The sequence below is a fragment of the Nelumbo lutea genome, chromosome 7 (genome assembly GCF_056320005.1).
Source record: "Nelumbo lutea isolate HS-2025 chromosome 7, American lotus-T2T, whole genome shotgun sequence".
Taxonomy (NCBI): domain Eukaryota; kingdom Viridiplantae; phylum Streptophyta; class Magnoliopsida; order Proteales; family Nelumbonaceae; genus Nelumbo; species Nelumbo lutea.
Window position 1 is genome coordinate 23967935 of NC_142690.1, and position 144179 is coordinate 24112113.

General features: G+C 40.1%; 3 protein-coding genes, 2 long non-coding RNA genes and 4 pseudogenes across 10 annotated transcripts; 8 read left to right on the plus strand and 1 right to left on the minus strand.

Moving 5' to 3' along the window:
- The first annotated feature begins 11123 nt into the window (after positions 1–11123).
- Positions 11124–15042, plus strand: LOC148845683 (uncharacterized). The gene is made up of 3 exons (XR_016101669.1): positions 11124–11819; positions 14184–14341; positions 14436–15042. It is a non-coding gene; the product is annotated as an uncharacterized LOC148845683 (long non-coding RNA).
- Positions 15043–22852: 7810 nt separating this feature from the next.
- Positions 22853–29353, plus strand: LOC148845684 (protein argonaute 4A-like). Its single transcript, XM_088956019.1, is given in 20 exon segments — positions 22853–22875; positions 22979–23242; positions 23358–23648; positions 23651–23748; positions 23853–24021; positions 24125–24241; positions 24326–24433; positions 24517–24579; positions 24650–24763; positions 24868–25042; positions 25128–25240; positions 25352–25489; positions 25706–25836; positions 26053–26118; positions 27648–27711; positions 27820–27931; positions 28017–28090; positions 28294–28388; positions 28465–28496; positions 28882–29353. Coding segments are annotated over 19 exon segments (2391 nt in total). The 5' UTR covers positions 22853–22875; positions 22979–22987; the 3' UTR covers positions 29058–29353.
- Positions 29354–29972: 619 nt separating this feature from the next.
- LOC148845685 (cytochrome P450 71A1 pseudogene) lies at positions 29973–30902 on the plus strand (annotated as a pseudogene).
- Positions 30903–45871: 14969 nt separating this feature from the next.
- On the minus strand, positions 45872–62914 carry LARP1A (LA RNA-binding protein). 3 transcript variants are annotated; one of them, XM_088956021.1, is made up of 16 exons: positions 62636–62909; positions 62108–62528; positions 56147–56726; positions 55752–55914; positions 55186–55276; positions 54858–54929; positions 54072–54742; positions 53368–53437; positions 52673–52777; positions 52193–52533; positions 51774–51914; positions 51591–51654; positions 49579–49724; positions 49216–49320; positions 46157–46427; positions 45872–46065 (listed from the first exon to the last, which is right to left on the minus strand). In XM_088956021.1, exons 2-15 carry the CDS (start codon positions 62507–62509, stop codon positions 46181–46183), a joined length of 3198 nt encoding a protein of 1065 aa, XP_088812147.1. In that variant the 5' UTR covers positions 62510–62528; positions 62636–62909; the 3' UTR covers positions 45872–46065; positions 46157–46180. The 3 variants fall into 3 exon arrangements, 2 of the variants coding, with proteins under 2 accessions (XP_088812147.1, XP_088812146.1); XR_016102541.1 differs by adding an exon at positions 50771–50831 and having other exon boundaries at positions 45872–46427; positions 62108–62914; XM_088956020.1 differs by having other exon boundaries at positions 45872–46427.
- Positions 62915–92479: 29565 nt separating this feature from the next.
- Positions 92480–98716, plus strand: UBA2A (UBP1-associated protein 2A). Of its 3 annotated transcripts, none has more exons than XM_088956024.1 (2): positions 92480–94333; positions 97216–98716. In XM_088956024.1, exon 1 carries the CDS (start codon positions 92807–92809, stop codon positions 94331–94333), a length of 1527 nt encoding a protein of 508 aa, XP_088812150.1. In that variant the 5' UTR covers positions 92480–92806; the 3' UTR covers positions 97216–98716. The 3 variants fall into 3 exon arrangements, with proteins under 3 accessions (XP_088812150.1, XP_088812149.1, XP_088812148.1); XM_088956023.1 differs by lacking the exon at positions 97216–98716 and adding an exon at positions 96579–96966 and having other exon boundaries at positions 92480–94344; XM_088956022.1 differs by lacking the exon at positions 97216–98716 and adding an exon at positions 96579–96966.
- Positions 95782–95891, plus strand: LOC148845688 (U6 spliceosomal RNA; annotated as a pseudogene).
- A 2214-nt stretch (positions 98717–100930) lies between the features above and the next one.
- Positions 100931–102057, plus strand: LOC148845689 (uncharacterized). The gene is made up of 2 exons (XR_016102542.1): positions 100931–101586; positions 101694–102057. It is a non-coding gene; the product is annotated as an uncharacterized LOC148845689 (long non-coding RNA).
- Positions 102058–121463: 19406 nt separating this feature from the next.
- Positions 121464–124379, plus strand: LOC148845690 (ornithine decarboxylase pseudogene; annotated as a pseudogene).
- Positions 124380–131370: 6991 nt separating this feature from the next.
- Positions 131371–133186, plus strand: LOC148845691 (ornithine decarboxylase pseudogene; annotated as a pseudogene). Its single transcript, XR_016101773.1, has one exon. The product of XR_016101773.1 is annotated as an ornithine decarboxylase pseudogene (transcript).
- The last annotated feature ends 10993 nt before the right edge of the window (positions 133187–144179 follow it).

Consider the following 144179-nt stretch of genomic DNA (forward strand, 5'->3'; position numbering starts at 1 on the left):
TCCCAAGTCAGTCAGGCGTGGCGCCCTCGGGCATGGACTTCCCTAGTGTCAGGCATGGTACGATTTGTTTGGTTTTGGTGCCCAGAAGGTGATGCGAAGTGCTGAGCGAGGCGGTCTTGAGCTCGGAGGTATCGATAGGGCAGGTTAGTTCGGCGAGGTGTATCCCGAACTGTTACAAGGGTCAGTTCGGCGAAGTGTATCCCGAGCTGTTACGAAGTGGGTCAGTTCGGCGGTGTATCCCGAGCTGTTACAAGGTTGGCCTCAATACCGTGCCGATTGACAATGTAGCCTAGGAACTTGCCCGAGGCGACACCGAAGACACACTTGTTGGGGTTCAACTTCATGCTAAACTGACGCAGGATTTGGAAAACAGAATCTAAGTCTTGTATTAACTCTTGTGAAAACTGAGTCTTGACGACCATGTCGTCTACATAGCACTCTATCTTCATACCAATCAGGGGCCGAAATAGCTTATTTACAAGTCTTTGGAAAGTCGCTCCAGCATTTTTTAGTCCGAAGGGCATGACTTTGTAGCAATACAGGTCGAACTCGGTTATGAAGCTGGTTTTTTCCTCATCGGATGGGTCCATCCTAACTTGGTTGTAGCCCGAGTAGGCGTCCAGGAAGCTTAGCAACTCGTTTCCCGAGGTCGCGTCCACTAGGCGATCAATTCTGGGGAGGGGGAAGCAGTCTTTCGGGCAAGCTCGGTTCAGGTCGGTATAGTCGACGCACATGCACCACTTGCCGATTGCCTTTTTACCAACACCGGGTTGGCCACCCAGCTCGGGTAATGGACTTCCCTTATGAAGTTTGCTGCGAGGAGCTTCTCGACCTCCTCGTCGACCGCTCTCCAGCGCTCTGGGGCTAAGTTGCGTTTCTTCTGTCTAACGGGTCTGACTACAGGGTCAGTATTAAGTTTGTGAGTTATCAGTCCGGGGCTAATGCCGGGCATGTCGGCCGCGGACCAGGCAAAAATATCTAAATTTTGAAGTAAAAAACTCACAAGTTCGGCTCGTAGGGGGTCTTCGATGGAAGCTCCGATGCTTAGTGTGCGAGCTGGGTCCGTAGCTGAAGTCGGGATTGCGACTGTTTCCTCCGTGGGCGAAGCTCGCTCCTCACCTTGCTCCGCAGGCCGCTCCAGTTCGAGGTCGTCGACCGCCTTGGTTTTTCCCTTCAGGGCGGCAACGTAGCACTTGCGGGACTCGAGCTAGTCGCCCCGCACTACCCCTATACCGAAGTCCATAGGGAACTTCATGGCCAAATAGTAGGTGGAGACCGCCGCCCGTAGGATATGCGTGATCGGCCGCCCTATTATGGCATTGTATGGGGAGGGGGTCGCGACTACCAGGAAATCATGGTTGAGTCTGACCGCACAAGGCCATGTGCCAACTTCCAAAGGGACAGTTACTTTTCCGAGGGGCCTGACTTCCTCTCCGCTGAAACCCACCAGGGGAGTGTTCGCGGGCTTCAGCTCGCTCCTCTGTAACTGCAGCTGGTCAAATGCTGATTTGAAGAGGATGTCCGCTGAGATGCCCGAATCTACGAGTACGCGCCTGACCTCGAAGTCACTGATCCTTAGTTTAATGACAAGCGCGTCATCCTGGGGGTAGTGGACTCCTCGCGCATCGTCCTCCGTGAAAAAGATTGGTTCTTCGGTCTTTGGTCTCTTCGGGGGGTTCCGTTCTTCGAGGGCCACTTCGCGAACTGAAGTCCGGGCTGCTGCCGAGGTACACCCAGCTACCACCGAACCTCCCACTATTACATGGATGGTTCCCCGAAATGGCCTTTCTTCCGGAGGCTGCTTCTGCAACGGATCGACAGGTCTGTTGCTAGACTCGGGGGCATCCTTTTCATGCTCCCCTTGCCGACCTGCTTTATTGTTATTGTTGTGCTGTACAAAGTTTCTCAACTATCCGCGACGGATGAGCCCCTCTATCTCGTCCCGAAGGTTATTACACTGTTCGGTGCTATGACCATGGTCTCTATGGAAACTACAATACAAATTCTTGTTTCTTTTGTTCGGATTTCCCTTTAGGCGAGGTGGCCACTTAACGTACGGAGCGTCTTTGATCGTCATTAAGATCTTTGTTCGCTTCGTGTTTAACGGCGTGTAGTCCGTCCGAACTGCTAGGGGGGCCCGGAAGGACTAGTTCGGCTTCGGCACCCGGGTCGGGTTTTTTCTATTCACCGGGTTGGAGAGCTTGCCTTCTCTCTTTCTTTTCTCGTTCCCGCCTTCGGTTCGTTGGTTGATTTCTTCCTCTGTCCTCATGAACTTATCCGCGAGTTTGAGGAATTCGGCCACGGTCGCGGGCTGGTTGGCCACCATGTGCCATTTGAATTCTTTGTGCGTCACCCCTCTTTTGGCCGCCGCGAGCTTCACTGCGGGGTCCAACCGCGGTATCTGCAGGCATGCTTCGTTGAATCGCTTGATGTAGCCCCGAATGAATTCCCCTTCTCTTTGGACTACAACGAAGATGCTTTCCTCTGTTCTGGGGCACCGTTGGCTGGTGACGAAGTGTGCGGTGAAGACCTGCACGAACTGGGCCCAGCACTTTATCGTCCCGGGGGCCAGGTTCCTGTACCAAGTGCGGGCTACCCCCCTGAGGGTGGTGGTAAAGGCCACGCACATGCACGATTCGCTGGCCCTGGCGAGGTGCATTTGGGACTGAAAGGCGTCAACGTGATCGTTGGGGTCGAAGGACCCGTCGTACTTGTCCAAAGGTGGGAGTTTGAAGTCTCTGGGTAAGGGGACTACCAAGAGTTCCGATGCGAGGGGGGAAGGAACTGAGAGAACCGGGGCAGCCCCTACCTCGTCCGAGCTCGTGTCTTTGCCTCTGAATTCCGACAAGGTGCGGGTGGCGGTTCGGCGACTTCGCCGGCGCCTTCGCCGTTGAGCAGGCCTTGTGCTGGCGCTGCTGGCCTCCGTGTTACCGAGCTCGATGGGCCCGGGATACTGGTAGTCTACCGCCGGAGCGCTGAATCGGTTTTCAGTGAGCGGGAGCTCGGGCGAGGTTCCCGACCCGCCTGCGGGTTGCGAGGCGGGGATGACATTCTTCTCTCTTCGGCCTAGGGACGAGGCCTGGCTATTGGGGTGGTTCTGGGGCCGGGAGGCCTTCGCCCGGTGGGGGCGCCCATCCTACGGGGAGGCCTTGACCGGCCTCGGAGCGGGGTGGCGAGGCGGAAGTACTGGTTGGTTCAGTGGCAATTGGGGGAACTGCTGCTGATAGTGATACTGGGAGATGTTGTGCAGCACTTGGTGCTGGTGAAGTTGGTGTTGTTGGAACTGTTGCATTTGGGCTTGCATTGCCCGCATGCACTGCATCAGGTCCTCCAACCGGTTTTGGCTAGCTGCCAGGGGGACGGCAATTGGTTCAGTGAAGGTTGTCTCAATGGGGAGAGGAAAGGGGATGCTTGTGGTAGGAGGGTTTACGGGTGCCACGGCTTGTGGCGCGTTCAGGATGGGGATCCCATCCGCCGAAAGGGGGATGGTGAACTGTCCAACGCACACTACGGGGACTTGAAGTTGCTCCCCGGTGGTGTTTGTCTCCGTGCCACGTCCGGTGTTGCTGGAGGAAGCCATGAGTGTTGGGTTTTTTTGAAGAAAAGGGGTTATCGAAGTTTGGAGGGAGGCTTTTGAAGCGTTTTCCCACAGACAACGCCAATTGATGGAGCGCGATCCGGATGGTCTTAGCTGTCCGCTGCCTTGCTTCCGAACGGGGTAGCAGGGAACCTGAAACGGAGGAGATGGGAAAGCTCCGGGGGGAACCCGTTGTAGAGGCTCCGAAACTCAAGTTAGAATCCTTCAAAAGCAAGGTAATACCAGATAGCGCAAAGTTTTTGCATACCTCCGTTGTTGGGGGGCAGGGGGCTCTTATAGTCACTTCGTACACTCGTCCCGAGGCCCTTGTCAGGTCGGGTATGATTACCCTTGTGCTTGTCAATTCGGCTGTTGTTCTTTCTGCTGAGACAGAACCGTCACTGCCTAACCGTCTAACTGGAGATGGCGGTGTCGGTGGCGGTGGCAGGTGGCCGTTTAGAGTGCTGCCGCCAAATGTCAGATCCCAAGTCAGTCAGGCGTGGCGCCCTCGGGCACGGACTTCCCTAGTGTCAGGCATGGTACGATTTGTTTGGTTTTGGTGCCTAGAAGGTGATGCGAAGTGCTGAGCGAGGCGGTCTTGAGCTCGGAGGTATCGATGGAGCAGGTCAGTTCGGCGAGGTGTATCCCGAACTGTTACAAGGGTCAGTTTGGCGAAGTGTATACCGAGCTGTTACAAAGTGGGTCAGTTCGGCGGTGTATCCCGAGCTGTTACAAGGTGGGTCAGTTCGGCGAAGTGTATCCCGAGCTGTTACAAGGTGGGTCAGTTCGGCGAAGTGTATCCCGAGCTGTTACAAGGATCAGTTCGGCGAAATGTGTCCCCTTGTTCCCGCCTAGGCTTGGCCCCTTTTGCCGAGCTGTTGTTGCTGCCACGTGTCACATAATAGAGAGGTCGGGCCAAATCTTCCTTCATCAAGAGTGATCCTCTCCTACATTTAAGTTCGATGGCTCAAGCAGGCCCAGTGGCAGCAGATGGACGGGATTGATTGGGATATAAGCACAAAACAATGGTGATTAACGCATAGAAAATAAGAGTGTAATTTGGGTTGGACGAGTTTGGACCAGGTTAACATTTTACACTACTTTGAGTTCAGGCCTTTGAGTGGTCCTATTCAAATTTTGACGATAAATCAACCCAAATCTGCCCAAGTTGCACAGAAATGTACAAAATCTTCTACACCATTTGAAAGGGAATTTGATTCCACCAAACCATACGTCAAGGTAAATTTCCAAGGTGGCCCACAATTACACCACGTCAAATACGATACCGTGGCTTAAACTTCCCAAGTCTTGTTGAATTTTCATCCATTCATTCATGTGGATGATAGATAGTGTTGTTATCCTTATCCAATCTTCTGCAACGGAAACCCAATATCTAATTTGATAACGAAAGGGATCAAAGGTATATATGGGGTCAAGTGTCAACCATATCGTAAATTTATTATCTAAAGATTAATGAATTTATCAAATGTTCATAAAAAATATTTATGATTATTTAAAAAAAATCAATAAAATTTTATTATCTAAAATTCAATGAAAATATTTTATGAATACTTAAATATTTAATTAATTTTTAGATAATAATAAAAAATATATATTTTTATTGATTTGCAAAGATATATCATATCCAGATATTTTTAGATATTTATTGGAATTTTCAGTATTTTTAAATTATTAGTGAAATTTATATATTTTCATTATATGCAATTTAATGAAATTATTAAATATTCATGAAAGATATTTCCTTTTCCATCTGAGTCTTAGACTAATTACTACTGGTACCTCATGCTTAAGATTCACTATTAAACAAAAAATGATTTATATGTAATTCTCGGACGTTTCATCACATCCATTTCACTTGACTGATGGGTGGTGAATCCGAATCAGCCCAAGCGAATGGTTTTCCAATACTCATAGCAACACTGCTACACTATGACTTCAAAAGGCAAAGAACAATAAGTTCCTCCCTTCTCCTCACACGGGTTTAGCAATCACACATGCATAATGAAAGCGTGGCCCGTTCTCCCAAGGTTCGAACGGTGTGAGCATGGGCCATGCATTGACTGAAACCACAAAATAACAGAAAAAATAAAAGGCCTTTTAGTCTACCTCAGAATTGTTTTATTAGTTTCATAAGTGTATATATGCCCACCCCCTAAACACCACCTATCCCGGAAAATCATCTCACGGAAAAAGAAAAAGTAAAAACAAAAATGAATAAAAAACATTTCACACCAAACGGTTCAAGTATAAATAGTATTTGAACCCAAAACACCAAAAACAACATGACAAGATCAACAGTACAACAACTAATGCATAAGCAAACAACAGAGTAGGATTTAATTAGGAAGGTAAGTGAAAGACTTACTTGAACAGGCCTGACTGATTAGGTGTTGCCTCAAACTCGGATTATCGTCTATGGTAGAAAAATGAATCCCACAGGGCTCGATCTCGTTGGGGGGCAGTGCGAACTTGTCTGCTACGCGCAAGTGGCCTCGCGTCAATGCCATGGTTAATGTTTTTTGTTTTTTTCTTTTTGGGTCATTGACTAGACTAACCCATGGTTGTTTATTTAATCGACCTTTAATTAACAACTATTTATTTTGCCACGTGAAAGTAGTAATATCATCATTTAAATTAACTGAAAAATGTTGACCCATCATTTTTTCTTCCAAAAATACCCCTAAACTGAGTGGAAAATGTTCAAGTGTATGAATCCATAGTAGTTTATTCCAAAAGTACCCCTAACCCATTTTTTGTATAGAAAATAAAATTGACCAAATAAAGAAAAATAGAGTGATTGTTCATGTTTAAAAGGGAAAAATTGGCTTTTTGTTTTTAGTTTCCTATGACTAAATTTATCTGAATGGACAATGTTAAGGTTAAAACTATCATTTTTCACTTTCATCTAATGGGATGTTGATTAAGTAAAATTAATTGCAAACTATAGTGAATGTTTTACTTAAACACAAACTATATGGTAGGTTTTAATAAGTTCATGAAATTATAGGGGTGTTTTGGTAAATGACCCTTTATTTTTTGTGTTTTAAATTACTTATACTAGACATTTTGGTTAGGTTTTTTTATTTGATTTAAGAGACTTACCATGTTTATACTTAAGGGGGTGTTCAGGAAATCTGAAGTTTGAAGTCTGAAAAGCAAGGGTACCTCCAAAAAAGCTATGACAGTATTTGGTAAAAAGTTTGCTTTTCCACTTTTGCAAACATATGAATGTAGTGAACTTATTCCGTAATTTGGATGTTGTAATGTCTGAAAACTATGTATTTTACAAATTTACCCTTAAAAGTTATTATTTAAATGAAAATGATTAAAATACACATTAAAAGAGTAATAAAAACAAATTAATATTATAAAAATAATAAAAATTTTAAAAATAAAATTAATTTAATGTTATGAAAAATAATATGAAATAAGTATAAAATATAATAATATTAATAAAAATAATGTAAGATATAAAATTTTCCTTTATTATTTGAAAAGCATAAAATATAAAAATTTTCATAACCAATAAATAAAAATATCAAATAAACTATTAAGGATAATTAAAATAATATAACTATTTTAATAAAATAATTAAACACCATAAAATAAATACAAAAACATTAGTAAATGGTTAACCAATAAACGAAAATGATGAAAAAAAATAAAAAACAGTAAATTAATAATAAAAAGATCATCTTAGTTTCTTTATAAAAAATATTAGAATTATAAAGAAAGAGAAAAGCAAAAAAATATATATAATAAAAAATTAAAATGAAGTTTAACAATGTGAAGAAGGAAAAGAGGGTTGGGGATTATCAATTTTTATTAATATTTGATAGAGGCACACGTAGATTAAGAGAGAAGTTTTTCTCTCAAAAATTCTATTGCTTTCGTTTTCGAAGGGGCACATCTACTTTGTTGAGTGCTCCTGATACCAACTTCCGTCAGATCTCTGACACATGCAGCGCATCATTCAACATTATAAATTTAGAATTTTTTTTCCTAAAGTCAGCTTCAGGAGCACCTCTCTTTCATCGGTGACCTTCGAAGTTTGTGAGTTTCCCATGAAGAATTGCTCTCCTTCAGTCTGAGTTGTATACTCATAGAAAGAACTACAGTCCCCACAGATGTGCTCAGTAGCACCAATGTCCAATACCCATTCCTTTGGCTTATCAGTTAAGTTTACCTCAGTTACCATGGCTACGATAACATCCTCAATCAAATTGACTTTCGATTTCCTAGAGTCCTTTTTTTGGTACTGGTAGTTCTTCTTGTAATGTTTGGGTTTGCCACATACATAGCAGTTTCATTTCTTTTGTTGTTTCTTGAATTTCTGATCATTTTTCACATTCAAGTTCTTTTTGAATTTTGTAGTATTTTCCTCCACCAAATTGATTTTGGAAAACTGGTCATCATCTTTCTTTCTGTTCTTTTCTTCAATCTTAATTCGGACCTCTACTTGGTCCAAAGTAGTGTCCTTTTTCTTGTGCTTCATACTGGTCTTGAAATCATTCCATGTATGTGGCAGTTTCTCTTTGAGAGAATCGACAATGAATTCATCTGACAGTACAATGCCTTCCTTTGCTAGTTCCCCCACAAAAACCTAGAATTCATCTATTTGAGCAGATACGTCCATGTCTTCTTTCATGGTGAAGTGCAGGAAGTTGATAATTACACATTTTTTATTTCCAGCATTTTGTAGAGCATACTTAGTGTCCAATGCATTCTAGATTTCATAGGCACAATTGTAGGAAGAATAAACATTATACAGTTCATTGGACAAGCAATTTAGGAAATGGTTGGTGCAGAGGTGGTCGGCTGTAGTCCAATGTTCTACAACAACAAAATGGGCTAGTTCCTCCATGTTTAATGGATTCGGTTCAGTCAAAGCGAAAATTACCTCTAACTTTTCTAAGGCGAACAATAGGCATTGTCTCCAACGCTTGTAGTTGGTTCTATTGGAAGGTTCAATTTTAGAGAAATCCGGAACTGTTGACAGTATCCGGTTCCTCATGAAGGGATTAATAGAAATAGGTTCCATAAATACAGTGATCCTCTCCTACATTTAAGTTCGATGGCTCAAGAAGGCCCAATGGCAGCAGACGAACGGGATTGATTGGGATATAAGCACAAAACAATGCTGATTAACGCATATAAAATAAGAGTGTAATTTGGGTTGGACGAGTTGGACCAGGTTAACATTTTACACTACTTTGAGTTCAGGCCTTTGAGTGGTCTTATTCAAATTTTGACAATAACTCAACCCAAATCTGCCCAAGTTGCACAGAAATGTACAAAATCTTCTACACCATTTGATAGGGAATTTGATTCCACCAAACCATACGTCAAGGTAAATTTCCAAGGTGGCCCACAATTACACCACGTCAAATACGATACCGTGGCTTAAACTTCCCAAGTCTTGGTGAATTTTCATAGTGTTGTTATCCTTATCCAATCTTCTACAACGGAAACCCAATGTCTAATTTGATAACGAAAGGGATCAAACGGATATATGGGGTCAAGTGTCAACCATATCGTAAATTTATTATCTAAAAATTAATGAATTTATCAAGTGTTCATAAAAAATATTTATGATTATTTAAAAAAAATCAATAAAATTTTATTATCTAAAATTCAATGAAAATATTTTATGAATACTTAAATATTTAATTAATTTTTAGATAATAATAAAAAATATATATTTTTATTGATTTGCAAAGATATATCAATTCCAGATATTTTTAGATATTTATTGGAATTTTCAGTATTTTTAAATTATTAGTGAATTTTATATATTTTCATTATACGCAAATTAATGAAATTATTAAATATTCATGAAAGATATTTTTTATTATTGTCTGAAAATCAATGAAAATTAACTACTAAGAATTTCTAAAAGTCATCGGTTAAAAATAATAACCAAAAAATTTCATAGTAATTAATAATTTCTTATTTTTTAGATAATAAAAAAAATTATTTATCATTAATTTGCAAAGAAAATATCAATTTCATATATTTTTATATTTATTGGAATTTAAATGGAAGTTTTAAATAAATTATTCAATAATTTTCAGATATTTAGTGAAATTACTGAAAAGTTTTTAGTAATTGTCAATAACTTTGAGTTAGTTTAAAAAAATTTTTAGTAATTACTGAAAATTTTCAATTATTTATTTGTAATATTCAGTGATTTCATTTATTTTTAGATAATAAAAATTTAATTTTGTACTGATTTGCCAAGAAATATCAATTCGAGATGTTTTTAGATATTTATTGGAATTATCAATGTTTAATGAAAATTGAATAAATTTTTAAAAATTCTAAAAATTTAATATAATTATTATCTAAAAAATAATGAATTATCAAGAATTCATGAAAAATATATTTGATCGTTTCCCGAAAATCAATGAAATATAAATTTTTATTATTAAATTTCAGATAATAATAAAAATTACTTCATGAATATTTACTAATTTAATTGATCATTGGATAATAAAATTAGTAAAAATTAATTATTATCTGAAAATTGATGATATTATTAAATATTTAAGGGTTAATTACTTATATACCTTGAACTTTCAAAAAAACTTATATGTACCTTGTAAGATGGCCCCACATAACATAAATAGGCCGTCCGTTAAAAATAACGTTCGAGAACGTCTAATTTATACATTAGTTGTTTATAATACCATTTAATTTTACTCCTATTTTCAGTCCTCTCTCTTCAATGTTTTGACCTCTTATCTTCTCTACTCCATCTCGTCAAAGACGGTGGATGGATTGGAGGTTAAAGACGGATAATTCGACGCTTGTCTTTCTTTCTGAATTTCAAAACAAAAAAAGAAAAATTACACCTATTATTTCCATTGTGTTTCTCTTGGCTCATCCACTAACAAAAGAATAAACGAAATAATTCAAAGCATGATTTATTGAATTAGACCAGGTCTTTAGAACTTATTTCAGAGGAGAACTTGAATGAAAACAAAGGCTATGTTTTATTCAGCAAAAATCATCTTTGCAAGTCGCAACAATTTAGAAGGATGGTAAGACAATTTTCGATTTTATGGTTGCTGACAAAATTGGTTTTGCAAGAAAATTTTAACGAATTCATCTCATATTTTATTATTCAATGAGAACACAAAAAGGTTGAAATCAAGAAGTTTTAGAGATGTGCAAGAGATGGACCATCAGTTTCTAAGTCTGAGGGGTGTTTATTTTTTTACGAAGAGGGAAGGAATCGGTCATTTATGATGGAAGAAAAAGAAAATGAAAAGAAAAGAATGAAAGAAAATGGCATATTTTGAAAATTTAATGAATAGTTAAGGATGTTTTTGTCTTTTCCATTTTATCCGTCAAACTTAACCTTGGAAATACCAATAAGGACTTATTGGAGATCAATGTTATGATCTCTTGTAAATTTAGTGTTATAACTACACGTGCATTTTGCACACAACAATCTTGTGACCAGCATTACTGTTATAACCACTGTACTGCTTGATATCAATCTGCATGGAACAATCTCTGATGAACTGATCACACTTAGTTGTTGTAGATTATCTTTTATCTCTATATAAAATAAAAAAGTTCTTATATCTTTTACCTCTCCTTCTCCTTCTCCTTCTTCTTCTTCTTCTTCTTCTTCTTCTTCTTCTTCTTCTCCCCACTATTTTCGCCCACTCCTACAAATCAAACCAGTAGCTGCGGTGAGACCTCTTTCCTTCTATTTTTATCGGATTTACTGTTCGATTGTCCTTCTTCCTTCTCATTCCTTTCCATCGCATTCCCTTCCTTCTTTTCTCACCATATTCACCCACCAACCAGTCCTTTACTGCCATGCCCCGTCTTCCCCGCCATTGCAACAGATTTAAATACTCACCGCTACCTCTCTCTCTTTCCCTCTTATTCTCTCTTCTTCCATTTTTTCTCACTACCTAACATACTGTATCCATAGTAAAAATTGAACAAAACACCACCGAACCAGTCCGGCAGCAAAAAACCTCTCCCCTGTTCTCCATCTTCATCAGTTAAGGAGAAATTACAGTAGCAGTCGAATTTAGACCTGTTTTCTCCTCGATCTCCAACGAAGCTTTCATCCAGAGGTTCGCTTCATCTTGCCAGCTCCCAATTGAGATTCATTATTCATCATCGAAGTTCAATGAAGACTATGAATGACATATTCCCGATCCTTGCAACGTCCGATTTCAGGCCAAATCTAACTCAGGTAACTATCCTTCCCTTTGTAGTAAGTTTTCTAGTTTATTTTTATTTTATTTCTCTTGAATCTAGATTTGGTCGGAGGTTGAGGGAGGAGGAAGAAAGCCGATGGAACTGGTTTCACCAGTTCCTGTAAGCTCTCCTCTCCTTCCCAACACGTCCTTTTTTTGTTTCTTTCTTTTGATATTAATTTTTCTTTTCTGATATTGTTTGCTCTGTGTGATTATTGATTACTTAGGATGAAATATTTCCTTGTGTTAGATTCAGTTGTTTCAGCCGATGATTACTTTGTCTATGACAGATTTTCATTTCTTTTCTTGATAATCTGTAGCTTATTCTGTTTAACATTAATTGGTCTGATCACTTGAAGTAATAGATTAGTTGGTACATTTGGGTCTTTAGTTTTTAATAATGCCTGCTAGAACAACAGATTTGGTTAATTTTTGTTGATATTTATCTTCTCTTTTGATGTCAAAACTGGACGAATAAATTAGTTTGTCTAATTCCCTGCTAAATCTTTTTGATCAATTAGCATTTCTCTTTTATTCAAACACAATCAACTCATTTCTGTTTTATGGGGTTTAAAAATCATCGGCTTAATCGGCCCGATTTGCTCTTTTGTAATTAGAATGTTGTGAGCTATTATTGTCATCATGTTGCTTGGATGACTATCATGAGATTGCTAGAGTTTGCTTTGAATTTCTCCATGTTGGCCCTATCTATGGGATTCCGGAAAAGGGTGCCTAACCCCTTTTCTTTCCCATCTGAGTCTTACTCAGACTAATTACTGCTGGTACCTCATGCTTTAGACTCACTATTAAACAAAAAAGGATTTTGATGTAATTCTCAGACCGATGGGTGGTGAATCCAAATCAGCCCAAGCGAATGGTTTCCCAATTGAACTCAAATTATAATAAAAATGAATTCATGGTCGAATGACTATTTTTTAAATAATTACTTTTTATTTTTATTTATAGTTTATTTATATCCCTTTTACACCCACTACAATAAAAGGTACCTTTCGCGGCAATTCAAGAGGTGGCCAACTGAATTTCTGCTAAAGAGATTCTCATATGTAAACTGTTGGCCAACTGAATTTCCTAAGGCAATAGAAAACATTGAAGAGATCAATCTAAATTTCAAGCTTTACTTGAGTGGTTGCTTTGGGCTGAGAGAGGAGGCTCGTTTGGTTATCATTGGTCATTGACTTAATGACTCTGGAAAGAGACAAAGATGAAGAAGCTCCTCCACTATTGGATGTTCCACTCTTGCAAGGACATGTTGTCTGCCCATGGAGAATGAAGAGCGAATGAACTGAAAAGAGTTACAATGTATTTGGTGGATGGAAAGCAAAGAGAAAGCGATCAAAGAAGCAAAGAAATTTCAAGATAGGTAAGGATCGGCCTTTTTTTGAGGGAAATTGTGAGGAAGATAAGCCCTTAGACGATGAATCTCTGGCAAAATTCTGCTTAGAGAGTAATGCTTCCCCAACTCGATATTTGTTTATATGTTTCTCTGCTTAAACAATATTTGATTTAAGTTTATTGTTCCAGGAATTTCATTTCTTGTCTTTTGAAAAAGGAATAGATTAGGAAAAATTATAGAGAATTGGTTATGCTTGCTCTATTTTCTTATAGAGAATCCTAGCTATTTGGATGGTGCCTTGGGAGGTGTGGATTGGCCTTAAGTGTTGGCATTGATCCCAAAAATAAAGGCATAGATCCCAATGGAGATGGTCATGACCACCTATTTGAAATGGACTTGGGATTTTTTTTGTGAACATGAGTGTATCAACACCAGTAATTCTCTCATAGAACATCCTCAGTCTTGAAGTTTCTAGAAACAGTGGCTAAAGAGATATAGAAAATTCAGAAAAGCTTTCCCATGGATTGAAGTTCATTCGAAGTGAGACCACCCCATGGTGTGCAAATCTAAGGGGGAAGGTGGTTTGTGTACTAGGACTTGTGTTTATTCTCATTTGCTTTTTTAGGTAAGGTTTTAGCCTTCTAGGAGGGATAAGAAGAGAAATATGGTTCTTGATGCAAGCATCATTAAACATTCAATTGAGCTTTTATGCATACGTTTTGTTTGGCTACATATGAATCAAGACAGTAATTTATGCATGATTCTATCTTCTTTTAGACTTTCATTGAGGTTACATAAGAAAGAAGTCTCACCTTATGGCGAAATTTGTTGGGATAATGGGGTTGGGGTTTTAGGAAAAATCTGTAGGAAATGTTTTACCTATCTGGTATATTCACATATACATGGATGTTAACAGTTTTCTATTAACTCCCATGCATGGATGCATGAATGCCTTAAGTTAACTTATATATGCTTAATTTTGATTCATTTAATTTGTTGAATTCAGGTATAACATGGTCTTTTATGTGAGAAGGTCTTGTCTTTTTGTGCAATTGAAATCTGGAGGTTGAGGAAGGGGGTGAGATCATCTTTGGTGGTGTTGATCCCAAACACTTTAAGGGAAAGCATATCTATATACCGGTAACTCAGAAGGGCTTCTGGAAGGTGCATGGTTCATTATCTTCATGGCTTTAGCTAGCTGACTTTGATGTTATACAATTCAATTCATGATCAACTTTTAAACACCTATTAATCTCAGGTATCATGTTCCACACCCATGGTTGAACCCAATTGAGAATCTATTGGTTATTTTTGAAGAATGGGGTGGTGATCCAACTTGGATTTCTTTGAACAAGAGATCTGTAGGGAAGTGTCTATGTTGATTTTCATGAATGGTAGCCATCGTAAAGATCTGGTAAAATTGGAAGGCTCCTAAGGCCCATTGCACCTCTTCTGTGTTCCTGTGGAATGATCACATAAATAAAGTTTGTTAGCTTTGGAACGCCACAAGGGGTATGTGGAAGCTTTCAAGAGGGAAGCTATCATGCTCACAAATTATATGATGCTTTTGAAAAGGTAAAATGACTAAATATTGTATTCTTTATAGTTCTTTGAAACAAAAGTGGTTAATATAATTGTGACCTTTTTTAGTAAATGCCTTTCTAAGCCTATCAAGCTAGAATATCAGGTTCTTGATCAAGGCCTATAGGCATGAGATTGAACTCTATCTCTCAAGTTTTGCATGAAACGAAGTAAAGTAGAGTAAACATTCAGGTCATTGATGGCTATTTTTTGTGCATGTAAAACAATTATCTCATTATACTTTAATTCTTTCCCAACTTCAGCCTATGTAAAATGGCCAAAAATTCTTCTCTTGTTGGAGAAAGAATGCTATAATTAAATGATAGCAATGCATGAATCTGATGGCTATTTTTTGCACCTTCTAAATATTAGGTAAAAATAATTGTTCATTTTTCAAGTGTTATCAAGTTTTTGTAGCCTATATATTGTATAGGATAAGTGTCCAACCTTTAAGGACATTTGGTTGAACATTTTGAATGGCTGATGCCAAAGTCCAGTTGATTTGTTTGCTCAAGTCTAGACTACTCTTTGTTAGATATTTTTGCATATTTTCTTCTTATGTCTTTCAGAAAATTTAACACAAATGGGTTTCTTGCAGAACTGCATTGGGCAAAAAATGTGGACAGTAACTGTAGCTCTTGATATTTTTGGTGGGGATCCATGTAAAAATACCATCGAGCTCTCAGTTGAAGCCATTTGTAGTTAAGAATTGCATTGGGAAAAAAGTGTGTGCAGTAACAGTAGCTCCCGAGATTTCTGGTGGGGATCCATGTCTAAATACCATGAAGTTCTCGGTTGAAGCCATTTGTAGTTAAGACCTGGCAAATATGTTAGAGTAATCAAAATGAAGAATAACCTAGATTTATTCTTCTTCGATATATTTTTGAAGTGACTTGGTAATTTGAGTGTACACCTCCAATGACTCCAAGGTAGTTTGGTTTCATTTTTGGGGCAAGATTAGACTTGTTGATGGGCCGGGTAGCCCGATGGCCTGGCCCGACCCGGCCCGGCCCACACCCCGGTCGGGCTTGGTCATGTAATTAGGCCCGTGGGCCTAACCTCGGGCCTAACACAGTAAACCCAACTATGTTATGGGCCGGGCTCGGGATTTGTCAAAAAAGCCCGGCCCAATTCAGCATTATATATTTTATAAAATATATAATATGTATTTTATATATTATATAATATATATAAATAATATAATATTTATTGAAATAAATATATATATAATTTAATATATACATTTTTTTATTTTTTTCTTTATAATTTCTCTCTCACTCTCTCTCTCTATTCAGCCACAGTAGTAGTAACAACATGAGCTAAACTTTGGGCTCGGGCCCAAGCCTGGGCTTCAGGCTTTTTATGAGGGCCGGGCTCGGGCCCAAATTGTAGGCCTGATGGTCAGGCCGAGGTTGGGCTCGGGTCTTAAAAAAATCTATTAATACAGAGTGAAAACCTGGCCCGAACCCGACCCAACCTGGCCCATGAACAGGTCTAGGCAAGATGAAGTTGTTTAAGCATACAACACACAATGTGGCCAAAGGTCATATAGATTGTGAATATGAGGGACCTTATGTACATAAATTACATGCTCCAAGATGTGTTGTAACTTAAATGTTTCGAACGTAGAATGTACTTTTATGTTTTATTTGTAATTGGTGTTTTGATTTTTGTATTTTTACTTCAATTTGGATGAATGAAGGGAAAACAAATTATTTGAAATAAATTTCATATTATTCTAGTTGTTGAAAGAAATAAATTGGAATGTTATTTTGGGCGGTTATTCTAGGTTATTTTGCCATTTTAGTGGCAAATAAAGGATATTCTAGTGGCAGTTTAGCACCACATCAAAGAGATAGTGGCAAAAACTGCTACCAAGAATTATACGCCAAAAACCAAACCTATAGCGGCAGTCAGTACCTCTTTTTAGCGGTAGTTTTTTGGGTTATACCGGTAGTCAGTAAAACTGCCACTAAAATTTTGTAGCGACACCTGTTTTAGCAGTAGTTTGTTGATTGAACTTCTACCGACAGTTTTCACTACCACTAAAAGTCATTTTTCCCGTAATGACCATTTTTTGCTTTCCAATGACTTATTATAGTTTGAACTTTGAATAACTACTAGTAGGACCCATGCGATCTACGAAAAAATATGTTTTTATTATTAATTAACATTAAATTAATAATCAAAATTTTTTGTTAATTAACTAAAATTATTCAAAGTTATTGTTAATATCTAAAATTTTAATAATTGTATTTTCATTTAATGTTGATTTACAGGAAATAATTATTGTTAATTTAATATGAACAAATATTTTTTAATAAATTTAGTTTTATTAATAGTTTATAGTTATTTTAATAATTATTGTTATTTTTATTATTTTTAAATGAATGACAACGAGTGGGTTTAGGGCAAGGCACCCTATCCCTATCCCTAGCCCATAATCAAGACACTCTACCCCATTCTCAGCCTCATCCCAAGTGTCAAGCGGGTTCAAGGCAAAACAACCACTCATCAATGTCAGACGAGTTCAGGGGCAAGGCACCCCACTCCTCATTAAAGATGGGGAATCCTTGAATTTCCTCGCCCCATCTCCAATATTGGGTGGGTTCAAGTAGAGGTGTAAATCGGGTTATGCTGGGTCGAGCCTTAGGCTAAGCCAGGCCGCACCAAGCCAAGCTATGAAAGGTCCATTTAAAAAAAATGAAAAAGATGTTTAAATTTTTATTGCATGTGATTTTTTATATATACAATTAGACCTATTCATGGGCCAGGTAGCCCCACGACCTGGCCCGACCCAACTCAACCTAATCTGTTATTTTTCAGGCTTGGACAAAATTTCTGGCTCGTGGGCTCGAGATCAAGCTTTCTAAAATAAGCCTGGTCCGATACTATTACATATATAAAAAAGTACTTATGTTATATATAATAAATATGTAATATATAATATATAATATATAACATATATATGCTCCTTAAATTATTAAAAAAATATTAATTTACAATTAGGAAATATAAATTAGTTTATTAGTTTATTAAATTATTACTAAATTAATATAATATTAGTTTATAAAAGTATACTGCAAATAAGACATTTTGTGTACAGATTGGGCTTCGGGCTCGAGCTTCAGGCTTTATATAAGGACTAGGCTCTGGCTCAAGCTTACACATTTTCTATTGATAAAGAAGCACATATTAGTTATAAAACTATGATTTTTTACAAATTAAAATATAAATTTTATTATTTAAATATTATATAATAATGTTTACCATATATGCATATAACTTCCAAGTAGAGCTCAATAGGGTTTGTTTAGCTTGGACGCTATTTGCTAAGCCATTATTGGACTCCAAAAGTTTAATGCCCGATTAGACTTCGAATATGATTATCCCTGATAATGTATGGGCATGGTGCAAATCTCAAGTAGACCTAAATCAAAAGAAAATAGTTGCTTGAGCCTACAAATTTATAGATCTAATAACAATTTGTTACTTTTTATTATTAATTATTAAAATATTGTAATTATTAAATTACTATATTTATTAAAAATATAATAATTTTTGGAAATTATCATATTTTCAAAAATATTGCTAATTTCTTAGTAATTAAATGTAATTTTCTACTATTTGTAGAATAAATTATAATTACCGTTAATCATAGTTTAAAATTAATTATTGTTAATTGTATTACTACTAATAATTAAAATACATTATTTTTTTCATTATTATTTAGTATTTTTTGCAATAAGATACAATTAATTTTAAATTTTAAATAATTTTTAGTATTTTAATTAAGCTTTAGGTTTTTTAGATTTTTTGGATTTTTATTAATTTTTAGTGTTTTTTCATTATTATTTAGTAATTTTTGCATGAGTATTTTTTCTAATTTTTAGTATTTTTAGCATTTATTTTTGCATATTAGTCACTACAAAATTAAATTGCATTTTCTTTCAGTAAAAATAAATTAAATAACTAAATAAATGCCATAGTTAATAAAAAGTACAACTAATTTTCAATAATTTTTGGCTTGGGTATTTTTAATAATATAATACTATTAATTGTGCTTTTTAATTAATTCAGTAAATACCCTTATTAATATAAAGTATTGTTACTTTTCAATATCTTTAATTATTTTTAGTATTTTAATTATGTTTAGGTTTTTCAGAATTTTCTAGATTTTTAATTATTTGCAATAAAATAGGTTTTGCATTTTAAATTTTCATTATTTTTTATCGTTTTTAATGAGTTCATTATGCACAATAAAGGTCTCAACTCATAAAATATTAATTAATTAAAAATGCATTAATAAAAAGTTACTTAATAATATTATTAAAACTATCAATTAATATTTTTACATTTAAATTTCTTATTTTTATTAGTGTTTATTAAGTTTGATTTTTAAGTGAAATTGAATTACATTTTTAATATTTACTAAGTTTTGTTAATATCTATTGTAGTGAAAGTTTATTGTATTTTTAAATTAATATTTTTTTATTGTTTAACCTCGGCTTATTTAGGGAAATTGTCTAAAACTCACCATGAGTTCTCAACATTTCCCTTAAACTCACCACAATTTTTCAAAATGTCTAAAACTCACCATGTCAGTAAGTTTTTATTTTCCAAAACTCACCTTTTGTTAATGCACCGTTAATGCTTCTTAGCAGAGGTGTTCATGTTAGCATAAATAACAATTTTCATGGCCAAATTACCCTTGAATGGCGATTTAGTGGAAAAATGGTATTTTTAGTTTTCAAATATCTTTTTTTTTGTATTTTTAGTGTTTTGTTATAATTTTCGATGTTTTTTTATAATTTTTGTTTTTTTACATTTTTCATTTTCTATAATCTATAAATTTTCCTGCATTTTTGTTATTTATTTGTAATTTCTGTGTTTTTTCTACATTTTTTATTTTCTGATTTTGTTTTTCAATTTCTATAATTTAAAAATATATATTTTTATTTTGTATGCAATTTCTATAATTTTTTTATATTTTTTGTAATTTTTATGTTTTTATGTATTTTAAATTTGAAAATATTTTTTAAAAATTTTCCCTTTTCACATGTCTAAATATTAAAATAATTATACATTAACATCCTTTAATTTATTTTGTATATATTTTATATTTTTCTATAAAAGTTAAAATGCTAATATATTAACACCCACTAAATAAATACCAAATTAGTACCAGGTTGTGCGGGAGCATAACGTAACGTGTCATGTGAAGAAAGCTTCTGAACAGCCGAAGCTTGAGCTCTCCTTCCTCTTATTTCCCTCTCTCTTCTTCCTGCCCTGCCGCCGGCGACCATGTAAACACTGGTTGTGCGCAAAAGCATCTATAGGGAAGATAGCGAGTGGTCTCCATGTGGGATCTCTTCACACTATCTGTTTGCCCTGAAACTTGCATGCCTGAGGCTTCGCAAGCGTAGCAAAGTATTTGGGATGTTGCTAGAGCGATCGTAGCCTCAATAACTGCCCTAAGCTCATAAGAATGGTGCTCTCATTCTTGTTTATTGAAATGTCCAACCTTTCAATTTCAATTAGGTTTGAGATTGAACCTGGGATTTGGTCGGTATTTTTGTTACTTGCCAAAGTTTAGTAGTTAACCCTGAACCTTCACTGAGTGCTGGAATCTTACCCGTAACTTGATTGTTTGAGATGTCCAAGTCCTCTAGGAATGTGCTTGTGTTATTTCGTGGTAGCATCGACAATGATCCATTAAGCTGAATTGAGTGGAGGTCAAGAGGGGAAAGTCCATCTGGTACTGCAATCTCTGTAACATCCTGACTGTAACTGGTTTCTTGAGAGATTAATCTTCTACAAACCTGACAACACATTTGTGAAAAAAAAAATTGAAAACCCACCTTCAGGAAAGTTGTTAGGGAGGTCAGTGGAGTTCAAGGAGTCTCTCTTTGCAAAGTTCTGCAGAGTTCCTCTGAGGTTACAACCTGCAAGGTTTACGCATCTAAGTGCTCTGTTTCTGAGCAGACTATTGCTTGTGAATCTGTTTGAGCTAGGGTTTCTGAAAGAACAGTAAAGAATGAGAGAGTAAAGAGAAGACTGAAAACCCATTTCTGTATCTGTATTTTGGGAGGTGGGTTTTGATCGGTTTGAGAGTGGTCGCCGCTCATACTCATCGGCGGCAGGGCAGGAAGAAGAAAGAGGAACGAGCACGGCTGCACGGGTTAAGGAGAGGCTGCATGGCAATCTGCTATAGGACGATCCAGGAAATTTCCTGGACCATCGGTCCAACAGATGCGAACTCCCAAACCCAAAGATTCCCCATCTACCACTCTTATTTCATCTCAATCGTCCATGGGATAAATGATAAATCACATACACCATTTCGTTGACTAAACGTATTTGACTCACGAGATCTGGCAAGATCCTCCATCTGATTGGAATCTTCCAAGGACACCCGTATCCATCATCTGCACGCTGACGCTAATCGGACGGCGGTTCAATTCTCAGCACGTCAATCACGTCAAAGCTTCTGTCAGCGGCGCTTTTTCTTCTCCCTTGAATTAGGGGCATTTTCGTCATTTCACTATTTCTATCCGAACCTATTCTCCAAACCAACGTGCCCCAATTAACCACACTCACGATATCCTAAACAATCAGCAGGCCCTAGTGATCAAACTGACGGTCCAGATTGATTTTAAGATTACGTAGCAGGTTAACAGAAATACGCAGAGACGACGCCATCTCTTCTCACAGCAACGTCGATGGAGGGGTATTTTAGACATTTTATTAACATTAATGTAACTAAATTCGAAATAAGAAAAATATGGATTGGACACGTGGACAGTGATATCTGACATGGCGCCTTCCGTACGCACGCTTCGGAGTTCGGAGGGAGGAGAGCACTTAGTACTTAATTAACAGGAGAGAGAGGGAGGGAGCCGGAGTGACCAAAGGGAAAGGCAGAAGGGAAGTTTTAGTCTGTTGGGTTTACTGAACGAAGCCGGAGAGCGGAAGAGTTCTGCCTAGGGTTTTAGTTTCTACTTCTGTAGTTGCTCGTACGGTAGGGTTTTTTCCTTGAAGCTTGATGTTTTTGTAGGCATTTGTGTTTTCAGCGAGTCGTTTTTTTTTCTCCTCTTGACTGTTGCTGTGCTTTTCCTGGATTCTTGGACGTAGTTTGAGTTCTTCTTTTACGAGATTCTGGTACGTTTTGGTGATTTTGAAGCGGATCTTTAGGCTTTCGAAGTGCATTGTGTGTTGTAGTGGGATTTTTCGGAAGTTCATGTTTGAATGTCTGTAATGCAGCTCTGGTTCTGCCCTAGTTGAAGGGTTGGTTTGTTTGCTTGAGACAAAATCCTTGTTTTTAGCTTCTGGAACCGTTGAGGTTGGTGGTTTACTGGGTTGAATTTATTATTTTTGTCGATTCTATGTATGTTTTGAGTTGGGTTTTGTTGGAACACTTCCATCTCCTCTTGCATGTTGTTTTTTCTTCTGGTTTTTGTCATTTCTGAAATTTCATTTCCGGAAGTTGCATGTTGTTTTTCTCCTTCTTTGCTTCTTTATGATATATTTAGGTGCTCCATTGAACACTTCCAACACCTAAATATCATTATTCCACTCTTTTTGCTTAGTTCTGGTTCATTTGTGTGCTTGTGTCTACTGTGTGATTTTGTGTTCTGAAGCTTTATATTCAGGTGGCTTCGGACTATGTTGTTGTTTTCCAGATTGTTTATCGTTTTGTTTTATGGTTTTGATAGATTCAGGTTCTGTGTTCTTTTGGTTCTTAAACGTTGTGTGGTCTCTTTCTTTCTCCCCTCTTAATTGATGTTTTACCTTGTTGTCAAATTGGCATATTTTTGCGTTTCCCAGGGCTACATTTTGTCATGGGCACCATCCTTTCTTGTTGCCTGACTTGATTTTTCCTGTTCTAGTTATGGTTCTTTGAATGTGCATGCAGTTTTAGTTGTATTTTAACTATCTTTTCAGTTTATATGTATGTTTTATTCTCCTAAAATGTTTCCACGTTTATATTCTTGACAAATTTTATCTTTCCAAAAAGAAAAAAAAAACCTTCATGGTTCAGTGGAACTGTTGCGATGTTGCCTGGTTCGTCATTGCCTTGCGTTGGATTGTTGTGCTAATGGGTGGCGATATCAATGGTGTTTTACTAGTATCATTTATCTTAATTTGCATAACTTGCATTTTAGTAGTACTTGAATTCTGTTCTTTCTCCCCAACACTCCTGGCTGTTTCTTGTCGAAGATTTCAGAGATGGACAACCCTGATTCCGAAGTAACAGAGGAACGAGAGGTCCTGCCACCACCTCCACCCTTAGTTCCGCCAAATGTTGTTCCTCAGCGAGTAGAACTAGAAGATACCCCTGGTCAACCTAAGAAGGCATCAAAGCCAAAGCGTGTCCCAATGGCCAGGCCTGGTATGGGCAGGAAAGGGAAGCCAATTCAATTGTTGAGTAATCATTTCAGAGTTAATGTTGTTAATGTTACCAGCATCTTTTTTCATTATAGTGTAAGTTCTTGTTTCATCGAGGCCCTCAGTTTCCTTGAGGAATTCTTTTTATACTGAGATATGTATAATGCATCCTGTGGAATTAATTATCTTAATTTCCTCTGTGTTGTAATAGGTTTCCATCTGTTATGAAGATGGTCGCCCTGCAGAGGGTAAGGGTATTGGAAGAAGAGTGATGGATAAAGTTCATGAGACCTATGATACCGAGCTAGAAGGCAAGGATCTGGCATATGATGGAGAGAAGAGCTTGTTTACAGTTGGGCCTCTTCCTCGTAACAAACTTGAATTTACTGTTGTGCTTGAGGATCTCTCGTCAAACAGGTACAAATGTGGGTTGCATGGGAATACTATGGATATTTTGTATTTCCCTTACGGTTTTATGCATTATTATTATTATTATTATTATTATGCAAGAGGATGTTAAAAAATCTGAGGATAAAGACAAGGCCTTCTAACATGGAGTACAAAATTACTGGGTTGAGTGAGTTACCATGCAATGAGCAGTTGTAAGTGTATTATTGTTATTTTTTGTGTGGTTTGGTGGTCATGATTCACAGTAAGATTTTCCAGTATTTGCACACTTCGTTTATTGTGACTCATCATGCTGCAGGTTTTCACTAAAGCAAAAAAATGGACGAGATGGTGATGAGATCCAAACAATTGAAGTGACAGTATATGATTATTTTCTTCAGTACAGGCATATAGAATTGCAATACTCTGCAAAACTGCCATGCATTAATGTTGGAAAGCCAAAACGACCAACTTACTTTCCACTTGAGGTAAGCAGGATCATTTTTTGCTGCAGAATTTTTTTATGCTTGGTAACATAAAACATTTTCTTTAGATTTATCCTGTACTCAAGCTTGTCTCCTGTGTTTCTAGCTATGTTCATTGGTTTCCTTGCAACGCTATACAAAGGCATTGTCGACCCATCAGCGGTCATCACTGGTAGAGAAGTCAAGACAGAAACCCAAAGAAAGAATGGATGTTTTGTCTAATGTTGGTTTCTTCCCTATTGATTTCTTTCGCATCAAATCAATATATAAATTTTCTGCTTGAGTTGATTGCTGGTTTTTGTGGCAGGCACTGAAAACGAGCAATTATGATGCTGACCCAATGCTACGGACATGTGGTGTTACAATAAATACTCACTTTACTCAAGTTGATGGTCGAGTTCTTCCAGCCCCAGCGGTATCTTATTTGTTTTGTTCATCTTAGGTTGGTGGTCTTTGATATCATGCACTTTATTTGTTGGCTTTGGTTGCTTATTGCAGTTGAAGGCGGGAAATGGGGATGACTTGCTAACACGAAATGGACGATGGAACTTTAACAATAAGGTGCTGTGTCAGTTTCAAAACATTGAAATCTCGATATCCATGGTTCTGATGCTAAACTGTTTATGTGCAGAAATTTGTTCAACCATCAAAGATTGAACGTTGGGCTGTTGTGAACTTCTCAGCTCGTTGTGACATACGGAGTCTTGTTAGAGATCTAATCAAATGTGGGGAACAAAAAGGAATTGTGAGTTGTTTTGTCATGTATATGCATTGTTTCATCACTTATAATGCAATCAATTGTTTTATCAATTTCTCATTGTTATTGTCCAATTTCTTGTATCTTTGCAGTTCATAGAACCGCCTTTTGATGTTTTTGAAGAAAATAGTCAGTCAAGAGATTCAAAACGCATTCCTTCTCCTCTGAGAGTAGAAAGAATGTTTGAACAAATAAAGTCAAAACTTCCTGGGCAGCCTCAGTTTCTTCTTTGTATTCTACCAGAAAGGAAGAACTCAGATATTTATGGTTGGCTGACTATGTTCATTATTTCCTTGTTACACTGTTACAATCTTAACTATATTTCTGAGGGATAGGTTTATTTGATTTTAAGGTCCATGGAAGCGAAAGAATCTTGCAGAATTTGGAATTGTTACTCAGTGTATAGCACCTACAAGGATCAATGATCAGTACCTTACAAATGTTCTCTTGAAGATAAATGCAAAAGTGAGATATTGTATTAATGTGCTTGATTTGCTGGTTTTTTATATGCTTTGGCTGCTGTGTAGTGGTTTCCTTCCCCTTTGTTGTCATCTCTGATGTTTTTATCATTTACAGCTTGGTGGCATGAATTCTTTTCTATCTATAGAGCACACACATGCAGTTCCTATAGTTTCCAAAGCTCCAACCATTATCCTTGGCATGGATGTGTCACATGGCTCTCCTGGACAATCTGATGTGCCATCTATCGCTGCGGTAAAATGCCTTGTTTTGTTTTCTCTGATGGTTTTGACATAACTATGCCGCCGACAACCTGTCTTATTTTCTCTTCTATTAAAGAGCTGAGCTCTCTCTAATGCATGTGGATATTTTGTTGCCTGTTGTGACACTATTCTATATGAAGCACCATATTTCTGTCTACATTGATTATTGTACATGCTATTGATATTTTGTGCTTGTTAAACTTCTTAGGTAGTCAATTCCAGGCAGTGGCCATTAATTTCTCGTTATAGGGCATCAGTGCGTACACAATCACCAAAAGTTGAAATGATTGATTCTCTATTTAAGCGTGTATCAGACACAGAGGATAGTGGCATAATTAGGTGGTTCATCTTTTCTCTTGTGGTATCAGTTTTAGTAAATTACATCCATGCCTTTGGTAAAATTTCATCATTTGATTACTGAAATTGCAAATGGAAATTCTTTTGAAAAAAGAACCTGATTTTTTCATCAAGTAATTATTTTCCCATGTTTGTTTAGACGAGTTTAATTAGATTTGTGGATGACTGAAGGGTTTATTACCTGGTTTTCAATTTCAGGGAGGCATTGCTTGACTTTTATGTAAGCTCAGGGAAAAGGAAACCTGATCAGATAATCATCTTCAGGTATTTTGCTTTTGATAAGCAATCATTTTCAGTATGTGGCTTGCCTTATTGTTGTGTAGCATTTTGATGATCACTTATTTTTGTTTATCTATGCTTAAAAGAAGATAATACATGCTTTGCTAATGAAATAATGCAATGGATAAAACACAATTAGATGCAAGGAAATGAAGAATATACATACAAGGAAAAATTATGCCAATATGCAGATCTGGTCCTGGGGGATTAGGACCTCAAGGTTGTGTTTGGTTTGAAGGAAAAAGTAGGGAAAGGTAGGGAAACCTTTACTAAACTTATATAGGTTTCCTTACTTTTCCCTTCCTTTCCCTACTTTTTCCGTCAATCTTCTTGTTTAATGATGTAACTAGATTGATATTGGTGTAAATGTTATTTCTGACCCATGCAATCTGCTTGCTACCTGCTACACTTGGCATATAATATCCCAATATTTTTTTTGTTGGTGGGTACAGCTCATACGTTTCATTTACAACTGAATTGGGTAATATTTTGTGCAAATGTTCCTACAAGCCTCATTCCATTTTGCTATGTTCTCTTGTGATAATTAATTACATGTACATGATTAGCTTTCTATACAATGTATTTGTTTTTAGGTAAATGCTAGTATCTAGGGGATAGTTCATAGTTATTCCTAGCCAGGCCCTTCGCCATGATCATCCCTAGTATCATGGGTTGGACCAACGCAAAACACCCCCCCTCCCCCAAAAAAAAGGAAAGAAAGAAAAAGGTTGCTCTGTTGCATAGATGGCTGTGTTAGGGTTGAAAAAAAACTGAATATAGTCTGGTTGGGTTAGGGTTAATGCCTTGGGTAACCAAATACTACCTGAGTTCACTGTATTGTCACACATTATTACATATTCTTGTACATTATGCATGTGTATACAAGTTTTAATTTGGGTGATAAGAGAGGGTGGTTATGGTGACAATGAAGAGTGGTTTATTATAAAATATTACTATCATATGCTATCTATTGCTATCATGTGGTTTATTTGCATGGTTAATTTGGTATACATTTATGTGGGTTTAACTATGATGCTGGAAAGATGTGATACCAGAAAAACTTGTAACCAACCAACCAGCATTGTAAAAGTGGTAGCCAATCAGGTGGGTTTTTATCAAAATACATGGGTTTTGATCGGTCAGGCTTTCCAGAAACCATAGATTTTCCCATATTTATGCATGTCTTCGAAATTTGGTAGGTAAATTTCCGATCCAAACCCAATCTGACCAATCCAATCTCATTATTGGGTTGGTTTAGGGTTTAGAGCCATGGGTTGGTAAGACCGCTGAGGTTTTAGACATGTCGGGTTAGGCTAGGCTGCTAGGGTTGATCTCAACCTGAGCCAACTCAGCCCGAGTTGGCTCCATAATAACACTTCCCATAACTTGTCATTGTTTTGCACAAAAACCCCGTCACTAGACTCACTAAGCCTGATAGTGAATATTTACATTTTCTATCCCACTCATATGCATATTTGCCCTCTGTTGTTGATTACTAAAGCATTTGAGTTCAGGGATGGTGTCAGCGAATCACAATTCAACCAAGTCCTGAACATTGAACTGGATCAAATCATTGAGGTTACTTTTGCTAAAACAACTGCCCCTTTTGTCAACAGTTTTGGAAAGAACCTCTGAGGAAATGGATGTAAGAATTTTTTTCTCTGGTTCTCTTTTTATTGTTTTCAGGCCTGCAAGTTCCTAGATGAGAAGTGGGCTCCAAAGTTCATGGTGATTGTTGCACAGAAAAACCACCACACCAAGTTTTTCGTGCCAGGATCTCCCGATAATGTTCCACCTGGTTGTCCTCATCCTCAGCTCCAGGATAACTGAAATATCAATCAAATGACTATATATGACCTCTTTTCATGTTTTCACATATGCAGGTACAGTGATCGATAACAAAGTCTGTCATCCTCGAAACAATGACTTCTACATGTGTTCACATGCTGGAATGATTGTGAGTTGGTTTGCAATAGGCATTCACTTCATTTTCATCTTGTGCATGGATTTTGAATACAGAGGACCTCTTGAGGGGTCTGCTAGGATTTCCCCATCTCTTGCATTCTGAAACTTGTTCAAGTACCATGAGTTGTATCTTCTGTGTTGGATATTTCTTTGTGGCAAAGATGACATATGATAACTACTGGATGTGACCTACAGGGGACAACCAGGCCTACCCACTATCATGTTCTGTACGATGAGATAGGATTTTCAGCTGACGATCTGCAGGAGCTTGTCCATTCTCTTTCTTATGTGTAAGCATATCTTGCATGTGTGTGATTATTTTAATGATGTTTGGATAACCACTTACCTTTCATTTAAGAATTGCAGGTATCAGAGGAGCACTACTGCCATTTCGATAGGTAAGACATGCTGGTTTGAATCACTCTCGTATACACCACATAGTAGATGATTCTTGAATATAGCTACTACTTGGCTAGAACATGGTAATGGTAGCTACTACTTAGCTAGTTTATCTGGATTCATAATGATGTCATAAAGTCGCGTACTATTTGTCCATGGGATAAATGCAGAAAATTGCCGTCTTCATCTAATATGCCCGCAAAAGTGGCGAATTTCCATTCTATAAAGATCAATTATCCATCCCTTGTACCCTCATTTTCAAGTTTCTTACATATGAAAACCCATTCATCCAAATGGGTTATGGAATGCAATGTAGTATAGCATGAGAATATTTTACTTGTTTCTTAGTCTTGACAACTGATGCCCCTTTATGTGTTGCTGCAGTTGCTCCAATATGTTATGCCCACTTGGCGGCATCACAGATGTCACAGTTCATAAAATTCGATGACTTGTCAGAGACATCCTCAAGCCATGGTGGGATGACTTCTCCTGGGTCTATCCCTGTGGTCGAATTGCCCAGGCTGCATGATAACGTGAGCAGTTCCATGTTCTTCTGCTAGATTGGGGCAAAAGGGTTATTTTGTTAGAATGATATTAACATGGAAAAAAAGGCTTTGTATATAGTTGCTGGCCACCTGAAGTGTTTTATTTTGTGGCGCGGGACGATTAACACCCAGATTCAAGCCTTTGGTTTTTCAAGGTCCAATCCAAAATTCCTTTTCATGCAAGGCCCACCTTTGCTGGGTAGTGGGCCTATTTTTGTCTAACTTGAAAAGGCTTCTGTATAGGACTTTGCTTGATGTCTTACAAATCTTTTCTGGTTATGGTTAAGGTATTAGCCTTCTCAGGTTGTGAATGTCTGCTCAGTTGTTTCGCCATTCTGTGTTTGTTTGCTCTTTATTGATGCTCGATGCGAATATAACAAACCTACATTCTGAATGTTAGAATGAGTTCCATAAGTTTACACGGCCAATTGGAAGGACCAAGGTGCATCTTTATGCTCTCCTTCATAACTCGACCCAAATTGGTTTTGTTATTCAGTCTTCATCCTTGGGGTCCGGATGTGGTAGGCACGTTAGATAAGCACGAGTGAGCACCTGACACCTGTTATCTGTTATTTTATTGTGTCAAAATAATTAAAAATAAAAAAACAGAAAAAGAAAAACCTTTTGCCTTTTTGGGTTCTCTCACCTCTTGACCTTCAGCCGCTGCAACTGGTTGGTTGGAGCATTCCAATGGCCGAGCACTAAGAAATTCTGTTGCCTTGTTCACTCCCTCTTCTCTTCTCTTGTCTTCCTGTTCAGACTCCGGAGATGTTCAGTCAAGTTGCCACCGTCTCCAACGAAATCATCGGAAATTTTCACCAACTTGGCACTCTTCCCCACCGCTCTCTGAGCCCTGGCTAGTATGGGCCTCTCATGCTACTGCATTTGGGCAGTGTACCTCTGCTCGTCGTTTCCTCCTTGGAGATGTCTATGGGGATCATTAAGACCCAAGATACTAACTTTGCAAGTAGGCCTTCTACAACTTCTGCAAAGAAGCTTCTCTATGGCTGCAATGACTTGGGGTTTGCACCTTACGGCGAGTACTGGAGACAGATGAAGAAGATGTCTGTTCTCCGCCTCTTGAGCGTCAAGAGAGTGCAGTCATTCAGATTTATGAAGGAAGAAGAGGTTGCTCTTTTGATCGAGAAGATATCTCACGCATGTCAGTTGTGCAACTCAATTAATTTAAGCGAGTTACTTACCATTCTATCCGATAACTTGATTTCTAGAGCTGCTTTCAGTAGCAAGTTTGAAGAAGATGATAATAGCAGATGGATCGGGCCTTTGACAAGGGTGGTAATGTCACTTTTGGGAATGTTTAGTGTTCAGGATTTCTCCCCTTAGGATGGATCGATACAGTTATCGGATTGGATGGGAGGCTAAAGAGGACGTCTCAAGAGTTGGATAAGCTTCTGGATCAAGTGATCAGAGATCATGTTAGTACTACTGATGACCAAAGAAGTAAGGACCGGAGGGATGGAGAAGAGTTTCTGGATATTTTGCTCCAAGCTCAGAGGGATTCAACGCTCGATATCCCCATCACTCGAGACAACATCAAAGCAATCATTTTGGTAATATTCATTTCTGTTTCTGAACTACCAAATATTAATTAAGAACACTTATTGATCTTCTCAGTTTAGGCCTCCTTTAAATGACATTACAATTGTTGGCTTTCTCGGATATCATATCGAAATTGATCCATGCGTCGACTTACAAATGCAATTTTGTACTCATTTTAGCTTTTGCCCTCCAAATAATATATTTCTTAACTAATTTGCTCATATATATCATGTTCCCACTACTTATTCACAGGACATGTTTATTGGTGGAAGTGATGCGACTGCCATTACTGTGGAATAGAGAATGACCGACCGAACTCGTCAGGAATCCCAAAGTGATGAGAAAAGCCCAAGAAGAAGTTAGGCGTGTTGGGGGTAAGAAATCCAAGTTTGAAGAAGATGACATTCCTCAAATGGCTTATTTAAAAGCTGTTATCAAAGAGACTCTAAGATTACATCCACCTGCTCCCTTTTTGATTCCAAGAGAGTCCATTAGAGCTATCAACGTTAATGGCTACCGTATCCTAGCTAAAACCAGTCTTCATCAATGTTTGGGGCTTTGGGCAATTCAAAGAGCGGCTGAAGGTCAAGAGCATAAGGTTAGAGAGAAAGGCGTATTAACTAGGACAGATTTTCCTTTTTTTTTTTATTGTTTATTTTAATTATTTTGACACAAATAATAAAATAATAGATAATTTCTAACGAAACAAAAACGTTTAGAAGGTGCATTAATTGGGGCAGATGTTACACAGCTATTAGGTGCTCACTTATTGTGCTTACCTAACGTGCCTACTACATCCTTACCCGCATCTTTGAGCCCCAATGCTAGATAATCAAATCCTTCAAGTATGCCCTGAAATGAGTTAAACTTTTTGGTCATTCCAAGAAAGGCTGAAATAAGCTCATATCAACGGTTATGCTCATTCTTTTATTTTTGAACCATTAATCGTTTTACCCAAAAAGTCCGATAGTCTCGGCACCAATGATGGCAACGTAAAGAGGATTACAACAAAATCGACTTCACATCACTAGATCGGCTAACTTTAGAAGGAAGGTTGTTATTTTGTTAATGCTGTTGTGTTATTCTCTTGGGTCGTGACTCTCTCGAATGGCCAAACGGTTTGGTAGGATTGGGAAAGTGAAACTTTACTTATCCTTTCTGGACTCTGCAGTCTGGAGAGTGCAAGAGTACGCGAGTCCTTGACCACGGTGGAGTACAAGAGTACGGTACTGCAAGAATATTTTTCAGTCGATGGACTTGGGGTGTCAATTGGATTTGATTTCATCCAATCCGATCCTGTCCAATGTGTAAGTCCATTATAAATGGAGCAGGTTCAATCCAATCCAATGAATATTTTGGACCAGACCAATTCAATGTTTGCACCGTCAAATCTGTTCAAATTCTTTTTGATTTAGATCAGTTTTAACCTGAACTCAGTCAATTTACACCTATATTCTTATATTATTTTAATGGACTAAATATTGACTTAATCCAATCCAATATAAATTTATTATGAATGGACCAGATCCAATCCAATCTAATAAATACTTTGGACTAGATTGGTCCAATTCAATGTCTTATCGGTCTCTCCAATCTGTCCAAATTGATTTTAAACTTGACAGGTCCAATCCAAAACCGGTCCTTTGACACCCTTAAATGTATTCTTCTCTGAACGGTACAAAAAGGCTACATCTGAATAGAATAGGGGGAAGAATGCATAGGCTGCAAGATCGGATGTACAGGATTCGAATCAAATTTTGGATTGCAGTTGGATATTAAATGCTTTTTATTTTGTGAATGGAGAAGCAATTTTTCATTAAAAAAAAGAGAGAGAGCAAGGGAGAGGTTCCTTTCCACAGCGGCTTCAACCCCCACGACCAGAAACAAAAATAGCAAACTAATTAGTAATTACAAAGCAAAGTCATCATTTGAGATAATGTTGCTCCAAGTCCAATGAAGGTAGAAATCAGTGCACTTGAGAATACTGACGAGGTAGCCCATTTCACCAGCAGTTTTTCCACCTTTCCACATATGGGGTATAATCGAGCCAAGCTGAACTTTGACATGTCTTGGCTTGATTTGACTAAAATACTATTAAGTTTGAGTTCGAACTTGAAAATAAATATATTTGTGACTATATATATGTGTGTATATGTATGTGTATGTGTTAATCAAGCAAAGTTCACGAACTTATGAATTAAACTTTTTATTGATCGAATTCAAGCTCAAATTACTAATCGATCTTCTTCCAAGGTTTGAACTTAATTCGAGCTTGATTAGAATCGAATTGGATTAGGCTCAATTCAAATTCGAGCATGAACTATTTGATTAGAACTTAATTCGATTGCAGCCTTATTCAATCGGTAAGGTTTCAACATCTGGCGATTCCACCTAAGCTATACCAAACAGATTAATGACATCGGACCAAATAACCGAAGTAGCTATGCAGTGGATGAGAATGTGCTGAATATTTTCCACTGCTACTCCACAAAGACAACAATAGTTAACAAAGATCATACCTCTGGACTGCGGGACATCAATGGTTTGTAACCTTCCTTTTTAGTGCAGGCCACAAGAAGAAGATTACCTTGGACGGAGTTTTCGGCTTCCAAATCCAAAACCAAGGCACCTGCGATCTGGACTTGGACTTATGTTTAAGCATGGAACCCAGATCCATGCTATAGCCCTTATCACAGGTGCTAAGCCCGGTCTGGTCCATGATCACCCCATTTCAAGGAATTAGGTTGTTTCCATGGGTCAATGGTTAGCTATTTTTGTAGATTTTCAAGTAAGCATGTATCGGTTTTTGGTGGGGGAGACATTCATGTTTGAATTTTGATGGCTAGGGGTGGTCATTTTCAGCCCAGCCTGGAATTGTTTGGGCTTCGGCCTACATGTTTTGTTCAGACCTTGTCCAGGCCCAAGCTCACAAATTCAGGGCTAGGTCTAAGCCCAACACTCAGGCCCGGTCTATACATTTCTTATATATTATTTATAAATAATTAACATATATGTATGCATGTTATTTTTATGTTACATTATATATAAATATTATAACATGACACCTATAATACATATTACATATAATATAAAATATTATATACATTTAATATTTTACATAAAAATGTAGGCCCAGAATCAGGCCCATCCTGGCCCATGACCACCCTTATTGATGGCATCAGAAAGGCTATTTTAAGGAATTCGTTGGGATACGCCTTGAAAGAACCTCGATACAGTAGGAAATTTAACGTATGCATGGATAAGTCTAAAAAAATGTTATGTTTTATATTTTACATATAAGGCTACGTTCACTTTTCGGTAAGTTACTTATCTGGGTAAATGCAATTATCTAGGTAAGTTTTTCCTGGAAAATACTTACCCGGATAAGTGCATTTACCCATGCTCTTTTATTTTCTAGGTAAACAAGACAATGACCATTTTAACCATAAAAATCTATTATTAAAAGGGGCATTTTTGTTCCATTCAAGTGTTGGCAACCTTCCCCGTAGGTGAGAAAGTTATTTACCGACCTCGAAGATGGTATCATTTACCCGGGTAAATGATATCCAGGAAAATAAACTTTTCCTGGTCCATATAAATATGAAAAAGGAACATGGGATTCTTGGTCAATGAAAACCAAAATCTTTGACCAACTTTCCCCGCCACGAAATCCCAAAAAAGAACACCCCCTAAAGATTATATATAATATTTTATCTTGTATAATGTATAAAATAAAATTCATTCACATATTATGTGATATATAATATAAAAAAATTGCATATTTAATATTTTATACATAACAGTTTAGGCCCATCTAACCGTGTGTGCCTTGGCCTAGGACCAGACTATAGCCCAGCCTGGGTCCAGATCATGATCACCCCTGGTCCAGATCATATATATTGAACATATGAGATCTTATTAGTCAGATATTTAACTTGAATCCACCCTTAGGCCCCATTGGTTCCCCTATCACTAACCCCTAACTAGGTCTAACATACTGAATACCAGAAACAAACCCAAACAAGCTTCATGCATATAAGTACAAGACTGCATCATGATTCTTGAATACAATGCATGCTCTATATTTATATATACGCTTGAAGGTGAACTCTATTGGATATCTAGTAATGGATTCCATTCATAAGTAACTATCCTAATGCTGAAATATGTATAGTTAAAGACTAAAAGACTAATGTAAGGAGTAAGGACACGTGCTGCAAGGTACCGACTAATTGGTAAGGTCTCCTACTTCGTGTAGAATGGTTCAAAGTATCAATACGTATCGATCGATATGTCTCGTGTCAGTGGCTTCTCGAAACACCCCTATACTCCCCTACAAGAGTGTATCGGGGTTCTAACCGGTTTAGGGGGTGGAGGAGCCTTAAACAGGCGCCCTGAACCGGTTTTGAAAAAAAAAAAAAAACCTACAAAACACTATCGATATCACCTGATACACCCCTACCAACGTATCGAGCGTATCAATATTTTGAACCTTGGGTTGTAGTGCAGACTTGGGATTGAATCTCACTTGCATCTAGGTTGGGGGGATTATGGGTTTGGGGAATGGGCTACCCCCGATGTGTAGCCCCTTGGAGCAAAAAAAATGTAAGGACATGTGTCATGCACATGTAAATCAAGTAAAAAAATAAAATGATGAAAAAATCTTATCTTTGAAAATTTTTATTTATTATACAACTATATTTTAGTATCAACTTTATTTGATATAAGGCTTTTTTTGGCTTATAAGGCTATTTATTTGGCTATATGATATAAGGCTTTTTTTTGGCTTATAAGGCTATTTATTTGGCTATATGATATAAGGCTATTAAACATATAAAAAGGCTATTGAAATAATCATTCCCACTTGGGTACAGACCTGCATAATCTGATACTACCTTGCAAAAAATTCTCAATAGACAACACTTCAATTTTTATCACACTCCTCTTTAGTGGATTGTCTTGTGCGATCCAATCCTGTAAACAAGAAGAGAGAAGAATATAGTAGCCACACTAGATGATCCGGGACAGTAATCCACTTGAGCAAAAAGGCAGAAATGGAACAACTAAATCTAGATGGGGTTGAATAAAATTGGAGGTTTCTTGACCTTTTAAGATGTCTAATTTTCTTGTCTACTATCATTATGAAATAGCTTTATATAGAGGTCTCAACTCGCAAACCTGAACATTTGGGGGAAAGGCCATTTCAAAGCCTCTCTAGATTGAGACAAGTGTCTCATGGACCAGGTCCAATCCAATACAATAAATATTTTGGAGTGGTCCAATTCAATGTCTAGACCGTTCAATTTGTTCAAATTCATTTTAATTTGTATCGGTTTTAACCCAAACCTGGTCCATTGGCACCTATATTCTTATCTTATATCATTTGACTAGATATTGGCTTAATCCAACCCAACCCAATCCAATATAAATTTATTATAGACGGACCAGGCATAATCCAATCTAATAAACATTTTGGATTGGACTAGTACAATCCAATATGTCTTGCCAGTCCGTCCAATCTGTCCAAATTGATTTTGGACTAGATAGGGTCTAGTCCAAAACCAGCCCATTGACACCCTTACTTGGAATTTGACCCTTACAGGGTAGGTTCTAGGTTCTACCATGGAACGAAACTAGACTGACCCATGCTCACCCCTAAGTTAGAAAATCATGCTTAAGTAGTTGAGCTTTATAGCATTGCTGGAGTTTCAATTCATTTCTACTTTATCTTTCCATTTTGAGCCCTAGGAAGTAAGACTTATATGTGAGTGTAGTAGAGGTGGTTTTCTTTAAAAAATGGTAAGAATGTCTTTTCATTGGTTCTGTTAAATACCACGATATCTTAATCCAAGAGGGAAGGTTTAAGTCCTATTTAAAACAGAAGGGAGGCTTACGTATTGATAACAAGGATCAAAGTATCAGGATCGGATACGCTTTGGAAATACATGGATACGAACACAAGATATAGAAATACTTGGATATGCTAGTGAGATGCATACAAATCAAATCACATAAATGCATTAATCATACTAAACCGAAAGCAGAATTATCCATGAATAAACACATGAGAAATGCATACTTCAATAGGTTATATGAAGAGAAATATTACAATAAACAATACCGAGACTCTAGAACATTCAAACATCGAACAATAAATATCACTCTTTCAATGTTATAATTATAATTTTCAATTTTTATTAATTTTTTGGAATATTTATTAATTTAGTATTTTATTTAAATAACAACTATTTTTAAAAAAATAAATATGTTTTCATTTCTAACATATAATGTTTTTATTTTACACATAATTGTAAAATAAAACAAATAAATCATTTAAGGTAGATAAAATAAATTATATTTAATTTTCAGTTTTTATTAAATTTTTTGGGAAAATTAAATCTTAAATTATTCCTTTCAGTTTTTATAATTATAATTTTCTGTTCTCCATTAACTTTGTTGGGAAAGTTTATTTATTTAGTATTGTTATATAACAACTATTTTTCAAATAATAACTATTGTTTTCATTTTTAGCATATAATTATGAGTAAAATAAAATATATAAATCATCTAAGGTAGATGAAATATATTATTTTTATAATTTTTAGTTTTATTAAATTTTTTGGAAAAATTAAATCTTAAACTATCTATTTTAGTTTTCATAATACTATTTTTTAACTTGTATTACAGATGAAAAACAATCCAAAAGTACTCAATGTACAATTTTGTCAAACTAGACATGGATACACCTCCATATCAGTGTGTGTTGGACCGTATCCAATGATATGGTGCAATACAGGCGTATCGTACCAATATGCACGAATTGTAGGATACACATCCAGTCATAATTTATCCTGTATCCATGATCATGGATACGGATACGATACACCCCGTATCAAGAGTATCGCATCGATACCTTTTAATCCTTGATTTATAAGAAACCTTAGAGGCTTAAGTCTTTTATCCTTTCTTGGGAGTTTGGTGATAAGCCTGAACCCCCTTCCAAGGGGCCGTGTTGAGTAGCGTAACATCACACTTATAACCCCCTCCCCAAATTTGGTGGTAGTGGGATTCAATTCCTTGTCTCAACTAGAATGAATCAACTAACATACCAAGTGAGCCACCTCATTCAACAAGAGTGTTATCAATCAACAATAATTGAATTTTTTCTTATTTTCCACAAAGCCAAACACTGCCTTATTTGAATTTTTGTTTAACATAGATTTCAGTGGATCTGCTATGAGCATAAATGTGGAAATTTAACCAAGTAAATAATCACGAGTGAATATACCAGTATTTGATACACATGAGAGTATGAGACCCACATCTGCTGCTAAATTTTGTATTAATGTATTAAGATTGCTTATATAATGCTACCCATCTTATTATTTTCCTAGCCGCCACTCATGCTTTTTGGCTAAGCACAATCACATATGATATAAAGTCATGCTATTATGCTTACAAATCCCATATGGTGTTGGAAATATCAAGACCCAGATTTGTTAGAAACAAAATCTTACACAATGAGCTGGACAATTTATCCTGAGTAAACGCATCAACATTATATATATTTAAATTTAGTGTTATTAATGTATTTATAAGGATTTATTTAAATTACTCTGACATTTATATATATCTTAATTTTTCCTCCATATCCACATGTATCTCAATACATCTCTTAAAATTTTCTCTTTGATATGCTTTGAATTTCCAAAACTTTGAATGCAAAGATAAAGGGAAAAAAACAGACAAATAAAAGTGCATTAAATCCAATCCAATCATTTTAGATTAGATAGGGTTGGGATAAATATTCAATCTAATTATATTATTATTAGATAGAACGCAAATCACTTAAGCCAAATGCAATTACCGACTGATGGTGTATCAGAGACTTGGGATCAAATAGTATTACCAACTTATCAATCCAATAAATAGGGGGCTGATTGGTTAAAGCGAAGGCTTGGGATCAAATTCCATTGTCACTAGGGTTGGAAGGTTATGGGTATGGGAACAGGACTACCCCCATTGTGTAACCCCACAAACCAAAAAAAAATATATATTTGAATTCGGACAAAGGAATAATGTTTTCAACCCTACTCCACCCAAGTATATGAGTTATCTTGTTCGAAATCGATTTGTTTTACTTGCTACAAGTATGTTTGATTTGAGCATTTAAACCAGCCAATTTCATTGTAATCTAAAAGCAATATGGAGGAGTCCAAATCTACTATCCACAATGCTACTCCCAACCTACCCACAAGACACCAAAGCTAGATATTGTGAACATCTTTGGATACATGTGGGTATTAAGGACACTAGTCCAAATAACCACTTCTAGAGTAGACCTGTTCATGGGCCGGACTGGGTCAGGCTTGGGTCGGGCTTTTACTCATCATTAATGGAAAGACGCCAGGCCCGAGTTCGAGCCCGGCCCGACCAACGGGCCTATAACTTGGGCCCGAGCCCGACCTTGATAAAAAGCCCGAAGCCCAAGCCCGAGTCCAAAGCCCGACCTAATAAAAAAAATTACAATTTTCCCTATTCAAATTAGAATTAAAAATTCATATCGTTTTTTTTTTCCTATTTAAATGAACAATGGGCCTACAAGATGGTTTATTCCCCTTTCTTTTACATTTTAAAACAGAGTTTTACATTCTTAAATAAAAATTTTATTCAAATGGACATAATCACATAACCCATTTTAAGTCTAATTTTAGGTCGGGCCGGGCTGGGCTCGGGTCGGGCTATTTTGATAAAACCCAAGCCCGACTCGAATTTATTGCGGGCTAGGCTTTTTGGCCCGAGTTTAAGCCCACATGCCTATAAACATGATCAAGCCCGTCCAGGGGCCGGGCCGGCCCATCAGGCCACCCGGCCCATGAACATGTCTATTCTAGAGCAATAAAGAGTAAAAATCCTTGTGTATAGAGCAATACTCCGATCCCTACCCAATAAAAACTCTCAACAGTGGTGGCTACTCAGAGAAACAAGTCAACCTCTCTCACAAGTTGACTACATTCTCTCTCTACTATCATGTCTTGGACCTGAGTATGAGGCTTATGTGATCTCCATCACAACCCGACTTGACCAAAATCAGACGAAGATGTTCAATGTATGCTCATGAATTAGGAGATTTGACTTAAACATATTAAGTCTTGTATTGACTAAGTAATATTCATTTCCATGAATATTGCAACAAAGGGCACAACTCTACCAACTGCAACAAGTCAGTTCGAGGTGATTATCAGAATTAGTCAATCAAAAACAAAGGTGATTAACCTTATAACAAGAACAATTCTTCCAAAGACAGACTTATCCACCATTCCAGATCTTTGCAAATTAAGTTATGGGTCACTTCCGTTTTGATAGTAATTATGAACAACCTTCCTATAAGCAACGATCGGCATATTGTGCCTCTTCAAATGCTTCATCTCTTGATAATAGTTGGTATCGAGACTCTAGAGCAACCAATCATCTTACTTCAAAGTTACAAAAAACAGTATATCAAGGGAGAAATCACATTCAAGTTGACAACAAAGAAGGTTTGACCATCTCCCACATTGGTTCTTCTATTATCTCTACTGCACATAAGCCATTAGTATTACACAATGTCTTGCATGTTTCTCGTATTAACCAAACAATTTTCTCTCTTTTAGCTACTTCACATTTGATGATAGAGTTTGCTTTTTTGAATTCTATCTAAAAAGATTATCATTTTGTAGGTATTGTCAATGTTTTAAAAGGCGTGGGAGGCGTACACCTGGAGGCACGCCTCGCCTCTCAAAACGCCCTAAGGCGTATGCCAGAGGCGTTGACACTTCTAAGGCGTACGCCTCATGTGCATTTTTCATGAGGCGTGCTAGAGGCATATGCCTCATGTGCCTCATTCAGATCTTATATAAAAAGACAGAAAAAAAAAAGAAAAAAGAAAAAAAAAAGGAAAGAAAAGGAAAGGAAAAGAAAGGGAAGGGAAAGGAAAAGAAAGAGGAGAAAAAAAAAAAATGAAAGTGAGGGGAAGAAAAGATAAGGGGAAAGAATGTTATGCATCATTATTCTTCTTAATATAAAAGATTTTTATTAAAAATAAAGAAAAGTGAGATCCTCCCTTCCTTTTCCTAACCCCCCTCCTCTCAATGAGGCTTCCCTGTGTTCGTGAGAGGCTTATGTCTCTTACATTTTGAACTACACCTCATGCCTCTGGATAGTGGAATGCCTCGCATCACGCCTCCGCATTTTAAAACATTTGTCAATTAGGCAAATGATATTGTCTTCCCTTTTTTATCTAGTCAAAGTTATGTTATTTGCCCATTAGAACTTATTTTTAATAATAAGTTCTTTGATGAATCCTTTACACACTTTTCATAATAGCATCCTATGCAAAACAAGTATGAGGCACTCTATTTATTAAATTCAAGAGGCACGTTGAGAACTATTTTGATAAAAGAATAAAAATATTGAAATTAGAAATGGGTGGAGAATTAAGGCATTTAAATCATTAGAATCAATGTTTTCGAAATCGGATCAGATCAGATGGTCGGACCAGAAAAATCGGGATTTGATCATCTGAACAGTTCAATTTAATCCCAAAACTGTTTTTTAGCAAAAAACCGTTGATTTGGACCCGAGCAGTCAAACCATCAAACCATTCGACCCAGGAACGGTTTTTGGCCGTCTTCTGGGTTTTTTTTATTTTTCTATCAAAGTGGGCTGTCCGTTTGGACTGGACAATCGAACTGTTCGACCTGGGAACTGGACCCCAGAACGATGGTTCCCTATCCAATCCAATTTTAAAAACCTTGATCAGAACATCATTGAAATTAGTTTGACTCTCTACACAGTCATTTGTTCCAACTATCCATTTGGTTTGTCCATCTGAAACAATAGTGTACCCTAGTGAATCGCCTTCTAACTCCTATTCTTTACAATTATAATTCAAATCAGTTGCATGTATATTCTTGGGATATAGCCATAAGTGTTTAAACTGACCCTCTCAGCACATCACATGATCCTCAATGAAAGCACAGTTTTATTTACTACTTTTGTATTGAATTCAGATCCTTCAAGCCCATCAAGATCTCGTTGTACATCCAGTCCACTTGAGTAAACTCACATTGCTCACAGGATGCCTTTAGCTACTTGATGGTTCCCAAGCTATATCTATTTTGTCCTCTATTGACACAGTACCCATCTAAGCACCACTACAAATTCTCCGCCATCTACATCTGTTCCATCCCACAATAGTCAATGGGTCGGGTCTGATCCGATGGATTTGGACCGATTAGATCGATTCTGGTTCCAGTATTTGTACCCATGGGTCGGTTCCGACTCCTAATTTCTTGTCCCAATTATTATCATGTCTGTACAGGGTCCACCCTGTCTCAAATTATTATGACCCGACCCGAGACATGCCTAATTATATATGTCCATTGCAACGATATTCGATCCGGTTGTCGGGTAGGTTTGAGTTTAACTTAATAGATCGAAACTTGTTCTTCTTTCTTCTTCTTCATCCGGTTGTCGGGTTGGGTGGTTTCGCCATGGCAGCACTAAAGGACCTACTTCCACCTGTTAAATCATCAACCACCACTCAAATAACCCATGGTTCAAGCAACGCTTTAGTTCTGTGGCAGAACAGTCTACCACTGCCAAGTGCCAAAGCCAATCCAGTACCTCCATACTTGAAACGTGCTGGTTTTGTGCATGATCATTCGCTCACATGAAAGCAGAGTGCACAAGTTTGGCAATTGCCGCATGTGAGTTATCATGGCTGCATTCTCTACTTGGTGAGTTCGCCTTCACTTATACTCCCACACTCATTTTATGGTATGACAATTTAGGAACAACTTATACCAAGCACATCAAATTTGATTTTCATTTTGTGCGAACGAATACTTAGCAAACAACTTTTTGTTCAATTCATTTCCTTCAAGGATCAACTTGAAGACATACTCACCAAATTAAGGGTTTGGTCACTCTCGATTTCATTATCTCATATTCAAGTTAAATGTATGTATCTCTGACCCCATTTAACTTGCAGGATGTTAAGGACACTAGTCAGTCCATTAGGCTCAGTTCCTATACAGAATAGTAGCCCACGTGTACAGAACAACAACCTCTAACCATCAACATCAATAAGCCAAAAAAAGACCAAAAATGCTACTACAGAGAACCACAAAACTAGGAGAAACTCAAAAATTATCAGACAGTCGAGCTCGAATGGATTCAAACGACCCAAGACCTGAAAACTGAGTGGGTTAGAGGTTAGAGCAACACCTTGCCTCTTCTTCCTCTTCCTCTGCCCCTAATTGCCTTTGTCTTAAATTTGCTTTAACTTAAACATCCACATAATAGTCAATAAGCCTTCATAGCTTTCTACTTCCTAAAAGCCCCCAAACTTGAAAACCTTGCCAGCTTCAGCCGAGGAGTTGTAGAAAAACTCTTCTTCATCGTTGTCAATTCTACCTTTAGCTCGAGCTTCTTCCGTTTCTACTTCAAACCTTGGAAACGTTTCACTAGAAAAATTTTCCCGAGAAGTATGGATTTGCCCTATGCAGATTTCTGACTTCCACTGCATAGATATAAACATTCAAAAGGTTCACAACCCACATTCTATGCACCAACGCCCGCCCGTGAATTAGCATCAATTCCGAGCTGGCACCTACCCCGACAGTACTCCGAGCCTACAAATTCTAACACTAGGTTGATCGGTCATTCTCCCAAAAGTTTTCTCTACCCCAAAAGAACAACCCCACCGAATTCACCACTTGGACGTCTCTCTCTACATGAGATCCCACCAGCCCAAGGGCCCACCTCTGGACTTCTAGATGGGCCCATCCCTTGTCCTAAATAATTAATCTCCGCCTGATCACCCACAATTGAGAAACCTTCCTCTGAACTAGGTTCCGCCTAGGGGTGTTAATCGATCGGTTTTGGTTTGGATCCAAGCTTATCCAAATCTTATCAAATTGGATTTGGACAGTCCATTATAATTATTGGATTGGGCCAATCCAAAATAAATTGATCCATATTCTTATTGGTTTGAATTGGACCTAAACCAAATTTCTAATAATCCGATCATGAGGTCAAATCCTTATCCAATTTGAAATCAATCAAAACTAAAGCCATCATAAAATCACTTTTTTCAAAGTAATTTTACAAAATCACTTTTTTCAAAGTAATTTTACAAAAGCACTTTTATAAAAGTAATTTTATGAAAAGTATTTTTACAAAAGCACGTTTGTGAAAGCACTTTTAGGAAAAACTTTTACGAAAGTACTTTTATAAAAGACTTCTACAAAAAGTACTTTTACAAAAGTACTTTTATGAAAGCATTTTTACAAAAATACTTATAGAAAAAAACTTTTATAAAAGTACTTTTACAAAAGTCTGGAAGTGCTTTTACAAAAGCACTTTTACAAAGTACTTTCAATAAAGTGTTTTGTAAAAGCACTTTTAATAAAATACTTTTATCAAAGTACTTTTACAAAAGTGCTTTTTCAACGCCAAAAATACTTTATATAATTTTTTATATTTCATTCGGTTTGGATTGGATCCAATCCAATCCATATACATTTTAATGGATTGAATTGGATTTGGATTGGACTTGAGTCCATTTGCAAGTGGACTCACATTGGACCGAATCGGGTTGAGCCAAATCCAGTCCAATTGACACCTCTAGCTCTGCCCTAGTGCGGAAAGAGGGTTTTCCCATAGCGTATTCGATAACCTATTCTTCAATCTACTACTTGAATCTTGCACTAATGCATCAACTTCAGACCCCTAATTGGATGGTCCAAACATTAAACTAGGCTAGTCCAAAGTGGACCAAAATAGTCATTGGATTAGATTGGACCTGGTCCATTTGTAATGGACTCACATTGGACTGTATCAGATTGGACCAAATCCAATCCAATTGACACCCCTAATTTCAATTGGGGCCATTTACTTGTAAATTGTATCTCTTGCTTTTTCCACTATTTTCACTAAGCCCTCAAATTCATTTTGATACCCTGGTGCATGACGTGCATCTATGTTTCCATATTTAACATATTAGAACAAGGTTTTAAAACTAGCTCGGAAACGGAACCGTTCTAACCATCAGTTTCTGGGTCAACGGTTCGACCATTCGGGTCGAACGGTTTGGACATCTTACCCATTAAATTGGAATATTAGAGTAGATGCATACTATATAAGAAAAAATAAGGTTTAAATGAGAGAAATTTGAAAAAAATGTCAACTAAAAGAGTTTTGAAGAAGAAGAAGAAGACTTGCAGGTTGTAGCGGTGATGGCGACGGCAATGGTGAACTACAGCTACAGCAACAGCGATGGTGGAAAATTAGCAATGAAAGTAGATCTGAGATTTCTCCTCGGATCTCTCTCACCATCTCATGCAAATCTATCTCACATCTCAGCTCTCTCCCACCTTCTCGCTAATGCAGATCTAAGATTTCTCAGTTTTTAAAACCTTGCAACAAACTGTTCTTCAAGTGGAACGGTTCAATGGTCAAACTGTTCAGATCAACAGTTCATTGACTAATTCAACGTTTTTTTACCAAATGTCAAGTTTGGAGTAAAACGAAACCAATCACCTGAACGGTTTCCAGTCCGAATGGTATGACCGTCCAGGTCAACAACGGTTCGAAAACATTGTATTAGAAAACACCATCTTTCAAAAAATTGGGACAGTTCACTTGAGCGCGATTCCCCTCCATTCTCCGCCACCACTCAATGATAGTAGTTAAACATTAAAGGCAGATGTCTACTCTTTAGCCATCTCTATCAGTGCAACGATTGGTGACATCGACCGAAGATGTTCATTTACCAACTTCCACCAAGTTGCCAACCCTGTTAAAACTTCATGAAAGTAGAATAAACGACGGCTTTTGATATCGTCCCGATAACCCCATTAAGAATGATACCTAGCATCTCTATTTAGATTACACCTGATTTGCTAAACACCAATTAACTCTCTACTGTTGACTCAGAGAACCCATTTCATACAGAAACTCCAAATCCAACAAATGCTGGAAATTTGAGTGGTCACAATCCCAGTTATACCAAGCAAAACCTAACGCCATGTTTCTTACTCTTGCATACCAAGATAAAAGTTTGACTTAACTTGGCTTTCTCACCCCATTTCCAACCATGGAGGATTGAAGTTAGAGTTTTCTATTCCTACATAGCTTTTTCACATAAATTATGAGTTCAGCAAATGAAACCCCGTGCATTGTGAGGGTACAGATAAAATACTGAAAAAATACACAGAAAACCATGATAGAAAATGACCGGCGAAAATCCAGTCTATTATTGGTCAATTTCTGCGAATCCCAAATACAGGCATTATTGTCTTTTTTTTATCTTTTTTTGATTTTCTTCTTTTTTTTCCTTTTTCTCGTTTCCCTTATGTACAATCCGAGGAGAAACAATTGATTCATCACCTCGCTAAGGTTGCAGGACTTCCAAAATCTGCACAAAAATGCCCAAAGGCCAAACAGAATGAACTCACAGTTCCTCACCCGCATGACGTTCAGCCACCTTCGTAAATAGGTAATCTCACCTCTTAAACAGAGCATTGATTTGATTAATGTGCTGTCAACTCAAGCTCCCTTGCCAAGTTTGACCTGTTTTTCCCCTGCCCCAGAAATGGTGTTTCCTTTTCTCTTTCGGAAGGACCACTGTTATTACTGCTACTGCCTTCCCGTGCTGCCTTCTCCTTTGCACGGAAATCATCTAAGCTACGGTACTCTTCCTTTAACAACCTATCCAATTCCGGATGCTTCTTTAGAGGTGCTTTTCCATCACGTAGCTCCCGATAATGGTGGAAAGCCCTGCAACATCACTGAAAAGTTACGATCACAGCATAACTAGACTACCGACACAGCAACGGTTGCTGAACTAAGCAACATTAGTAGAAGCATCAGAGAGTAGAATTTACATCACCAAAAGAGAAATAAAAGCCCAACAAAACAATGAGAAAGTAGAGCAGAATCAATACTAGAAGCAGAATCTCATTTAAAGTATTCAATACTAAACGCAAACAGTAATGTTTGCATTGTACCAGTAACAAATAAAGGAAAAGAATGATGGTCGTTGCTAAAAATAATAGTTACTGGCAAGTCGGAAACACCTCCGTTGTAGAAGTAATGAGGATTCTGGAGTATCATGTCAAGAACTTGTGGAAGAAAAAGGGATGACAAAATAGTGGTAAACTCATAAAAGGATTGGTAGTAAAGATTCTTCAAGCAATTTTCATGGAATCATGTTGTAGTTACTAATTGGATCTTCAATTTCTTTTCACACAACATTGACAAGACAGCGACAGTGAAGACATACATGTAAATGTTTTTCTGCTGGTTAGTTTTTTCTGGTATAAAAATTGCATCGATGTGGGATTTTCTTCTTCTTTTTTTTTATCAGCAACAGAAGATGTATTTTCTAAACCACCCAAAGCAAACAACTTCACATACATCAAAGCCACCCCCAAATATGGCAGGATTCCTTAAACATTAAATTGAACATTCAAACATATAGGATTAACTGGGGCTTGAACACTGCATGACAACCAATTAGATCAGATGTTCAAGACCAGCTTATCCATACCAAAAAGAAACGTTTAATCATGGAACGTGTGAGAACTTGAATATATCTACAATATTCAAGCATTACCTCGTGGCCTCGGGGAAAAAAAGATTTTTCATCATGCAGCTAAATGTGATTCATTGGTAAATAATTTTCATTCAGTAAAATAAAATATTAGAAATCAAATAATAGTCAACCCAACCTTGAACCCTATTTCACTCAAACCAAACCCAAAACAGTCACTAATTCCTCAACAGCCACAACTTGGGTTAAAATGGAGCCGACTTAGGCTTGGCATCACATAATGTTACAAGTGAAAAAAGTGAAAATGTTATAGTAAAATGAAAATTTAAAAAGCTTATATTATATTTAATGGTACTTAAACTGAAGACTGCTGACAAACTTGTTCAGAGATAGACACATGGGGTTGACATAGCATTGGCCAATGGCCATAAATAGGGTTCAACTATGATACTGGACATAGCATTGGCCATAAAATTCAGTTTTTTAGCCTTTAGGGCCTTAACCAACAAATCCCTCATAAAAAAGCCTAAAATTACCAATACTCCCTCAGTTTATGCTCTCTTTTTACATCAATCCTACAAAATCAGTATCAGACCACCTATTAGACAAAGCACCCCAGCAACCCTACATCACCGGGCCAACCCGATCTTAGGGAAATTAAATCATCCAATGGATGTAAAACTAGCAACTAAGAAAAGAACATGAAAGAATAAGTAATACTCATAGAAATATAGGAAGAGCAAGTAGTAAAGGCAAGAAACACGAAGTATAGAAAAACAACATATTCATAAGAAAAAGAAAGAAAAAAAAAATTCAGAAAATATAAGGCCTGAGTCTGAACCCCTATTATTGTTATAGGAAAAGAAGAAAAGAAAACGGTGGAAGAAGAAAATGGGTTGATTAGACAAATTTTAAGTTTTTTCTTATTCGTTGAGGTTTTGAAGTCTTTGAGGGAAGACAGCATTTAGCAACATGTGTTCATTAAACCCTAACAAATAACAAAATAATAAAAAGAAACAAAGATATGAAACACACAAAATGAACATTCTGGTTTAATGTTTATTTTATAATTATAGTCAAGGTTTAAAGTACTGATACACCTGATACAGACAAACAGGCATACCAGGTATTTTGATACAACAAAACTTCTTTTTTTTTTTAATTTTTTTCCCAAAATTGGATAGGGGGTTGATCGAAGGCATGCCTACCCACTGAAAATGCTCAAATTCCCAAACCCCTTGTATTTGTAGTATCGGTGGCTTGCCAATACAATATGATACACTCAATGTGTGGTGTATCACGTTGAAATTTAGAATCCCAAAAACTTAGTATAAAAGCATCTCATAACACCATGTACGAATATGGTTTCACAATTAGGCAAGGCAAACCTCCAAGGGCGCCTTGTCGCCAATGTGGCGTAACCTTGACAACTATGCAGAAAGAAGAAGATTCGGGTCCCCCCATTTTCCATGAAACTTTACTATATATATTTTCTAGTTATCAAATGGAGAGGTTTCTGAAACCTTCCATGCCACAGGACCTAAAGTGGACAGTATCATCCACCTAACTTACCAGACGGGTCAAAGAGCCAGGTTGATTTGGTATTGACCCAGGATAGATTAAACCAGGTCTGTGGTGGTTTGCCAGTCTATGGTCTTACACAGTCATTGGAATTCAGACACAAGTTGTAAAATATAAAAATATGGTGACTTTCGTAGTTCACAAATCCTGGCATACAAGTCCTAGTACAATACTTGGAATCTTGGACAACTATCTTATTTTGTTTTCCTGATTATTTAGCCACCATTCTAATTCAAGTATAATCAGGGAAAATTCAAGCATAGTTCAGGAGTTAAGGAAAACATAATTTATTCTGATAAAATGTAACATCCATCCTTGCAAAGATTAAAATAAATTTATAAGAAGAAATTCATATAAGATAAGAAAAGGGGAAAAGGAAAAAAAAAATAACATGAGGGAAACAATAAAAGGAGATAAATTTTAAGACATTACCAGTATTTTTCAAGACCATAAAGATTGCCTTTATTGTAGAACTCAAGGGTAAGCTGTTCAAAATCCTCATATAGGTCATCTCTGAATTGCTTCTCCAATCCATAACTGTGGCAGTTTGAAATAGAATAAAAAAAAAATCAATGAGCTTGGAATAAAAAAGAATATAGCACCTCCTTTTCTTCTCAAAAGTGAAGATAGGCAATGAAGATAGGCAAACATACATTTCCATTTCTTTTTAATCAAAAAAATGATAAATCATTTAGAAAACAACAGAATAAAAAAAAAAGAATAACCAGGGGCAGAAATGGCTTTGACCTTCCTCAACTCCAGGAGCTTTGAAGTAAATGACTAAAGATAAAATACCTGTAAAACCTGAAAAGGCATTCTAGTCCATAATTATACTTGGCAGCAGCATCTTCCAGTGCTAATTTGCGGAACTCATTGTACATAGAAGGAAAAAACATGTTTCTGAGAAAGAATGACCAAAACCGATAGAGTGTATTCATTTCCTGAATGCAAAAAAATGAAAATATATCATTAATGTGAACCACGACAATCCCAACAATAAAACTAGACAAAAAAATCAAGTTAAAAGAGAAGCCAAGCATAAGCACCAAAAAATAAGAAAATAAATGTCAAACTACACGTTTGTTATGGAAGCACATTGTGGACCAGGCCGGGCCATGCACCCAGGCTTTCCCGTATAAATCAATAAAATTATATTTAACTTAAAAAATAAATCATCAGTTTTTATAAAAAAAAAATACACAACAAACTATATATACTCATCATACATATATTAATTTATTAACAATTTAAGATATACCATATATGGTATAATATGAAAACTAAATATATGGTATATAGATATATTGAATATACATGTGTGTGTAAATATGGAATACACACACACATATACATCATAACTTTACGGGCTGGGCCGGGCTGAGCATGCTTAGAGTTCACTTAACCCAGACACAGCCTGCATTATGTGCATTGTGCAGGCTTAGTCCCGGTCAGGCTGGGCTGATTCAGAAATGACATGAATAACAAATGATAAAGGTAGTAGTGGTGGTGGTTGCAGTAGTGGTAGTATTAGTAATTTTATGTTGGTTGCAAGGTAGTTGTTTTTCCGTTTTTTGTTTAGACCACCATGGTTTATTAGTTTTCACTTATGAGGACAGTAAGAAGGCTAAAATTTTATGGAGTTCGGTGCCATTCGCTGTGGACTGGAGTATATGGAAATAGCAGAACAGGTGCATCTTGGTTTCTGAAAGGTCTCTATCTCATCAAGAATTAAAAGATACTTAAAAAGATGATTTCGAAGACAGGCTTCTGCTTTCATGGGTTTAGAAGATGGACCAGGTTCAAATTTTGTTGTCTAGCACCATTTATTTTGCATTTGATTTCTTTTTAGTAGATCTCCATCACCAATAGTCTGCATCTATTTTCTTTTTATTGAAAAGTTACTTTTATTATCAAGAAGAAAATGTCAAGAATCATTTTTTCAGTATGCAGATCAACAATCAAAAGCATGAAAATAAATGAAGATTACAGCTGTAATCCTGGTCTGCGACCCATGAAACCAGATTCTCTCTTCCTACTCTCAATGTTATCTGCAAAAGCATTGAAAGATCATAATATCCATCTGAACAAGTAACTCATTATAAATACCCAAGTATCTTGCCTCCCTAAAGGAAGATATAAATATACAGAGGACATAGGAGGAGCATCCACATTATGAGTGAAACTATATGACCTTCAAGGTTGTGCAACTATTTGATGTAGCCCTATTTTAATCTATTTTCTATTTAACAGGTTGTGCAACTCAACAACTCAGCCGTTTTTCCTTTAAGGATGAAATAGGTGTATCCTGGTGCACTGATTGGTACCATCCCCCAGAAAAAAAGTTCCACTGATTTCTATGGTGCGACTTCTTAGGGGTATGATGAGTCGCACAAGTGCAGACTTGAATTAAAGGCCCAAAGTAAGAAACAAAAATTAAACCTGGGAACCATCGCCCCATCTATGTACTTTTTTCTTTGCCTACTTTATGATATATGATACATAAAAATCTGTATTTGCATCCAGTCCATCAATCCCCAAACCACATCTATTTATTTTGAAAAAAAAAACACATCTATTTATAACCCTTAACTTCAGGGACACTTCACCCAAGATCGTATCAGTGAAGGATCATAGAGAAAAATTGATCATTAACCGTTACTGACAATTAAAACCATACCATGCACAATTAGTGCATGTATACATCATATAAATTCTGCTAGACCAACAATTATCAAACCTCCATTTCTGAATCAGCTTAAGTCCTAAAAAAGGAAGTTGAAGAACAGCTCTTCAGGATATAGACCTACCTCACTGCAACCAATTCCCAATTTCTTTCTGTCATTTAAGCAACGTTTATGGAACTTCAGGTACCTGAGTTTATGAAAAACCAAATCAGAACTCCAAATATTGGAAAGTTGATGCCTTAAATACATGTTTCAATAGTTTACTCCATGAAATCACAAGCTGATTATAGATATATCCTCACTTACTTCTGCTGCCTGAAACCATTTTCTTCCAAAAGTTGATGACTTGGATGCTGAAATGGGGGGAAAGGCTTTGGCATAGAGCCCACAGGTGGACTACCAGAAAGATTCCCATGTGGTGAAGCACTTAATTTTGAAGTCATAGGACTGTGGAATTCAATATTATCATAAAAATGCTTTATTGTTAGAGTATCTGTACTGATTTGATAAGAAACATAACTAAACAAAAGAAAATTACACTAGATAAAGACAATCTATGGGAATAATGCTATGGAAACCACACTAGTTGACAGAAACCAGAAAAACTAGTCAATCAGTTTATTCAATGCTAAAAAACATGCATAAAAGAATGCTCAAGGATTGCTAAACAACTCCCTAAACCATGGTCTCCATAGCATTACCCTAAGCATTGGTACTTTGCTCACCCATGACTTTCTGGGGGTGTTGACCCAAAGAAAAATCCCACTGAATTGCTCGGAGGACTTTCAGATATGATGCCATGACGGTTACGACCATTTCCATGTGCCCTAAAATTGCTAGGGAATAAGCGTTGTTTATGGGATGACTGTTGCTTGTTAACACTTTTATTTTGTCTCCTCCGTGAATTAGCATGGACAGGCTCTTCGGAGCCATAGCTTCCAGTAGTATTTCCACCGACTTTTGAATTTGATAAGACAGGTGCAAGGTTAGAGGATCTAGAATCTCCATCTCTATTCTCTAGTATGGAGTTATTTCTTCTGTTCTTAGACCGCTTTGCCCTAAGCTCCTGCCAACGATAAACAGATTAAAACCCTATATACCAACAAGTCCAAAGTATTCAGTTTGTTGTTGAAAGAGGAAATGAAAGAGAAGATCTACCACAGACACTGACAAATAACACTAATATTAAAAGCATGGCAACCAACTTGTTCATAAAAATAAAGGCCATCATTGATTGCAGAAGCAAGTTCACTCGAGATGGGTTTTGATTCTCCTGCTCCAGCTTTATCATCTTCACCTATCCTTATGTTCTGCATGCCAGCCAAGAAAAATCCAAGTGGGTATTGAATTGTTAAGAGAATTAGCTGATAAATGACAGCACACCTAGTAACTATTTGAACAGTGACCTTAGATTTGCAATTAAATTTAAAGAAAAGGAAAACTAAAAACACATGCAAGTAATTGGAAATTGTAAATGGGGAAAAAGTGTGGCACAACTAAACCTGACATGTGTACTCTTCTACATGAAGTTGCAGGAAGTTTGATATACCATTTTTAAAGAAGGGCAACCATCATTGTAAAGATGCAAAAGGAATGATGTACCTGAGGGCATATACAAGCCAAAAACAAACAAGCACAAAAAATCCCACTAAAAGAAGTTGGATATACATTCAATGGAATGAAATTGAGACTTGACATACTGACACAGTCGGAATGGGAAATAAAATAAACAGCTTTGGTTGTTCAGTATGTTAACCAATTGTGCACTCTTGACCCTTGAAGGTGTATGAACAATGTAATGATAATCCCACTGATACATGGGATAAAAATATCAAATTGGAGAAACTGCTTAACAGAAGAAGATATTGTGAGCAAAAAATTAGGCTAGTAAAAAGCTTACCTGGGTGACAATTATAAGCCTTTGAACATCCTGATCATTGACATCCATCTCATCATCATCATCATCAATCCTTAACACAACAATACATTTGAAAGATCAAAAAATAGTTAGCAAAATCACATTATATGTATAGTGCATGAGTATGAAAAAAGTGAAGAAACGGGCAGAGATCAATAACTGAAATTTCATTTTTCAAGAAATACATTTTCATATGATTGTCAAGGCACTAAGGTAAATCTACATGGCAGGAAGTATCAAGTTGACTAGGAACCATGCCTAGGCATTGCTCAGATGATGATTCCTCCAAAGAAACTTGGAAAAAAAATAAAGCATGATTCTATTGTTCAAACAAAAGATATACAACAGGCCCTTTTACAAAGAGGTTCTGTACACCGTGAACAAAGGAAAGACAGAGTATTACCAAAAAAGACAATGAGCCTGTGAAAATATAGGCATGTCTTGAGGGAGCTAAAATATGTGGTAATGGAGTTGAGAATTGACCACAAATGGATTTTTAATCCTTTTTATTAGAATTCTACGTCACCAATTTCATGTACCAAAGAAGATTATGTTCAAAAGAAAAAGCATGATTAGCAAGGATATGCAAAAGAATCAACATATATAATTGCATAACTCATACATTGTTAAAATTAATGGACACCTATAGAAAAGGAGAATCCAACACAGATGGATCTTGTATCTACCTTCTACTAGATGAGAGATGATCCTTCCGAATTGTTGTCTGCTCCAGTTCTAATTCTTCATCAAGCATGAAAGTGTTCTGTTCACTCGTAAACCCAGAATGTTCACCGGTATAATCGCTTGACAAGCCACTGAGATTCAGTGTGGTCAACTCTGGTATCATATCCAAGCCATGATATTTATGATCAGCATAACTTACAGAGTGTGCATCCCCTCGTGAACATTTAGAGCTGACACAGCAATCAGTGTTGCTATTCTTCATATTGGAGATGGAATCATCTGAATTCTTGTCTGAAATACATCTATAAGTGGTCACTTGTTCTGAATTGATTTCTGAACTTGATTCAAAAGTAAACATCCTACTAGCATCCCCAGTATTTCCATGGAGTTGTGTTTCACTGCCAGAATGCACATTTTCAGTGTTGCTTTCTGAATTACTGCACTCAACTTTTGAAGTACCTTTGTCTGAGGATAAGTGGTCCACCAAACTTTCACTACCCAATGGAAATTCCATGCACCCCTCAGATGTGCCCCTTTCATAAACATTGCCTTCATTTAACTCAGTATTCTTCAAAGAAGCTGCACCCTTCTCATCAGATTTTGAAGAAAACACATGCTGTCTGTAAGCTGGAAGCCACTTTGTCCAATCATCACGTCTCCGTATCTTGTCACCCTACCAAAATACCAATGACCCAACTAAATGGAAAGACACAACAACTAATTGAAAAGTGCAGTTGAAAACACCACGAGACCACAACCAAAGACCAATGAGAGTTAAGATATCTTACCTGCACTTCAATGATAGCTGAGCTCCGTAATGCATCCAGAATAAAAAGTACATTTGTAGTCATTTTCTTAACCTGTGAAATGAAAAATAATAATAAAGCATCAGATATTGTGGCACTAGTGATATCACAGGATTAATATTACATCATTATAGGTAAGAGAAAAATCATCATGTGGAATAACTAAAAACACCTTTTGTCCCTTTCAGATAGAGTATAAAACAATGAACTAAGTGATTAAATTGAAATCAATGCAATCAGATATGATGGCTTATAATTGCATATGCATTAAAATACACCTGAAATAAAACACGATATTTTGAAAACATACCCTATTGAAGTCAGCAATTTTGGATATCAGAACCCATCCTTGGTCATCCATTAAGGAAATCAAGTAGTGGTCCTTCTGCAAATTTTCATCACTGCAGAAGAAGATGATGATGAAAGAAAAAACCATTATAAGAGAAACTTTGGTCTATATCTGCAAGTGAATAAATAATAGCAGCAACATATAGACTATATGTATAAAGATTTAATTGTTTTCAAATAATGGAACCTCCATGTGTTCCCAACGTACTTTTTCATTAAAAACAACATCAAAAAGCATCTAGAAATACAAAAGAACATACATGGGTAAGACTACAAAAAAACTTCCCTCATCAAGTTGTAGGAGGAAGGACCAACAGCCATAACAACCAGCACACTTAAACAATATATAAAAAAAAAAAGAAAAAGAAAAACAAGTTCAAGACTAAGCTAGCACACCCATCATATGCATGCCAAACTGTCAACTTAACATATGTGATAGTACATGGACATTTATATATAATAAAACAATGAAGAAAAACCACCTTCCACCAAAAAGCATTAAAATTAAATGTCTCTAGGATCACTAACCTGAAATAATACTCGATTTGTTTTACTATATTAGCTCTCAGAGCTACTGTCTCAGGTGTTGGGATGGGAAAAACATGATGTGGAGGATGTGCAATAAAACGAGGTGGAGGTCCTCTAATTGTTTCTGGAGGTGCAGCAGGAAGATAGTACATAGAAGCAGGACCTGTATTGGAGATGCAATGCAATTAAGTAAGCACATAGCAGATAAAAGAAGGAAAAAAATAAATTCCCAATAAAGGACTCTGGAGAACAAGACATCATTAAAAATAGATGCTTAACGAATGTGAAGGAATAAAAGAATGACAAACTGTCCCTAATGCAAAAGAAACAAAATAGAAAAAGATTAAATAACCAAAACTAAAAGGTATTGCAGAAAAGTAAGCTAGCAATTTCACCTGCAAAACCTGGACCATTTATGAACCCAGGAGCTGGAGCAAAAAATGGAGGTGGTGGCCTTACAAAAGCCCTTGGTCCAAGATTTTGTTGCATATTAATATTGTCTCTAGGATTAAATGCTCGTTGGTGACGCCATGTATGTGCAAAACGGCCACCATGTTCTTGCATATTATGTCGTCGATTTCCAAAATTGCCAGCATATGCATTGAGATCTCCTCTTGGTGGTCCTGATGGAGGCTGAAAATTTCTGTTAGCATCAATACCACCACCATGGCCTGGTGGAACAAAAGCCTGTATGTGGGTTTCACATCCAGATTTTACCATATGTGGCTCTACATTGGGAAACGGTCCAGGATAAGGCTGGTAAGCATACTCATGGATAGGGATATGTGGCCCAGGTACAACAGCATGAAAAACAGGTGGCATTGGTGGTTGGTGATAAGGTAAGGGTATAGGAAAAGGTGGAACACCATTTGGAGGAAGGTTACGCTTAGAGCCTACTTTGTGATGATGTGGTGGATGCTTATGGGTAGGACTAGTGTTTGCAAGCCCATCTGGTTTCTGTGGCCCAAATGATCCCTGATAAAAAGATACCAAACATACGTCAGATAACATTCAACAATAAAGATGAGAAGAATTCAGAGAGTGAGGAATAATCGTCATTGTCATAATCATAGAGCCTTATCCCAACTATATGCAGTCGGGCTACATAAATCCCATTTCACCATTGCACGCCTACTAAGCTCTCCAGAAATAAGTATTAAAATCTAAAAAGTTTCAGGCAATCAATTAACAATGGAAATGCACTAATTCCAATATATAATTTCTAATGTCGATGTGATGATATTTTGACTCCTGAAGCAGCCAATTTTAGGCACTAATGAAAGTGCATATGAGTTTAAACCATTACAACAAAATAAGCAACACCTATTTCCCCAACAAAAGGCCATGAATGTAGATCCAGCTGAGGAAAGAAAGAAAATTATACCATTCCCACCCCATAACTTTACTTTGTAAAATGATGAGATTAGTTGCACTATGATAATGTAATCGTGAGGGTTGTCCATTAAGCCATTGACTCAAACCAACTCCTGCACCATGATGCACATTGGAGTTCCATTGATTCCACATAAAACATAAGAGAATTTGGGGAAAACATTAAAAAAAAATCTATTTTAAAGTGCCAGGTTGCACATAACTGGTTTTGGAAATCAAATGGCTTCCAGAAAATTTAGCTGTTGCATGAAAAATAACCTTATAATCTTCCAGAAGCCATTTTCTAAAGCAATGTCAGGCCAAGGCATGACAGGTAGTTGTTAATTTCAGAAAACTCGACTAAGTTCAAATCGAATTTTGAGTAGCGAGTTTTTGAGTTGAGTCAAGCATGGGTAGCGTAATGTATCAACTTAGCTCATCCTGATTACACCCCTATGCCTAGTTGTCCAGACAAGCACCTAGGTGATACCAAGGTTTAAAATATCAATATGCAAGATATGCAAAAATTTGTGATAATTCATAAATAGGTAATTGAGGATGGGCATCAACATTTTAATCCATTAAAATGTCCAAATTCTCAGTATTTATCATGTACAAGACCTTCAATACCAATACAAAACAAATGATACAATGTGATATGTATCGATACTTCTTTATAGTTAATGTGATACTTATTGATGCATTAAACCTTGGGCAATAAGAATTTTATAAAATAAATAACTATTTTTTTATAAGTAATAAAGAACTAGACTTTGGGAAGGTCCCTACTCTCCCTAGTTTGATATACCATTATGCTTACTAATTGAAAGAATAGCAATTCTCTTTATTAAGAACATTAATTTTTTATAGATGTTAAGAACATTAAATTTCCTCTCAAAACATGAAAGATCATCATATCTAAAGGATAAAAGTATTTTAGATATATTAATTCAATATTTTCAAAAGCAAGATTCACACAATAAGTATTCAATAGAGCATTTTCATATCAATTAGCAACTAACAAGGCTGTAATTTTACATGCTAAATATTTAAGATAAAAGTAAAAGAGAAAAGTACAAAGATGGAGCTACTGTTTTATTATAAAAAAAATGGTATAAATAAGTTAGATGTAGCAATATGAATAATGGTATGCATGATAAAGCATTGCCTTCTATTTTGTTGCATAGGTAGGTGCATACTCTCCTCAACAAGCGCATTGTTGATATAACATATAAGTAAAGGTGTTTAGGCAAGGTGCCCTTGGTTGGGTGACTAGTCACCTATGTGACGCACTGACGCCTTGACAACTATGGAGCTTGCACCTTTGATAAAATGATGCAAAGTCCATGAGTTGTTAGATAAACAAAAACCCATGCAACAACATTCTATGCATCTTCCTCTAGCTCCACCAAAAAGCAGTTCAAAGGAAAAAAAAAACAAGTTCAGACCTTGAACAAGGGCCAATAGCTAGCTCTAGTGCAGCCACAATGCCTGGTCAAGTATGAGAAAAATTGGATAATCCATCCATAATTTCCTCTAAAATAATCACCTACACCTGATTGGGTCAGTGTTTATGATTGAGTACCAACCAAAACTCAAACTTTGCATCATCACTTGTATTTGGATCATTGAGCCAGCTATCAACCAGTAAGATTTAATAATGGCATCTAGAAATACTCAAATACCTTTAAATTTACTAGTCAATATCCAAAGGACTACATGGATGGTGATCAAGTCTTTTATCCCTAGGGTCACCCCAGGAGGTTTGATCCATTAGATAAAACTCGTATGCTTCTCTCATCCCTCCCACTCTGAAGGATAGCAGCCCTCATACACCATCCCATAATCCTTCCACTTTGGGGTCAAGGATAGAATACCAATATGATTGTTTAAATAAGAAATAAAATTTTTTTGATAAATACTAAGAAATAAAATTCCAATAGATTTTTGTTTGTGGTAGTTAAATAAATCATGAATAGCTGTGAGAGAGTGGCACAATAGGCAACAACCAAGGAAGTGTTCAAGGGTGTTTCTATGGACCCTATGCTTAGAGGATGCAGGTGTTGACTGGGTTTACACAACAAAGACAAAGAATTGTTCAGAACTGGATTGTTCCAGCTCTTGATATGATCAAACCCAACATTATGGTTTCCCTTTAGGCAACCCAGGTCCCTCTAGAGTAGGTTCAGAACACATGAAGGAAGCATCATTTCATCTCTAAGTCCTATTAGAAAGAGGTCCTCTCTCTCTCTAAGAGCTGAGCTCCTAGCTCTTTTACAAGGTTAAAAGATGACCTACTCATCAGGTTGGGACTCTTTGTTAATAGAAGGTGATTTTAGAGGTAATACAGATGGATGTCTTTGGCTGAGAGTCCTGGCCTCCTGAACCTTTCAACTTCATGCTTAGAGATGCTAAAGGGACATTGGTAACTGCTGAAGTTGCTGAACTGAAAGACTTAAAGCTTTGTCTTTAGTTGTTAAAATAATTAAATAATAAAACTTTCAAGAATTTAGTGGTCTACCCAGCTTCAGTTTCAGCCATTATGGAGTTCACAACCTTCTTAAAATCATATTCACTAAAGGACAAAGTGATAAGCTTTTCAGTTCAGCATCTTCAGCTGTTATTAAACAGCCCCCAAGGCTATACCTTCCCTCTTGAACAGCTTATTCAGGTGGAATCCACATTCCACTAATGTCTTGATTAATTCTCTAGCTAGAGGGGTTACAACTTACAACCTTCCCAGCCCAGGAGAGAACAACCATCCCCTTCCATTTGGAATTGAAATTTACCTTTTCTCAGACAGACAGACAGCAACAGGGATAAGGATTCTTTCCTGTACTTAACGCTTGTCAGTTATCCATTGTATTGTAGTAATCCCTGATATATAAAAAAAACTTTTAATAGCATGGATCTCCTTCTACCTAAATAACCATTTTAATCAGCATTTCCAAACAAATGATCTTAATCAAACTCTCTTGATCAATGGTTATTAGACCTGTTTATAGGCTGGACTCCGCCCAGTCTTTACCACTTATAACAGAAAATTTCCAGGCCCAAGCCCCCAGCCCAACGCCCAACCCAAGATTATTGGGCCTATTCTTGAGCCCAAGCTCAGACCTAATATAAAGCCCAAAGACTGGGCCCAAGCACAAAGCCCAGTGTACATTATGCAATATATTAGTTCTATCCTCCATTTCCATATTTTTTTAACATGTTCCCATCCAATCACACATTTTGCACACCAAAAATATTGCTGCCCATGATACAATTACACACCTAAGTTCAAACAAAAAAATCACACTTCACGCATTCATAATATTATCTGGTTGGGTTTATATAAAAATTCCAAGCCCAGCCAAAAAAAATAATCAGGCCTAATTCTTACAGCCCAAGGCGAGCCCATGGTCCTCAAAATATGCTTGAGCCCGATAAAAACAGGCTGGGCTGGGCAAGCCCGCCAAGCTACCCAGACCATAAACAGGTTATTGGTTACTGATCATAAACAAACTTTTGTTTTGAAGGGAAGCAGGTAGATAATTCATGAGTATTAACATTCTCTAGAATCCAAATGATGACATCAAAATACTCCAATATTAAGAAGACAGAACTAGAATAACTATTTTCTTAAATGAGCTGACTCAGAGAGAAAGAATTCCAACTTTACCAAATTATGCAGTAGTAATTCATTTGATACCGAAAGTTGAACATCAAAGGATTTAAGGATCAGCTAGAAACATCATAATCACCTAAGCCTTGTCCGAACTATATACAGTCAGCTAAGTGAATCCTGTTTCGCCATTCTTCTTGTTCAGTGCAATAACCATCATTAAATTATTGGTCCTTAAATAATTTCTTATTACTTCTACCCAAGTCCTTTCCTGTCTGCCTCTAGCTCTTCTAGCTCCTTCAACTTGTAAAATATCACTTTTCCTAATAAGGTGTTGTAGATGGTCTTCTATGCACATGACCAGACCCTCTAAATCTACTCTCTCATTATGTCATCTACTGGAGCTATTCCTAGGTTCCTTTGTATGACTTCACTTCCAAGTTCCAACCCTGTCCTTGCTAGTTTCACCACTTATCCATCTAGGCATTCACATTTCTGTGTTCTGCCACACTCGTTTTTGGGGCATGCTGTTTCTAACGGATCATCTAAAACAGGATCTACTAAATTGTAAAACTGAGATGCCATCCAACACTGCATGTGGGGAAAGATGGTTTCATTGTCTTAGATTTTCTTTTGGTAAGAAACAGGAGGAGATACACAAGGCGGGGGGATAGCTCAGCCCCAGGAATCGCTAGCACAGATAAACAATAAATCCCTAGGGAGGGATATGGTTTCATTGTCTTAGATTTCAAATTTTCAATGCAATATCAGCAATTCAGCATTGCTTCTATATGGCATTGAAAAACCCTGCATCAGGCAAATTCTCTTCCTCTTTTTCTGGGAAGAGAACTTCATCCTAGGGTTGTATTTGTTTGAAAACTCCAATCTTTTGGATTAGAATAACAACAACCAAATTGGAGATCCCATTTGGGTTCGGTACCTTGGGTACTCCAAAGGTTATATTTGCATGCAATAGCCCATCTCTTGCATTAGAATAACATGGACCGAAGATGTAGATCCTATTTGGATTCTGGATTATGGGTGCTCCAAGAGCTACCTTTGCATGCAAAATCCAATCTTTTGCAATTAGAATAGAAACGATCATAAGGTAGATCTCATTTGTTTTCTAGATTCCGGGTGCTCCAAGAGCAACATTTGAAATCAAAATCCCATCTTTTGCATTAGAATAACAGCCAAAAATGTAGATTCTACTTGGATTCTTTTTTTTAGAATTAAATCCACATATTAATCCATTCATCCTTGATAGCATTCATGCAAACAAAAATTAAAAAATAAAATAAAAGCATATCTTCTTTTGATTTGTAAGACGAAAAGAATGTATCTAACGAGAGAAACAGAACGAAAATGACTGACTGACCTGAATAGGAGGTGGAGGTGGCGGCGGCGGAACAGAATCCGCAGTCTGAGAAGCAGCAGCAGGCGCTTGTTTTACAGCAGCATCAGAATTCTTTGGCAGTGCTTCAGCAAGTGCTGGCCAAGATTTCGCTCCCATCACCGGAGCCTCAGCTCCCTTCCCCTCAACTGGTTTCTTCCATGGTGACTTAAGCCCGTTCTGCTCCTTCTGATCATCACTACCTAAATGCTCTCCCTCATTCACCGCCATGACCACCTTACTCATATCACAACCCCGCGAATCGCAGTTACCTGAATTTTCAGTTCCTCCGCAGGTGAACTCTATCGAATCAACAGCTACAACGTCCCCAGGAGCCGATGAGACAGCGATACGATCGACGGCCGCCGCAATGGAGGCGGACTCCATCGCCGGGGCGTAATTTAGCCTGAAAACGACCTAACCGAATGAATCCTTTGCATTTACTATTTAAGTTTTTCCCTCTCCTGCGATCTTCTTAGATCATCCTCAGCCTATAACAGCGACGAAGCTTACCTCTTCGACTGTAACCATCATCACTGATAACGGGTTTCTACGTCTAGGAAATGTAGCAGGCGAGCTCCAGAGCAGAAACTTGAATGGTTTAGTCAGTTAGGGTTAGGGTTTTGGTTTAAAAGGCAGGATTAGGGTTTTGAGGGAGAGAGAGAGAGAGTGAGTGACAGTTGCAGACGCCACAAAGGACATCAACTGTTGAAAAGCGGGGCGAAACGCGGTTGAGGCGTTGAGCTAACCTTTTATATGAGACAGCGAGAGCCGAGAGAAGGGTTTTTGTTCAACTTCTTTCATCGATCAAAATCCTTTAATTAGACGGCGTTTGCTCCGTGCGCACTTGCGCGTGTGCTAAGTAATCCGAAGATGACACGTGTCATTCGTACATAGGTTGGTCCCATCAGTTAACCAATCGCACGCAGTAGTGAAACAATTGCGAATAGACGGAACGTGACGTAGGAAACTAGGAATTTATTATTATCAACTTGGATTACACCTTGCAACGACTCGCACTCGCACGTGCCATATTATAAATCATAATCACGTGCCATATTATAAATCATAATCAGTGTTGTGGGACTCGAACCGGACTGGCCACTCGGACCGTCTGACCCGGGACCCGGAGGCCATTAGGTTTTTTAATATTCCGGTCAAACTGATCAAAACTCTATAGAACCATTGAATTGGTTGTGTAAGTGCTTTTTTGCTTAAAGACTGAAACAAAAAAATATGCATGTTTTCATCTGATTATTTAACATTATGTTCCATAAATCATATACATTTTATACTAGAACTTTATAAAACAAATTTTTATTTTGTCTTTGAAAATAAAAAACATAGCTCAATAGTATGTTTTTTTTTTCTCAAATGAACTTGTGCCTAATCTAACCTATATTGAGAACAAGGTATATAATTGGATTATAAGTTTACCTAATCGTTGTGTTCCTTGGGCTAAAGCCCACAAATAAATTCTTATATTAAAAAAAAAAAAAAGTCCAATTAAAATATTACTCAATATCACCAACTAAGAGGTGGCTCACTTGGTATGTTAGCTAATTTGCTCCAACGTATACACGGATTTGATTTCTATTGCAAGAGGATAGACATATATAAAACTAAATCATTGCCATGGAATAACCGTATTAGTAGGACTATATGATATGCAGTCATCTAGTTAGTAGGGGTGTAAACGGATCGAAATCAAATCGGATCAGGCAATATTCGAATTCGGTTCGATATCTAACAGATATTGAAAATTAATATTCAAATTCGATTAAATATTCGAATATTCAATTCGATTCAAATTCAACTAATTAATTATTTTAGATAATTAATAAATATTTTATTTATATAATGTATATAAATATATAAATTATTTATAAAATTTAATTATTATATATATAACATTTACAAATTTTATATATTATATATAAGAATTAAATAATCGATCAAATTCATATATTTATCAAATCGAATTAGGTCATATCTGAATTCGAACCCGATTAGCTATTTGTTATGAATAGGATATCCGAATTTGACAAATTAAATATTCGAATGATCCAAATTCGATTCGATTATACCGAAAATCGAATTCAATTTCGGATTTTTGAATACCGCTTACACTCCTACTAATTAGCAACACTTATCTAAGGAGCACTGTGAATTCTCCCTAGAAAGGCAAATCGTGGATACCATTCACATTTAAACATAAATCGCAATACCTTTCATAGGGCATAAGACAAAGTAAATAAAGTAAATTGTGGTTTAGAGAGCAAATAAGTGTACAAATTATTTGCACGAAAGATATCGTCTCCCCTCAGATAATACGTAGTAGGAACCTACAAGTATGGGGATCAAAGCATATATGTTACTTATATTGCAACTTGACACATGTCCTCCTTAGAGCAACCTAGGGCCGCAAGCCTTTAACCACCTAAAGAATGTTCTAGATTCTTGATCCTTGCTCATGCACGAAGTGAGCCTTTAATTGCCTAGCGAATATTCAAGAATTCTTGCCCATGCACAAACTGAGTCTTCCCTTAGTCTATAAATATCAAGGTTCATGACACGAGAAGGGAACATCACCAACATCTATATCAGACCCAAGACCTTATGATTATTCCATTCCTTAAACCTCAACCATTTCATCAATCTAAGTAATTGAGCATACCAACCCTAGCACCATTCAGTCCAAATAATACATAGTAGGAACCTGTGGACATCGGAATCAAAGCATGTGTGTTCCCTACACCATCTTCAACGGAGCAACCTAGGGACTCAAGTCCTCGGCTACGTAAAGAATATCATGGAATCAAGGTTCAAAGCATCATTACATATCGGCCCATATTGACCGATACGTATCATTCAGGGACCCTTCCGATACCCTCCTACAGTGGGTGTATCAGAGGTCTGACCGGTTCAGGGGATGGAGGGGTCCTAGACCAGCTCCCCTGAACCAGTTTTGAAAACATATATATATAAAAAACAAGTATCGAAACGCCCGAGGCGTATCGAGCGTATCGATATTTTGAACCTAGTTTAGAATTCATGGTCATTTCTCTCACAAAAAAGTATGCCCTTAACCACCTAGGGAATATTCTATAATTTTTGTCCATGCATGAAATGAGCTCTCCACTCACCTATAAATAGCAGGGTTCATGACCTAACAAGAGATTATCACCATCATCCATATCAACCTCAAATCATTATGATTATTCCATTACTTCAACTTCAATTGTTTCATCAGTCTAACGTGAATTCCAAGGTTAGATCTGACATTGGCAATTCTAAGGTCTGTTTTAAAGGGCAAGTCTCTCTCCTTTTTTTTTTTTGGCTAAAGGGGGAGAGTAAAGAAATAACAGGTTTCACAGGTAGGCCTTGGAACTGACCCCAGAACCGCCAAGGCCAAAACCGACCTTCACATGATAAGTTCTTATTCCAAAACCTAAAACTGACTCTTACAGAGTAGGTTCTAAGTTCTGCCATGGAACTGAATCAAACCAATCCATACTCACCCCTATCTAGAATGTACGAGATAGTATTTTCCTATAATATTTAAATTGTTATCAACTATATCATTTAAATAAATAAAATATTTTTTTCTATTAACTTTATATAGTAGTTTTACTAGTTGGAGGATGTGGAATTTTTGAATTTAGACGAGAGATAGTTTTTACAAAGACTCTTGAATCACATGCAAACCCTTCCTATCGTACATATACAAATGTGAACTCCATATCAAATGAACATGCTGCAATCACATTTGTTGTACACTTGGTCTTCCTTCCCTTATATTGAATTTATGCTTGCTAAGGCACCTATGCACTAATATGTATGCCATGTATATCACCTATGTAGTCCTAAAAAATAAGAAATTATATGTTGATATTGACCATTTATAAAAATGAGAATGGAGCAAGTACAATGGTCGAAGACCTTGATTTCCTTTTCCAATATTACCCATGTCAAGTAACAAGCTTTTGTTTGGTATATATTGACAAATGAGCCTAATTTTGCTTTTACAATATTATCCATGTCAAGTAACAAGCTTTTGTTTGGTATATATTGACAAATGAGCCTAATTTTGCTTTTACAATATTATCCTCTATAAAAGCCATAGAAAAAGCAAATGGTATAAGATTATTTCAACATCAACATTTATCGAAAATGAAACTCCATGTGTTTCACTTCTTGGGTTTTGTTGATAATTAGAATTTTTGCGGTAATAAATATTGAACGAGAAAACATGCTATAGTCCTTCTCGGCAATGTTGTGTTTTTCCCCATCTAAGAGGTTGTTTCTAATCTATGTTATTCTCCTCTAATAATCATTTAGCTTTTAACAATAAATGCCATAGGTTTTAACTACATTACTTATTTTATGAAAAAAATTGTTATTATTATTCTATTAATTTTAATTATGGTTTCGACTTCACAACATATGTAATGAAATCGGGTTTAGAATTATATGTTTTATAAGCAGATTTTGTGTTTTATGTTTTCTCTTGTTTTTTTTTTTTGTGTGATTCAATTAATTTTAATCAATTAGTGTTTTGGTTTAACAATGGATTTTTATTGAATTAGGTATCAATTTTAGGGCTGCAAGTCGGGCCGGGTTAAGTCGGATTGAGGTCAACCCTAGCCTAACCCTAAGTTCTAAACATCGAACCCTAACCCAACCTTCAACACGATCTACCCAACCCTAATTGATGATGCGCGATCCGGCCGGTCTTAACTGTCAACGACCTTGCTTCTGAACTGAATAGCAGGGAACCTGAAACGGAGGAGATGAGGAAGCTCCGGGGGAACCCGGTGTAACGGCTCCGAAGCTTAAGTTAGAATCCTTCAAAGGCAAAATAAAACCAGATGGCGCAAAGTTTAAATACCTCCACTTTGGGGGAGTGGAAAGCCTTTTATAACCACCTCACGCACTCACTCCTAGACTCCTGTCAGGTCGGGAATGAGTATTTCCGTGCTTCTGCCAGTTCGGGCGTCCTCGCCTCTGCTGGGGCAGAACCGTCACTGCTCTTTTTGTCAGAGCCGTCTCTGTAACTGGAGGTAGCGGTGACAGGTGACGGTGGCAGGTGGCCATTTGTAGTGCGGCCGTCAAGCGTCAGATCCCAAGTCAGTCGGGTGCGCCACCCCTGGATACGGACTCCTTCGGTGTCAGGTACGGTGTGGTTCATCCAGTTCAACGCTCTGGAAGCGAAGTGCCTGGAGCGGTGCATGAGGCGGTCTTGAGTTCGAGTAAGGGGGGAGGTTCTGAACTATCATAAGACGGGTCAGTTCGGGTCTATGCTTTGTGTGACGGGGCCAAAGGGAGAGTTCGGGCTCCTCGTAGGGAGTTCGGGCACCTTGCAGGGAGTTTGGGCTCCTCGTAGGGAGTTCGAGCTCTAAGTAGGGGGTTCGGGCACCTTGTAGGGAGTTTGGACCGCTGGTCTCTACCCTTTGGTGTTTGTACCCTCGGTACGCTGTTTTAAGTGCCGAGCTACTTGTTTTTTGCCACGTGGCATGATTTGTGAGGTCAAGCCAAATCTTCCTTCATCAATTGCCCCCACTCCTCGTGCTAAGGGTCTTGCCCTGGCGCGGGGAGTTCGCAAGGTGTCAGGTAGATTTGCACTGCACTTTTAATCTTGGTTCTGCTGGCGCGAGGTGCGTTGTCAGGGTTTCTTGAGCTTCTTCAATCGTCCATTTAGGCGGGAAGCGCGCCAGCCTGTCTAAACGCTGATAGATGTGGCGACAAGCGCGTTATTTTGAAATTTCAAAAAAGCGCGCCACTTGGGGGGGATCGATAGCGGGCGTCTTTTCAAATTTGAAAAAGACGTGCCGCTGCCATTTTTCCTGAGGAGACATGCGTTGGCATTCCGTCAGTTTCGAAAAGATGTGCGCCAGCGCTGTCAGTTTCAGAAAGACGTGCGCCAATCACGTCTCGGTTTTGGGAGACATGCGATCAGTGCGGTTGTAGGCCGTCGGACTGGCTTTGATCTAAGCCGTTGCCTTTCGGTCACTGTGAGCATAAATAGCGGGGGGGACCCCAGTTGTTGTCATTTCTCTCGAGCTCGCATCTGAGTTTCAGCTCGCATCTAGTTCGCGTCCAGGTTTTTTCAGTTCGCGCTCAAGGTCTTTCGCTCGTCCAAGCTCCTGTGGTCTACAGCTTCTGTCTGGGTGAGTACTTTCCTGGATCTCATCACTCCCGATGTCTAGCTCGGATGGCTCAGATAGTCCTTTCAGCGGGTCTGATGCAGGTTCTACGAACCAAGTTGCATCCTCCGATAGCCCTAGCGAGCCAGAGGTAGAGCTCGAGGAAGAGTTCGAGCTCGTAGGCCATGGCGCTTCAGGTAGTTTGACGTCCACCTCTCGTCGGGGTCGGATGTTAGACAAGTTCGACCCTTCTACCATGACGCCCGAGGGGCTCCAATCCCTCATTACTTACTATAACTTGCCCGGGGAGCATGCTTATTTCATACCTTCGGGTAGCTTTCCTTGGGAACACGGTCATGATGAGATCGTGATATTCCGGGAGCAGCTCGCCGCGGGGCTGCGATTGCCTTTCCATCCCCTCTTTGTCGAAGTCTTGAACCACTTCGGCGTGACGGTCGGCCAGCTTCACCTGAATTCCATTCGAAACTTGGTGGGGACAATCTCCTTATTCTGTGACGAGAGCATTCCGTTGGACTTGGAGATTTTTTCTTCAATCTTGATGCTTAAGAAGCAAGCGAGTCCCCTCCCCGGGCGCAGGCGGGCTTACTACCTGTCTCCTCGCCCGGGCTATAAGCTTTTACACGAGCTCCCCAACAAGGTCCCAACATGGAAGCGAGACTATTTCGGGGTGCGAAGTGTGCTGGGGTGGCCTTTTCAGACCGGGTGGGGGACGGCCGCTCCTGACTTCGGGGTCACGCTTGACAAGGAGACGGCGAAGGGCCTCCGACAATGGGCGCAGCTTGGGCTGAAGTGTCAACAGTATCTGACGGAGGCCAAGCTCATTGCGGCCGGCCTGAGCTCGGGTAGGTTCTTCACTTAGAGACTCTTATCTTGCTTTCTTTCATGCTTTTTACTGATGTCGAACTTCTTTTCGCAGGTGTGATGGATTCGTGAGGGACCCGGGGTGGGCACTTGTTTCAAGGTATGAAGAGGAGAAAGCGGGTTGCCAAGCGAACTCGCGCCGAGATGCCTCAGGATGCGGAGCCCGAAGTGCCAGGCTATCAGCCAGAAGATCCGCCCAGGGAGCCCGAGGTGGTCCCTCCGATGTAGGAGACGGCAGGGGGCCCTTACGCTGAGACTACATACACAGGGGCTCCTACATACTCCGGGGCTCCTGCTTACTCCGGGTTTGCTCCTACGCGAGCTGGGCCCTCGGGCTCGGGGGCCCCAGGGGATTTTAGGAGTGTATTGACGCCGACCCATGCTCTTCGAAAGAGTAAAGAGGCTATCTTCCCCGAGGAGGTCGCGGCGTGGACTGATCTCCCTCTGCATCAAGTGGCCTGTCGTGCCGTTACCCATGCCATGGTGGTAAGTGTTTTCCTTTTTTAGAGCTCTTTGGCTTTTGTTTTGTTGGTTCTTTTGATCATTCGGTCTCTTTTGGTAGGTGAATTCTTCTATTCACGCCTTGTCGGCTCAGGTGGAGAGGAGCTCGAGGCAGGCGCGAGCTGTTGAAGAGGCTCATCGCGCTACTGAGGAGGCTGCTCGTGCTGTCGAAGAGAGTGCTCATTTTTCACGGATCAGGCAGGTGAGGTCTCAGAGAAATGCCGAGGCCATGGGAGTGTTGGTGAAGCACATGGCGGACTTGAGGCTGGATCTGCAGCATCAGGTCGAGTATCTTCAGGAGGACATTAGGGAGGGGACGCAGATCTTTTCCCAAGGTATCGAAGATGCCAAGAAGAAGGCCGTCGATGAGTACATTGCTTCGCTGGGCTTTGATGATCTGATGGTGGATTCATATAGGAGGGGTTTTAAACTAAGCCAGTGGATGATTCGGAATACGTACCCCGAGCTCGATGTTAGCGCCATATCCACTTCGCGCATAACTCAGGAGATGGCTAATGCTGCTGACGCCGAGCCACACTCCGAGGGTGAGGCGGGGCCTTCGGGTTTTGTTGAAGTGCCTTCTGATGATGAAGAAATAGCTCCGGGCTTGTAAAATATATTTTTTTTATGTACTACCTTACTTTTGAAATGGAATGACTTTTGTTTAAGTACTAGTTGTTATTTCTCCCGAACTGAGCGAATTTGCCGAATTGAACGTATTTGCCGAACTGACTATACGTCTAGTCTGTTTTCTGCCTAGGTTATCGCACTCGCGCGGCCTGTTTTGGTGCTCTGAGATGCCGGTCCATATTAGTTCGTTGTCTCCGTTTCGCCTTTGGCTCTTCTTTGCTTGCCTGTGTCGAGGTTTCTTCGTTAGTTCAGCGTCCTAGCCCGTAGGCTTTGGTGGTGATTTTATCCACTTTACTAGGCGGTCTATAGGTAGTACCGCCTTAGGTTGACAATGTTCCATGCTCGGGGTACTTGTTTTTCCTCTAGGGTTTCGAGCTCGTATGCCCCCCCGAGTGCTTTCTTTACTCTGTAGGGTCCTTCCCAATTTGGTCCGAGTTTTCCTACGCCAGGTTCGGGTACCATGACCTTACAGAGAACCAGGTCGCCGACGCGAAAGTTCCTCTTCTTATTCTGGCGTTGTAGTACCGAGCTACCTTTTGCTGGTAGGCCGCAGTTCGGATGCGTGCGAGGTCTCTCACCTCGTCCAGTAGGTCGAGGTTGGTGCGTAACTCATCTTCGTTCGTCTGCTCGTCGTATGCTTCTAGACGCAGCGTAGGTACTTCGATTTCTGTCGGGATTACCGCTTTGGTGCCGTATGTGAGGTTAAAGGGGGTCTCCCCTGTGGCGGTTTTTTCCGTGGTTCGGTGAGCCCATAGAACACTTGGTAGCTCGTCCACCCACAACCCTTTAGCTCGGTCTAGTTGTGCTTTCAGTCCGTGGAGGATGGCTCTGTTCATTACTTCTGTTTGGCCATTTGCCTGCGGGTGTGCGACCGACGTGAAGTTCTGACTAATTCCCATACTTTGGCACCATTCATGGAACTTGATATCCTCGAACTGTTTGCCGTAGTCGGAAATCAGTACCCGAGGTATCCCGAAGCGACATACTATGTTCTTCCAAAAGAAGTTTTGTATGTTTCGGGCTATAACCGTTGCCAGGGGCCGAAACAGCCTATTTACAAGTCTTTGGAAAGTCGCCCTGGCATTTTTTAGTCCAAAGGGCATGACCTTGTAGCAATATAGGCCAAACTCAGTTATGAAGTTGGTTTTTTCCTCATCAGATGGGTCCATCTGGATTTGGTTATAGCCCGAGTAGGCGTCCAGGAAGCTTAGCAATTCATGTCCCGAGGTCGCGTCCACTAGGCAGTCAATTCTAGGGAGGGGGAAGCAATCTTTCGGGCAAGCTCAGTTCAGGTCGGTGTAGTCGACGCACATGCGCCACTTGCAGTTTGCCTTTTTTACCAGCACCAGGTTGGCCACCCAGCTCGGGTAATGGACTTCCCTTATGAAGTTTGTTGCAATGAGCTTCTCGACCTCATCGCCGACCGCCCTCTAGCGTTCTGGGGCTAAGTTGCGTTTCTTCTATCTAACGGGTCTGACTACAGGGTCAGTATTAAGTTTGTGAGTTATCAGGCCAGGGCTAATGCCGAGCATGTCAGTGGCGGACCGGGCAAAAATATCTAAATTTTGAAGTAAAAAACTCACCAATTCGGTTCGTAGGGGTTCCTCGACGGAAGCTCCAATCTGAAGTGTGCGAGCTGGGTCCATAGTCGAAGTCGGGATTGCGACTGTTTCCTCTATGGGCGAAGCTCGTTCCTCACCTTGCTCCGCAGGCCGCTCTAGTTCGAGGTCATCGGCCGCCTTGATTTTTCCCTTCAGGGCGGCAACATAACACTTACGGGACTCGAGCTGGTCGCCCCGCGCTACCCCCACACCGAAGTCCGTAGGGAACTTCATGGCCAAATAGTAGGTGGAGACCACCGCCTGTAGGATATGCGTGATCGGCCGCCCTATTATGGCATTGTATGGGGAAGGGGTCGTGACCACCAGGAAATCATGGTTGAGCCTGACCGCACAAGGCCATGTGCCGACTTCCACAGGTACTGTTATTTTTCCGAGGGGCCTGACTTCCTCTCCGCTGAAACCCACCAGGGAGTGTTCGCGGGCTTCAGCTTGCTCCTCTGTAACTGTAGCTGGTCAAACACTGATTTAGAGAGGATGTCCGCTGAGCTGCCCGAATCTACGAGTACGCGTCTGACCTCGAAGTCGTTGATCCTTAGTTTAATGACAAGCTCGTCATCATGGGGGTAGCGGACCCCTCGCGCGTTGTCCTCCGTGAAGAATATTGGTTCTTCGGTCTTTGGTCTCTTTGGGGGGTTCCGTTCCTCGAGGGCTGCTTCGCGAACTGAAGTCCGGGCCATTGCCGAGGTACACCCTGCTACGACCGAACCTCCCACAATTACATGGATGGTTACCCGAACTGGCCTCTCTTCTGGAGGCTGTCGCTGCAACGGTTCGGCAGGTCTACTGCTAGACTCGGGGGCATCCTTTTCATGCTCTCCTTGCCAACCTGCCTTATTGTTATTATTGTTGTGCTGTACAAAGTTTCTCAAGTATCCGTGACGGATGAGCCCCTCTATCTCATCCCGGAGATTATTACACTGCTCGGTACTATGACCATGGTCTCTATGGAAACTACGATACAAATTCTTATTTCTCTCGTTCGGATTTCCCTTTAGGCGAGGTGGCCACTTCACGTATGGGGCATCCTTGATCGTCATTAAGATCTCGGTCCGCCTTGTGTTTAATGGCGTGTAGTCCGTCCGAACTGCTAGGGGAGCTCGGAACGACTGGTTTGGCTTCGACTCCCGGGCCGGGTTTTTTTTGTCGACTGGGTTGGAGGGCTCGCCTTCCCTCTTTCTTTTCTCGTTCCCGCCTTCGGTTCGTTGGTTGATTTCTTCCTCTGTCCTCATGAACTTGTCTGCGAGCTTGAGCAATTCGGCCACGGTCTCTTCCCTTTGGTGTTTGTACCCTCGGTACGCTGTTTTAAGTGCTGAGCTACTTGTTTTTTGCCACGTGGCGTGATTTGCGAAGTCGACCCAAATCTTCCTTCATCACTAACCCTAACCCTAACTAAATTCCATCAACCCTAAACCAACCCAGCTCGAAGTTGACTTCGGGTTGGGCCCAACCCAATCTTTTTCTCATTCCTTAAAATATCATAAAACTATTTAATTTCAAACCTTAACTCATTGTTCACTATATATATTAATCCTATGTTTGATTAGCATTTGTTTGTTGATGTTTTTATTGGTTCTTTTAGTACAAAATCATAAAAATAAATGTTTGAAATGACTATAGTTTACTATGAGTTATGATTTATGATAGATCTTTGATGTGTGGCTTATTGTGACTCTAGCAAGTGCACTAACCGTTCAAGTAATAAAGTAGTGAGTGAATTATCATTCCCACAAGGATTTAGGAAACAAGTATCAATACTAAATTGAGTACTTCTTATCTGATTAACAAATAAATCAAAACTTTAATGAAAGATAAAATTCATAAATTAAAATCTATCTAAATCATTGGTCAAATTGCCTTCAAATCAGGTTACAAGAGTAAACAGTAAATTTCAATTTCAGAATTCAGCAATCTATCAATTTGGATCATTCGAATAAATTATAATTGAGCCTTGGTTTGGTGAAACACCAAGGTCATGAACAACCTCTCTCAAGCACATGTTAATCCTATGCATGAGTGACAATTCTTCTATCTCTAACAAGAATCTAATCCCCATGCATGCATTTCTTCAAACACTTATAAGGCATCAATTCAAAACTGAATTGATCACCAACTGAATTGTGCAAGTTATCTCTAATCTTGCATCCAATTTAGTTCTTGAATAATAGATCTGAATTCCTAGAGTCTCTCTTAAGCACTCTAGGAATTCCAAGCTTTAAATCCATTCGGCCAATCTGAAAATTGCAGATCTAAATTCTCTTTCAAGCAATTCAGATCTTGCAATCTTAGATCTGAGTTTTGAAGGTTAGTTAGACGAATTAATCTACAAAAACACCCTTATTCAAGAAACTCCAAGTACAATTCATGACCATTTGAATGAATCTAAAAGAATTAGATTGTTGAACTGAAATTTTACAAGTTAAAATACATCAAGGAATAATGGAAGAAGGAGAAAGAAGAAAGAAAATATAACAAAGAAACAGAATTCAAATTAAAGGAGAATGAAACTACAATTGAGTTATTACAAATGATCTTTGAATCACAAACCCCCAATTTCGAGCTCACCTTCTCTTTTAGCTTACTTGTCTTGAACTTTCTTCAGCCCTTCTTCTTCTTCTTCCTTGCGCCTAACCTTCTTCTCTTCTCTTCTCTCAAGGTGGCCGAACCTCTAGATTGGGAGAGCCTTCATCTCAAGCAATTGAACACCACTCCCCCCACTTAGAGGTCTCCTTATATAGTTTTTCAAGGGGGCTCTTGCCCCTTCTTGAAGCCTCTAGAATGGGGTGTATTACACCCCTTTCTTGAGCTTTCTAGAGCTCTCTTGAAAGCCTCATAAGGGCTACTACTTGGGTTGCACTTAGGCTCTCTCTTAGCACATGATAGCTATACATTGAGCTACTCTTTTGGGCTGAGAATGGGCCTTCCTTGCTGGGTTGAATTCTACTCTAGCAAGGCTTTCTTTTTTTGGGTTTTCTCAAGAAATCCACTTGCTCTTCTTGGGTCAAAGTGCTCTCTCTTGCTTCCACAACCGGGCTGGGCTGAATTTGGTCTTTTTGAACATTCTTTTCTTGCATTTTTCCTTCACTTTCTTGGATTAATTACCCCTGAAACTTATTCTTAGCATTAAGCTAAATTAAGGCAAAAATTAATAAAACCGGCATAAAAATCCATGCTAAAGTCCTCAAAAATTATAGATAAATTGTAGGTTCATCAATCTTTTATAAGCGCCAAACATTAGAGAGGAGATGAAAAATAAAACTTTCAAAAAACATAAAAATGTTATTAAGGTTTTAGTCTTTTCATTTAGGATTAAGTGAAGTGATTATCTTAAAAGAAAGACACGATAATATGTAGTGAAGACTATACAACTATCTTACATCTAAAAAAATCAATGTATGATATATTATATATAACATATATTTTATATGACATATAGTATAGAGTTGGGTTTGGGTTGGGTCAGGTTGCCCAAGGGGTTAATCCTAACCCAACTCAAAATAAAGTTGGGTTCATGAATTTCAACTCTAACCCTAAACCAAACATCAACCCAACCCAACCCAACTTGACTTTTTTGGGTTGGGTTCAGGCCAACCCGGCCCAAGTTGCAACCTTAATCAGTTTTTTCGTTCATTAGTTCAAATAGCTTTAAAATGACTATCAACTCTAGTGGTTTAACTAATATTGGTTATTCAACAATTTCAAGTCTTTTTTCATTTAGCTTAGGCATGCCAACAGTTTAGTTCCTTATACCATACTACATTGTAAATGATATGTAAGGGTTATTTTTGTTTTATTATGTATCCAAAACATGGACCTTAGGGCCTATTCATTTCCTCTTAACTCCTATCTCCTAAGAAGAATCTTTTAACTTTAAGAGAAAAATGGTTGTTTGTTTTCTCTTATCTCTTATTTTTTATCTTTTAAATTGTAATCATACAACTTTTTGTTTTTCAATGATACTCCAAAATGACAAACAAAAACTTTCATATATGGGGTCAAAATGGATATTTGATAATTTTCATAATTCAGAATTGAGAACAACATTCTCTATATTCAGAGTTCAAAGGAAAAAAAAAGTTTATCAATACCAATATACTTCTTAATGTAATTATTGCACATTCCGATGTCAGACTTCAGAGCAAACAAATAGGCCATTAGATGCATATATATTTGTCTTAAGGATGTATGTGTGACAATATTGTATTGTTTAATAAATTCTTTTCCCCCCTTTGGTTGTGTTTTTGTTACTGTCAAGGTTCAAAATATCGATATGCCCGATACGTCGATAGGGGCATATCGGGTGTTTCAATGTTTTTTTACTTTTTTTTTCAAAACTATTTTAGAGGAACCGGTATAGGACCCCTCTATCCCCTGAACCGGTCAGACCCTCGATACACTCACTGTAGGGACGTATCGGAAAGGTCACAAAACGATACGTATCGACTGATACATAATAATACTTTGAACCTTGGTTATTGTTTTAATGATTATAAATTTTGTTTTTGGTTATGTGGAGGGAAGCAGCGAAAGTGTTTAATGAGGAGTTTCCCAAGTTAATCTAAATATTGTTCCACCTACATGTAGTGAATGTCCCATTTGCAAGTTCAATGTTGGGAATGAGGTAAATAATTATAATTTTCCAGTGTTTTTTTTATCAAAATGACCAAGCATCTATGCCAGGAAGATTTGATCACTTTTTTTTTTATGTTTTTTATATTTGAGAATGCCATGATGCCCTAACCATTTGAGCAAATCCATTTCATTTTTATATTGCTCATTTGTTGTGTACTCTGCCCATGGTTACGGTCTTTATTTTTTATGAGCCCAAAACCATCTATCACGAACCTAAAATGGGCTTAGAGCCATCACAAATCAACTAAAAACGAAAAATATAACGATTAGTCAAAATCACTCGTCACAAAACACCCCGCAGTACAGCCTTGGGTTTCTCTTTATAAAAGAGGGAACATGTCTCCTCTAGTGGGACAACAGATGCAATTTAACTGATTCTGTCTCTCTTCCGGTCTCTCTTTCTTCCTCCTCTTATTTTATCCTACCATCCTCTACTATCCCCCTGACATTCTCTCTTTCCTGCTGACATCGGAGACTTGACCAACCTCCGCCGCCTTACCACTATTGAATCTCTTGTTCGTCTCCAATCTCTAGAGCAGACGATGGCATCAAGATTTGATGGGAGTCGAGAGTTAAAACCAATGTGGATGATGGTTTGGATACCAATCACCGTTTTTGAGATTTGTCTCCATCAGCGACACAAGGCTACATAGATTTTCTTAGGCGAACTGCCTATAGTAGTAGGAACTGAGACCCCTCATCTCTTAACCCAGCAACGATGGGGGCAATCCCTTCCACCTCCGACCCCTCACCCCTCGTTGTTGTCTCAATGTTCATCGTCTTCTACAAATAGAAACCAACGACGGCAAGAGAGAGCAATGACCACCCAAAAACATCCATTGACAGCGGCGGTTTTGCCTCTCAGTCGCCTTCTCTCTTCCTTCCTCTCACTCACTCTCCCCTTTACCCCTTTATCTTAACATCCCGACCAACCACCATTTCCCTCCCCTATTTGCCTCTTTAGTTCGGATTGACACACCACCACCGTTGCTAAAACTTCAGCAACGACACTCATTCTCCTACAATCTCTCTCATGTCTTTCTTCCTTATCCTCCATCACAATCTCCCTGCTCAAAGACGAATGAGTTCTCAATTGATTGGGGTAGAATCCCCATGTTTTTATTACTCGTCTTCCAGCTCTCGACACCGAACAATGGCGTTTTAAGCGAGCCCTCTCCCATTGTTGGCTTCAACAAAATTTATCAGTTCCATGACTCTTGTCTACCATCACCATGGAATCTATACCACAACAAGGAGGATTAGGGTCTCCCACGAGATCAATGCTCCCACATCCCTGCTGCCGAAATGGCTCCTCTCACGCTTCATCGTGGTCATCTTGATAAGGAGTCATCGAAGGCTTGAACCTGAGCACAAAACTGCTCTGCTCGCCTTCCAATAGCTAGCAGAGTGGCTCTACTAAGAGTTTTCTAGCAATGACCAGGCGATTGAGAACGTTCGAACTTCGAATGAGGTCTCATGGCATTATTGGCAGCGGTGTTCTTAAATTGACTGATAACAACAATGAAGGGATACCAATGAAAGGTGTATGCGATTTGGCTGGAATGATATCCTAAGATTCGCCATTAAGACATCTACTGCTAGGGAGATGCATGTTTAGCAGGTTTTCTAGGTATTTTTTGTTGCATTCATGTATGGAAAAAGCTTGGGGGAAGCATCGCCATGGGCTGGATAGTTGTGGCTCTTTCCTGAGAGAGAGAGAGAGAGTGCTTGCCTATGGTCTAGAGTTCGGTGGAAGTCAATACGTATCTCTACGAAATTGAATTGCACAAGGCAAACGTAAGAAAAAAAAAGGGAAATTTCATATTTATGAGGACTAGAAAGAGTGCATCATGCAAAAAGCATGGTTCCTTCTTGGGTCTTTGTGATAGACAACTACCATGGATATGGAACGGTGCACCTAGCGAATATGGAAATGATCAATTCGATCATGTGTCAAGATGATCCAATATTCCATTCAATCTCAAGAATCTAAGGAGTTTAAGAACCCAACCAAGTATCCTTTGGTATTGATCCGTTTGGTCGTGTGTCTGTACATTATTCTACGAATTATTAAATCAAATGGTGGCTTCTTCCTTTTGCGATTTCTGTAAGTAGACATTCAATTTGGCTTTCCTGTAACTGCTTTATTTGACTTATTGCTTATCTTTGTGATCTTGGTAAGGTTTCCTGTCATACTGATGCATGAGACAATTAGGTTTAAGCCCTGGTACGATTTTCCTTTGTTCCCCTGTTTTAGGGGGTCCAGTAGGCACACACACCTTTGTCATATCTCTGAAGATAATTGTTTGAATGATCAAATCTAATTTACGTTTTGGTTTGAGCCTGCAATCAAATTATAGAAAACCCCATACATCGGTTTATCCTCTTTGAATCATATGGGTTCAAACCTTGACGACGCTTAGCTTTCATATCTTCCTTATTGATAAACAACATTATCACTATAAGTAATATCCCTTGAAACATATTTAACTCTGAATGTAGCTCTAGAAAATATGCATAACACCAAAGATGGTTCTATATCAAACACCAAAACCAGTTAGAACCATCTTTGGTGTTATGTATATTTTCTAGAGTTTTGCTCTTTTTCTCCCTTTCTCGAACCACTTGAAGGTCATCCATCTGCTTTTCATAAAAAAATTTCACGCTCTTACTTGCTTTTGCCCTGCTTGCATGGCAGACATCATATCATTTAAGTCCATATGAAATGCATCTTTAGCCGAATCATTTGGGGTGATATTTTGTGTGCAAGTATTCCAAGTTTTAGGTAGTTCTTGAGCATGTTGACCTTCATCATCTGAAGGAGACTCATTGTTTCCATATCTCTAGTAGCATTTGTTCTTGAGAATATGAGGTTCAACTCCTATATATGTATGGGCATCCCTTCCTCATAATCTATTTGATCCACTCGTGCTTCTACAAGTATGCTATTTCTAAAGAGAATCAACATTTCGTAATGGTAAATCTAATCTCACAAATTCTTACAATTTGTTAAAACTCTTATTGGATATGTGTTTTCCTAAACATCTTCATTTGCTCTTGGCTTCTTTGTATAAGGATCTAGGGAGACTCCTATATCCCCCATATGTGTGTAATAGTTGTTATGCCTCCTTAATTGGTTATACCACAAATACCCCTTGTAGTCTGAAGAAGAGAGAGAGAGTGTGCATTTTTCAAAATGTTGAAACTGTGCATGCTTAAACCCCTATCTGATTAGATTGAGAATCACTGTTCATTCCAAGCATTAGTCGTCTGTTCGAAGTTGTAGCGTTCACTGCCAGTATGTTCGCTTGGGAAATTGATGTCGGATATGACTTATTTGATGAATGAAATCACCATCGACGACTAGAAAATGATATTATCCCCTATACGATTAGGGTTTTTGCCTATTTACGCATAGGTAGGTGATAAAGGTAGTGTTTTCACTCTGTCACCATTGCCAAAGAAGACAAAGTTGTTGTTGCCACAGCAACTGGGGGTTTCTCTATAATTTATACATTCGTTCTCAACAACTAGGGTTTGCTTTTTATTCATATGGAATTGATGCCTAGAGTTAGTAGATGGGTTGGTCGAAGACAATGGAATCATCATATTTGTAGGATGATCAAAAGACTTGTAGAAAGAAATCAAGCTACAAAAACAGACCGTTTGGAGATAACCCATACAGGAATCACCATATTTGAAGGATGACCAAAAGACTTGTAGAAAGAAATCAAGCTACAAAAATAAACCATTTGGAGATAACCCATACAATAGAACCCACCAGATCTTATGAAAATCCACCAACTTAAAATTCTTCAAACAGACCCCAAGACGAAATCCAATAGAGAGTATACAAAAGAAGGATTTTGAATTGATTCGGAGGTTGGATGTGGATGAAAATTAGATGCTTTGATTGTTTTTCTGAGCATGCAGTCGATTGCGTGCTCGAATTAGGTGGCATGTAATGTTTGTATAAGAACCAAAAGGACGTAGGCTTAAATTTTCTTCTTCTCTTATGAATTATCAAGAATTTGTGCATGTTGAATGTGGAATTGAGAGGAATGGAAAGGGCATCAGCAGAATTTTAATAAGGAATTCCAAGAAATATGGGTTTTTGTAGGTGCCCGCTTGAAAGCAAACTGCCAGCCAATCGACTCAATAACTTCCCCCAATAGACTAGCATCATTTCTGATGGAGGACGATTTGACCCGACCTATGGAATGGTGACATGCAGACACTGATTCAGTACGAACAACAGTTCAGCATTTAGTCTAGTGCAACCGAGTGACGGGCCCATAAAGTAGTTCATTACATTGTAGCTCACAAAAGGAGAAGCTTGCCACAACGCGAGCTCCGGGTTCCCTGAGCTACCTTTGAAGGGATACTCCGTGGTAACTTCAGCTCGCGAGCTAAGGGAACTAGCTCGCCCAAGCTCCCAAGCAAACAAGTCACCCCACGGACCAATTCTGTTAAAGGTAATCCTGAAGTATTCTGAGCTCGCTACAAAGTAGCTCGGGAATGGGTTGCATGGGCACTCCTCATGAAACTTTTCCCAAACAGGAACACACTGATTCGCTTGTAGATACCCCGAGGTAAAGACACCTCGGGCCAGACAGCTCGGCTTAGCTTGCCACAGGTAGCTTGCCGCTTACGAGATAGCCCGACACAAGGTAGCTCGCGGGAGGGTAGTTCGGCACACCGCAAAAAGACCTCCTGCCGACCACCGTACCCGACAAATCTATGGGTAGCAGCCATATCCCTCGTCAGACAACGTTGTGTCTACCACCTTCAAAGGGCGCCTTACACCTAACAGGCACGTACACTGGGCATATTGACAGTGGCGGTTATACCTGCCCTGTCAGAGGCCAGTGGGCCTGAGACAACGAATTTCTGTTATAAGGAGCTAGTATCAAGGAATGGAGGTATCATCTTCTACTCTCGCGCTATATGCCCTCTTAGCTTTCATCTTCTCCTTGCTTCTCCTACAGAATACTAACTTAAGCATCAGAGTGTTCCCGACGGCAAGCCTCTAGGGATTCTTCTTCTTCTCCATCTCAGGTACCTTCCAGGAGCCACGTAAGTGCCAGATAGGAGTGACCGGATCGCACACCATCATTTGGCGCCGTCTGTGGGAACTCATTTCTAAAAGCCTTCCTTTAAACTTTCACCATTCTTTATTCTCTGAAAATTTGGCACTCATGGCTTCTTCTAGCAACGTTGGACGAAGCGTGGAGATGGGTAACTGCAGGGAGCAGCCCTAGGTTCCCACGGTTTGCATTGGGCAGTTCACCATTCCTCTCTCGGTGGACAGAGTTCCTAGCCTGAACATGCCGCGAGCAATGGCGCCTGTGGGTGTTACCCTGCCTTCCTCGGTCGAAATGACCTTTGCTGAACCAACTGTCGTTCCTCTGGCGACCAGCCAGAGCCAGCTTGACGATTTGATGCAGTGCATGCGGGCCATGCAAGCCCAAGTGCAGCAGCTCCAGCAACACCAGATTTACCAACAGCAAGTGTTGCACCACGTCTCCCAGTATCACTATCAGCAGCAATTCCCTCAACTGCCTTGACCTCAGCTTCAGCAATCGCAACTCCCTCCTCGGCACCCAGTCTCACCACGAGCAAGGTCTCGCCGCCAAGAGGAGCACCTCTCTCGCCAAGGGGAGGCCCCCTAGAACCCTCCTAACAGCCAGACCTCCTCCTGCGATAGATAAGAAAAATCGGCCACTTCGGTCTCATCGCGAGCAGTCAGGTTGCGAGGACCTCAGCTCACCAGGTCTACGTCGCCTCAACTCTCAAAGCCCGATACCTCATTCCTAGAGAACCGGTTTGAGATCCTGGTCGCAGGCTGCAAGCAAGATCCCTCTGTCCGCAGCCATCACCAGTGGCCTGAGCAACTTCCTGCACACACCATTCCTGACAGCACGGAGGTGAGCAACACAAACGCTGAGCCCGCCAAGAAGCAGAGCCGCCGCCGCCGCCGAGCTCGCCGATCTGCGACCCACAACCTGCCCGAGCTCGAAGAAAAAGAAGAGGTAAGCTCGGGCGAAGTCAAAGCTCCCCTTCTTTCAGTTCCGTCCCCCTTGTCTTCCGAACTCCTGGTAGTCCCAATGCCTAAAGACTTCAAGATCCCCCCTCTTAACAAGTATGACGGGTCGTTTGACCCAAATGATCACGTAAATGCCTTCCAGTCGTATATGCACCTGGCAAGAGCCAGTGAGTCGTGCATGTGCGTGGCCTTCTCCACAACTTTCAGAGGAGTAGCCCGTACGTGGTATCGGAACCTGGCGCCTGGATCGATAAGAAGTTGGGCACAGTTCGCGCAAGCCTTCATGTCCCACTTCGTAGCCCGCGAACTAAAGAAAGCCTCATCAACATAGTGCAGAGAGAGGGAGAGTCCATCTGGGGCTATATCAAGCAGTTCAACGATGCGTGCATGCAGATACCACGCCTAGACCCCACCGTGCGCCTCGCAACAGCCAAGAAAGGCGTGACGTATAAAGAGTTCAAATGGTACATGGTTGTCAACCAACCGGCTACCATAACCGAGTTTCTCAAGCTCGCTGACAGGTTTATAGCCATGGAGGAAGAGATCAACCAGAAGGGCAAGGGCGTGCCTGAGAAGAGAAAAAGGGAAGGAGAGCCTTGTAGCCAAAGGGACAGCTAAAAGAAAAAAGATGCAGCTCGGGGGACAAAGCCGGGTCAGTCGTTCCGAGCCCTTGTAGCGGACCGAACTGATTACACCCCACTGAACGCGAAATGGGCCAAAATCCTGATGGCGATCAAGGACACCCCGTACGTGAAGTGGCCACCCCGCCTGAGGGGGAATCCCAATGAGAGAAATAAGAATTTGTATTGCAGTTTTCATAGAGATCACAGTTACAGTACCGAGAATTATAAAAACCTCCGAGATGAAATTGAGGAGCTTATCTGTCGCGGATATTTAAGGAACTTTGTACATAATAATAATAATAATAATAATAATAATAATAATAATAATAATAATAATAATAATAATAATAATAATAAAGTAGGTTGGCAAGGGGAGCACGGTAAGGATACTCCCGAGTCTAGCAGTAGGCCGGCCGAACAGTCACAGAGGCAGCCTCCAGAAGAGAGGCCGGTTCGAGGCACCATCCACATGATAGTGGGAGGCTCGACCGTCATGGGTTGTACTTTAGTAGCAGCTTGGACATCAGTTCGTGAAGCCGCTCGGGAAGAACAGAACCCTTCGAAGTGCCCAAGGACAGAAGAGCCAATTTTCATCACCGAAGACGATGCGCGAGGGATCCACTACCCTTACGACGATGCGCTTGTGATAAAGATGAGGATCAATGACTTCGAGGTCAGGCGCGTACTCGTTGACTCGGGCAGCTCGGCACATGGCCCTGCGTAGTCAGACTCAACCACGACTTCCTAGTGGTCGCGACCCCCTCCCCATACAATGCCATAATAGGTCGACCGATCACCCATGTCCTACGGGCGGTGGTCTCCACCTATCATTTGGCAATGAAGTTCCCTACAGACTTTGGTGTGGGGGTAGCGCGGGGGGACCAGCTCGAGTCCCGCAAATGCTATGTCGCCGCCCTAAAGGGAAAGACCAAGGTGGCCAACGACCTCGAACTAGAGCGGTCTACAGAGCAAGGCGAAGAATGAGCTGCACCCACGGAAGAAACAGTCATTGTTCCGACCTCAGCCGTAGACCGAACTCGGACGCTTCAGATTAGCGCTTCCGTTCAGGAACCTATATGATCTAAATTGGTAAACTTCTTACTTCAAATTTTAGATATTTTTGCATGGTCCGCGGCAGAGATGCCCGGTATAGACCCTGGCCTTATAACTCACAATCTGAATATTGATCTTGTAGTTAGGCCCGTTAGACAAAAGAAACACAACCTAGCTCGGAGCGATGGAATGCGGTCGACGAGGAGGTCGAGAAGCTCCTCGCAGCTGACTTCATAAGAGAAGTACATTACCCGAGCTGGGTAGCCAACCCCGCTCTAGTAAAGAAGGCTAACGACAAGTGGCGCATGTGCGTCGACTACACCGACCTAAACTGAGCTTGCCCGAAAAACTACTTCCCACTCCCCATAATTAACCGTTTGGTGGATGTGACCTCAGGGCACGAGTTGCTGAGTTTCTTAGACACCTATTCGGGCTATAACCAAATCAAGATGGACCCGACGGATGAAGAAAAGACTGCCTTCATCACGGAGTTCGGTCTATACTGTTACAAGGTTATGCCTTCGGGTTGAAAAATGCAGGGGCAAGCTTTCAAAGGCTTGTAAATAAGTTTGCGCTATTAATTGGTAGAAAAGTAGAATATTATGTAGATGACATGGTCGTCAAAACTCAAATTTTGCATGAATTAATACAAGACTTGCATTCTATTTTTGAAATTTTATGTAAGTTTAATATGAGATTGAACCCAAACAAGTGTATATTCGGTGTGACCTCGGGTAAATTCCTAGGGTACATCGTTAATTGGCGCGGCATTGAGGCCAACCCGAATAAGATTAAGGCCATCTTAGATATGAGACCACTCCAGAAGTTGAAGGAGGTTCAGAGGTTAAATGGCCACATAGCCGCCCTGAGCCGCTTCATGTCCAAATCGGTGGACCACTGTCTGCCATTCTTTAAGGCTATAAAGAGCAAAGGGATCGAATGGACCCAAGACTGCCAGATCGGGTTTGACAAGCTCAAGAAATACATTGCTCATGCTGATTTGAACCCGGCCCGAGGAGGGCGATGTTTTATAACTATACCTCTCGGCGAACGACGAAGTGATCAGTTCGGTACTAATAAAGGAAGTAGATCGGGTCCAGCGACCCATCTACTATGTTAGTAAAGTATTGTAGGGAGCAAAGACGAGATATCCAGAGATAGAGAAGCTAGCATACGCACTGGTAATTGCAGCTTGGAAGCTTCACCCGTACTTCTAGGCTCACATTGTTATCGTCCTCACAGACAAACCTCTGAGGCAAGTCTTACTTAAGCCCGAGGTCTCTAGTCGGTTGACAAAATGGGCTATTGAGCTCAGCGAGTACAACATCCAATACAAGCCGCGAACTGCCATTAAGGCTCAAGCCTTAGCAGATTTCATCGCCGAATGCACATTCAGCTCCGAAATTCCCAGGCTGGTTGAGTCCGAGCCTCGTGAGGTAGCAGCCAATGTGGCATCTCTCCTAGTTCGGCCAAGCGCGAGCTGGGATGAGGAGCCCTAGATCCTTCACGTAGATGGCTCTTCGAACCAACAGGGCAGCGGAGCCAGAATAGTCCTGCACAGCCCAAGTGGCACAAAACTGGAGTATGCGCTACGCTTTGAGTTCACGACATCTAACAATGAAGCAGAGTATGAGGCGTTGATAGTTGGACTAGCCTTAGCTAGAGAAGTAAAAGCCAAGCACATCGTTATCTGCAGCGACTCCCAGCTCATGGTTAGACCTGTTCATGGGCCGGGCTTTTACTCTTCATTAACAAAAATATGTTAGGCCCGAGCCCAAGCCTGGCCCTAATAAAAAGCCCGAAGCCCGACCTAATATAAAAAATAAAAAATTTCCCTATTTAATAATTAGTATAAATCAGAATTTATTTACATTAAAAAAATATATATATATATATAAATTCAAAATTTATTTATATTAAAAAAAGAATATAAAGAAGGGAAAGAGGATGTGGAGAAGAAGAATTCGGTTAGAAAAAAGAAGGGAAAGAGGTGAAAAAAAGTGGGGTATTCAACTAGGGTTTTTAGGTTTAGTTATAGGTCAGGCCGGGCCGGGCTCAGGCCGGGCTATTTTGGCAAATCCCGAGCTTGGCTCGAATTTATTGCGGGTCGGGATTTTTGGCCCGAGGTTAAGCTCGCGGGCCTACATACCTGTTCAAGCCCGTCCGGGGGTCGGGCTGGGCTGGACCACCCGGCCCATGAACAAGTCTACTCGTGGTCAACCAGTTCACTGGCGAGTACGAAGCTCACGAGCCAACCATGGTCGCCTACTTAGCCAAGGTCAGAGAGGCCCTGCTCAACTTCCAGTCACACTTCATCAAACAAATCCCTAGGTTGGAGAACGCTGAGGCCGATGCCCTGTCCAGGTTAGCCAGCACCAACGTCATCACCATGAGAACCGTATACATAGAGAACTTGCCTCGACCTAGCATTCTTGGGGGGGGTAGAGGAGGTTGCTCCCGTCGTTCAAGTAGAGCCGAGCTGGATTGACCCGCTCGTGAGCTTCTTGTTACACGGGACCCTCCCTGTGGATCGCAATGCAGCTAGAAGGGTGCAGCGCCAGGCAGCCAAATACGTCATGATAGACAAATGACTATACCGGAGATCCTACACACTCCCCTACCTGTGCTGCTTGCGACCTACCGAAGCCGAGCTCGTACTCCGCGACACTCATGAGGGTCTGTGTAGCGGACACTTGGAGGGCAGAGCCCTCGCCCAAAAGGCACTTCAACAGGGGTATTATTGGCCAACAATGAAGGCAAATGTCATTGAACTCGTTAAAAAATGCGACAAATGCCAGAAGCACACCAACATTCACCACCAACCTGCTGCCGATCTCAAATATCTCACCAGCCCGTTGCCTTTTGCACAATGGGGCATCGATCTACTCGAGCCATTCTTGCCAGCAACGGGCGAGAGGAAGTTCTTAGTAATAGCAGTGGATTACTTCACCAAGTGGGTAGAGGCTGAACCCCTTGTAATGATCACAGCTTGGAACGTCCAAAAGTTCTTTTGGAAGAACATTGTGTGTCGCTTCGGGTTACCTTGGGTACTGATCTCTGACAATGGCAAGCAGTTTGAGGACATCAAATTCCAAGACTGGTGCCAAGACATGGGGATCTAACAGAACTTTACTTCAGTCACACACACTCAAGCAAACGGTCAGGCAGAAGTCATAAATAGAGTCATCCTCAGCGGACTGAAGGCACGGTTAGACCGAGCTAAAGGGTTGTGGGCATATGAGCTACCCAGTGTCCTATGGGCCTACTGGACCACGGAGAAGATCACCTACGGCACCGAAAGCAGTTATTCCCACAGAGATTGAAGTACCTACGCTGCGACTAGATGCGTACAACGATTAGACGAACGAAGATGAGCTGCGCACCAACCTCGATCTACTCGATGAAGTAAGGGACCTCGCGTACATCAGGACCGCAGCCTACCAGCAGAGAGTAGCTCGGTATTATAACGCCAGGGTCAAGAAATGGAATCTCCGCGTTGGCGACCTGGTCCTTCGTAAAGTCATGGTACCTGAGCCCGGCACTAGCAAGCTCGGGTCCAACTGGGAGAGACCTTACCGAGTGAAACGAGTGCTTGGGGAAGGAGCGTACGTGCTCAAGACCCTCGAAGGGAAACAAGTACCTTGAGCATGAAATATTGTCAACTTAAGACAATACTATCTGTAACAATTGAGTAGGCCACGAGCCACTCCCCGAGCCTAAGGGCCAAAATACCGAGCTAATATGACCTCGATGCAATAAGACCCAGTCGTCTCCATGACGTGGGCAAACTTCAAGGGTAGACTACGAGTCACCCCCTGACTTACGGCCTAAGGCATCGAGCTAACCAACACCTCGGCATCGAGAAGGACTTAGCTAGTTTGATGATGGGGGTAAAGTATGAAAAGCGTAAGCAGCTCAGGTTTAAACACCGACAAGCATAGCTCGTTCCTGTACGGTGATCGAACTAAAGAATAACCGATGAGTGTATGGTTCGGGCATGCATGGTAATCACTTCGCCGTGTACCATAGAGATGCCTTGAATGATTTAAGGGACAGTTCGAAATAACGGTTATCGAGAAGTCCTATTTCAGGTATGTAGCTCTAATAGCTTGGGTGTTGAGACCGTCTTAGCAAAGATAAAGAGTGCACACCATACTTAGAAGAAAAAGAAGAACATTCATTACCATTTCAAAAAAAAAGAAGGGAAAAATGACAAGTAAATAACCGAGCTAAGCAGCTCGGGAAAGTCTAACAATCACAGGGCATAACTGCCCAACCAAAGATCTTTGAAAGACCGGGTTTATGGCACCCGGGAGCCACCAGGAGTCCAAGAGAAACACTGCCTTAGGGATCTGCCTCCTCATCCTCATCCTTCGGGGAGTTAGGCTCCTCTTCCTCCGCTTGATCCGTTGTATCGGGAGACAGGCCCATCATAGTGATGTTGTCGAGGTTGAGCCCGGAGAACTTCTTCCGAACCAACCACCGACAGAGCTTAAATCCAGAGCTATACGAACTCGAGCCATATTCCACCTAGAGGTCGTGGTATTCCTGGGAGTCTTTGAAATCTCAGACCGCCTTCTCTCGTTCGGCCTCCACTATCTGGTTGAAATTTCAAGTCCGATCTAGAAGAGTGGACTCCAAGTCCCGTACCTGCTGCCGAAGGAGCTCCCTCTTGGTCGCGGACGAGCAGCTCCTGAGATTCACTCTCCTTGTTAGTGTGATGGATCTTGCCTCGGATCCGGTCGATCTCACCCTGGAGCTTCTTATTAGTAGACTGCTGGTCGAGAGCATCGACGTGGTGGATGCATGTTTGGAGAGCCATAGCATGGATGGCGGTATTCACCTGCCAACAGAAAGAAGATCAGAGGACAACAAAGGGAAGCGAAATGAGAGAAAAAGAGACAATATCACTTACCACCATGCAGTGGGAGGAGGCAAACGCGACGAGGTCCCCGGGCTCCATATTCCCCCAATGGGCGACCTCGTCATTGTTAATCGCCTTCCGACTCCTCCGGCGAGCCACGACGTAGTTGTTCACCCCTTCACAGTTCCCCACTGGGAACAGAGGGTAAGGGGATGGCTGGAAAGGGTTACGGGGAGTAGCCCCTTGCTGTGGGAGCTTGCCCCCTCTGAGACCAACCCCACTAGTTCCCTCGGATGGAGGTGGCGGGATTTCAGGCGGAGGAGAGGATAAAGCTAGCTCGGCAGACCCGAACTCAGCACCCCCCGAGGTGGGAGTTCGGTCGGGGCGCGACCTCTTCACCTTGCGCCCCTGGTTGCTTGAAAGAAGGCGGCGTGAGTCGATACCAAACATGATGGCTGCCAAGAAGAAATAACAGTATCAGTTCGGTAAGAACGAGATATATGTATGCATATGAACACAATGTCGTGACAAAAACCGTGCGACCTAAAAGGACAACTTACCCGGGCTCAGGCCGGTCTGCGCGAGCTTCTCCTCGGCCAAGTAGTCCGAGTAGAGGAAGCCTACTGATGCCCAGGACAACATCATTTTTTGAGTTTTGGGGTCCAGCTCGGCCCCGGAGTCCTGGATAGCACCCCTCCAAGAAGTAAGGAAGGGCCACCATTCGGGGTTGCGAACCAAATAATAATCCCGCTTCCAGGCGGGGATTTTCTTCGAGAGCTCTTGCAAGAGCTTGTAGCCACGACGGGGAGAGAAGTAGTAGAGACGCCTCTCCAGCAGGGCCCTGGGAGTGGCATTCTTTATATAGAGGCTAGTAGAGAAGATGTCTAAACTCAAGGGAAGACAATATTCCCAACACAAGGATATCGTCCCAACCAAGTTCCTAATGGCATTGGGATGGAGCTGGTCAATAGTGACATTGAAGTGATTTAGCACCTTCACTATCAAGGGGTGCACGGGGAGACGCAGGTCAGCCTCGAGCTGCTCCTGGTAAATGACTATATCGTTGGGGCCATGCTCCCAAGGAAAATTTACAGTGGGGATGCAGTAGAGAAGGTCCCTAGGGAGGTGGAAATAGCTAATCAGAGACCTAAGTCTCCCCTCTGTCATGGAGGAAGGGCCAAAAGTATCGGGCTCCCTTCCCCGCGAAGTAGAAGCTCCTTCACCGGAGACCTCCCTGGCCCCCGGAACCTGCTCCCAAGCTCCCCCCGAGCTTGAGGGAGCATCATCATCTTGGTCACCGCCTTGGTAACGAACATGGTACGGGTATCCCGACATGACCGACAATAAGTAAGACTCACCGAAAGAGGACGAGATGAAATATGTTGAGGAACTCGAGTAGACTTGACAAGTGCGCAACCTCAGAATCCGAAGATAGCAAGATGGCGTGAGGGGAAATGAGGCCTAGAGGGCCCTCCTATTTATAGCCCCCACGTTTCTGAATTGACGGCCCAGATCAAAGTGAATCCAACGGCTCGCAGGCGCACTGACCACACGCCTTCTGAAAACTGAAGGTGATTGGCGGCACGTCTTCCACGATTAAGGCAATGACAGATGCACAGCGCTCAAAATTAGGAGTTACTTCAGCACATTTTGGGAATCCGAAAAGTCATAAAAGTTAGGAAATCTCTTGATTCCCGCGGGTTCCTTTAATGTGAGTAGTCAATCAAGTTTGAAATTCGGTCAAATCAGTCCATTACGCTTCGTGAACTCCTCGCGCTAGGGCAATGCTCTCAACTCAAGGAGTGGAGGGCAATTGATGGAGGACGATTTGACCTGACCTATGGAACGGTGACACGCAGACACTGACTCAGCACGAACAATAGCTCAGCATTGTAGTCTAGTGCAACCGGGTGACGGGCCCATAAAGCAGCTCGTTACATCGTAGCCCACAAAAGAAGAAGCTCACCACAACGCGAGCTCCGAGTTTCCCGAGCTACTTTTGAAGGGATACTTCGAGGTAACTTTAGCTCGCGAGCTAAGGGAACTAGCTCGCCCAAGCTCCCAAGCAAACAAGTCACCCCAAGGACAAATTCTGTTAAAGGTAATCGTAAAGTATTCCGAGCTCGCTACAAAGTAGCTTGGGAATGGGCCGCATGGGCACTCCTCAGGAAGCTTCTCCCTGACAAGAACACACCGATCCGCTTGTAGATACCTCGAGGTAAAGACACCTCGGGCCAGACAGCTCGGCTTAGCTTGCCACAGGCAGCTCGCCGCTTACGAGATAGCCCGACATAGGGTAGCTCGCGGGAGGGTAGTCCAACACACTGCAGGAAGACCTCCTGCCGACCATTATACCCGACAAATCTGGGGGTAGTAGCCATATCCCTCGTCAGACAGCGTTGTGTCTACCACCTTCAAAGGGTGCCTTACACCTGACAGGCACATACACTACGGCGACGGCCCCGCACGTGCCACCTCAGCCCCGCCAGTAACGGCTGCGACAGGATGACAGTGGCGGTTATACCCGCCCTGTCAGAGGCCAGTGGGCCTGAGACAACTGATTTCTGTTATAAGGAGCTAGTATCAAGGAATGGAGGTATCATCTTCTAATCTCGCGCTATCTGCACTCTTAGCTTTCATCTTCTCCTTATTTCTCCTACAGAATACTAACTTAAGCATCAATGTGTTCCCCCCGGGCAAGCCCCCGAGGATTCTTCTTCTTCTTCTCCATCTCAGGTACCTTCCAGAAACCACGTAAATGCCAGCTAGAAATGACCGGATTGCACACCATCAATTTTCTTATTCCTACACGAGAATCGGTTCATCGACACTAAACAACCTCAGACCATGGCACCCAGCTTCCACTTAAGTGAAGCCAATTTAGAGAGGCCGGCTCGGCGATAGCTCTTTCTTTTTTCGGGAAGCCTTGCCTAAAGATTGTGCTATACACCGGACGGAGGGGGACCACTTGCGGTGTCAACTCGGGAAGACTATTGGGAAGGGTTTCGTTGCCTCTGGACCTGGCGGAAACAGAGTCAGAGGCTTATATTTTCCACAATGGTTGGATTTCAGTTGGTAAGAATGCCAAGGGTTCTTTGGCGAGTTGCATTTGAATGTGAAAGCGAATCCTTAATCATAGGTTCATGTTTCAGTTTGATGGAGAGCTGGAGTGCAATCCTTAGATTTTCCAAATCTGAGGCAGCATTCGACAGCCACCCATGCCATCTCTTTCTTTCCATTGTGTGCTCCTCCCTCCCTCTTCTTTGAAACGTCGGATTTGAAAAACCGACATAACAACGATCGCCGTTAATCTAAAAACTAGCATAACAGGGTAATTTTGACATGTTGAAGATTTCTAACTGTCACATGTCATTACGTGACCAAGCGGTAGGGATCAATTTGACAATTTTCGAAAGTTTGAGTATTACAATGACACGTTTTTGAAGTTTGAGTATAAATTTGACACTACTCCTAAACATCGAGTACTGAACTTGAAATTTCCCTAAAATATATTGCCGGTTGGCACGTAATGGAAAAACTGCAAAAGTTGCAGGGGCAATTTAAAATAACATGCATATAACTCCACCGACCGGGACGGTTCCAAACCCTAGCCAGAAAATCCCTCTCTTTGCATCTAATCCTCTCCATAGCATCATTACCTTCTGTCTGTTCTCCTAGCCTTCCCGCCATGGCGAAGAAGCGAAAGCTGGAGCCCAAAATTGAAGCAGAACCAGCCAACACGGTGGAAGAGCAGCAACAACAGCAGCAAGAAGAACAGATGGAAGAGCAGGCTCCCTTCGAAGTAGATGATGAAGAAGTAGAGCAAATAGACGCCGAAGATCCCGAAGACGGAGAAGAAGATGAAGAGGAGGAAACGGAAAACAACGACAATGCCCCCGAAACATCCAACGCCAACACATCTGCAATTGCAAGTGCTGCAGGGGAGGCGGCTCCGGCACCGTCGTCGGCACACGCCGATGGAGATGGTGCCGACGAAGGTGATGATGATACCGAAGAGCCAGTCCAGAAGCTCCTAGAACCTTTCACGAAAGATCAGCTCATCGATCTCCTTAGGGAGGCTGCCGATCAGCATTCCGACGTCATGGACCACATTCGCAAGGTCGCCGATGTGGACCCTGTTCATCGCAAGATTTTTGTCCATGGCTTAGGCTGGGACACTAATGCTGAAATTCTTATTAATGTTTTCAAGAAATATGGAGAGATCGAGGACTGCAACGCTGTAATTGACAAGATCACTGGAAAATCCAAGGGTTACGGTTTCATCCTCTTCAAGCACCGCAGTGGAGCCCGCAAGGCACTCAAGCAGCCGCAGAAGCGGATTGGCAATCGGATGACTGCCTGCCAACTGGCTTCGGCAGGGCCGGTTCCACCACCGACACAGGCGGCACCGCCTGCACCGCCGGTATCGGAGTATACACAGCGGAAGATTTATGTAAGCAACGTATCTGCGGATATTGACCCCCAGAGGTTGCTCAATTTCTTTTCTAAGTACGGGGAGATTGAGGAGGGTCCGTTAGGGTTAGACAAGCAGACTGGGAAGCCAAAAGGATTCACACTTTTCGTTTACAAGTCAGTTGATAGCGCAAAGAAGGCACTGGAGGAACCTCACAAAAATTTCGAGGGGCATATCTTGCATTGTCAGAAGGCAATAGACGGTCCGAAGCCGAATAAGCCATATTACCATCACCATAATCCACACCATTCATCTAGTACGATGCATGGTTCACATTTCCAAAGGAATGAAAACCCTAATTTTATGGGTTCTATGGGGAACCATGCTGCCGCAGCTGGGCCCGGGCACATGATGGCACCGTCCGCAGCTGGGGTATCATTCAACCAGGGAGCTCCACAGACATTAAACCCTGCTCTCGGTCAGGCGATAGCATTGCTTGCAACACAGGGTGCTGGATTAGGACTTACTAACCTGCTTGGCACTCTTGGGTCGACTGGCATGGGGGCCCAAGTCAACCAGACTGTGCCACCAATGGTGAACAACGCAGGCCACGGTATGCAGGGTGGGTATGGGAGCCAAGCTGTGGGGAGTAACATCAGTCCAGGCGTGATGGCTGGTTATGGTAACCAGCCTGGCATGCAGGGCGGATACCCGAACCCGCAAATGGGACAGCCGAATGCTGGGAGGTCGCAGCAGGGTGTTGGTCATATGGGTGGAGTTGCACCATACATGGGTCATTAGGTAAGGCACAGGTATGCCAGATAAAATATATGCCTTTTATGACAGTTCCTTACTTGAAATTACTGTAGTGTTCCTTAGAATGAATGATGTGAAATGTAGTTTAGACTTTGCAACATCGTAGTTGGCCCTTCTGTGTTGGGCCTTCCGAAGACTTCATAGGAAAAAAACAGTTCTTTAGCAAAAGTTTATCTTGCTCCACTTACTTTCTGTTGTTGTATAATTTGTGGATTTATTTTCATTTCAAATTCCTTGGGGATGACTGGAAGAATGTGTATATAGTGTTTATGAGTATAGTACTGGTTTTATAATGGAATTGCATGCTAGTAGGATTACTTTCACATGTTATTGGTGAGGTTTGGAAACCTGAATTTGATTTTTTGGTCATTTATAAGGACTCTCTGTAGATTATACATGTTTTTTTTCCTGCTAACAAGATCATTCATGTTTACAAATGTGGGGAGGGTTTCCCTCTATAATCTTGTAAAAGTGAATAAATATTGAAAATCCTATTCTTCTTTCGCAGTTAAAACTTTAGGTCTTATATAGAAAAAATATACTTCTGTTTGTAAAACATTATAATATTGTCTTTATGCCTTATTTCTAACAAGACAAAGTATCAGAAGAAAGAATTTGACTGAATTGCTATAATAGTTCTTGTTGGTAAATTTTGGCATTATGAATTTGAGACAGAGCCTATGAGTTTTAGTTTCTGCACTTATGCTATTTGTTATAAGCTAATGCACTTGCTAACAATGTAGTGCGTGCATGCACATTAGATCTTTTTCTTTAGACCTTGTTTCTAGCTGGACAAAAGAATCAGAAGAAGACTGAGTTGCTATAATTGGAATTATTGACGGATTTTTGCATTGAGAATTTGCGATGGAGCACATGGGTTCTAGATTTGGCACTTGTTATAAAACAATGCATTTGCTAGCAGTGTAGCCACCCCACATGCACAATTTGTTATATCAGTTTGTATCTCATGGCTATATGTTGTATCTTTGGGTGGAACTTGTTATAAAACAATGAACTTGCTAGCGGTGTTGTATCATTCTGTATCTCATTGATGTACATTATACCTGTGATTCTTCCATGGGGTTTTATATTTGGCACTTGTGCTGTTTGTTATAAATTAATGAGACTATAGTTTCTAGCAGTATAGCGCATACACACAATGTGTTACACCAGTTTGTATTTCATGGCTGTATGTAGTATCTATGATTCTATGAGTCTCCCATTGGCTACAAAGGGGCCCTCTATGATGCTGATAGTGGATACTTGTATAATCAACAATGCCCTCTTCTACTCCATTAGCCGTATGTTTAAAATATCAGTAGTGTATTTACTATCAAACCAAACGGTCCAAACCATTCTTCTAGTGAACCTTTATTATTCATTAACACTACTTTTCTTTGCCATGTTGAGGAATGGAGTTGAGTGGCAATCTGGGATTTAATTGCAGAAAGTCTGTGTAGTAGGTCATGAACAATACAGAGAAGATTAGCATGGCCCCTGTGCAAGGATGGCACACAAATCGAGAAAGATGTGTATCATGGATGAAATATTATTGATTTATTTATGCAGTTACCCATTGCTTATATAGATAGGTTCCTAATTAGGTGTCATGTAGCTGCTTTTCTTGTTCAATTGTCCTCTTATGTATTTCACCTAAAGCTATAGGAACATTACCATGCCTCGCTGACCAAGTAAAATCAGTTTTATTTGATCTTTAAGTGTTATGAACTGATTCCTTTTGACCATTCCACTGTGACTTTGCTATTCATCTTGGTTTAAAATGAAACTCTGTTATTGTGTTTTAAGTTGACTTCATGGTTTTGCATAATTGCAAGCCTTTTTCATTTTTTCTTGAATGTGAAGAAAGCCTTTTCTGTTTTATGTAAGAGTTTGGCAATGCGTTTTGAACTGATTTATACTTTGAAATCACATTTGATTTTGTTTCACCCATACGTTAATATTTGTAGTACTCCATTTTGAGAATTTTTGTTGATACTTTTACTGCATTCATTTATTTTCTAACAAATTGAGCTTGTTATTACATATTAATTTGACAAAAATATGGGGTACTTCTATTTTTCAAAGTTCTCAATTTAAAGTATCAAAAGTACGTAGTTGTGCATTTTGATGAATATATATATTTTTTTTTCAAACTAGCATGAAGGTTTCTGACTCGGAAATTTTATTTTTTTGGAAACTGGTTTTTATGTTTTACTTATTCATTGTGCAGATTCCTTATAGGTGCGTCAACCTTTTAGTCAGGACTGGTGATTCTTCTGAAGTTCCAGGAGCTCATGCAAATGCCACCTTTATATTTATGATGAAGTGTTGCTTTAAAGACCAAAAACATAGGATTGTCAAGTGGAGTTTGAGTCTTATTTTCCATCACTTCTTTTTTTTTTTTTTATTGTTATGCTTCTTCAAAACTCTGTACTATTTTAAGTTCTCATGTTGCTTTGTTGAAAGCTTTGACTACTAGATTGAGTCAGGAGTCTAGAACTTTCTGTACTTTTAGAGTCTGATAGGCATAATTGACATTTTTTTGTCTATTTTGGGATGGTCACCTCATGACATTATATGCTTTCTAGTGATAAAATATGTTTTTAGGTTCTCTAGCAGTTGCTGAATGTTGTTCTTGTGGAGTTATTTTTTTAGCATACCATCACACTGAAGCTAACCTGAATTGATATTGGTTGTAAGGTGCAGTATGGTTAATTTTGTCTTTTAGAACTGAATTCCGTTACACCGAGTCCATTACTCATCTCTGACATGCTCAATTGGGGACAAGCTGAAATCTCAAGTGGTTACTGAAATCTGATATTTAAATTTCGATATGTTATATGTTCTGACCTTATTTATTTTTGCAGGTTGTTTCATGAAGCAGTGCAAGCAGCTTCCTTAACTACCATAACTGCAGTCTTTTATTTTCTTTTTTCCCTCTAGGATGTACAATGAAAGCATAACTTTTGATTGATAAAACAAGATGGGATTTTCTTCAAGAAAAAAAAAACTAGTTCAGTGTTGATCTTTCCTTTAGATTTTGACTAGAAAAAACTAGAGCAATGTGGATCTATATAGATTGTTTTTAACCGCTCAGTCATCTGGAACAGTTGCTAGTTTGTCAAAAAGTCTAAAATGCTCCTATTTTATTATTTGATAACTTTTCCCAGAAACAGCCTATTTGGTTAGTACATATTTGTTCTATTTCGGGAATTTAAATTTTAAACCTGGGTAAATGATTTGCAGTGAAATTTCCATGGCTTAGAATGTTTTTCTCTGAAATTGTTGTTTGATAAAAAATAAGAAAAAGAAAAAAATTCCAGATTTGATCTTCCATTTGTTCTTTTGCTTGAGATGGAGCAAATCTCACTTTGAACTGGATTTTTATATTTTGGAGTCAGTTCAGCCACACAAGGAATCCCTGCTAGCGCCAGATTCATGTTGGTCATTAAATTTAATTGGTGTTTTGTTGGTTGGCTAATACATGAAGTTGACAAAGGTATTATTCCCATCCTTTTCTCTTAACTTTTTTTTGCTAATGATGGTCCTTAAATATGCTTCCATAACCGTCTTTGTGAGTTACCATGTGTTGTTAATGATGTCCATTTTTGCCTAACATTCTCTGGAATATTGTTTTTATCAGTTGTTGACGTCCTTGGTCCTTGGCCAATTTTCTTTTCAAGTCTACTCTTAATTTACCCATTTGAGGGTTGTGCTACAAAGTGAAGAAATCTTCCAAGTTATTGCTAGGATTTGCTTGCAGCACTATCTTCATCAAATGGTTAAGTAGGCAACTTCTGGTATGGAAGGTAATAAAGTGAACCAGTAATTCGTTTGGATGCTTTAATTGATACTGCTTTGAAGCTGTTGTCCTTGGATAGATAAACGGGGCTTTGAGATGAGAGAAGTGGGACTTGGAAAAGTGCCATTTCAAGTACAAATATCTTTCAAATTCTTTAGTCAGCTAGAATAAAGTTCTTTGGCAGCTAGGATGTGTTATGCAAGGTAATGTTTTGGTTGACTTATCAGTCCCACCTGAGCAAAATAAGTGCCATATACATATTATAGTACATTCAAATGGTTCTGGAGAAACTACTATTAAAGAAATAGTAGGCCTAAGGTGTGAAATTGAATGGTTAATTGTGATAGTGATGGGAATCTAATCTCTTTGATCATATGGGCCCATCCTGATCAGTAATTTGTTTGGCCTGTAATAGAATTGCTATTGAAGGGACAATGGCCTGAGATGTCTAAAGAAAAGTCAGTTTTGGTGGAGAGAGAGATTGATATTCCTTCAATCTTTTGCCTGGTCATTGATAAAAAATGAGTTTTCAAAGTTATTGAAACCTACATATTTTCACCCCAAAAATGTGATGGTGAAGACAACAAGTTGCTTTTCCATTAATTTGGCTTCTAAATTTAGGTATGTATTGCATTTTCTTCTTGGAAATGGTACACAGACGTATATAAGCTTGACCTTAATAGAGATTTGGTAGGATTTATCAATTTGAACAGTTAAATAACCCTGACGGGAAAAGGGAACTTTTTTATGCTGAAGATATATGATGAGAATTGCTAGTCATTGGGATTTCAAATTGGTTATGTACCAAATGGATAATTTTCTAGTATGGTTATGTTTTCTGAGTCGAAGTTCTTTTGCTCTCATTGGACACTTAACTAGTAAGCTGGCCATGATATAGCTTCAGTGATTTAGTGGCTAGGACTTAAGAGCCGGCCTTTTCAAATTTTCTCGAGGAATATATATGCTGAATTTCTTTCGAAATAATAATCTTAGATTGCTTCCCTTTTAATTAATGATGTTATGAACTGATCTACGCTAGGAAAAGAAAAATTGAAACTGCATTGATGGAGCAGTTTACTTTTGAAATTTAAGCTGATGAAATTTGTCTGTTGAGAGGACTGAGGCTGCTGTGCTGCTTGGAAATTTGGTTTGATGATGCCATGTTGGTTTTGTCGGGGTGTATGCTTTTTGTTAAACAGCTCGGTGGAGTGAGGGTTGGCTGTTTTGTTCTTTTTTAAGAGAGTTTGACGGGATGTATGTTTTGGTAGCTCTGCTTGTTAATTTGTTCATGAATCTAAATTGATATTTTGTTTAGTCTTGTCTATCCATTGGACCCTCTGTTAGGGTATGTTGCTAGGGTAAGAATGTTAGTAGAACATTTAATTTTGATTACTTGGATTGGAGTGACAACTGTTCTGTGGTAATAGTCAGCCTTCACCATTTAGTATATGTTCGTTTATTTTTTTTGTTGTAAATGTTTAACCATTTTATTCAACTATGAATACCGTCCAAACATTTGATTTGAGCTATGAATACCGTCTATACATTTGATTCAACTGTGCCTTTTTTATAAGATTTTGAACTGATTGTGGGTCCGGATAAACGGAATCTAGGGTCCTCAGACTTGTTTTGGGCCTTATAGACGTAGGCCCTCTGCACTCGGTCCCAATCTTTTGTCGGTGAGATATTTTTCCCAGATTCATCCTTCTTAACCAATAGAGACCGAACTTTATGCTGTTTTAGTTACTAATTGAGTTTATTTGGACTGTTTTGAAAATGGATTTCCTTCTGTCGATATTCTATTAATCCATGTGATATGTCGTAATGATGATAATATTCTCCCCCATTCTCTCCCCTAAATCTTAAATGGTTTAATGTAGGATCTCTGTCGGAAATCTTTGTATTTTCTATTCGTGGGTCGTGGGAGGCAGTACATTGTTCTGTAACTTCAATCAGTGGATGGGATGTGCTTGTTCGAATTTATTATAAATTAAAGTTTAATTGATGCATTTGACATTCCTTATTTCTTTAGGACTTTTATCACCTTTTTGCATTAAAAAACCCAGTGGGGGTATTTCAACAGCAAAAAGGGGGACAAGTCTTTAAAATAAGGGATGCCAAATGCACAGCTTAAAACACCTATTCACTCTTTCTTTTTGATACAAAGGGAAAATCACGAATCACATACTCGCTTTACTAACAATGTCTTTTCGATACCTCTTAGAGACTTGTCCGAACGCTTTGTCTTGAACGTATCTTCTGCGTCCGTGGCTTCACATGATCGCCAATGAAACATGGATGCATCGGCTTTCGAAATAAAAATTCAGTTATAGTGGTGATATTTTGAATTTATTGGTTATTGCTAATGCTGGTTTGGGATTTTTTTTGGAGTGTTACAGGGGAGTACTGCGACAATGGTTGTAGATGTGAACTGAACGTATCCTATTATTATATTTTTTTTATGTTAATTAAATGCTTAAGGCACCCCTCATTACAGTCAAAAGCATCCATTACAACCCTTTTATTGGTTTCTTGTCTTTCCCTTCCTTTTCCTAACTTTTCCTTCAAACCAAACATATAGTTAAGGCTTAAAGTTTTAACCGGTTTCATGTCTTGTAGTTGTAGGAAGGATCTTTACCTATTGGACTCGCACCGTATGGAGCGTTATGGTATGGGGGGCGGGCGACCTTGTGTATAGGGTGTAAACGTATTGAATTCAAATTGAATAAATCATAAATCAATATCTGAATCAAGGTTCAAATTTCGATAGCTGGATACGCGGGTTGGGGTGTATCGGGTGAATTGATATTCTTTTATTATTATTATTAATTTTTTTAAAATTTTTGTTGAAACTGGTTCAGGGGGTTTGGTTTAAGTTTTCTCCACCCCCTGAACCGGTTAGACTCTGATACACTCACTATAGGGGTGTATCGGAGGGGTCCGGAGTGATACGTATCGGCCAATATGAGTTGATATGTGTTGATACTTTGAACCTTGATCTGAATATCTGAGGGATATGGAAAGGTAATATCTGATGAAATTGAATTTGTTGTGTAAATATTATCAATATCTGAATTCGATTATGATGAATCCCAAATTTGAAATCTGATTTTTGAATGCCATTGACAATCCAAGTTTTGTAGCCCTCTAAAAAAACTAACGCTCCCTTTTTATTGTTATGCACGGTTTCGTTAATCTTATGACTGAGGAATTCTAAAGTCCACATGTTCGAACAGGCTATGTGACAACAATATTGGAATGAACTTCTGATGCCACAATGTCATTTTTTCTTGATTTAAGATGACCGAAGCAGGTAAAATGGGTTGGTACTTGGTAGCCTTGTATACTCAATCCCGTTGATTAAATATTACATTAAAAAAGGGTAAGAGACTTACCTTTAAGACCTCCCTTCCATGAGGTAAAGAATTGGTTTCATGTAAGTTCGTGTGCCGTTAAACTTTATTGATTTTTTTTTTCAAAAACCCAATGTTACCCCTCTTAAGGCTTACTAATGGTTTGTGTTTGTAATGCTATCTGAAACAGGGCAAAGAAGGGGAGAAAGAAGAAGGAAGGAAAAAAAAGAGTAGAGAGGAATGAAAGGAAGAGAGAAAGAGGTGGAGGACGGGGTCACTCTGGTCTTGATCGGGAGATTGAAGAAAGTAGGTCAACAATGGTGCGCCCTGCTATGGTAATAACAACTTTTGTTGGTCAAAACTACAACGCACTGAATGACAAATGACAAAAGAACAGGTTCTGATTAAGAGGGGTAGTGATTCAATCTATGTTCTGTATGCATGTCCATTTGTCAGTAGAAGTTTTATTTTATTTTTTTATCCAGATTTGAGTATCATGGAGTGTATGGGTACTTTTTACATTTTGAATGAGCATCCTTTTTTGGATAGTAGTATGGAGCTTAAGTTTTCGCCACTGTTCTACAATGATGAGCTTGCTGTTGCTACAATGACTGAAGTTAAGATTTCAGGGTTTTAGAAATTGAACCTTTCAATGAAATGATTGATAGTTTAGAACTAACCAAAACCTTAGGAAAACAATTAAGACAGATTTAGTTTCAAAGATATTTTTATAACTGTTGAGCTTGCTGTTGCTACAATGACTGAAGTTAAGATTTCAGGGTTTTAGAAATTGAACCTTTCAATGAAATGATTGATGGTTTAGAACTAACCAAAACCTTAGGAAAACAATCAAGACAGATTTAGTTTCAAAGATATTTTTATAACTGTTTCTTTGCCATTGTTGTTCTAGCACAAGTAGCCAAGGTTGTCTTTTGCATGGTTTCATAGGGGAAATCTAAAATTTTCCTTCTCTAACAACCTCCCATCTACCGAAGGCTGTGATTTCACATCAAATTACCCCAAAATGTTCATAAGATCAACTTTGTGAATGTGTGAGCAGCCCTCAAAGTGACTGTACAAAGGTTGAGCCTAGCTACAACGATTATTCTCATTTCAAAATGATAAATCTCCTGGTACTCTTTGAAAACTTGAAGGGCAATAAAGGATAAAAGTGTCTTTTTATGATTCTGTCAAATATAACGGTATTTCATCTAAATAAAGGGAGGTTTAAGTCCTATTAAAAATTAGAAAGGAGGTATAAGTATTTATGGTAAACCATAAGGGAGGTTTAAGTGTTTTACCCTAAAAAAATTGAGGTGACGATGGAATTATGGGAGTAAATTAAATGAAATGGGGGGTTTTGGCCTTTCTTTAAGATGGGGTTTTAGGGCTTTTCACCTAGATTTTATTATTGAGTTATAAATTATTAATTGTAAGTTTATATAAAAGTAAGGTTTAAGTGTTTAACATATATGTATTGAAAAGACAAATATATCCGGATATGCTTTGGATACATAGGTATGCTACGAAAATTAAAAAACGGATTGCCAACTCAGTGGGCTCCCATGGTCCATGATGTACCCTAATCACTTTCCTTCTAATCATCCCCGTAACAATGTTCGAACAAAACGTTGGACGTTCCGGATTTATGACTGCAATGGCTTTTTGGGACTGTGTGTCAGATCCGAACTTGTTCATGTGTGTTATCGATCCAGCTAGAGAGCCACGGGCTCTTGTAGCTAACAAACTCCATCAGTGATGGGATATGATTGTGACATTAAGAGTGGATTATTAGGTTAAGTCGAGCCACTAGTAGGGATGTAACTTGAGCGGGTCCAACCTGAGTCTGACCTGATTTTTTGCACGGGTTGGTCCTGAGTTTTCAGGTTGCGGGTTAGGGTTGGGTTGAGGCCTCGGGTAGCCTGAGCCTGGCCCAAATAAAAAAAGTATATCCATATATATATATGTGTATAATTATAGATATTTTTAATTAATTATACACTTAAATTGGATCACAAAATACACCCAATAAAAGGTGACTTCATAAAATTGTATACATAAATTCTTTCAAATCCAACCAACCCACCCAAACTTGACTAACTCGACCTGGCCCAAGCAAAACTTGAACCCAACCTAAATTGTATTGGGTTAAGCTCAGGTTGGGCCTGAATTGATAAATTTGGGCTTAACATCAAGTTGGGTCAGACCTGAGCCTGAAATTTGTACTTTCAATCTGACCCAACCTGCCCGAATTGCACCCTAGCTCCCTAGCCACCAACTTGCAGTCAGTTCTAAGACAGGACTAGGGTGTCCCAAACCATACATACTTGGTGTGCTCTTAGTGAAACAACATGCACTCAATATTCTCAACTTCTTTACTGCACATACAGAGCATAAACCATCTATCTCGAAAGACTCTGGCTGATGCTTCCTTGCTAGCAAATAGGAATCGCCCTCGCTATACCTCCCAAAAAATCATTAGACCCTTGATGGAAGCCCCTTCTGGCCCCAAATAGTCTTCCAAACTACCATGTAGCTATAGATTCATGGAGTTTTATTATACCAGGACAACTAGGAATGGCAACAGGTGGAGATGGAGCGCAATCCAGCCGGTCTTAGCTGTCAACAATTTCGTCTCTGAGTGGAGCGACGGGGAGCCTGAAACGGAGAAGATGAGGGAACTCTAGGGGGAACCCGATGAGATAGCTCCGAAGCTCAAGTTAGTATTCTCTCAAAGGCAAAGTAAAGACCAGATGGCGCAAAGTTCACATACCTTGTTGCTGGGGGTAGGGGACCTTCTATAACCACTTCGCACACTCACTCCGAAGCACCTGTCAGGTCGGGTATGATTACCCTTGCTTTTGTCAGTTCGGGTGTTGTCCTTTCTGCTGGGACAGAACCGCCACTGCTTTGTCGAAGCCGTCTCTGTAACTAGAGATGGCAGTGCCAGGAAGCGGTGGCAGGTGACCGTTTGGAGCGTGGCCGTCAAGCATCAGATCCCAAGTCAGTTAGGTGCGCCGCCCTTGGGTACGGACTTCCTCGGTGTCAGGCATGGTACGATTTGTTTGGTTTTGGCATCCTCGGGGCGATGTGGTGGCGTGGTGAGCGAGGTGAAGTCTTGAGTTCAGAGGTATGTCCTGTATTGCTAAGGTGAGCCAGTTCGGCGAGGTGCGTCCCTAACTGTTACATGCAGGCCAGTTTGGGTGACTGTCTGGCTTGGGGCCGAAGGGAGAGTTCGGGCTCCTAGTAGGGAGTTTGGTCCACTGGTTTCTCCCCTTGGTGCTCGCGCCTTTGGCGTGCTTTTATGCCGAGCTGTTGCCTTGCCACGTGTTGCGTAATTGTGAGGTCGGGCCAAATCTTCCTTCATCAATTGCCCCCCCACTCATCGTGCCAAGGGTCTTGCCTTGGCGCGGGGAGTTTGCGAGGTGGTAGGTGGATTTGTCCCATTCTTCGAATCTTGACATCGCGAGGTGCTTTGTCAGGGTTCTTCGGTTTTTTGGGGCGTCGAAAAGGCGGGAGATGTGCCTACTGCTCATAAATGTGGTAGCACGCATTTAATTTAAATTTTAAAAAATCGCACCGCCGGGACGTGACAACGGGTCTTTTAATTTTGAAAAGAGTGTGCCACTGCCGTTTTGAGGAGACGTGCGCTGGTGGTTGTCAGTTGTAGAGAGACGTGTGCGGCGCGTTGTCAATTTCGGAAAGACGTGCGCTGGTGCGTCATCGATTTCAAAAAGACGTGCGCTGACGTTTCACTCTTTTCGGAAAAACGTCCGCCAATCACGTCTCGATCTCAGGGGACGTGTGGTCAGCGCGTATGCGGGCCGTCGGATTGGCTTTGATCTGCACTGCTGGTTCTTGGTTACTATAGCTATAAATAGTAGGGGATCCCAATTGATTTGTCACTTCTGGGGTTTGCTTCTTGAGCTCGCGTCCAGGCCTTTCAGTTCGCGCCTAGGCTTCTTACTTCGCCTTCAAGGTTTTTGGCTTGTTCCAGTCTCCGGAGCCTTCAAAACATTCTTTCGGTGAGTACCTTTCTGAATCCACCTCTTTTCCTTGATGTCTAGCTTTGATAGCTCAGACGATTTTTCAAGTAGGACTGATGTAGGTTCTACAAACCGAGCCGTATCCCCCAACTGCCTTAGTGATCCTGAGGTGGAACTTGAGGATGGCTATGAACTCGTAGGCCGAGCCGCTTCGGGCAATTTGGGGTCTACCTCTTGCCGAGGTCGGATGCTAGACAGGTTTGGTCCTTCGACCATGACGCCCGAGGGGCTCCAATCTATACTTATGTCTTACAATCTGCCTGGGGGTATACCTATTTCATTCCTTCGGGTAGCTTTCCATTGGAACACGGTCCTGATAAGATCGTGATTTTTTGAGAGCAGCTCACTGCGGGGCTGCGACTGCCTTTCCACCCCCTTCTCGTCAAGGTCATAAACCACTTCGGCGTTACCATTGGCCAGCTTCATTCGAACTCTATTCGGAACCTGGTGGGGACAGTCTCCCTTTTTGCGAACAAAACTTCCCTTTAGACTTGGAGATATTCTCCTCTATCTTAATGCTCAAGAAACAAGCGGGTTCTCTTCCTGGGGGAAGACGGGCGTATTACCTATCTCATCGCCCGGGTTTTAAGCTTTTGCACGAACTTCCTAACAAGGTCCCGGCGTGGAAGCGGGACTACTTCGGGGTGCGAAGTACACAAGGGTGGCCTTTTCAGACCGGGTGGGGTGAGGCCACTCCTGATTCTGGTGTCACTCTCGATAAAGAGACGGTGAAGGGCCTCCGGCAATGGGCACGACAAGGTTTAAAGTGCCATCAGTACTTAACAGAGGCCAAGCTTATTGCGGCCGGCCTGAGTTCGGATAGGTTTCTTAGCTCAGGTTTCTTGTTTGCTTTGTTCTCTTGTTCTTTTATGATGCCGAACTCTTTCTTGCAGGTGTGATGGATGCAGAGAGGACTCGTGAGGGCGCTTGTTCCAAGGCATAAAGAGGAGGAAGTGGGTCGCCAAGCGAACTCGCACCGAGCTGCCCAAGGATGAGGAGCCTCAAGTTCCAGGTCACTCGCTGGAGGATCTGCCCAGGGAGCCCGAGGTGGCTCCTCCGATGCATGAAGCATCCGGGGCGCCTTACGCTGAGACCACTCACACAGGTGCTCCCGCCTACTCCGGTGCTCCGGCTCACTCTGGGTCCGCTCATACACGGGCTGGGCCCTCGGGTTCGGGAGCTCAAGGGGAGTTTAGGAGCGTGTTGTCGCCAAACTACGCTCTTCAGAAGAGTAGGGAGGCTACTTTCCCCGAGGAGATCGCGGCGTGGACCGATGTTCCCTTAAATCAGGTCGCCTATCGTGCCGTGACTCATGCTATGGTGGTAAGTCAAATTTCGTCTGTCTTCGTTTTCTATCTTTCTTGCTGTTGTCACTCACTTGTTTCTTTTGGTAGGTGAACTCTTCTATTCATGCCTTAGCGGCCCAGGTGGAGAGGAGCTCACGACAGGCGTGAGCTGTTGAGGCGGTTGCTCATGCTGCCGAAGAGGCTTTCCGTGCCGCCGAGGCGAATACCCAAGCTGTTGAGGCGACTGCTTATGCTGCCGAAGAGGCTGCTCGCGTTGCTATGGCCAGGCAGGTGATGTCTCAGTGGGATGCCGAGGCCATGGGGGTAGTCGTGAAGCACATGGCGGACTTGAGGTTGGACTTGCAGCATCAGGTCGAATATCTTCAGGAGCACATCAGGGAGAAAACGCAAATTTTTTCCCAAGGTATTGAAGATGCCAAGAAGAAGGCTGTTGAAGACTACAATGCCTCTCCGCGTTTTGACGACCTGATGGTGGATTCTTACAAAAGGGGGTTCAAGCTGAGCCAGTGGATGATCCGGAACACGTATCCCGACCTCGACGTTAGTGCCATATCCACTTCGCGTATAACTCAGGAGATGGCCAATGCTGCCGATGGTGAGCCAGATTCTGAGGGCGAGGCAGGGCATTCGGGTGTTGTTGAAGTGCCTTCTGATGGGGAAGAAGTAGCTCCGGGCATGTAATTTTTTTTTTATTTTTATTTTTTATGTACTCCTTTTTCTTGCAATGGAATAGACAATCTTTTCGGTCAAAGTGTTGTTCTTTTTTCCGAATTGATTTTTTGTCGAACTGATAATATGCCAATTTGTTTCTTGCCCGGGTTATTGTACTCACGCGACCTGTTTCGCTATTTGATACTTAGTCTCTGCTCCGCATCTTGGCCCTAAGGCTCTTGTAGCGAACTGATTTTTTTCCAAGCTGATAATATGCCCGATTTTTCTTTGCTTGCTTATGTCGAGGTTCCTCTTTTTGGCCTCTACATCTTGACCCTAAGGCTCTTGTAGCGATTTCGTCCACTTCGCTTGGCAGTTTATAGGTAGTATCACCTTAAGTTAACAATGTTCCATGCTCGGGGTACTTGTTTACCTTCTAAGGTTTCGAGCTCGTATGCCCCCCCGAGCGCTCTCTTTACTTTATAGGGCCCTTTGGTCCAAGTTTGCCCACGCCAGGTTTGGGCACCATAATCTTACGAAGGACCAGGTCGCCGACCCGGAAGCTTCGCTGCTTTACTCTGGCGTTGTAGTACTGAGCTACCTGCTGCTGGTAGGCCGCTGTCCGGATGTGTGCGAGGTCCCTTACCTCGTCCAGTAGGTCAAGGTTGGTACGTAACTCATTTCCGTTCGTCTGATCGTCATATGTTTCTAGTTGCAATGTTGGTACTTTGATTTCCGCTGGGATTGCTGCTTCAGTGCCGTAGGTGAGGTTGAAGGGGGTTTCTCCCGTGGCAGTTTTTTCTGTAGTTCGGTGAGCCCATAAAACACTTGGTAGCTCTTCTGCCCACAACCCCTTAGCTCTATCTAGGCGTGCTTTCAGTCCGCGCAGGATGACTCTATTCATTACTTCTGTCTGACCGTTTGCCTGCGAGTGCGTGACTAATGTGAAGTTCTACCAAATCCCGATGTTCTGGCACCACTCTTGGAACTTGATATCCTCGAACCGCTTGCTGTTGTTGGAGATCAGTACCCGAGGTAACCCGAAGCGACATACTATGTTCTTCCAAAAGGAGTTCTGTATGTTTTGGGCCGTAACTGTTGCCAGAGGTTTGGCTTCTATCCACTTTGTGAAGTAATCTACTGCCACCACTATGAATTTTCTCCCACCTGTTGCTGGCGGGAATGACCCCAGGAGGTCGATGCCCCATTGTGCAAAGGGCCACGGGCTGGCGAGGTATTTGAGGTCGGAAGCAGGCTGATGGTGGATATTGGCATGCTTCTGACACTTGTTGCATTTTCTGACGAGCTCGACGGCTTCTGCCTTCATCGTTGGCCAGTAGTATCCTTGTCGAAGTGCTTTTTGGGCGAGTGCTCTGCCCCCCAGGTGTCCACCGCACAGACCTTCATGAGTATCGTGGAGTATGAGCTCGGCTTCGACGGGTCGCAGGCAACGCAAGTAGGGAAGCGTGTAGGACTGCCGGTACAACCATTCGTCAATTATGACGAATTTGGCTGCCTGGCGCTGCACCCTCTTGGCTGCATTGCGGTTTGCAGGGAGGGTTCCATCTAGCAAGAAGCTCGCGAGTGGGTCGATCCAGCTCGGCTCTGCTTCGAGGACGGGAGCGACCTCCTCTGCCCCACCGAGAATACTAGGCCGAGGTAAGTCCTCTATGTACACGGTTCTCATATTGTTGTGGCAGAGCGTCGACCTCAGTGTTCTCTGACATCGGGATTTGCCTGATGAAGTGTTACTAGAAGTTGAGTAGGGCCTCTTTTATTTTCGCCAAGTATGCGATCATGGAGAGCTCGCGTGCTTCGTACTCACCCGTAACCTGGTTGACCACGAGCTGGGAATCGCTGCAGATGACTAAGTGCTTTGCTCTTACCTTTTGCGCTAGGTTCAGCCTAGCTATCAGTGCTTCGTATTCTGCCTCATTGTTTGATGCCGCAAACTCAAAGCGTAGTGCGTATTCTAATTTTGTGCCACCCGAGCCGCATAAGACTATTCTAGCCCCACTGCCTTGTTGGTTTGAGAAACCATCTACGTGAAGGATCCAGGGCTCCTCATCCCAGTTTGCGCTTGGCCTGACCAGGAGAGATGCTACACTGGCTGCTACTTCACGGGGTTCAGACTCTATTGGCTTGGGAGCTCCGAGTTCGCCCGAACTGGGGACCTCGGGCTCAACCTGTTGAGGGGCTTCGAGGCTAAAAGTGCACTCGGCGATAAAATCTGCTAAGGCTTGAGCCTTAATTGCGGTCCATGGTTTGTACTGGAGATCGTACTCGCTGAGTTCGATGTCCCACTTGGTCAGCCGACCGGAGACGTTGGGCTTCCGCAAGACTTGTCTTAGGGGTTTGTCGGTTAAGACGACGACGGTGTGAGCTTGGAAGTACGGGCGAAGTTTTTGAGCTGAAATCACCAGTGCGTACGCTATTTTTTCTATCTGCGGGTATCTCGTCTCTGCTCCCTGTATAATTTTACTAACATAATAGACGGGCCGCTGGGCCCGATCTACTTCCTTTATGATTACCGAATTGACCACCTCGTCACTCGTCGAGAGGTATAGTTCTAAGACCTCGCCCTCCTCAGGTCTGGCTAAGGTTGGCACAGTGGCGAGGTAGGTTTTTAGCTCATCGAACGCGAGCTGGCAATCTCGGGTTATTTCGAACCCTTTTCCTTTGATTGCCTTAAAGAAAGGTAGGTAGCGGTCTGCCGATTTGGACATGAAGCGTCTCAAAGCGGCTATGCGGCCATTTAGCCTTTGAACTTCTTTTACTTTCTGGGGTGGTCTCATATCAAGGATGGCCTTTATTTTTTTCGGGTTGGCCTCAATACCGCGCCGGTTGACAATGTTCCTTAGAAATTTATCCGAGGTGACACCGAAGACACACTTGTTTGGGTTTAATCTCATTCTATATAGACGCAGAATTTGGAAGACAGAATCCAGGTCCTTTATTAATTCCTGTGAGAACTGTGTTTTGACGACCATGTCGTCTACATAACATTCTATTTTTGTGCCGATTAAGGGCCGAAAAAGCTTATTTACAAGTCTTTGGAAGGTCACCCCAGCATTCTTCATCGGATTGGTCCATCTTGATTTGGTTCTAGCCTGAGTATGCGTCCAGGAATCTTAGCAGCTCATGTCCCGAGGTTGCGTCCACAAGGCGGTCAATTCGGGGCAGGGGGAAGCAGTCTTTTGGGCAAGCTCGGTTCAGGTCGGTGTAGTCGACGCACATGCGCCACTTGCCATTAGCTTTTTTCACCAGCACTGGGTTGGCTACCCAGCTCGGGTAATGAACTTTCCTTATGAAGTCCGCTGCGAGGAGCTTTTCAACTTCTTCGTCGACCGCCCTCCAGCGCTTCGGGGCTAAGTTGCGTTTCTTTTGTCTAATGGGTCTGACTATAGGTCAGTGTTAAGTTTGTGAGTTACAAGGCCAGGGTCAATGCCGGGCATATCTGCCGCAGACCATGCAAAAATGTCTAAATTTTGGAGTAAGAAACTCACCAGTTCGGTTCGTAGAGGCTCCTTAACGTAGACATCGATTTGTAGCATCCTTGCCAGATCTGTAGTCGAGGTCGGGACTGCGACTGTTTCCTCACTGGGCGAAGCTCGTTTCTCGTCCTGCTCCGCAGGCCGCTCCAGTTCGAGGTCGTCAGCTGCCTTGGTTTTTCCCTTCAAGGTGACAACTGCACACAGAATGTGCGTAATTGGCCGCCCTATTATGGCGTTGTATGGGGAGGGGGTCGCGACCACCAGGAAATCGTGGTCGAGTCTTATCGCGCACGGCCAAGTGCCGACTTCCACAGGTACTGTTATCTTCCCCAAGGGCCTGACTTCCTCTCCGTTGAAGCCCACTATAGGAGTGTGCACGGGCTTCAACTCGCTTTTCTGCAACTGTAATTGGTCGAACGCCAATTTGAAGAGGATGTCCGCCGAACTGCCTGAGTCCACAAGTACGTGTCGGACTTCGAAGTCGCTGATCCTTAGTTTTATGACGAGCGCGTCGTCGTGAGGATAGTGAACACCTCGCGCATCGTCTTCTGTGAAAAAGATAATTTCTTTTGTCTTCGGCCTCTTTGGAGGGTTCTGTTCTTCTCGGGCTGCATCGCGAATTGACGTTTGTGCTGCTGCCGAAGTGCAACTTGCCACCACCGAACCGCCCACTATCACGTGGATGGTTTCCCGAACTGGCCTCTCTTTTGGGGGAGGTCGTTGCAAGGCTTCGGCTGGTCTGCTGCTCGACTTGGGGACATCCTTCCCGTGTTCCCCTTGCCGACCTGCTTTATTACTATTGTCATTATGTACAAAATTTCTCAAGTACCTGCGACGGATGAGTCCCTCTATCTCGTCGCGGAGATTATTACATTGCTCGGTACTATGACCGTGATCTTTATGAAAACTACAATATAGGTTTTTGTTCCTTTCGTTTGGGTTGCTCTTTAGGGGGGTGGCCACTTTATGTAGGGGGCGACCTTGATCGTCATCAAGATCTCGGTCCGCCTTGTGTTCAACGGCGTGTAATCCATCCGAACTGCTAAGGGAGCTTGGGACGGCTGGCTTGGCTTCGCCTCTCTAGTCTGGCTTCTTCTATCGCCTGGGTTGGAGGGCTCGCCTTCTCTTTTTCTTTTTTCAACCCCACCTTAAGGGGGGAAGGGACTGAGAGAACTGGGACGGTTTTTACCTCATCCGAGCTCGTCTCTTCCTTGCCTCTGAGCTCGGGTAGGACATGGGTAGCAGTTCGGCGACTTCGCCGACGCCTTCTTTGGGCGGGCCTGGTGTTGGCGCTGCTGGCCTCCATGTTGCCGAGCTCGATGGGTCCAGAATGTTGGCCTGTTGCTGGGGCGCTGAACCGGTTCTCCGTGAGTGGGAACTCGGGCTTGGAGTGCCGAGGTGACTTTGTGGGTGAGGTTCCTGACCCACATGCGAGCTGCGAGGCGGGGGCGATTTTTCTTTGCTTCCGGCCTGGGGATGAGGCCTGACTATTAGGGGGTTCTGAGGTTGGGAAGCTTCTCCTCAGTGAGGTTGTCCACCTTGAGGGGAGGCCTTAACCGGCTTCGAAACAGGGTGTCGGGGGGTAGCGGTGATTGGTTTAGGTGTAGCTGAGGGAACTGCTGCTGGTAATGGTGCTGGGAGAGGTGGTGCAGTACCTGGTGTTGCTGGAGTTGGTGCTGCTAGAATTGTTGCATTTGGGCTTGCATTGCCCACATGCATTGCATTAGATCGTCCAACTGGTTTTAGCGGGTTGCCAGTGGGACAGCAGTTGGTTCAGCGAAGTTCGTTTCAATAGGGAGTGGAAGAGGGATGTTCAACGAAGGAGGGTTCAGGGGTGCCACTGCTTGTGGCACATTCAATCTGGGGATCCCATCCACTAAAAGAGGGATGGTGAACTGCCTAATGCACACCGCGGGAACATGGAGTTGCTCCCCGATGGTGGCCGTTTCTGTTCCACGTCCGACACTGTTGGAGGAGGCCATGGGTGTTGGAGTTTTTGAAAGAAGGGTAGGTAAGAGAGATTTAGAGGGAGGCTTTTAGAAGCGTTCCCACAGATAATGCCAATTGATGGAGCGCAATCCGGCCAGTCTTAGCTATCAATGATTTTGCCTCTGAGTGGAGCGACAGGGAGCCTGAAACGGAGAAGATGAGCGAACTCCGGGGGGAACCCGGTGAGATAGATCCAAAGCTCAAGTTAGTATTCTCTCAAAGGCAAAGTAAAGACCAGATGGCGCAAAGTTCACATAACTTGTTGCTGGGGGTAACCACTTCGCGCACTCACTCCGAAGCACCTATCAGGTCGGGTATGATTACCCTTGCTTCTGTCAGTTCGGGTGTTGTCCTTTCTGCTGGGACAGAACCGCCACTGCTTTGTCGAAGCCATCTCTGTAACTAGAGATGGCGGTGTCAAGAGGCGGCGACAGGTGACCGTTTGGAGCGCGACCATCAAGCGTCATATCCCAAGTCAGTCAGGTGCGCCGCCCTTGGGTACGAACTTCCTCGGTGTTAGGCATGGTACGATTTGTTTGGTTTTGGCGTCCTGGGGGCGATGTGGTGGAGTGGTGAGCGAGGCGAATTCTTGAGTTCGGAGGTATGTCCTGTATTGCTAAGGTGAGCCAGTTCGGCGAGGTATGTCCCGAACTGCTACAAGGCAGGCCAGTTCGGCGAGGTCTGTCCCGAACTGCTATAAGGCAGGCTAGTTTGGCGAGGTGTGTCCCGAACTATTACATGTAGGCCAATTCGGGTGACTGTCTGGCTTGGGGCCGAAGGGAGAGTTCGGGCTCCTAGTAGGGAGTTCGGTCAGCTGGTTTCTCCCCTTGGTGCTCGCGCCTTTGGCGTGCTTTTATGCCGAGCTGTTGCCTTGCCACGTGTTGCGTAACTGTGAGGTCAGGCCAAATTTTCCTTCATCAGGTGGGTTTGGAGTAAGGATCATATTCATCCTTTCTAACTTTGGTCCATTATGAGATAAAAGTTGTCCTCCATCCCTGATTCCCAATGAAGACGGGTTATATATATATATATATATATATATATATATATATATATATATATATATATATATATATATATATATATATTCAGGGTTGAGGCAGGGTGGAGACTTCATTCTGCATCTCCTACCCCGGTCTGCCGACCCCAGTTGGGGATATATAGGTGCTTTTTGACTTTTTAGAGGCACTAAATAGAGAAGGTTGTTTGTATTGGACCAAACCTTTAGCATATAGAATTCTTTAATTTTACTATTTTACCCATAAAACAGATTATTTGGTAAAATTGAGTTCAATTTGTATTATTTCATAAAAAAATAATTTATTAAAGTTAAAATTATATTAAAAAATATGAATAAATTATAAAAAATAAAAAGAATAATTTATTAAAATAAGAATAAAATTGAATTGATTTATGCTAAATACTAAGACTACCCCTTTATTTTGAAAATTGACTAACACCTCCCCTATTGGTTGACGTCATGGGAGAAAGACCTCCCTTCAATGAGGTAAAGAGTTGGTTTCATGTGAGTTCATGTGTTGTTAAACTTTATTAATTTTTTTCAAAAACCCAATATTACCCCTCTAAAGCTGACTAATGGTTTGTGTTTGTAATGCTTGCTTAAACAAGGGAAAGAAGGGGAGAAAGAGGATTGAAGAAGGAAGAGAGAGAGAGAGAGGTGGAGGGGTGAGATTGAAGAAAATAGATCAATAATGTTGCGCCGTGCTATGGTAATAAGTTAATAACAACTTTTGTTGGTAAAAAATACAAATGCATTGAACGACAAATGACAAAAGAACAATAAGTTCTAATTAAGAGGGGTGGTGATTCAATCTATGCTTTGATGGGATCTCTAGTAATCTAGTAGAAGTTTTGTTTTTATTTTATCCAGATTTGAGTGTCATGGAGTGCATGGGTACTTTTACATTTTCAATGAGAATCCTTTTTTTGGATAATAGTATGGAGCTTAAGTTTTTGCCATTGTTCTACAATGATGAGCTTGTTGCTGCTAAAATGACCAACCAATGACTTTCAAGTTAAAGTTTCAGGGTTTTAGAAATTAAACCTTTCAATAAAGCAATCAAGATAGATTTAGTTTCGAAGATATTTTTATAAGGGTAAAATTTAAACTATCATTATGGTTTAGTTAATTGATTAAGTATACCCTTAATGCTTGACTATTGTCCTACTGTTTAGAAAAATTATCATTGTTGGTAAAATATTGACGGAAGGGCTGGAATGTCCACTCTACATGTTTGTATTTGTACTCCAACCAAACTGAGCCCTAAGGCCAAATCTGAGTAGTTCCTTGATCTGAGATAAGGTGGGCAGCTACGGAGGAGTTTTGAAGATACAGATCTGAGCGGATCCCCCCAGCATCCAAGGCCCTCTCTTCAGCCCCACCTTACTACAACACAGCGTCTTACTTGTACTCGACACTGCCGGTGCCGAACTTGCGTTTCTCATCTCTTTCTCTCAACGCACAACGATGACCCAACTCCGCCGAAGCCTGTGATATACACGCTTGTGCCTCATACCCAACGCACAGTGGTGACCCAACTCCGTCGATGCTTGTGATATACACATCTGTGCCTCCAACCCCTTCATGTCTGTGCCTATGCCTCTGCCTTCAACAACCTAAACGACCCCTCCTGATTCGTCTTCTCACCACCTTTGGGTGTTTCAGATAGGGCATCTAGTCTAGCAACACACCGTCCATCTGGTACAAGCTTGAGTCATCAGACGGTAGTGGAGGCTGCTCGATGTCGATCTTGAGCGAGTTAGAGTTGGTAGCAGGTTTAGTTTCGAACAGAGAGAGAGAGAGAGAAAGAGATATGGAGGGGGCTATTGCTGCCCATTGCTAAAAGGAAAAAGATGATGAAGGAGGAGAAGAAGAAGAAGGGAGAGGGAGAGGGAGCCATGGAGGATGAAGGATAAAATTGGGTTTTAAAAAAATTAACGGATGCTAAGGTAAGGGTAAAACTAATCAATTGTTAGAAATAGTAACAATAGTCAAACAATAAGAATATATTTGAGCAACTAATGAAACTATAAGGGTAGTTTAAGAAATTTACCCTTTTTATAATTGTTTCTTTGCCATTGCTATTCTAACACAAGGAGCCTATATTTAGTCTTTTGCATAGTTTCATAGGGGAAATCTAAATTTTCATTTTCTAACAACCTCAAATCTCTCTTAAGGCTGTGATTTCATATCAAATTACCCCAAAAATGTTCATGAGATCTCAACTTTGTTGATCAACAATTGTGAGCAGCCCTCAAAGTGACTATACAAAGGTTGAGCCAAGCTACAACAATTATTCTTATTTCAAAATGATAAATCTGATGGTACTCTTTGAAAATTTGAAAGATAATAAAGGATAAAAGTATCTATTTATTATTCTGTAAAAAATAACGCATTTCATTTAAATAAGGGAGGTTTAAGTCCTATTAGAAATTAGAGGGGAGGTGTAAGTATTTATGGTAAACCTCAAGGGAGATTTAAGTGTTTTAGGTACCCCTAAAAAAATTGAGGTGACAACAACAGAATTATGGGAGTCAATTAAATGAAATGGGGGTTTTTGGCATTTCTTTTTCTTTTAAGATGGGGTTTTAGGCCTTTTCGCCCAGAGTTTATTATTGAATTATAAATTATTAATAATAAGTTTATATAAAAGTAAGGTTTAACATGTATGTATTGAAAAGACAAATATATCTAGATATGCTTTGGATACATAGGTATGCTACAAAAATTGAAATACCGATTGCCAACTCAGTTGGTTCCAACATTGGATGCTCCGGATTTATGGCTGTAATGGCTTGTTGGACTAAATCCGAACTTGTTCATCTGTGTTTCGATCCTGATTTTTACACAGAATATATAGAAATACAGCTACAGATTTTGCACTGTACATGTCCCAAACTAGGGCTTAGTTTTGATTTTTTGGAATCGAACCAATACTATTGGCTTTTGGAAAACTGATAACTGGAATCGAACCAAAGTCAGCCGGTAAACTGGTTGACTGGCTTGATTAACCGTCGATTTGGTTTGTTAGTTTTTTGATTTTTTAGTTTTTATAATATATATTATAAATATATAATAAAAAATTATAAACATATAAAATATTATATTTTAAATAAAATATTATATTTTAAATAATAAATATTATATTATAAATATATATTTATATATAATGCATTTTTATTAATTTTATAATATATATATATATATATATATATATATATATATATATATATAATATACATAAATATATATAAAATATATAGAAATATATGTATACCAGTTGGTTCAGTTAACCATTGGTTTTCTATATTGGTTAACCGAAACTGAACTAGTATCTTTGGTTTTTTAAAAACACCAAACTGAAACCAAATCAACCGATTCAGTTAATCGATTTTTCGGTTTGATTTTGATTAGTTTTTTTGGTTGGTTCAATTTTTCGGTTTTTTTACTCTCACCTTAATAAAATCCAATAAAAAATTGACTACATGAAATATATACATAAATTATTTCAAATCCAACCAACCCTAAATCCTGTTGGGATAAATGTTATCCCCGATCCGACCCAGGATCCCTATTAATCCCCATCCCCACCCCCACCCCACCAATGGGGTTGGGGAAGTCGGGTACATGACTTGGATGGGGATAATTGCCATCCTGCGAACTACCCCCACTTTTTTGTCTATCTTTTGCTTACATGCTCAACTCTGTATTCTAGGTCTTTTCCAGCACTGCCCACCGAGTCCGGATCTCCTGTCCACCAGCTCTGCAGCAGACTTTGTTCTTTATTTCCTCCGGGACGTCAACTCTGAAATTAGAGATGACTGTCCAGTTAGACCATTAATTATTTTTAATGATCAAAAGTAATCATGATCAATTGTTTAAAATAACATAAGTAAAAAACAAATAAAATTCTTATTTTATCCTCCTCCAACCCAAACTTGGATGAAGAGGTTGAACTCCGAAATCTCAGATAGAGGGGTAGTATAATAAATTTCACATATAATTTTCATTCATGGCAAACTCAAATGGAGGAATGGTTTAAAAAATTTACAGACCCTTCATCTTCTGGACAGATCCATGTTGAGATGTGCATGTTGGGCACACTGTGGGGAGTCAGTCTGAACTCTTTCACCATCCAAAAGAGTATATAATAAATTCATGTGGAGATGATCCCAATGTGTGTTTAAATTCCCATGCTTTTATATTGTATATACAGATTTTGTTTAGAGAGATTCCATTCATTTAATGTTGGATCTTAAGTTTTTATTTTTTTCTCTTTTTTTATACAATAGTTTCATTTTTGAACTTTGAGTGGTTGATCCGACTCCTTCAAGATTTTGGTTTGTTTTTGTTTAGCGTTTTGGTTGATCTCAGGCTTAAGCATTCGAGTTCAAATCAGCCTTCCATGACATTCCACAGTACATCCGGATCATGTATTGGGAATTGATTATAATATCAGGAATGATGATATCATTATTGGGAGATGTTCTCAATACACAGACGGGGATGTGCTGTGGGATGTTTTGGGGGCTGATTCGGTCTCTAAGCAATCAAACCATTTTTTGTTATTTATTATTTTATTTTTTAATATGGAAAAATACTTAATATAACAAAAAAATTACAATTATTTAGGTCCAAAAAAGACTGAGGCCTCCATAAAAGATTTAGCCTTACAACCTAAAGAGTGCGCTAAACTATTAAGATGACAGAAAATAAGGCTGTCCAAGGGTTAGGACCAAACAGAACCGGTTACCCAAACCGATTAGATATTTACAATAATTATGATATCACATGGCTTATTATTTAATATTAATTAGAATAGATATATGAAAGTCTAATTTGGGTGGATAGAATAGAAGACAATCTTTGAAAAAAAGGGGTAATAGCATATAGGGGCAATTTTTGGGGTTTAATATCAATAAAAGTAATATTTTAAAAAAATTTAAAAAAATAGGTTAATTTTTTAACAATAATATCAATAAAGGGCAAAAACACTGTTCATCATATTCTTCTTGCCATTTGTTCACCAGCACCGCCATCCGCCACCGCCTCCAGCAATGATGCCGGAGGTGGCTAGAGGCAAAGGTGGCGGTGCCAACGCTGGTGGTCATTCCTTTGCCTAGCGCCACCGCCACCACCTTTGTCTCCACCCACCTCCAGCAACGTTGTCGAAGGCAGAGGTGGAGGCGGCGGTGTTGGGCAGAGAAATGACCAACACTGCCGTCTGTTGCCGCCCGTCGCCGTCTCCGACAACATTGCGAGAGGTGGCCAGAGGCAAAGGTGGCAATGGCAGCGCTGGTGGTCATTCCCTTGCCCAGTGTCGCCACTGCCGTCGTCACCTCTGCCTTTGGCCACCTCTGGCAACGTTGTTGGAAGCGGAGGTGGCGGGCGACGATGCTGGTGAACAAATGGCAAGAAGAAGATGATGAACAATGTTTTACCCTTTATTGATACTATTTTTAAAATGTTAACCTATTTTTGATTTTTTTTAAATATTACTTTTATTGATATTAAACCCCAAAAGTTGCCCTTATATGCTATTATCCCTTGAAAAAAAAAGGAAAAATTACTCTGCAACTCACTGCAGAATTTTGAATTACAGCCCCCATATTCTATTAGTAGTGCCCCTCCATGGAATTGACATCAATCCACAGTCAAGATTCATCCCCCTGTACAGTGGGGCGACAAAATTATGAACTGCACTGATTAGTCATTCTCCCTTGAAAAAAACCCTCCTAAAATCAATCTCATCATCTTCTGTAGTTATGCTCTCTGGGGGAGGCCAGGAAGCACGGAAACCAAGACAAAGAGTGAGGCCTTGCCATTTTTATCCTTTTGTTTTACAAAGCTCGGCCATTTTTTATTATTTTATTTTTGGGTTTGAATATGATGCCAAAAGGATATGATACTATGAAAATTTATAAACAATCAACTGGAATCGTTGTCTTTTCTGTTAATTTTGTTTTATTTTAATGTATTTAATAAAATGTGAAAAGTAAATGCCAGTTTTCCTTCTCTAAAACCGGATTTAATCAGTGTAACGCCCGTTTGAATAGCCTTTATAACTTTGCATTGAAAATATCTCCCCATAAAATAAAGCATAAAAATATACATAGATGTTCTCAATGCAAGGCTATTCGTGGGTCTTGCACTGATTGAAGGATCTCTAGCTTTGACCTATTGTATAATGAATGGAGGAAAAATCCCTTAAGCTGTGTTTGATTGCGGTGCAATACAAATGCATGGGAGTACAAATATAAAACATGCAAATTCTTGTTTAATTTTGTTTTGGATTTTACTCTATTCTGCTTCATGTCTTAATTTCCTTTATTTGTATGCACCGAAACAAAATAAACTAAAATTTAAAACAAAAATAAGTCAGAATTTACACTCAAATCATTTGCACTACCATAATTTTATATCAATATAAATTTATTTACATTGCAATCAAACATAGCCTTAGAGTCCAAAGGCAGTCAAATGGACGGTTATCAATTAGGTGCTGCATTGAAATTAGGTGGCATTTTAACATGAAAAAATTTTAATTAGGCGTATTATATTTATAAAGCCTATAGGTGGCAGTGGTCCCACCTAATAAATGACTTACAATAGTACTAATAGCAAAAGAAATGGCAGTGGCCCACAGTAAATACATGTTCATTCGTGATATGTTGGTTGTTGGCTTACCTATCACGAGTGAACACGCCAGTGTTCAGTATAAATGGGCCCAGACTGGAAACATCTCCATTATTTGGGGTGAAGATGTAAATTACCGCATGTGTTTGGTCTGCATGATTTTGTATCTAATTCATCCCGACTGAAGGAAGGCGCAACTACCAGATCTTCTGTCTTGATTTTCTCAATCTTTGGCCGCCCGGAATATCAAAATGATCTTCAAATCCAAAATTTGTAAAAAAGTCTGCACACATGCATATTGGCTTCTCTGCAATAACTTGTTGTACCCTATTATTTACTCAGATCTTAGGTCAAGGATGCCTGTCTTCACCTTGATTTTAGCCTTGTGATATCATATGAAAGGGAAGAGAGAGGCCAAGTCATAAAGATTTCTTCTCGACTGCGTTTGTTTACTGTATAAATACCCAACCGATATTATATTACACTCAATTCCGATTTTAAACCTGTTTGGATGGAGTGTAATTAAACACGGAAGAATCCACTTGCCTCAAGTTTTACATTAACTTCAATAAAAATAAATAAACATTTACATTGATAATCTTGATTTTCATTTACACATTGAAAAACAGCATAGGACAGTGATGGGTCCATTTTGTTATCACAATGTTACAGCCTAGGATTTTTGTATTCTGGTTCACTTTTGTCTGTATTTGGCAATATCACAGCATTGATAATAAGAGAATCTATGCTGTTATATAAGTTTATGAGAAGGGGGCTATACTTACAATCTCTCTCTCTCTCTCTCCCAAAATCTCAATGGGGGACGAGAAACTTGAAGCCAATGGGTGGAGACACAACTCCACCATTCTGGAATCTATCTTGGTAGCTCCTGAGATGAAGAACATGAGAGTGAGCAGCCTATTGAAGGATGGTGACTTAACCGATTTCATTCAATCTGTAATTTCCGAGCAGCAATAAGTGAAGGATGTTGGGGAGATGGGGTCATTGTAACTTTGGAGGAGAAGCTCTGAGGCGCGTCTGAAGACACTATCTTTAGAACGTTATTTGCCCTCACTCAGTTTTACTGAGTTTGCTGTTGGGTTTCAGGCAAATTTATTCCTAGGATACAATAGAGCCTTGGGCGAGAATCTGCAACCAGCAAAGTTGAAGAGTCTTCAAAGAAACCTTCTGTGAGACTGTAGCAGATCAGACAGAGAGAGAGAGATAGTGAATTTCGAAATTGTGTTTTTGGAGTCTGATTTATGCTCCTTAAATAACTTGTGAAGAGGTATGAGGAAAAGGTAGGTGCTAGTTTAGAGTCGAAATTATGTTTTTGGAGTCTAAAGCGCCTCATTGCGCCACACACACATGGTATCAAATCCCCATACTCTCCTCTACTAATTCTAAGGAGTGAAAATCAGCTCCTATTGAAATATTGAAAACAAAACTTATAATTTTCCAATGTGAGACAAGTTCAAAACTGGGGTTTGTAAGAGAAAAACTGAATTTTCAACCAAGTGTGCAGGTGCAATTTCTCATGTAATTGACCAATCAAACCCATTGGATTTAATCTCTTATGAGATTAAAATCCAACAATCCCCCACATTGATTGATCAATTACATAGTTCTCTCTCAATCCAAACTATTATGACACAATTATGCATACAAAATGTGTTTATCAACTTAAACCTCTTGTTAGTATAGTTATCTCAGAGCCTTATCAAAGTTATTAGTGGTAAGACCTTAAACCAACTACTCTCAAGACAGACCAGATACACCTATACACATAAAAATGTTCAGTTTCTGCAAGAGTTTCAAATTTTGCTCAGCACTGTTATGGCCATGTGATTCTTTCCTGGTTTCATAAACAATCCCGAGAGTAAACCAAAACCCTCATGAGAAGCGGTACCACTTCTATGTTCGCATAGGTGAAGTTCCACTATGTGTTCCGTTATTTGACACATTTCAGAACTTCATTAAGAGTTTATCTCAACCTCTCATCATAACGGACAACACTATTTATGTTATGATGGGAAATTTCTCAATGTCAGTGCTAACAGTCACATTGCTGTAACTTGTTGTTACCCATTAAACCCAATATTGATGGCTTTTCAGTTCAGGTTGGGTTACCATTACAGGTGACTAAGTAAAGGGTTTTAATCCCATCTCTTTAGCTGTCATTCTTACCAATTCTTTGGCTAAACCCTTGGTAAGAGGGTCAGTCAAGTTTTTACTTGACCTCACATAGGTTATAGTGATGACTCCATCTTGAATCAGTTGCCTAACAAATTCATGTCTCAGATTTATATATCTGGACTTACCATTGTAGGTACCACTGTAGGCCCTTGATAGAGTTGCCTCACTATCACAGTAAATGGAAATTGGAGGCATAGGACTAGGCCAATGTTTTATATCAAATAATAAATTTCTAATCCATTCAGCCTCTTTTCTAAGAGCCGCTAAGGCTATGAATTCAGATTCCATGGTCGAGTGAGATATACAAGTTTGTCTATGTGGATTTGTTATCTCCATTATCGGTAATCTAACTTGCATCAGTGTACCCTTCTAATACAATTGGATAATCCGAGCAAAGTGCACCTCTAAAGCGCCTCATTGCGCCACACACACGCGCGCACACGTGTGCGTGCACGTTGCACGGTATCAAATCCCCATACTCTCCTCTACTAATTTTAAAGAGTGTAAATCAGCTCCTATTGAAATATTGAAAATAAAACTTATAATTTTTCAATGTGGGATAAGTTCAAAACTGGATTTTGTAAGAGAAAAACTGATTTTTCAACCAAGTGTGCAGGTACAATTTCTCATTTAATTGACCAATCAAACCCATTGGATTTAATCTCTTATGAGATTAAAATCCAACAAAGGACCCCTTCTATATACTAGACCTTGGGGTAACACTGAGCCTCATGGAAAGATGGAACTGTTGCTTCCCCAACATACGGCCTTTCTATTCTGTCAAGTGCAACCCAGGTCCTTGCTTGCTTGCTACACTCGCAGCTCTCGGAGCAGGTTTCGATTGTTCCAGCCCGACTGAAATTGACAGTCCTCGCACTTGGTCTCTCTCCAGACCGCATTATCTACGCCAACCCGTGCAAGGCTGAGGCCAGCATAAAGTATGCAGACAAAATGGGAGTCAGTCTCACCACCTTCGACTCTCTGTGCGAGCTTGACAAGATTCGAAGGTGTCATCCCAAGTCCAAACTGCTACTCCGTCTTAAACCACCAATGGAGGATGCACAGTTCCCATTGGGATCAAAGTTTGGTGCTTTGAAGGAAGAGGTTATCCCACTTCTCAGAGCCGCCCAAGAGTCCTCTTTGGATGTAATTGGGGAAGAATTCCATGTGGGAAGTGGGGCTACAAAGCCAGAGCCCTACCGTAGTGCGATTGCAGCAGCCAAACAAGTATTCGACACAGCCTTGACTCTTGGCTTGCCTCGCATGCACGTACTTGACATAGGTGGAGGCTTCAAAGCATGCACCGGAATATTTTACGACGTCGTTCATACCATCAATGGTGCTCTCAGAGATTTCTTCTCAGGTGAATCGGATTTAACCGTGATTGCTGAACCAGGGAGGTTCTTTGCGGAGACATCATTCACACTAGCAACCAACATCATTGGCAAGAGAGTGCGGAATGATTTGAGGGAGTACTGGATCGATGATGGAACATTTGGGTCTATGAATTGCATACTAAATTGGCAAGGTTTTTAAAATCGGATTGGATAAGGAACTATTCTGGGTCCGGTTCCCATTCGAATGGTCCGACCATCCAGTCCGAATGGGCAATTTGCTCAAATAAAAAATAAATTAAAATTTAAAAGAACACAAAAAATGGTCAAAAATTGTTTTTGGGTTAAACAGTTTGATGATTCGACCACTTAGTTTACTAATCAAATCAATGGTTTTTTAGCTAAAAAGCAGTTTTGGGGTTAAACAGAGGTGACCAGTTGTTGATTCACAGGTATAGTAGTGCTCAATACAGTAGCGCTTATGGACTGGTCATTCCAATAATTTGTAATAAAAAGATTAGCCCTTTGGGGTATCAATTTAGGATACCACAATTGATTTTGGAATACAATAGCATTGCACGCAAGCCATAAGTACAATAGGACAACAAAGAATTTGGTGATGGCCATAGCTGCCTAGAAAATGCAATCCAATGGTATGGATTGCAAAGTGGATTATTTCCAGCACAGCCCTGAGCCCGTATAGCTCAAGGTTCGTCAGGCCGGGCTGGGGCCATGCCAAAAAGAACATGAATTAGCATTGAAGAAGTAAGCTTTTCAGCTAATAACAAAGATTTCATAGATGAAAATCAGTGTTTGTCTATACTTGGTGCAGCAAGCATTTTATGGTATCAAGTAATCCCCAAATAAGAGAGTATTTTGAAATGTGGTTGTGCATTTCTACTTAAGGGAGTGTTTCTTTTTTTTTTTTTCCGGATTTTGAGAAGGGGGAAAGTTAGTCAATGAGTTTTGGTTTTCATTGATCAAAAATCTCATGTTCTTTTTTAGATTTATGTGGGGATCTGAAAAGTTTATTTTTTTAGATACTATTTATTCGAATAATTACCATCCTGAGAACTATCCCCACTTTTCTGTCTATCTTTTGCTTACATGCTCAACTCTGTAGATTTTGGTTTGTTTTTGTTTAGCGTTTTGGTTGATCTCAGGCTTAAGCATTCGAGTTCAAATCAGCCTTCCATGACATTTCACAGTGCATCCCGGTCATGTTTTGGGAACATCTCCTGATGATAATATCAGGAATAATGATGTCATTATTGGGAGATGTTCTCAATACACAGGCGGGATGTTGTGGGGGCTGATTCGGTTTCTAGGCAATCAAACCATTTTTTGTTATTTATTATTTTATATTTTAATAAGGAAAAATCCTTAATATAACCAAAAAATTACAATTATTCAGGTCCAAAAAAGACTGAGGCCTCCAGAAAAGATTTAGCCTTACAACCTAAAGAGTGCGCTAAACTATTAAGATGACCGAAAATAAGGCTGTCAAAGGGTTAGGACCAAACAGAACCGGTTTTGTCAATTTTAGTTCCAAGTTTTGAACCGTTGGGTTGGTTTCAGATTTAAGTCCTATGTCCCAATTATTATTGGGTCGGGACTGGTTTCAGCTATACCGGATTGACTCAGACCCAAACCGATTAGATATTTACAATAATTATGATATCACATGGCTTATTATTTAATATTAATTAGAATAGATATATGAAAGTGTAATTTGGGTGGATAGAATATAAGACAACCTTTGAAAAAAGGGGTAATAGCATATAGGGGCAACTTTTGTGGTTTAATATCAATAAAAGTAATATTTAAAAAAAATTAAAAAAATAGGTTAATTTTTTAACAATAATATTAATAAAAGGTAAAAACACTATTCATCATATTCTTCTTGCCATTTGTTCACCAGCACCGCCGTCCGCCGCTGCCTCCGGCAACGTTGCCGGAGGTGGCCAGAGGCAAAGGTGGCGGTGCCAGCGCTGGTGGTCATTCCTCTGCCCAAAGCCGTCGCCGTCGCCGCCGCCACCTCTATCTCCACCCACCTCCAGCAACGTTGCCAAAGGCAGAGGCGGAGGCGGCGGCGTTGGGCAGAGAAATGACCAGCACTGCCATCCGCTTTCGCCCGCCGCCGCCTCCGGCAATGTTGATGAACAATGTTTTACCCTTTATTGATACTATTTTTAAAATGTTAACCTATTTTTAATTTTTTTTAAATGTTAATTTTATTGATATTAAACCCCCAAAGTTGCCCTTATATGCTATTATCCATTGAAAAAATAAAAAAGAAAAATTACTCTTCAACTCAGCTGTAGAATTTTGAATTACAGCCCCCATAATCTCATCGTCTTCTGTAGTTATGTTCTCTGGGGGAGGCCAGGAAGCACGGAAACCAAGACAAAGAGTGAGGCCTTGCCATTTTTATCCTTTTGTTTTATAAAGCTCGGCCATTTTTTATTATTTTATTTTTAGGCTTGAATATGATGCCAAAAGTATATGATACTATGAAAATTTATAAACAATCAACTGGACTCGTAGTCTTTTCTTTTATTTTTGTTTTATTTTAATGTGTTTAATAAAATGTGAAAAGGAAATGCCAGTTCCCCTTCTCTGAAACCGGATTCAGTAAAGCATAAAAGTATACATAGATGTTCTCAATGCAAGGCTATAAACCAACAGCATTCGTGGGTCTTGCACTGATTGAAGCATCTCTAACTTTGACCTATTGTATAATGAATGGAGGAAAAATCCCTTAAGCTGTGTTTGGTTGCTTTGCACCATTACAAATGCATGGGAGTACAAATATAAAACATGCAAATTCTTGTTTAATTTTGTTTTGGATTTTACTCTATTCTGCTTCATATCTTAATTTTCTTTATTTGTACTACAATGAAACAAAATAAATTAAAATTTGAAACAAAAATAAATCAAAATTTACACTCAAATCATCTGCACTACCATAATTTTATATCAATATAAATTTATTTATATTGCAATCAAACACAGCCTTAGAGTGCAAAGGCAGTCAAATGGACGGTTATCAATTAGGTGCTGCATTGAAATTAGGTGGCATTTTAACATGAAAAAATTTTAATTAGGCGTATTATATTTATAAAGCCTATAGGTGGCAGTGGTCCCACCTAATAAATGACTTACAATAATACTTATAGCAAAATAAATGGCAGTGGTCCACAGTAAATAGATGTTCATTCGTGATATGTTGGTTGTTGGTTTACCTATCACGTGTGAACACGCCAGTGTTTCAGTATAAATGGGCCCAGACTGGAAAATCTCCATTATTTGGGTTGAAGATGTAAATTCCCACATCTGTTTGGTGTGCATGATTTTGTATCTAATTCATCCCGACTGAAGGAAGGCACAACTATCAGATCTTCGGTCTTGATTTTCTCAATTTTTGGGCGCCTGAAATATCAAAATGATGTTCAAATCCAAAATTTGTAAAAAAGTCGGGTTGTTGGGTTACCTATCACGAGTGAATACGTAAGTGTGTCATGGGGTAGTTTTACATTGAAAGAAACACGTGCGGCGTCCAAGCCAAGGTAGGACAGGACAAGCCTTTATGTGCTTAGAGGCTAGGAGTTGTTCGATGGGATGGTTCCACCAAAGTCCAATGGCTGGGGCACTCTGCTGGCTCAGATCGGTCCATGGGAGACACCGCTTACGTGCTAAAGGGGGACGATCATAATGCAAGGCGACTGTGCACCGGAGAGGTGACTGGGCACCGATGTGATGGGTCACCTGTATGCCGATGATGACAGACAACTGTATGCCATGATGATAGACAACCGGTTAGGCCGAAACACACCCATGCACTAGAGGCAACGAGGTAGCTCACTTAGTTTGGGCAAGGGGCTGGCGTGGTGAAGGGTCATGCTTGAGTCCCATAAAATAAAGCCTAAAAGTATACACAGATGTTCTCAATGCAAGGCTATAAACCAACAACATTCGTGGGTCTTGCACTGATTGAAGCATCTCTAGCTTTGACCTATTGTATAATGAATGGAGGAAAAATCCCTTAAGCTGTGTTTGGTTGCTTTGCACCATTACAAATGCATGGGAGTACAAATATAAAACATGCAAATTCTTGTTTAATTTTGTTTTGGATTTTACTCTATTCTATTTCATATCTTAATTTTATTTATTTATACTATAATGAAACAAAATAAGCTAAAATTTAAAACAAAAATAAATCAAAATTTACACTCAAATTATCTGCACTACCATAATTTTATATCAATATAAATTTATTTACATTGCAATCAAACACGGCCTTAGAGTCCAAAGGCATTCAAATGGACGGTTATCAATTAGGTGCTGCATTGAAATTAGGTGGCATTTTAACATGAAAAAATTTTAATTAGGCGTATTATATTTATAAAGCCTATAGGTGGCAGTGGTCCCACCTAATAAATGACTTACAATAGTAGTTATAGCAAAATAAATGGCAGTGGTCCACAGTAAATAGATGTTCATTCGTGATATGTTGGTTGTTGGTTTACCTATCACGAGTGAACACGCCAGTGTTTCAGTATAAATGGGCCCAGACCGGAAAATCTCCATTATTTGGGTTGAAGATGTAAATTCCCACATCTGTTTGGTGTGCATGATTTTGTATCTAATTCATCCCGACTGAAGGAAGGCACAACTACCAGATCTTCGGTCTTGATTTTCTCAATTTTTGGGCGCCTGAAATATCAAAATGATGTTCAAATCCAAAATTTGTAAAAAAGTCAGGTTGTTGGGTTACCTATCACGAGTGAATACGTAAGTGTGTCATGGGGTAATTTTACATTGAAAGAAACACGTGCGGCGTCCAGGCCAAGGTAGGACAGGACAAGCTTTTATGTGCTTAGAGGCTAGGAGTTGCTCGATGGGATGGTTCCACCAAAGTCCAATGGCTGGGGTACTCTGCTGGCTCAGATCGGTCCATGGGAGGCACCGCTTACATGCTAAAGGGGGACGATCATAATGCAAGGCGACTGTGCACCGGAGAGGTGACTGGGCACCGATGTGATGGGTCACCTGTATGCCGATGATGACAGACAACTGTATGCCATGATGATAGACAACCGGTTAGGCCGAAACACACCCATGCACTAGAGGCAACGAGGTAGCTCACTTAGCTTGGGCAAGGGGCTGGCGTGGTGAAGGATCATGCTTGAGTCCCATAAAATAAAGCCTAAAAGTATACACAGATGTTTTCAATGCAAGGCTATAAACCAACAACATTCGTGGGTCTTGCACTAATTGAAGCATCTCTAGCTTTGACCTATTGTATAATGAATGGAGGAAAAATCCCTTAAGCTGTGTTTGGTTGCTTTGCACCGTTACAAATGCATGGGAATACAAATATAAAACATGCAAATTCTTGTTTAATTTTGTTTTGGATTTTACTCTATTCTGCTTCATGTCTTAATTTTATTTATTTATACTATAATGAAACAAAATAAGCTAAAATTTGAAACAAAAATAAATCAAAATTTTCACTATAATAATTTTATATCAATATAAATTTATTTACATTGCAATCAAACACGGCCTTAGAGTCCAAAGGCATTTAAATGGACGGTTATCAATTAGGTGCTGCATTGAAATTAGGTGGCATTTTAACATGAAAAAATTTTAATTAGGCGTATTATATTTATAAAGCCTATAGGTGGCAGTGGTCCCACCTAATAAATGACTTACAATAGTACTTCACGAGTGAACACGCCGGTGTTCAGTATAAATGGGCCCAGACCGGAAACATCTCCATTATATGGGTTGAAGATGTAAATTCCCACGTGTTTGGTGTGCATGATTAAGGCACAACTTCGGTCTTGATTTTCTCAATCTTTGGGCGCCTGAAATATCAAAATGATGTTCAAATTCAAAATTTTTAAAAAAGTCTATTTGGTTGTTGGGTTACCTATCACGAGTGAATAGTGTGTCACGGGGTAGTTTTACGGTGAAAGAAACATGTGTGGCGTCTATGCCAAGGTAAGATAGGACAAGCCTTTATGTGCTTAAAGGCTAGGAGTTGTCCGATAGGATGGTTCCACCAAAGTCAGTAGCACTGGATCATGACCTCAAGTCCAATGGCTGAAACACTCTATTGGCTCAGACCGGTCCATGGGAGGTGCCGCTTACGTACTAAAGGGGGACGACCATAATGCAAGGCGACTGTGCACCGGAGAGGTGACTGGGCACCGATGTGATGGGTCTCCTGTATTCCGATGATGACAGACACCTGTGTATCATGATGATAGACAACCACTTGGGGCGAAACACACCCGTGAATTAGAGACAACGAGGTAGCTCACTCAGCTTGGGCAAGGGGCTGGCATGGTGAAGGGTCATGCTTGAGCCAAGCCTGCATGCCAAGCCTCCCTTGAGTATTGGTAGCGCAGTGCCGGTCTAACACTGTCCCCATGAGCAAGTGTGTGCCCATGAGGAACCCTGGTAGCCATGCTAGCCATTAACCAGGGCTGCCCCGCAAGGGGATGATGGTCTAGGAGTGCCAAGGTTAGGTACCCAAGGAGGTCGACCACCCCTCCTCAAAGAGTACGTTAAGCTTTTGGTGGTCTACCTGAAGATAACATCAATTCTCTCATAAATCTTACAGGCGAAAATGACGGTGATATCCCTAACGTAAACCTGCCAAGCGTTCGCAAAGCCAAGCCTGTGTCAGACCGTAACAGGTGTTGAGTATAAATTGGCCCAGACTGAAACATCTCCATTATTTGGGGTGAAGATGTAAATTCCCACATGTTTGGTGTGCATGATTTTGTATCTAATTCATCCCGACTGAAGGAAGGCACAACTACCAGATCTTCGGTCTTGATTTTCTCAATCTTTGGCCGCCTGGAATATCAAAATGATCTTCAAATCCAAAATTTGTAAAAAAGTCTGCACACATGCATATTGGCTTCTCTGCAATAACTTGTTGTACCCTATTATTTACTCAGATCTTAGGTCAAGGATGCCTGTCTTCACCTTGATTTTAGCCTTGTGATATCATATGAAAGGGAAGAGAGAGGCCAAGTCATAAAGATTTCTTCTCGCCTGCGTTTGTTTACTGTATAAATACCAAACCGATGTTATATTACACTCAGGTCCGATTTTAAACCTGTTCGGATGGAGTGTAATTAAACACGGAAGAATCCACTTGCCTCAAGTTTTACATTAACTTCAATAAAAATAAATAAACATTTACATTGATAATCTTGATTTTCATTTACACATTGAAAAACAGCATAGGACAGTGATGGGTCGATTTTTGTTATGACAATGTTACAGCCTAGGACTAACTGCTTTTGGAAGTAAATTTGTATTTTTGTATTCTGGTTCACTTTTGTCTGTATTTGTCAATATCACATTTATCTACCGACAAATGACAGATCAATGCATTGATAATAAGAGAATCCATGCTGTTATATAAGTTTATGAGAAGGGGGCTATACTTACAATCTCTCTCTCTCTCCCAGAATCTCAATGGGGGACGAGAAACTTGAAGCCAATGAGTGGAGACACAACTCCACCATTCTGGAATCTATCTTGGCAGCTCCTGAGATGAAGAACAAGAGAATGAGCAGCCTATCGAAGGGTGGTGACTTAACCGATTTCATTCAATCTGTAATTTCCGAGCAGCAACAGGTGAAGGACCCCTTCTATATACTAGACCTTGGGGTAACACTGAGCCTCATGGAAAGATGGAACTGTTGCTTCCCCAACATACGGCCTTTCTATGCTGTCAAGTGCAACCCAGATCCTTGCTTGCTTGCTACACTCGCAGCTCTCGGAGCAGGTTTCGATTGTTCCAGCCCGACTGAAATTGACACTGTCCTCGCACTTGGTCTCTCTCCAGACCGCATTATCTACGCCAACCCGTGCAAGGCTGAGGCCAGCATAAAGTACGCAGACAAAATGGGAGTCAGTCTCACCACCTTCGACTCTCTGTGCGAGCTTGACAAGATTCGAAGGTGTCATCCCAAGTCCAAACTGCTACTCCGTCTTAAACCACCAATGGAGGATGCACAGTTCCCATTGGGATCAAAGTTTGGTGCTTTGAAGGAAGAGGTTATCCCACTTCTCAGAGCCGCCCAAGAGTCCTCTTTGGATGTAATTGGGGTAGAATTCCATGTGGGAAGTGGGGCTACAAAGCCAGAGCCCTACCGTAGTGCGATTGCAGCAGCCAAACAAGTATTCGACACAGCCTTGACTCTTGGCTTGCCTCGCATGCACGTACTTGACATAGGTGGAGGCTTCAAAGCATGCACCGGAATATTTTACGACGTCGTTCATACCATCAATGGTGCTCTCAGAGATTTCTTCTCAGGTGAATCGGATTTAACCGTGATTGCTGAACCAGGGAGGTTCTTTGCGGAGACATCATTCACACTAGCAACCAACATCATTGGCAAGAGAGTGCGGAATGATTTGAGGGAGTACTGGATCGATGATGGAACATTTGGGTCTATGAATTGCATACTAAATTGTGGTGAAACTCTGCCTGCGCCAATCGTGGTCAAGTACTGGAATAAGCATGGCGATTTGACTTGTAACGAGGAAGAAGTGATCACATACCCATCCACCGTGTTTGGACCGACCTGTGATGCCGCTGACACCATCCTTAGAGGCTGCCAACTCCCGGAGCTCCAAGTGAACGACTGGCTTGTCTTCCCCAATATGGGAGCTTACAGGGCTTCTTGCGGCTCCGATTTCAATGGCTTTAATACCTCTGCAATTCCCACTCACCTTGTTTACTCAAATCCAACCACAATCGTTAGTAGGGGGGGGTGAGTAGGTTGGTTCGTTCGGTTCCAAGGCAGAATCGATCTGGTTCTTGGTTTTTTGGAACCGGAGCCTACGGTTCTGGCCTTGGTGGTTCTCAAGGGTCAGTTCTAGGGTCTATCCAAGGTTTCCGTTCTTTAAAAAATCTTGTTCCTTAAAAAGATAATAATAGTAATATGCTATATTTCTATTTTCCTCCCTTTCAAAGCATTGGCTTTGGATAATAATCTATCATGAACATCCCAAATTCCAAATCGAAGAAAATAAAATATAATCCGTAAACAACCAAAATGATTTACATTAGTTTATATTCATTAATAATAATTCAATGAAAGTTAGTTTCATATTTGAAACCTCTATGAGGCTTGGCATCCCCATTTAAATCCACATGCCATTTTTTAACTCAAAACTCCTTTCTTTGACCACCTAAAGATTTCAATTCAATGTTTATGATTAAATCACACCAAAATCTATAATTAAAATAACCAGTTAATGATTAAATCACACCCGTCACACATGGAGAATATCTCATCCTCCTACATAATATTATACATGGGAGTAGTGTACTTCCTTGCCATAGTTGGATAATTGATGCACTTTTTCAAGTGCCAATTCACCTCTGCGAGTACTAAAATTCTTCTATGATGTGGGAGAAATGGAATGCAACTTTAGATTGAGTTTATCAAAGATGCACTTTATTTTAAGCTCATTAAGAAATTTCTAAATGGGGATTTTCGACTTTTTTATAGTATTTTCGTGTGGAAAGATGCACCTTAATCAAACGATATTCAGACTGTTAATATCTTAGGCTATGCTTGGTTTAAAGGAAAATACAGGGAAAGGTAGGGAAACCTTTACAATATTGTATAAGTTTTTCCATATTTCCCTTTCTTTCCCTACCTTTTCCTTCAAACCAAATATAATATTTTATCTGTCACATCTAAAAATGGGAGAATGCAACCAAGCACATCCTAAACCAAGCTCAACCTCAATAACTTTGTAAGCTGTAGTCCAAGTATTGCTATTGGAAGTAGGATTTGCTTTCCTTACTATCTTTAAAAGTAAGAATGAGATCTACAATTAATAAGACGCCTAAATGTTTTGAAGAAATGGAAATAGGATTCAGACAAAAGCTTCACATCAACAACATTCTAACTATAACTACTATTATCTTGGCTATTGTTTTCTTGAAAAGACAACTGGGTGTCGGGTTTTCTCTTCCGTTTTATCTTTGCATTTAAGCCTGCATCTTTCTGGGAAGTGTATTTCTCCATGAATTTGGCATAGTTGGGCCTGGATCTGGTTCAGTAACCCATGGACTCTAAAAGTGTCCCTGCTTGCAAGAATAAGAGCCAATGTAATGTCATACAAGATTTTTAAAATTACAATGAACTGGTCAGGGGTCTGGTTTCTGGATTGAACGGTCTAATTTTCAAATTGAACGGATAATCCATTCTGACAAAAAAAAAGGCCAAAATTATTGAACGATTCAAATGATTCGGCCATCTGAATCAGTGATTTATTAACTAAATCAACCATTTTTTACAAATTAATGATTTTAGGGTAAAACGGAACCTATCACCTGACCGTTTTTTCCGGTCCGACCGTCCCATCTGATATGATTTTGAAAACATGATGTCATCTCTGCGTACTTAATAATACCAGCGATAAACATTGGGATTGTAGGAATCTAGACATCACCATTATCGTCACCTTACTGTTTGAAAGGACACCCAGGGCTAAAGTTGCTGTCCAATCTGCCAAAGTGCCAATAAATATCTCAACCAAAGAGTGAGAGCAACTACTTTAGCGACTGTACTCTTTCTGCTGCTTCCGAAGAATATGAGGAAGATTTGAATGGCGAGGCTGAGAAGAACCAATGCCCTCAGCTCCCATTCGTTCCATAATCTCCTTGATGGTTCTGAAATACTTCCATTAATTGCCCCTCTTTGCCCTTCTTTGGACCTACAAACAGTAGCACCAGTTGTATATAAGTGAAATCACACAAATCAGAAAATATACAGATAAATCTAAATAAATCAATTCGCTCAAATAGGTGAGAACAAATAAAAAGCTGAGTGCAAATGTATCGAAATGATTAAACGGGTGCAAATGGAATCATCCAAATCAAGCAAAGAGATCAAAGGGAGTCAGAGTGACACTTAGGCCCCGTTTGATTAGCAGGAATAAGGGTTTGGAATTAGAATTGTAATGGATTATTCCGATTTCAATTCCTTAGTTGGACGGAATTGGAATCCTATTCCCATTTCTACTGGAACGACATTTTCTCACTTGAGGGAATGACCATTCCCTATTCTTCTTTGAGAATGAAATACCATTCATTCTGATTCTAATTCCCATTCCCATGACCCTTAGAAGTAATTAAAGAAATGGAACATAGAAAATAAATGTAGCTTAGAAATGATACTTACAGAAATAGCCAAGTAGATGAAGATGCAAACAGCAGACGTGCAAGCAGTAGGTGTAATTATTAAGAGGATTCACAAGCAGATTACAAGCAAAGCCAAAGATAAACGAATATAATTATTCAAATGGAAGGAAAAAAAAAAAAGAATCAAAGGGTCCATTTGGTTTGCAGGAAGAAAGTCCAACCATTTGGTTGGGTGGAATTGGAATCCCATTCCTATTCCTGGTGGAATGGCCATTCCCTCCACTCTCTTGGGAATGAGAATCCATTCCAACTGATTCTGATTTGATTCTAATTTTTGTCTGAACCAAACAGGTAGAGGGAATGGACCATTTCAATTCTGATTCTAACTGTGAATCAAACAGACCCTAAGATAACAAAAATGCAATTGAACCAAACCAAAAGGAACTATAATATATTAATACAAAGTCAAGAACAAGAACAGAAACGAGAAGATAATGAAATTAAAATGATGTGGGATTGATCTGCTTGAGAAATCACTCTACTGTAACAGCAGGTTAGAAATCAGAATGTTGCAATCAAGTATAGCCAGATATGACATGAACTCAATAACAATCTAAAATATCAGCAATCTGAATGGTATGTAGAAAGTAGTAAAACAGATTTTGCATTCTACAGATCATGCTTTTGAATTTTTATATATTCTGCAATAGTGGAAAAAGAGAAAAGATTTGAGTTACTTTTCTAATTGTATATTCTGATGGCCAAAGAGCTATAGAACCAGAGTTAAGAATCCACAAAAACCTTGCAATGAAGACATTCAACTAAGTTCAAAAATCCAGTTAACAAGATATTATCAGCAAACATCAGAGAAAGAAAAGGGTTTGAAGCTTTCTCTTCTCTGAAGATGAGTCCCAATCTTGATGTTTGATGGGAAAAGTCGAGAGAGATAGATAAGGAAGGGGGAAGGGAAAAAAGGAAAACAATCAGAGAAAAAGGAAAAGAGAGGTGGGCTCACCGGAGAAGTAGTAAAAAGGAAAATAGAAAAATTAGATTTGAATTTTTGCATTTTGAAATGGGAACCACGCAATATAAGCACAAATTTGTTCTAGCCCATCTGGTCCCATGTTTGTATGTTGTTTGAATTTTTGAATAAAATTTGTGAAAAGAAAAAGAAAGATGAAAAGGGACTTATCAAAGAAAAAGAAAGATGGAAAGTGAGTCATAAGCTGTACATATGTATTTTGTTTGGGGCCATCAGTCTGGGCTTTTCATTTACTTTTGAGGCTCCGTTTGGAAGGAGTACAAATACAAATATACAAATATGTAGAGTACAAGTCTTTATATTTTGCATTATTTTGTATGTATTTATATTGTATATATTTATATTTGTACTTGATGGAGCGCGATTCGGCTGGTCTTAGCTGTCCGCTGCCTTGCTTCCGAACGGGGTAGCAGGGAACCTGAAACGGAGGAGATGGGAAAGCTCCGGGGGGAATCCGGTGTAGAGGCTCCGAAGTTCAAGTTAGAATCCTTCAAAAGCAAGGTAATACCAGATAGCGCAAAGTTTGCATACCTCCGTTGTCGGGGGGCAGGTGGCTCTTATAGTCACTTTGTGCACTCGTCCCGGGGCCTTTGTCAGGTCAAGTATGATTACCCTTGTGCTTGTCAATTCGGCCGTCGTCTTTTCTGCTGAGACATAACTGTCACTGTCTAACCGTCTAACTGGAGATGGCGGTGTCAATGGCGGTGACAGGTGGCCGTTTAGAGTGCTGCTGCCAAACGTCAGATCCCAAGTCAGTCAGGCGTGGCGCCCTCGGGCACGGACTTCCCTAGTGTCAGGCATGGTACGACTTGTTTGGTTTTGGTGCCCAGAAGGTGATGCGAAGTGCTGAGCGAGGCGATCTTGAGCTCGGAGGTATCTATAGGGCAGGTCAGTTCGGCGAGGTGTATCCCGAGCTGTTACAAAGTGGGTCAGTTCGGCGAAGTGTATCCCGAGCTGTTACAAGGTGGGTCAGTTCGGCGAAGTGTATCCCGAGCTGTTACAAGGGTCAGTTCGGCGAAGTGTGTCCCCTTGTTCCCGCCTAGGCTTATCCCCTTTTGCCGAGCTGTTGTTTCTGCCACGTGTCACATAATAGAGAGGTCGGGCCAAATATTCCTTCATCAGTACTCTTTTCAAACTGAGCCTGAAGAATAAATTAGGTTTGATACCCATTTATATTAAAAGAATAGGACCTACACCATTTTTAGTGTTTAAAATAATAAGACATTAATGTGGCGCCTTGAAGGTCTCTCTCGGTAACCATGGTTCCATTTGGATAAGTTTTTGCTTTTGAGCGTTGGAATGTGGCCGGTAAAGCTGACAATGAACCAGATATTAGTTGAATGTGATCCAATCCAATACGATGAATACTTTGGATATTTCTGGACTGATCCAGTTCAATGTTTGAACGATCCAAATTAGGTTTGACCAATCCAATTGAATATATCTTATGGGTTCATCTAATTCGTTCAAATTGATTTTGATTTGGCTGACGTCCAACCTAAGCTTGGTCCATTGACACCTAGGGTTGTAATTAGATAGGACTCAGATCGCCCATTACTGATAGCATACATTCGAATCCGATCCAAATTCTGATTGGATTTAAAGACTTGAATTCGAATCCGAATTCTAATGGATTTGGATCGGATTTGGATTTAATCCGATTCTTCTATAAATTTTCTAAAATACCAGAAAAACTAAATTATTATTTATTTTTTAACCTTTATATATAATAAATTAATATAAATATAACACACTAAATTTATTATATATATAAATTCACATATAATATAATATATAGAATATATTTTTATAATTTTAAATATAATTATATAAAACTTATATATTAAAATTATTAAATATTATATTTAATCAGATTTAAATTTTAATTGAATCAAATGAGGTCAAATCCAAATCTGATCTAATTATATAAATACAGTATCCAAATCTGAAATAATCGGATCGGATTTCAGATCAAGCCTTGGGTTTTCGGATAGACTATTAACACCCCTAACTGTAGGAAACAAAATTGACAAAAAGTGTTTTGAGCATTTGGTGAAAGATGTTTTCAAAAAACATACTAATCCAAGGCCAAAACTTTCAATCAAAAGAAATCTAAAGCTAAAACACTTTTAAACTCTAAGATAAAACCTAAAATTGAGGCTTGTAACAGCTACACTTTCAAAGTATGAATGCCGATCTATCAGGTTAAACGGTAAACCCGCAATGAACTAATCCCATTGGATTAGGGTTGAGTTAGCCTTAATCAGGTTACAGGGGTTTTGCATGAGTTGGCCTTAATCAGGTTTTGGACCACTAGAAGCAGGAAAGTACCATGGTATCTCTACCAACTTCAAAGCCTGAGTAGAGTGTCTCTCTCTACAATGGATACAATGATGGAAGGGCTAATGGAATAAATTTGCCATTGTCAAGACATTTTTGCTGTCTTCATCAATTCTACCATGGCCAGAACAAAAATTGTTGCCTCTATTGGTTTACATTTCAGACATGTTGCTTATATATATATATATATATATTGAGTTCTTAGGTCGAAAGGTCCGACCATTCGGTTCGAATGGAGGTCTGTTTTGATTTAAAAAATAGTTAAAACAAAATAAGTAAAAAACTATTGTCTAGGTCAACAGTTTGGCCATCCAGGTCAGTGATTTATTGACCAAATCAACAGTTTTTGACCCAGGAACAGTTTTGGGTGAAACAAAACTGGTTACCTGGACAGTTCTTGGGTCATCCGATCTGACCATCCAGTCTGGTCTGGTATACGAAACCATGCTATTATCCCTATGGTTGTCAATAAACCAGTGGCATTGGCTTCTACCTAATACAAACATTAGGCTGTGTTTGGTTGTAGTGCAAATTTATTTGCATTAGTACAAATGCATGGGACTGCAAATGTAAAAAATGCAAATTCTTGTTTAATTTTGTTTTGAATTTTACCTTATTCTGCTTCATGCCTTAAATACTTCATTTGTACTGCAATCAAACAAAATAAGCTAAAATTTAAAACAAAAATAAGTTAGAATTTACACTCAAACCATTTGTACTGCCATGATTTTGCACCAGTGCAAATTTATTTGCATTGCAACCAAATACAGCCTTAGGGTTTTTATGCTAGATGTTTTTCTTTCTAAAATAATTATTCTCTCCTTTTTGTTTATATTGTATAAATTTTGAGTTTATACACTTTTTTTGTATTTTAAAACAAGTAAGTTGTAACAGTATTGGGACTCAAATTCTCATTTCCTTTGGGAGTACACCCAGTTAATATCAAGGTTTTTAAAACTGATTCGGAGAATGAACGGGTTAGGGGCCAGGTTCCTGGGTCGAACATTCGATCCATTCTGACAAAAAAATAAAAAGAAATAAAAAAATGGTCTAAACCATTTGAACGGTTCAAATGGTTAACCACCCGGATCAGCGGTTTGCTGACCAAAATCAATGGTTTTTGAGAAAAATCCGATTTTGGGGAAAAATAGAACCTGTCACCAGACCAGTTCCCATTTTTTTCAGTCTAACCATCTGTCTGATTCCATTTTAACAACCATGGCTAATGTATCAAATGAGCGACCACTCATTCTGAAGATTAAAATTGGCAGGCCAATGGCTTTTTCTTTTTACCGATGCGTTGTCTTTTTCATTCTCTTTTCCTTAACCTTCTTTAAATTGAAAACAGAAGAATAAAAACCAAAATAGTGAGTCCGAACCTGCTCCTCAAATCGACTTTACAGCATGTTTCAGTCACACATCGGGATTATTTTCTGTACTTTCATGCTATTATTCATAGGAGGTGTTTCCAACATAGAGTGGGATGTGGCTGTGAGGAATAGATCCCACTTCCAAAATAGTGGAGATGGAGAAATCACAAAATGCTGCGTGAATTTTCAAGATTGTAGGTAAAAGAACATTGGCTAGGCTGGATGAGGATGTGGACAACATTGCCGATGGGGGATGGTGCATGGTTGTGTAGGTTAAACGAGACAACAGGAAAGTTCAAGAGTTGTTTTTTCCTTGTGATACGACCAAAACCGGCCACCACTTGGAAACCTTGAAGTGGCAACATGCTAGGGGCAAAGTTGTCAATTGACAAGTTGAATTGGTGTTGATGAGCTGACATGGTCTTGATGAGATAACCTGGTCCTGACAAGCTGACCTGACTTATACGAACTGGGGATGTGGACAACATTGGCTAGGTTGGATGAGGATGTGGACAACATTCGATGGGGGACGGTGCATGGTTGTGTAGGTTGAACGAGAGAATAGGGAAGTTCAAGAGTTGTTTTTTTTTTCTTGTGATACGACTAAAACTGGCCACCAGTTAGAAACCTCAAATGGCAACATGTTTGGGGTAAAGTTGTCAATTGACAAGTTGACTTGGTCTTGACGATTTGACATGGTCTTGGTGAGCTAACTTGGTACTAGTGAGCTGATTTGACTTATACGAACTAATCTGACACCAATTCTTAACTTGTACAAGCAACACGTGGCCAAGCTGAGTAGAACATCAATGATAGGGCATTCCATGTAGGTCCATTGCCTACCACATGCATAAAACGTGTGTCAATAAGGGTGCGATAAGTGGATCAAGCTCCAACCACGTGTGAAAAACGTATTAGTTCTTAGAGGAAGCTCTTCTCCTATAAACAGGTGAGCCCCTCGTTCATTTGGATACAACGCAGCACTACATTACGTTTTTATGCACAAGACATGCTAGACACCTTGGTGCATGTCACATGAGATCTCCAACTCGTCTCACGATCTCTCAAACTCATCTCACAGAGCTCTCTATCTCTTAACGAGTTCTCCAACTCTCTCACCGAGCTCTCCACCTCTTTTGCTAAGCTCTCAGGCTCATCTTCTCTTCCCTTGGTGTTATTGACTTTAATCTTCATCCATGCCCCTGGAATATCACCCTAGGATCTTTGATGTCTTTTCCAATTGTAGGTTCCCTTAGCAGTCGAGGTATTGAACCGAGGTGACACCTATTCTAGCAACTTTCTATCTCTACCCTCTACCAATTTTAACGTAAACACTTTAGTTGATCAGATGTATCTGTTGTAAGTTGGTGTTAGGTTGGCTTGGTGTAGGTTGATTTGACCATGTTGGCTTAACTTTCTAAGGTAAGTTTGATCAGATTAACTTGGCTCAATTAGGCTGATTCAGCCTTCTAAGGTGATGTCAGGTCAATTGGCTTTATCCCCAACTTATTGAAACTTGTTATTTCTAATTGGTGATTTATTGTGTCCTATGCCACTGATAGTTATTAAATTAATGGCATCAATGATATGTAAGGTATGCATTGGATTAATGTACTCAATTTTATTAGTTCAAATTTTATAAAAAAATTCACTTTTTACTCTTATTTTTCCGTCCATAGCTTTAAAATAGAGTGATGGGTTATGAGTAACTTACCCTGAAATTAGAGTGGAGCCAAGGGACCCAGGGGAGCCATGGGTCCCCATGATTTAGAAATCCCTACTTATGATTGTAAATTTTCCCCTTCCTTTACTTCCCACCCCAATAGTTGCCCCTAGGGGTGGCAATTGTAAGAGTTGGGTTGGGTTTGGAATCCATCTAACCCGCCAACCCATTAATGACCCAGTTATATAAAATTAAATGGATTGGATTCAACTGAAACCCGCTTTAACCTAATCGAACCCGCCCAAACCCATTAATTTTATATTTATGGACTTAAAAAATAAACTCTCTCTCTATCTTAACAAATAGGTTGGTTGTAGCTTGGTGGTTATTGTAGTTATTATATGAAGGTTCAAATCACAATACATGCATGTTATTTTTACACAAGCGGGGAAGCCATTTGATTATGTTAGGATTTCGGATTTGACCGAATCACTTAGGTTCAAACCGGTTAGGCCAACTTAAACCACTTAGGTTCAAGGGTGATTGAATCGTTTAGATCTGGATCAATTCGGTCGGATTGGACTGTATCGGTCCAGTTCAGTCAATGGTGGATTGACTTGGACCGGACCATATCGGGTTTGTGTACGAGTTTGGGACTAGACTGGTTGACTTGAACTGGGTCAATGTAGCTAAATTGGGTCGGTCCAGATTCGGGTTCGGTGTGTCGATATTTGTTGGATGGACTATCCAGATCGGGTAAAGCACATGGAGGCCTAATCATCCCGCCCAAAACCATTTCGGATTTGGGTCAACCTCGGATCGACTTGTACTGAGTCGGGTCAGAGTATGTGAATATTGGTTGGACCAGATGGCCTAAATCGGACAGAGCAAGCGGCACCGAACCATCCCACTCGAGGCCTATTTCAGATTCGGGTCGACCCGGATCAATATATGCTGGATCGGGTCAGACTACGTTGAACTAGTTCAAACTTGGGTTAAATTGATTTGGATTTATATTGGATGAAGTGTATTGATTGAAGACAAAACTAAATTTAATCAATTATTAATAAAAAATTAATACATTAATTATAAATTATTTAATTAAAATAAAAAAATAAAAAAGACTAAAGAATTAATATTTATGTCTATAATGGTTAACCCAATCGTTATAGGCGCCCCCCCCACCCCACACACACGGTCATTCATATTTATTCCCCCAATCCATTCCATTTCAGATTTTGGTCCTCTTCATGAAATATTTATTTCTAGCTCTGCCCCCATCTGAAAATAGCAGCAACAAACACAATTCCAGGAATAAAACCATCTTTGTCCATGCTCTATGTCACCTAAACATTGAAAAAATAATCATTACTAACAGAAGTCCCTGAACAATCGTCAACAAGATTATAATGAAACAAATTTAATGGTGCGATGCACAAAACGGTATTTGCATTCAGAGAAATCCATCTGAATTGGCATTCTCAATCCCTTGAATCAATTGAACAAAAACCTTCCTTTGCAAACAATAAAGGAGTAGGAACACTAAACCCACCATTGTCATCAATCGAAAAAGACTGGCACACATGCAGCTGAATCTTTAGCAATCTCTAGTCTCTACATTGTCGGCCATTTCCATCATTGATAGCAAATCATATTTACCATACTTATTTTTTTTAATATGATGAATATATGATCAATTTTTATGTAATTTTTTATACATATCTGTAGGGATTTATGTATGAATAGTTGAAAAGAATCCCACATTGGAAATGAATGAAAGGTGTAAGGAACTTGTTATATACAAGAGTGGCCTATAATCCAATAGCTTAAGCTTTTGGGTTGCATGTGGTGTTCCTCTCTTGTACGCAAGCCTTACATGTGCGTATATGTATAAGCCCTTGGTTTCAACAATTCCCCTTAATTCATAACAGTTGTATCAAAGCTGAAGGTTTGGCTAAGCATAGGTATTTATAGATGCACATGGTGAATTCTTATGGCTTTGCAGGCTTTCCCATGGTGAGTAGTAGAGGCCATATCTAACAAACACATTTAATGAACACTTGAAAAATAATTTAACAACTGTAAAAAGTGGTTTTTAATCTTTACCAAAGGGTAGGTTGAGGGTATTTTAAGGGACAGGTGTCAAAAAATTTTCCAAGTGTTCATTGTACGTGCTTATAATGTTGTGCCTACCAGGGGTGAGCATTGTTTGGTTAAAACTGAAAAATTGAACAAAAAATTTCAATTTCAATTTGTTTGGTTCAGTTTTTTCAGTTTGATTAATTCGGTTAACCAAAAAGTTGAATTAATCAAAATTTCTTATATACATAATATAATATATATTATATAATATTAATATATATAATATGCATTAACATACACATATATTATAA

Excerpts from the sequence above, each read along its gene's own strand:
- LARP1A (XM_088956021.1), bottom strand. The coding sequence starts at position 62,509 with ATGGAGTCCGCCTCCATTGCGGCGGCCGTCGATCGTATCGCTGTCTCA. Across the intron at positions 55,277-55,751 it reads CAAATCGAGTATTATTTCAG|TGATGAAAATTTGCAGAAGG; the intron begins GTTAGTGATCCT and ends CTTCTTCTGCAG. Across the intron at positions 49,725-51,590 it reads TGGGAATTGGTTGCAGTGAG|GAAATGAATACACTCTATCG; the intron begins GTAGGTCTATAT and ends TTTTGCATTCAG.
- UBA2A (XM_088956024.1), top strand. The coding sequence starts at position 92,807 with ATGGCGAAGAAGCGAAAGCTGGAGCCCAAAATTGAAGCAGAACCAGCC.